The sequence below is a fragment of the Calidris pugnax genome, unplaced genomic scaffold (assembly GCF_001431845.1).
Source record: "Calidris pugnax isolate Ruff unplaced genomic scaffold, ASM143184v1 scaffold178, whole genome shotgun sequence".
Taxonomy (NCBI): domain Eukaryota; kingdom Metazoa; phylum Chordata; class Aves; order Charadriiformes; family Scolopacidae; genus Calidris; species Calidris pugnax.
Window position 1 is genome coordinate 5,759,812 of NW_015090986.1, and position 124,342 is coordinate 5,884,153.

At 39.5% G+C, this 124,342-nt stretch overlaps 1 protein-coding gene across 4 annotated transcripts; it reads right to left on the minus strand.

The window, feature by feature from the left end:
- Positions 1-28,388: 28,388 nt before the first annotated feature.
- Positions 28,389-121,202, minus strand: MPDZ (multiple PDZ domain protein). 4 transcript variants are annotated; one of them, XM_014953944.1, is made up of 49 exons: positions 121,182-121,202; positions 116,287-116,362; positions 115,525-115,691; positions 110,501-110,722; positions 109,410-109,549; positions 107,219-107,432; positions 105,140-105,268; positions 103,798-104,001; positions 100,841-100,955; positions 98,298-98,386; positions 96,407-96,602; positions 95,026-95,115; positions 93,003-93,082; positions 92,138-92,284; positions 90,472-90,639; positions 89,328-89,513; positions 86,512-86,721; positions 82,068-82,226; positions 78,890-79,177; positions 77,852-77,975; positions 73,151-73,349; positions 70,307-70,348; positions 63,301-63,405; positions 62,393-62,488; positions 61,733-61,910; positions 58,332-58,442; positions 57,721-57,804; positions 55,005-55,106; positions 53,726-53,797; positions 50,882-51,044; positions 50,089-50,285; positions 47,883-47,974; positions 47,516-47,606; positions 47,098-47,178; positions 45,938-46,030; positions 45,771-45,845; positions 44,836-45,013; positions 41,497-41,642; positions 41,082-41,165; positions 40,772-40,965; positions 40,364-40,511; positions 37,137-37,223; positions 35,692-35,788; positions 35,004-35,047; positions 33,787-33,909; positions 32,754-32,858; positions 32,523-32,635; positions 31,471-31,594; positions 28,389-30,633 (listed from the first exon to the last, which is right to left on the minus strand). In XM_014953944.1, the coding sequence occupies exons 2-49, from the start codon at positions 116,300-116,302 to the stop codon at positions 30,487-30,489; spliced, it is 6,315 nt and encodes a 2,104-aa protein (XP_014809430.1). In that variant the 5' UTR covers positions 116,303-116,362; positions 121,182-121,202; the 3' UTR covers positions 28,389-30,486. The 4 variants fall into 4 exon arrangements, with proteins under 4 accessions (XP_014809430.1, XP_014809431.1, XP_014809432.1 ...); XM_014953945.1 differs by lacking the exons at positions 53,726-53,797; positions 55,005-55,106; positions 57,721-57,804 and having other exon boundaries at positions 121,182-121,201; XM_014953946.1 differs by lacking the exons at positions 53,726-53,797; positions 55,005-55,106; positions 57,721-57,804; positions 70,307-70,348 and having other exon boundaries at positions 62,393-62,485; positions 121,182-121,201.
- Between the last annotated feature and the right edge of the window lie 3,140 nt (positions 121,203-124,342).

The window sequence follows — 124,342 nt, forward strand, 5'->3', positions numbered from 1 at the left end:
CTAACCATTCTATGATTCTATGAAATTTGTTTTCTTATTATTGAAGGAGACTGACTGTTCTATGAATAATGAGAACTGGTATGACCGCTCCAGTTGAAGGAAAATGTAGTTGTTTCTCTATCTACTGCTCTTTTTGCCTTTTATCTTGACTGTGGTACTTCACGTCATGACTTTTGATTTTTCGAAGTATTCTTGTGCACCTGTGCACCAAAGGTTTCTATCATTCTCCCAGACAAATCCCCGTAAATGTCAATGGTATTTTAAATTAAAGAAAGGAGAACAAAGAAGTGTTAGTATGCACAAGCAGGGACTAACCAAATGAAACATGTTTTTTTCATAACATTCCAGGGATAGAAGGGGTTAAAAAATTTTGCTTTCACTGACAATCAAGTCTAAAGCACAGTAAAAGTTCTGGCAGGTACTTTCTTAAAGTGAGGTGGGCTTTTGCAGCCTTACTACTTTATTCCTCTGTGTGTTGCCAATTAGTAGCTGCCTAAAATCAGTATTTATAGAATAGTGCCCAAGAATTAAGACATTTAAAGGCTGTTGTACATTTGCAGCCAAAAGCTGATTCCAGCTGATTTCCACACTACTGCTACTCAAGAGTATTTTTAAGTCACCATTGCCCCTAGAGATGGCCATTTTCTCTTGTTATTTTGAATACACATGGTGATCTCAGCTCTTGGCTCAAAGATTTCTGCATTCTTTTGTAAGCTGCTACACAAAGGCTTTTGTGCTATAAAACAGATGCCCAAGGGACTCTGTCGTTTCTTCAAGAGGCTGAGCTAGAGAAAGTCAGATGCCTGCAGAGACTGATATCCTGGTACATGTGCAAGCTGTGTCACTTGTGTCTAGTGACATTCACTGAGCCCCTTCCAGTAAAATGATCTAAAGCAAAAGAATAGTTACCTTCAGGATGGAGGAAAGATGGTCATAAGCAGTTTTGAGAACTGCTAGATAGCGACAGGGAACTCACACTATTTCTCCCTCCTCTCACCACCTCATATTTTATCTAAAGTGGCAAATCTGGTCTCCCAGTGAGTTTTACCTACATTACCAGTTTTACCAGAACAAGGCTGGATCTGGCCTTTCAAGATTTGTTCACATGCGTTGTTCACATCATTGTTGCCAACAGGACCATTAATAGTCTAACATTACTCATACATACAAACTATACTGGATGAGGTCCTTACATGACAATACCATAGAAACTCCAGTCTGGATTTGCACAGATAAATACACCAAGGAAGATATATGTAGTAGGAAAATAAGAAACAAAATAGAAACAACAAAAATACCACTCTGTATTAGGTAGTGCTGGGAGGATGTTCCGTATCTGCTATTTTATAATCCACCTTCACCATCTCGCAAATATCTAAATACACACTGAATGCATACTGAGCAGTATGCAAAAGTCAGTCATCGCTGGTCAACTGGGTCTATGTGTAGATGCATTTTTTTCAAGTCCTAGTAAAAAATGAGGACTCTGATCACCACTGGTTAACTTTATGCAACAGCTTGGCACTCTTCTCACACTGAAGAAAGCCTCATTTTATACTCCATTTGTAGCAACAGCGAGAACTCAGAACTGTTTTTCCCCACAGAAATAAGTTGCTTAAGATTCTTTTCTTTCTACTTTTAAATACACTTCATCCCACCCAAGTTATTCAGCATGAACATATGATATGAATACAGTTAATACAGTTACATGGAGTTCTGGAAATTTTCGGTTTTGGAGGGTAACATAATCAGATATAGGCCAAGCACACCCGTTATTTCTCACCTTATTCTTTCTGTTTCTTACCAGAAGTTAGCCTCTGCCAACATGTCCTAAAACCTGGAGATGCTTGCAGGAGTTCTGTGGCCAGCAGCCATTCACTGTCACCAGGGGGTAGTAATAAATCACAGACCATCATCACTGATAACAATGTCATTTTACCACTATATCCAATATTGGAGAAGAATGTTTGTTTGGACTACCACATGAAATGATCAGCCAGGCCACAATTTGTAGCTTGGTGCAGTCTGGTAATCCTTATACAATTTTATTCAGTAATCATGAGTCAGGTAGTGACTTAAAAACTGAGGAGAAAAATACTTTTGGTTAAGTACAATTCCAGCTCAAGGCAGGAAGTTTCAAGATCTTCCTAGTTTCCATAGGCCATGCTTCTCACAGGAGGAAAGGCAAACATGTAGCTTGCCAGAACTGACATCACGTAGTTGTTATCAGTAAAATTTAAAGTTAAGCGTGTGCACTGTTTTCTGCTACTGGTTTTTCAGGCCAGCTGCAGGATCAGGAAGAAAACACTGTAGTGTGTCATATTTGGACATTTTCCCAAGGAACAGGAAAGGCCAGAAAAGACTTCTCTCAGATCATGCCCAGTGAGGGGAATTTAAATGCATCCTTAGAACAGAAGATTAGCAGCAAGCCAAACAGCAGGGAAGGGCAAAGAAGCAGCATTGGGAAGAAACTCTCTTTCCTGAGATCTCTTCTCATGTGACTCCTGAATTCTGGTATCACATTTACTCAAATTCTCTGTGTGAAAGAGGAAGAAGGCTAACAAACAGACTCTCATCAGCTGAGTTTCACGTGGCCGTCACTCAATGGCCATGCATTAATAACATGCATCAAGTAGATGCAGCCAAGGCCAGCAGAAAAAGTAGTTTGAACTTAATTCCTCTTGTGCCTTGAGCTTTGAGTGTGGCTCCCAAATGCTGTGGGCAACACAGAGAGACCCAAAACTGTGCTGCAAAATGCAGTGCGTTAAGAGATATTCCAAGAGCCTGTAGCATATTTTTTTCTCCATGGTGCAAAGCCTCACAGGAATACTGCATATTTTGGACTGAGTCACTGCTGTACTTGACCTAATAAGGACAAACAGCCCCCTGAACCTGGAGTCTTGAGTGTCATCTTCTCAACACCACTGCCCAGAACACAGATTAGGGTAATGTGTTAAATCACAGATTCCAGACTTTGTCCAACCAAATATTTTCATTGCAGTATCCTTTTGTTTCTTGCAGTGGGGTGGATGGGGAGACTTCTTACCACACCTGCTAAGCAACAGAGAGTATAAGAGAAATGTGCAGCAAATAGAAAGGGTGAAAGAGGCACAGCTCAAATCCATCCCGGCTGTAATCTGCAGTGACAGCTTTCTACTATGGACTTAAGAATAAATCATTGCTGTTTCTAATTCACTAGTATATTTACAACTCCAGATTTTTAACATTCCTTGTGGGAGTACAGATACCTAAAAAAAAAAAAAAAGAAGTATTCCTGGGACATGCTGTGACAGATAGGCTAGTCAATACAGCTCCAGAGTAATTTATATTTAGGAAGATTTATTTGTTTATGCCTATGTTATAATATATTCTACCAGCTTTTTTATCACAGGTATTGTATTTCAGCTCAAATTTGGTCACCACTGTTTTTGTTTTAGCAAATTTCTAAAAAACTGACAGTTCAACACATAGGATTCAGCTGAAAATATTCCAAACTAATTGAAAAATCAAGTGAACAGGAATGCATTGTGCATTGCACTCCATTTTAAATAAACAAATCAATGGTGTTCTGTCTGTAACCTCAGCATGAAAGGTAATTCATGTAGAATAATACAATGTCAATGTATCAATGTCCCCTGAATTTATGAAAGTTTAACAGATGCTCGCAATGGGGATCATTGGGTTTATTTTAATGGGAGGGATAACATAATATAATATGTTTGCCTCAATTAATTGTAAATGAAGATAATGGAGCTTTATTAGTATGCCTAGATCCGAGGAAGACCCTAAAACAATTTCGAGAAGGGAATAATATGCTCAGTTAAACAGAAGCTACATTGAAATGAATATTTCATAGCCCTGATACAAATAGGTGTGCATAACCTTCCATAACTAATTTGTCAAATATAATTTATGTGGTGGCCTTAAGCTAAAGCACAACAGCCACCAATAACTTGCTTAATTCTCTAAGAAGTACTTGTTTCATGTGATAGATTGCTTTTCTTCTTTGTTGTCTTTGGCACTTACTTAACAAATCTTCCTTACAAAATCCATCAAGTGCAGTACCTGCGGGAAACACATTCAGTTCCTAGAAGAACAGTGCTGTCCTTGTACTGCACACCTACATTCACATGCAGGTATCACCACGCGACAACATACATACATAGAAGTTACCAGAAAATTTAAAGGCAAATGAGAATGCTTTTTTTTTTCCTGAAAAAACATCCACCCAACCCTAAATAAAAGAAAAAGATCCATATCATGTCTCTCAGATGTCATTTGTTTCTTTAAGAATGAAATGCAACACGAATAATTGGTTCAGAGGCAAATATACAGGTGTATATAGACATATCTAGACATTTGTATTATTTATGTACATGAAACAGGCATAAATCAGCATTTTATGTGCTTTTCATTACTCAAAAACATCTGGTGGAGCTGAGCTGCAGTTTGACATTGAACTAAAGGTTGGGGAGAATTTGCAATTGATTCTACAATTGAGCCGTGTTGTTGACAGGAAAGGAAAAAAAGAATTCATGTAATCGAATTTTGAAAGAGACTATGTAGAGACCTGAAAAATGCAAATACAAAAGGGAAATCATGTTGGTTGTTTGAAAAATCCGTACAGCCTACACTGAAATGAACAATCACCGCAGCAGTTAACCTACCTAGTATGAACAAACATTGCATAACACACACTGTGGAACAACACCACAAGTCTTGAAGAAAAGCAATGTCATGGAAATGGTTACCTAATAGAAAGTACTTGTGAGAATTTCAGCAGTGCTTTAATGTCAAGTACCTCCCTGCTGCCTTGGAAAGAAAAGCTGTGTACACGTGAGGGCCTCGGTGTGGGGTGGGACTTTCTGAGAAGTACTCCCATCTGTCACCTATTAGTTAACAGAGGTCGTGCTCTGAGAAGGTGAGCGTGCCACCGATAGCAACACAGTCTGAGCCACGGCTGTCATTGGCACTGTGCTGAGGGATACATCCTGTGTATCGACATTCTGCTTTCACACAGCAGTGGGAAACAGCTTCTCAGTTAGATTGAAAGATCTGGAGCTGAAGATTACATGAATAGACTATGGGTAAAAATTAATAGCTATCACACTGAGTTGCTCTTTAAATTCCGGAGTCTAAACTCAAGACCAATAGCTCTTGTTTTCTTCTTCCTCAGACTGTAAGAATGAAAGAGAAAAGGTTAGACATACTGCATTATAATTAGGTCATGCTAAATTCTGAAAAGTACCATACCAGAATCTATGACTTCCTACCTGTAAAATCCAAGCATGAAACTTTCCTTAGTGCAACAGTCTAAATTCCTGAATCTGTATGAATGTAATAAATTTGTCACAGGTAATATAAATGCATCATTATACAACTGATGCATTTACGTTACAACTTAGAGGTGTCATTTACCTGGACTACAGATATTATTTACCTTGACTTATGCAAAGGGTTTGACACTGTCCCATATGACATCCTTTTCTCTAAATTGGAAAGTCATGGATTTGATGGATGGACCACTCAGTGAATAAGGAACTTGTGGGTGGCTGAACTCAAAGGGTTGCAGTCAACAGCCTACTGCCCAAGTGGAAACTAGTGATGCATGGGACTCCTCGGGGGTCAGTACTGGGACCAGTGCTGTTTAACATCTTTGTCAGTGACACTGTCAGTGTCAGGACAGTGGGGTTGAGTGCACCCTCAGCAAGTTTTGCAGATGATACCAAACTATGTGGTGCAGACAACATGCTGGAGGGAATGGATGCCATCTAGAGGGACCCAGATAGGCTTGAGAAGTGGGCCCGTGTGAAGCTCATGAAGTTCAAGAAGGCCAAGTGCAAGGTCCTGCATCTGCATCACAGCAATCCCAAGAAAAAATACAGGTTGGGCAGAGAATGGATTGAGAGCAGCCCTGAGGAGAAGGACTTGGGAGTGTTGGTGGATGAGAAGCTGGACATGAGCCAGTAATATGTGTTTTGCAGCCCAGAAAGCCAACTGAATCCTGAGCTGCATCAAAAGAAGTGTGACCAGCAGGTCCAGGGAGATGATTCTACCCCTCTACTCTGCTCAGGTGAGAGCTCACCTGAAGTATTGTATCCAAGTCTGGAGTTTCCAACATCAGAAGGACATGGACCTGTTGGAATGAGTCCAGAGGAGGGTTGCCCAGAACAGCTGTGGGTGCCCCATCCCTGGAAGTGTTTAGGGCCAGGCTGAATGGAAGCTCCATTTGAGCAACCTGGTCTAGTAGGAGGTGTCCCTGCCCATGGCAGGGCGATTGGAGCAAGATGATCTTTAACATTGCTTTCAATCCAAACCATTCTATGATTCTATGAATTGTTACAAATTAAGTGATGGAAAAAAATCAAGCATGAAGTGGGCCCGTGTGAAGCTCATGAAGTTCAAGAAGGCCAAGTGCAAGGTCCTGCATCTGCATCACAGCAATCCCAAGAAAAAATACAGGTTGGGCAGAGAATGGATTGAGAGCAGCCCTGAGGAGAAGGACTTGGGAGTGTTGGTGGATGAGAAGCTGGACATGAGCCAGTAATATGTGTTTTGCAGCCCAGAAAGCCAACTGAATCCTGAGCTGCATCAAAAGAAGTGTGACCAGCAGGTCCAGGGAGATGATTCTACCCCTCTACTCTGCTCAGGTGAGAGCTCACCTGAAGTATTGTATCCAAGTCTGGAGTTTCCAACATCAGAAGGACATGGACCTGTTGGAATGAGTCCAGAGGAGGGTTGCCCAGAACAGCTGTGGGTGCCCCATCCCTGGAAGTGTTTAGGGCCAGGCTGAATGGAAGCTCCATTTGAGCAACCTGGTCTAGTAGGAGGTGTCCCTGCCCATGGCAGGGCGATTGGAGCAAGATGATCTTTAACATTGCTTTCAATCCAAACCATTCTATGATTCTATGAATTGTTACAAATTAAGTGATGGAAAAAAATCAAGCAACAGGAAAAGAAAACTAAAGTTATTTATAGCTGTAAATCACCAGGTTTCAAAAATATCATGAAGGACTGCTGAAGTCATACCAGCTGTTTTAAATACATGAAGCTGGGGAAAGCTTAGTTAATAATTGATAAAGTAATAACAAGAAGGAGAGAATTCTGAAGGACTAAATAACCAGAAGAGTGGGAAAAAAAAGGAAAAAAAAAAAAAAAGAAAAAGGGACAGCCTATTTCCATAGAGAAATTTTTAAGTTACAATGGCAGTTATTGCTGTTTGCCGCATTAGAGAAGTCTGCCTATTAACATAGTCAGTGATAGCAATGCCAAACACATTTTTGCTGACCCAGTGTGTCCGCTGTAGTTTCCACCCTGGAGTCATGTATTTCCAGCCTGTTGCAGGCAATGTGTTTTCAGCAGCCACATGGTTCATACATTCAGTGCATTCGAGTCCAGCAAAATTCTGCAAATAAGTACCAATTCCTTAAAAAAATTTAAAACGGTCATTCACTTTGATATTTATCTTTTAAACAACCTTCTTCTTATGAGTCTTGTTGGGCTCCCTTAGCCATATGAAAAGACCCTGCAAGCAAGCCAAACGACTAGAAAATTCAAAACAGCTGTTTCTCAGTTGACGCACAAGAGAGGTAGGATTCAGATCTTCTTGCAACCCTGATAAGGCACTCAAACATCCTTTGCTGATGAGGCAAACATCAGTGAACTGGGGGAGAAGAGCCAGTGCCTGGAGATACCCAAGCCAGATCCTGAGTGCTGCTGAGCTGCGCTCTGCCTCCAGGTCCATCCACAGTCACACTGGTGACTTAGTGACACCAGGCAGTCCTTAGATTAACCTCTCTGCTTTCTTTCTTTAGACTTTACAATTCTCATGCAATTTTTTCCCTCTTGGATCCTCGTACACCTGATAATCCTGTTTCAACCACCCTCCATTTGTCTGTAAATCTTACCAACCTTATGTCTCTGCAGACATTCTTTCTAGTTGTTCTCACACCCTCGTAGGGCACTCAATTCTCTGAGACCGGGTTGTGTTGCTGGGTCAAATCAGAGCTGGATCTCTTCTACTAGGGATCCCATCTCAACAGCAAGGCTTACTGTGTGCCAGAGCTGCTCATCTGGAGCAGGCACATATTCTTACAGTGCAGCACACTTTTCCTTTGAGTGTCAGTGGGCACATATCCAGATGTTTGCCTCCAGAAATCCTACCCGTAATCTTCTTCACTAGCTTAGGGGAAGTCAATAACTTGGGAGCAACAGGAGGACCCATCGGTGAGAGAATATGAAGTGACAGAAATCAGGCTAGAATGCACAATGTTCTTACTGAGACAGAAGGATGGTGCCAGTGCTTGAATTCAGGTTTTAAGAACTGCAAAATGAATGTCCCAGAAAAAAAGGCAGAAGTTTTTTGTGTAATGCAGTGTTATTATTTACTTTACCTGGCAACCAAGACTGTATTAAAAAATTCAAATGATCTATCTGTTTTAGAGAGTTCAAGTCTTTAGGAACAATACACAGTCAAAATGACTTGAGGTAGGAGTGGCTTTAGTTTCTTTCTACTGACTCATTTGAGCCTCTCCACTTCCTGATTTCTGATTTCCTTTTTTTTTTTTTCTTTAGTGCCTGCGCTGTCCCTTTTCATACATTTTGTGTTCTATTCTGTAGTAATACACCCAAGAAACTTAAATAAGCCAAGAGAAGAGAAGAAAATCAATCACCTGCCAAAGTTAAGGTTTAAGAGCAATGAACCCAACAAGGCATACTCATGTAAACCTAAATGTGTGAAGGGAGTTCAGTGAAGCTAAAGTGCTTCTACGAACTGGAGACAAATTTTCAGAACCTCAGGAGTTTATTTAGGCATCTTATTACCCTTAAAGTCGATGGAAAATCAGTCCCTAAAAAATGCTTCATCCCTAAATCTATATGAGAAAAGCAGGCTGGGCATAGACAACAATCTAAAACCAATGTCCTGTGTAATATGCATCCACCATTCAGTATGATCCCAGGTCGGAGCCACTATTTTTTGACTAATGCTCCCTATGCTGTTTCAGTATTAACTAGAAAAACTTGAATAAACACAGATTCAAATCCTATACACCCAAAGTGTTAGACTGAATGCGTGTACAGGCTGCCTGTGAAATCAGAGGTATGGTTTCCTTTCTCTGCCAGAACTGTTACTCTCAAATGTAGTTAGAAGGAGATAGATGCATTCACAAGGCAATGTTCAAGATGATTTCCGCCTCTAAGGAAATATGTAGGAAGCATCAATAGTTCCCTTTTCACAAGACTTCCAGAATCTTAAGTGCAAAGCACAGCAAAGCCTACTAGGACAAAAGAAACCCAGAAAATGAATTTTCTTGGACTGAATGGCTTCTTCTACCCCTCTCAGTGGAGATATCTGAGAAAAAGACCTTAAATGGCCCTGAATAATTGTGATTAAGCAGCTCAGTTCCACCTGCACCTTTTTATCACTGATTTTCTGCAGGTAAATATATCATTCCATGACTCAGAGGAAGGCACCTTCTTTACTTAGGGCTCAAGCTAGAAATTTCCAAAGCACTAAGACCTTCAGTTGAGAAAAGGAGAACAGACTCAGGACAAAAAGTTGCACTCAATTTTATGAGAATGAGAAAGAGACAGAGAAAATCCTTTTATGACCTCTTTTTCGAGAACACAGTGCAGTAGCTAAGCATTAAATAACAGCTCAATAGGTTTTCATCAATGCAGCAAACTAATTATCTGGGAAAAGTTATATAACCTCCAACAAACAAGGTCAGAGATCAAGATATTTTTATATGTGGTTTGTAAGATTCCCTCCTGCATGAAATAACTTCTTGGATAGAAAAAAATCATCATCTTTACAGTCCTGGACACAAATAACCTATTATTTTAGCACCAATTAAGTTTCCTTCATGCAGAGATTCATAGAGAAATTCATTATACAACCCATTGGTTATTCTATTTCTCTGCAATAGGCATATCCAGAATTGCATCTTGAGGAACCAAACTACATCTTTTTTTTAATATTTCAGAGCAAATTTAAAACAGTTACTTTTTGTTCTCTAGTTGAAACAGAATACAAACAATCTATTCCAATGACTTATCCTTTCTTTTCTTCCTGGAATATGCAATTACCACCCATTTAACAGAAGAGATACCAGGACACAGTTAGTCAAACCCACAGCTTAAGATCAGTTAGCAGCCAAATATCTGGATATGAATGAAGGGCTGAACGCCATGTCCTTGCAACAGCAGCTGTGAGTTTCAATTATTAACCCATCACAGATACTGCATTAAATAGATTGTTACTGTTCTCAGCAACCATAACCACATCACCATCACATGACAATTGTAAATGCACCTTATCTAAGGACTGTTGCTCACCTGACTCCACATATTGCATCTTCAGGGTGGATACAGGAACAAGTCTGGCACAACTTTCTATTTCTTTGGAGTGCTTCAGCTACAGAGGTTTTATTTTTCCCTTGCTGAGATATGCAGTTTCTGACACTAAGCAATAGACTTTCCAGGTGAAATACTGCCTCTCTTAAAGCCCGCCAGAGTGTTGCAATCAAATTCAGCGTGGTCAGAATTTATTCTGCTGAGCTTGGGACTTCCCATTCAAGTTTGTGTGTAGTAATAGGTGCCGTTGCATATCCCAGAGCTGGAGGACCTAGACAAGGAATCTTTTTCAGTCTAGCGGGTGGCCTTTGACAGGCTTGGGGCATCTCTGCAGGCTGTATGGATAATCCTAGTTTAAGCCCAGGGCTGTGGGCTGAGGGAAAGAAATGTTCAGCTGACATGTCTCAGATGCTGTCTGACAGTCATTTCCCACCACCTCCCCTCCCTCCCAACACTGAGGTCCTGAAAAACTGGAGCTGCCTCTTGAGCTGACCGTTTGGCCACACTAGTAAAAGGTAATATATGAAAAAATCCCAAATAAATAGAAAGATTAGAGCTACCCCCATCATTCAAATTTGTGTGTTTTCTTGAAGCCTAAGGCCACAGGATTCAAAATCAAGAACAGCTAGAATGGAATTATCAGCCTATATATATGATTCATTTTCTATGCCAGCCACATCAAAATCAAATTTCACCTCAGTTTGTCAGGAGCTGTCCAAAAGTCTTTGAGGATCCCAGATATGACCATCAAGTTTTAAATTGTGCTTCAAGTTGAATATTTTGACATTTGTCTTGTGATAATATTTTCAAGACCAAACACAATTTACCTGGTCAACTCCTTATCAGATCCAGTATGTTGTTACAAACTTCTATATTCTCCCACTTGAACACTTTTATTGAATTACATTGTCTCTGGTACTACAGCCTTTCCAGTCCTATTTACTATTAATTTACTATTAAGCAGGGTCAACTACATCCCCTTCCTCCACTGAACATCTTACAATAGTTTATAGATAGGCTAGGCACTTCTATAGCTCCATAATTCCCTCTTTTACAATAAGTGATGCAATTAGGGAGCAACACGAGCAGTCTCACATTCTACAAGGCGCTGTTCCAAAGAAAGTTTCAGTACTTTGCACGGACCAGGACATCAAATCCATTGCTGTCAAGGCAGCTGTGAGCTGGTACCTACCCTGGTAAGTGCTCCCTTGGTGCTTTTTGGTAAAACAGCTAAGGGCCAGCCATTTCTTTACTGTGCTAGGAAGTAATATGTTCCTGAATAAAAATTATTACATGCTTATTCTGATGAAAACATCCAAGATTTTAGATCGTGGAAGGACTGAGGCTCATAGTCTAAATGGGGTGAAGGGTGAGCTGCTGGGTAATATCTAAGAAAGCAGTTGGGTTAATTAGCATGGGTGGCTGGGATATCTGACAACTCTTTGTAAGTGGTCTGCTTGTGGGTATTCGACTTTACCTGTATTTTTGTGCAGAGACATTCGGTAATCTCAGTGGACAATCTATATAGACTCTTGAGAGCCAGAGCTCTTCTAAGTTATGAAAGTGCAATTTTGAATAAAATTTCTCCTTTCAAACATTCTAAATATATATATAGATCTTCAAGAAATCTCTCAGGGAAACACTTTACTGTGGCAGTTTCTGCAGCTAAAATAATTTTGGAGCTTCTTTGGTCACTTTGGCTGAACTAGTTTTATAATCTGTATTCTTTAGTGCTCACTGCCACGTGGAAAGGATCTGCTTCTGTTGACATCTTCCTGCACATCAAGCACAATAAAAGGTAAATTCTCTCTTGTCCAGGATATTTGTTTTGTTGAAGCTGTTGGTTTTGAGGGGGTAAGGAGAGCGAGGCCTGGGGCCCAACATAATCTGTAACCAAACTCAGATTTCTTTTCATCTCTCCTAACAGGTCACTGGCCATTTCCAGAATTCCAGCAGTCACTGAGTGGTGCTCTTCCAAGTCTGATGATGCCTCTGCCCTCAACTCCTCTCTGCATGAGCTGTCCCACAAGGTGCCAACCCCAGAACACGTTACCTGCTGCTTCTCATCTGTCCTGGTGTGTCTGATCCAGTCCAGCAGCCCACTGGACTTTCCTGCCTTTTGACCTGCCTTTCCTCTGCTTCACCATGGGATGTGGAGTACCAGGGGATGGGATCTCTGAAAAATAATGCTACTGACGGCAGACATGCAGAGCTCATGGGCTAGACCAGTCCTGCTTCTCCAATTTGAACTGTAATGCATTTTGAACACAGCAAGTAACCCACACATTTTACCTGGCAAGCAGAGGCCATTATCAGGTCCTTTTCATTCCCCTAAAGCAAAATGTACATATAATATAGATTCTAGTTTTATCATTATAATTTTCAAGTTCTCACAATTTGTTAAAATGCAACACTTGTATGGAGTAAAGTAATAACTATGTAATAAGACAAGATGGAGAATAGATTTAATAACCAGAAAATCCGCATCTGTGGCATTAAAAAAGGAAACTATTAAGATAGCTCCTGAAAGCAAACACTTTGAAGGTACTTGGAGTTGGGAGAAATTATTTGGAGGTTTGTAACGAGTAAGAGTGTGAGGACCGTTTGACTTTAAAGGGTTGTGAGAGCTAACTAACCCATTTTGTGCTCAAGAGACTTTATAAGGAACCATTGCGATCTGCTTTATATAGGTCCATGTTTCTAAATAACGCATCCAGTAACAAGCAGGTGAGGGTAAATACAATTAAAACAATATGTATGTATATATATACTCCCTTACAGAAAATAGTATATATAGTATATGCTTTTATATAGAGAGATAATGTAAAAATATACTATTATACATTATACACATATTCTATATGTATAGTATACTATAGTGTACATATAGTATATATGTATAATACATGTACATTAAATATACTCTACACACTACACAGTTTATATAGGTATACTATATGTACACTAAATAGATACGCTGTATACAGTGTATATTTGTATTATATATATTTATATATCTCTCAGCCCTCTGATTCAAGCACCTAATTCAGGATTCATATATTACTACATTAGAAATACTGAAGCGAAAACACAAAGAGTACCCTGTGGTTTTGTGACCACTCACAGAGAAACAGCAGAGAGAAAAAAAAGAAAATCTATCCTCTTCCCATTGTGTCTCCATTAAATAAATGAAGCATAAGATGCAACATCAGAAGCTACTAATCACAAAAGCAGCAATCTAGTGAAGGTTGTTCCACTTCGCTAGATCTTCCCTAAACTGCTCCAGCAGTGCCTCAGTAATATCTTCACAGCTAATCAGGGCAAAGTGACACAGAGAACTAACAACCCTTGAAAAACTAACACTGCCCTGTTCAGCAGCTGTCGAAAAGCACAGAAAAGAAGAGAAGTGAAAGAAAGCCAAAATTCGTGTTAGCCTAGCAGAGCCCACTGGCCCTTGTCCTGTGTACCTGCAGTTTTGATGTGTGAATTGCTGCCCTGCATGAGAGTGCAGAGCCCGTTGGCTGAGCAGGACACAAAACCCAGTGTGTGGTGGGGCCAAGCTGGAGCGCAGTGCTTGGAAAGTCCTCTCACCCGAGAGCAGCATGGCACCATTCTCTCCCGGAGAAGCACACTGAGTTTCAGGCTTCGGCAGCATTGACGTCTGCACTACTTCTACCCACTACTACTACCTCTACTACTACTTCTACCCACTTCTACCCACTTTTATATTGAAAGAAAAAAGATTCGGATTAGGTATCAGGAAGAAATTTTTTACTATGAGGGTGGTGAGGCACTGGAACAGGTTGCCCAGGGAAGTTGTGGATGCCCCATCCCTGGAAGTGTTCAAGGCCAGGCTGGATGGGGCCTTGAGCAACCTGCTCTAGTGGGAGGTGTCCCTGCCCGTGGCAGGGGGGTTGGAACTCGATGATCTTTGAGGTCTCTTCCAACCCAAACCATTCTATGATTCTATGACTGTGGGCAAAACAATGCTCACTGCATCTGCCTGAACCCTCTTGCTCACTCCTTCCTCATCTCTGACTTTCTGGCTGAAGCAGGCAGTTTTGATTTCAACCCACAAAGCTCTAAATAAAATTTGGGCTTTGGTGATTTTCCAGGTTTTCCTCCCTTTAGCACTGCAGCAGGGTACAGAAGACAGGCAAGTGCACCTTCTCAGAAGTTCTACATTATAATCTTGTACCTCATTCCCTGTATAATCCTCTAACAAGCTAGAATTCTTGAGAGACTCAGTGTAACTGGTGGTAAGTATAGGTCCTAGGTCCAATTCAATGAGAAGGTGATTAATTTTTGGAAAAGAGCCAAGAATGCCACTTCCCAGATGCGGTTTACGATTTGTCATAATGGCTAAATACATGAAGCGAGGACTGACTTGTGAAACTGCAGTGGCCAAGGAGTAACTTGGAGAGACAGACTCTACATGTTGTAGAGATGTATATTGCAGTGGCATTTCCTGAACGCCATCTAACTTTTCCTTCCTACAATACGAGCAAAGAAAAATGATTCATATTTGATGGCTGTAAAACATGGAAGCACCTATGTCGAGGACAGGACTAAAGCACATACTTAAATCCCGTCACTCAGATGCTGTTCTGTGTTAGAACACACAAGCTTTACCTAGGCCACAGCACAGTTCCTCCCTATTTGCACGCAGCAAACACATTCATTTGAAACAGGTTAGACTTGGACCTGAGGTGAACACTACCTCTCTTTCTCAAGGCATAGATATCATATTAACAATATTAACAAATATGTTGGTTAAAACAATGTCTAAAAATTATTAAAAAAATTGACTGCTAACAACAACTACCTTGTATTGTCAAAACTTTATTGCAAGTATATGTATTGCAAGTATTTGTCTGGGTTTCCCTGCCTTAGCACTTCAGTCTGGATCAGGAGTTTAATCCTAAAGTATGGTTTGGACCATACTAATTCATTTCATTTAGTGGATCACCCAAACTGGACATTTTTTGGAGGAGACTAAACGTGAAGCTGTGCCACAAGAGTAGTCAGCTGAAGAAGCCACAATAGAATTAGTCGAGACTAACTGCACTGAAAAATAAATATGATGGATATCTTCAGAAAAAACAGTTCCCCCCTACCAATTCGCTTCTTGAGAAACATGTACCTTGTAAACGCAGTCTCCAGTTTACCTGCATCTACTGGTGGAGTGTCTCTCCAAGTCTCCTGGAATAACAAAGTCATAACTGAACACCATTGTGGCAAACAGATCTCAGCAAAGTCAAACCATTGGAATATCCTGAACCAGTAGCTGTGCCTATATTTGGCTGTCTGACTTCATAGAAACAGGCATTTTTCCCCAATTTCCTCTTTGCTGGGATGCATCACTCCTGAGCTTGGAGGAGGTGATCCTTGAGTATTTACCAGCTATCTTGGACCTCTCTTTCCTCAAGGGCTTTACTGAGCAGTAGTCTACCAAGCAGATCCCTGAAGAAGCCAAAGTCACTTGTCCTGAAGTTCAGGGTAGTAAGCTTGACGTGTGCCCTCCTCACCACCCTAAGGATCTTGAACTTCACCATCTCACGCTCATTGCATCCAAAGCTGCCCTTGAGCTTCACATTCCTCACCAGCCCCTCCTTAGTTAGTGAGAACAAGGTCCAGCATGGCACCTCTCCTCATTGGCTCCTCTATCACTTGCAGAAGGAAGTTATCATCAGTGCATTCCAGGAACCTCCTGGATTGCTTATGCCTTGTTGTGTAGTCCCTCCAACAGATACTGGGGTGGTTGAAGTCCTCCATAAGGACCAGGGCTTGTGAATGTGAGGCTGCTCCTATCTATCTACAGAGGGCCTCCTCCACTTGGTCTTCCTGATCAGGTCTGTAGCAGACTCCCACTGTAATGTCTCCTGTCCCTGCCCTCCCTTAATTCGGACCCATAAACTCAGCTGGCTCCTCATCCATCCCCAGGTGCAGCTCCATGTACTCCATCTGGTCATTGATATAGAGGATAACACTATTCTCATCTCCCCTACCTGCCCTTCCTTACATTCTAGCACCCCAGTCATAGGAGCCATCCCACCTTGTCTCTGTGACGCCAGTAAGATAAGAGCCCTGCAGGTATGCTCACATCTCTAACTCCCCTTGTTTATTTCCCATGCTATGTGCGTTTGCATACAGGCATTCAAGTTGGGCTTCAGCTATCATCCTTCCTAAGGATGATACCCGAAACCTCCATCAAAACTGAAATAAACTCCTGAATCCCATCACACGGCCTGGAACAGCAGTCAGTCCTTAATACATGGTAAGGCTTTTCTGGCAATTTACATCCTATTTGTCCCAGATAAACAAAAGTATTCAGTAAGGAGTTTCTTTATCTTCTGTTGGGGTATTTGAACAAATTTCTTCATAAAGTTCATGAAATGATACCTTTAGTGGCTGGAACTGCGTAGCTGGATTCACATCACAACTATACTTTGGCTTAAAAATATACATTTGGATGCAAAATGGGCACTTGCTCTCTGGCTCCTGAAAGGCCAGGGAGCCCTGATGCCACCCACTGGACCAATCATCCCTTAAAGCGTTTTGTCTGTTTGTCAATTATTTTTCCAGAACAGTAGTTCCAGGAGATGATTGCAGCACGACTGTTGGAAACTTTCATTGAACAGATGGTAGGGGTTGTGTTAGTTTTAGTTGGTTTGGCTATGAGGTAAATTAATGCTTTACAAATCTGATTCAGATCTGCCCTGCTTGATTCAATCACTAATGCAAAGACAGCTGCTTACTATAGTTGCCTTTACTCCAGTTATGGGTTTTATCTGCTAAAGCAGTAATTATAGGTCTTTGGAAAAAGCAAGGAGGGAAACAATAATTATACAGATGGAGAGGGAAGACTTTCCAGCTGAAATATACATATACTACTTCTCTCTAGAATTGAGCTTGGCTTTAAGTATTAGCCATCTTTCAGACTGCCTGCTGCTTGCTTTCAGCTCGCTTCACCTCTCACTTGAACGTCACAGCATAACCTGAAGACAGTTTCTTGCGGTAACTGCACTTTGCAAAAGACACCCCGCATTTTGCTTTACTTTGGTGGTGTCCCTGCTTAATCTTAAGTGGGCTTTAGGGATCAAAATGCACAAATCCCTGCTGTGTCTGTGAGATACGTGGAAGACAAATGAAAACAGAAAGGAGGTTGCTTAGCAGGTGTCCCCACTGATTCTTAAGTGATAGAGCACCATTTTCCCAGGCTACCTGTTGCCAGCAGAAATGCCTAGGCAGGAAATTTCTCAACCTCTCTAAGCCATTCTTTACTCAGGTGAACTGTAGGCATAAGAAGAGTGATTACATAGCACCAGAAAGGCAATGAAAAGCTGTCCTGCACCTCTCCTCAGAGAGGATAGCCTAGTGTGTGGCTCCTGAAGTTTTCAGTCAGATACCTTTGCTCATTCTCACTTCCTGGGTTGTCAGCAACCACACAAACCACCACTTATGCAGTGTTTTACCATCTGTCTTTCACACACTTTCACCTTGCTTTTTCGGGAACCACATGGGTTGTTGACAAGGATTCTTCCAGCTTCCATCTCCCTCCTGCCAAGCACATTTCCCTAACTAAATAGTGCTGGGCAGAGTATACAAGCAATCACCCACACAATTTTGGTGCAACAAGCTTAAGACCACATGCACAGTGGAGAAGCATTTGGGTTTAATCATCACTACTAAAATGTGGGAAGCATGGGTTCACTAATTGGTTTTGGTCAACAAGCCATACCATTTTATTGTGTGGATGGCTTTCCCTTTCCTGGGCCAGGGCTTGAGCCTAGTTCAAGCACAAAAAGGCACAGCTTTTGTGACAAAATGGAGCATTATCTCCCCATTTCAGACCCTTCTTCCCTGCTCTGATTCTTCATCAGTGATGGAGACTGCACTACCCATCAGATTGAGATTTCACCGCATTGAAGACACAGCCTCAAAGACAGCCCTACCTGTCTCTGGGAACTGCATACAATTAACAAGGAGGATATGTGACTTCCCAAAGATTCAGCGGCAAATAGGTTATGGAAAATAAGTTTGGCCCTCCAGGTCTTGAGGTTGTTCTGTATTCTGTTGCTTCTGATGCTTGTGCGTAAATCATTCTTACCTGGCCTTACCACTTCATCCAGCAGCTGGCCATCGCAATTCATTTGACTAAACTTTTAGCTACAGCAGTGTTCCTGGGATTTTGATTAACAGCTATTCCTGTGGCAAAAAGTGAATCAAGGAAAGATTTCCCTATGGCAATTTAAGAAGCAGTCCTGCATGTAAGTGAAGTCAGACCCAATGCTAATGGAACAGATTTGAAACCAAAGGGGGAACTAAATGCCTCAGGTCATTTTACCGTTTGAGGTACACAGGTGTAAATATGAAATGTCTCTGATGTAGATTAGTAGGTATCACAGCTATGTAAATGATCCCCGAGTTTGGCACATCATAAAACTTGTTCTTAGATCTTAAAATATCCTGAAGTGTACAACACAGAAAAAAACTGTTCTTAATTCCCTACAAAAACTCCCTGTCCTTTTAAAATAAAGTTAATTAGAAGAGAAATCTTGTAAATACATTAAAATGAGTACTAAAGATACTCATTTCCAAGTAAGTATAAAGTTACTTACTTGGAAAAATTCTTGCTACAAATTTCACTATAGATAAATACTGTCAGAAATTTAAAAAAAAAAAAAGAAAAGAATTAAAGCACCATAGTGTCTTTTCTTTTTCCCTAGGCTGCACTGGTGCAACCCTACAGCTCTCAGGAGCGACAGCTTGGTTTATCTAGGGATATGTGTCTTTACTTCCCTCTTCTCTTACAGTAACTGCAACTGCTTCACAAAAAATAGCATCCAACAGCACACACTTTCAAAAACAACTGTCTAGAATTGTTCGTGGGCAACTCAACTAAATTTTACCACCTGTAGCAAGCTAAATGCCTGCTGTCCCTTGCCCAAGTGTATGTGTTTTATCCCTGTGCCTTTACCTAGTAATCTTCCCAGCTCAGCACACACACGGGATTCTGGGCACAACCTCACTACTTCTCTAAACTTACATGAAAAAGATCCTCAGTGCATTGACAGCTCTGTGCATGTGCACTGACAGTCCCCAAAGCAAGGATTCTTCCCCCAAAAGCGCTATTGAATTACATAAATCTTAGTCTGCAATGCACCACCCCCACTTCCCCCCAGGGAAAAAACAAAACCGCACAACATCCAAGATGCTGCAGAAAGGTTTCTGTGATTCTGCCATAACCTGCCTAAAAGTTGTTTATATCCATATGCACAGACACACACAGGGAAAGCTTTTACGTGTCTCTTGGGCCTTTTCACTTCCCAGCTGCAAGTTAATGTTTGTGAGAACAATGTCAGTATGTGCCACTTTAAGAACAATCTTTTATGTAACCCGGATTAAAATTTAACTGGCCTGTTTCACTATTCAGTATGTGCAGCCTTTTCAACGGGATCTGATAAAGATCAGTTTTGCTGGAACTCGTTTTCAAAGCACTGACAAAAACAGCTTCCCTGCCACTGGTACTTGGAGCAAAACAAATCACAGAACAAACTCTGTAAAACCTGCTGCATTTGAGAATGAAGGATAGTAGTAGTCTCAACATGCTTAGTGCAGTTTCATACGTGCAATAAATGAATAAGACCGAAAAGGGGGCTGGCACAGTGTCAGTTGCTAATCTTGCTTTAGCTGCTCTGTAAGGCCAGTTCACTCTCCAGTCCTGTAGGCAACTGCTTCGCCAGCCTGCCAACCACAAATAGGTGTCTGCTAGTAAAGGATGGGAGCCTGATTGACAAACCCTGCCCTGTTCCACGTTCATACAATTGACTCGTTATCACCAAGAAAGTTCAGCCCTCTGAGCTGCGGCTGAGGGACTGGCGTGGGAGGGAAGAGGAGGGCTTCAAAATCTCCGTTTAAATTGTGGAGAAACAAATGATCAACCCTCAGTGCTGCTAAATCTCTTATCTTGTTTAAACATACGCCTCTCACATAGTGACAGGAAAAGGGGAATTTCTATAGAAAGCTGGTAGGTAATGATACTCGGGATGTACTGTAAGTGTAAGCAAGGCTTGAAGATAGCCCATGCATCTCTTGATAACAGGCTGTCATTTCTGTGAGAAACAGTCTACTGGGTGAAAGAGCTCACACGTGCATCAGCCCAGTCTCTGCTGGGAGTTCCTCCGAGCTTCTAGCCATAACAGCCAGGACTGCGGTCCTCGAAGTCCCTGTACCTAAGATAAAGCAAGCCTGTAACAAACAAGCTACAGCAGTTGCGTATTTTGATATCAGTCTGTTTAATGTTCTTTAGAAGTAAGGCACAAGAGCCAGATGCCCTGACCTGATAATGAATCTGCCCTGCAAGACAAGCATTTAGGAGGTGTTACTCTAGGACTTCAAGACCTTCAAACTTCAAATTCTAGATTCTTGCCAAAAGCTCTCGAGACGTATTATCAAAGTAGTAAGGCATTTGGGTATACAAACCCTGATAATAAGCAATAGAAGAATCTCTGGTCACCTACACACTATTTTGAAACCAAAGTCAGGATTGTAGTTTTCAGAGAAGATGGTTACCAAGTTTCTTACCTTGCATGGCACCATGCATACCTGTGTATATTCCTCAGGACTGACAGAAAAACTGTTTATGGATGGAAAGGTCAAAAGTATGTCTGTGCATTAAGTATATGGTTTGCAACAGGAGTGCAAAACCTATGAAAATGCACAGCACAAGACGGAAGTAACCCATGCCTTTCTCTGAAGACCTTTTTGTGTTTCCTAATCCCTCAGAGAAAAATTTGCAAGAGGCTTCCCAAAGACTATCAATACACAGGTAAAAGTTGTACCCTTACTGCTTTTCATAGCAGAGAGTAATAACATAATTTCTTGGCTTCTAACACAGTTGGTCAGTAATTACTTCTTCGTTACCTTAAACTCTTATTGGAAAGCTAAAAATGCTAAATAATTTTGCAAGGGATAGAGTAAACTTACAGGAAGTTACAGGCAGAGATGACTTTTTACCCTCTCTACAAACGAGTTCTGTTGAGGATATGTTCTTGGAGGCAGAATTTTGAAAAGTGTATATAACCCTATTGATATTTTTTTGAGGCGCATTTTTACTTCAGTTTTAAAGTGTTCATTTTGTGATGGCCAGTATGAAACCTGTTGGATTTAATGCACATTTTGTTGAAGCTTGTGGCCTTCAATGAAGACCAAAAGTAATAAAAAGGGGGCTGCAGTAGGGTAACCATTCATGCTACTTCTATGGGTTATTTTGCTTGGGAATACACCAGTGTAGACATTTTAAATACAACAGAAGTTAAAATAACTTTTTCCTGATTGGGTAATTCCCATCAGGCTGCCGATCAGAGCTGAACACCAACCCCAGACTCCAGCGACTGTTAGTTTTGGAGTGCTCAGAGTTGATTTAAATCTTTGCAACCCATGCTGTTTGAGACTTGATTCTCTAGTGCTATCTAGTGGCTACTGCTGAAAATGATCAATGCGTAGAAAAGCAGCTACACAAAAATCAGCATCTATGGACAAATCTAGGTCCTTTTTCCATGGCTAGTCTGACACCCAGCTGTGTCTGTTGGGCTGGGTACTGTAGACAAATAACCTCTCCTACAAAGCTTCAGCACCCCCCAACTTGCAGGTTAAGTGCCCGAGCTGAAACCAGCAGCTGACAGCACAAACACTTTTTTTTTTGGTGTTTTTTTTGGTGTCTTAAAATACCAAGGAAACACTCATACAGGCAGCATTATCTTGACTGCTGGTGGACACCTCCAGGCCTATTTGTGCCCAATTGGGTGAGCACTCCCCCTCTCCTGTTCCCACTCACTTTTGAACTGGAAGTTCAAAATAGTGCAGCTCTGGGCACCTTTCACTAGAAAGAAATGCAAACAGGCTGGCAGAAGCCAGCAAATACCTTTGTCTCCTTGCTGCTTGTTGCCTGAGATTTTTTCTAGGTTCATCTTCTCCTTGACATCGAGAAGGAAACCAATCTTATTCAGTGTTGCCACCTCTGGGCTTGGTCAAAGAGGTTTGCTCCCTTGGCCTCAAGATTTAAGGTTTAAGCTCAACTCTGAATGTCAGTAATATATATCAGTACATGAGTTCAAACTATCACTTCAGTAAAATTGAGTGCACTTCCTATATATAAAATAAACAGCCCTATGTACGTGAGTTCTTCGACTAAAGGGTCAACATAAAAAGCTTTTTGCAGAGGAAGTCTGGAGTGTATTCATACTTCATGAGGTGTTCCTAGCCCTACAAACACTGCATCGGTATTTCAGACCCAGACATTTCTCAAGTAGGAATTCATTGCCCTGAAAGCACAAACTGCAATGTATTTCATTCTTAAAAATATCAAGCTAATAGAAAATATGTACACTCACATAAGAAAAAGGCTCATTCGGAAGCCCAATAATCACAATCTAATGGAGATGAAACACATAATCCCTCTGCTGCAATTTTCCCCAACATTAAAATACATCAAATATTTAATCTCTTTTTTAAATCCGTTGACACCTAAGGGTAAAAAACCAGTCAGAATTCCTATTTTAATTTCTACCATAAAAAAATGTAAAAAAGTTATGCCTGGAAGGAAATACCTGCAGGCTAGCAATTAGCACTTCCACAGTACAATTCCCCAAACTACACACATATACGCATATATACACACGTGTGTGAACACCCACAAAGCCTTTGACATTCTCCCCTCGCACGTAACACCTTCCCCCAGCACACACACAAATCAAAAGAAATGGGAACAGGGGAAGTGCAGACAGGAATGATTTGGCTGCTGGCAAAATAAATAGCTTCAAAGAGTCTTTGACTTCTTAGGGTGGAAAGAAGAGGACACCATATGATAGCAAACTGTAAACCGTTAATGGTTATCCCTACTAAATGCTAATATTCCATAAATTTGCACCTAAAGACAAAGGTCCAATTATATTTTTTCTTCCAGCTCTAGTGACTGTAATAGGAAAAGTAAAGGCCTTTTTGCGGAGGGAAAGAGACTATATTCACAGAATTCTGATGGTCAGCTGCCATTTGACACCAAAAAAGACCGAGTTGTTCCTAGGGAGATAAGGCACAGATTGAAAAGAGAGTGTGCTTAGTCATAATAGGAAATTAAGCCCAGTCCAGGAGGTTCCCACCTTGTCTCAAGCAATTCACTTTCCTGGCCAGGACAGATTTACACTTACTGCACAGGCTTTGTTAGACAGGCAAATTAACACAAAGTCGTTCGGCGTTGTGAAAGGGGCTGTAAAAGCTTCACCAGGAGACTATGTCCACAAATATTTTTGTGAAGCAATTGCACATACTTGGTTAGAAGAACCTGACTCTGCATTAACAAATTTGAGTGGAGTACTTCCCCCTATGCATATGCTTAGAAACGGAAGTATATCATAAAGGTAGAACAAAGGCAGCTTCTCTATATATATTTTTTAAAATAAAGCCAAGACATTCAAGGCTAGATCTTCCAAAAAAAAAAAAAAAAACCAAACCCACAACCAGCCAACCAAAAAACCCCTTGAATTCTAGGACTGCAGGTGAATTGTCAGATTTGTGGTACACACCTGCACGCTCACCAAGGAGAGCTGAGCACACATCAGTCCCTTCAGTGAGTGACCCTGGAACCTGCAATCCCTGAGGGCGGGTTTCTGACCACAACATCTCTCCAACAGCAAGTCCATCAGGAACAGCATCACAGCTTTTGTACGCCAGGGACCTAAGACTTAGAACTTCTCATACAAACAGAAACCTACAGTTATTCTTCTGAAACGCTGCTGGACCTTATTTTCCATTAAAGCATGACTTTTAAGTGAAGTGGTGGAGCCTAAGCCTTCACTTTACTTTTTCACTCTTTCAGGACAAGGAAATTCAAGCAGTGAAATACCTAGGTGTATGCAAAAAGAAGAAGTTGCAGATGCAGCCAGTATTATCCAGCATTTAAGATCACCATGAAACAACACTAATTTACTACAACAAATGTGTCACTTGTCTGATTTAAATTCCCAACTACAAAACACAAAGTCTCTGGCCCAGACACTAGGTTTGGAGTTGCCTGGATTCCCCAAGATAATTCTAACATTAAGAGTGTAATTTTCCTTCACTATCTATATTTGTATCTATTCATCAAAACAAAGAAAAATTACGTATCTGAAACAATGACTGAGTCATTTTTTTCATTCCAAGAATATCAGAAGAACAACAGCTTATTAGATCTTTGCTAATTTTACACTTGGGAAGAAGTATAAAATCTGGGAAAAAAAATTGCTATGGACTTACTAAAAAAGCACAACAAAAATATGAACACTATCACTTCTAGCCATCTTCTGGTCTTGGTGACAGTAACAAATGTTAATGCTTTCCCCATATGACAGTCTTTATTATCATCTGTCCTCAGTGCTTCCTGTTACAAACAGGAATTCCAGTGAACATATGCTACTTTAAACATTAGATTATATTGATATTAATAAAAGTAATCTGCAACACTGACCTTTCTACTCCTATCAGGCTTATTCCCATTTAACACTGAGCAATGAATAATTTTTTTTCAATCCAAAACAAAACGTGTATGTCTTTGACAGTTTCAGACACAGATTCTCCCAAAACAGAGAATAACTAATTTCCTATTACCTACCCAAGTTGCTGCTGTCATTGCCTTTTGTAAAATCCCCAATAATGCGAAATTCTGAAGTGCTGGAAATGGTAGCTAGGGCATCCCTGTGATGAGAAAGTACTGAAACTTACTTTTCTGTAAGGACCTTTACTGTGCATCAGCGTAAGTGCAGGTGTGAGGTGCTTAACAATAAACTCGGGCTCCCATTTGGCGTGCAGTAGTGGAAACCTGATAGAGCATCCTGAAAATTCACCCTGCGGTCTCAGTCCTCACAGTCCTGGTATGGTACCTTCTTCTGTAAATATGAACAGTGACGAGCATGAAATACACACTATGAAAACACACCAAACTGTGACACACTGTTTTTGACCCATGCTGAAACTCTAAAAAGGCATCCCACATTCCATAGAAATACTCATGAAGAATATTCACTCCCTTTTGGCTATAACACCTACCTTGCTCAGTCAAAGTGCACTCTTAACTAAACTGAACTACACGTAACCAAGTGTAATCTGAACTATTAAACTGCCAAAGGCTGAAATATCAGAAAACAGTAACAAGTGCCGACAAATTCAAAGCCTCCCATCTTAGACAAAAACCTTTCACTTGTCTATCTACAGGTAAACTGGACATCTTACTTAAAAATAAGCACTTAAAATATCCAATGGATTACTCTCAGCTAAGAGCATGGATAGGAGTTACTGTTCATGATTCAAACATTCCCTTTAGGTAACAATAATTTGAAATGTTATATATTTAAACTACCTATCTGAAGAAAAAATAAAATAAAATGGACTGACCAAAAAGTAGTTTGATGCGAAAAACAAAGTGAAAGATTGCTTAGCTCACTTTCTAAAACCAATTGCTGTTGCAACTTAACAAAAAATCTTGAGCTAAACAACTAATAATCCAGTTTGGATAATTCTGCTATCTTTAACTGAGATGTACATAGCTTTTAGGAATATTAGTTTATCAGAATTTATTCTCCTTTCTGCTGAAATGAGAAAAGTAACACCTATTCTCATTTCACATGCCCATTTCACATGACCATTTTCATCAGGAGTAGAAAGTTCAATAATATTGTGGAAGATTTTACCACAGGAGAATGAAAATACATGGCAAAAAGTTCAGAACCTCCACCTCCTTAGGCATCATCTTCCATTAGCAGGTATACTGTTCTCAAGTGTTTGAAACGGATCCATCTAACCTGACAGTGCTAGCATCTCCCAGGTATCAGTGGAACAACTTCACCAAGCTAACACATAACCCTGCACCAGTGGGTATGAACTAAAATGCATTACAACCAAGATGCACACAGCTGTTAAGGAAGATGCATAAACTCCAATTCAGAAAGAAACATAAACAACTTGTATATACACTGCAGGTTTTAAATATGCTAATGACAACAGTGTTCATGGTTTTAATAGCATTTGTAAAGAAAGTGAAAATTTTTACCTATTCTTAGTAGTTTCAAGTGGTGCCAAAGACAGAACTGCTCCTTGCATGTAAGTATTTTAGATGCTTCAAAGCTTTTATTTTTTAAAAGCAAGAAAAAGGTGAGTGTGGAAAACCGCTACCAGCCTCTTTCCAATGTCACTCTCACTTTGAGATAAGGCATTCTTTGCAAAACACTACTAAAAGTACTAAGTTCCTCAACACTACTTGCAAGTCTCAGTCAGCAAAACAAAACATCTTTTTGCCACTGAAGAACAAAGACAACAACTTTTTTATTCTTCAAGGTTTTTCTTTAGGCACATCCATGTCTAGGTCTACAGAATACACAGCTTCTTTTTTTTCTTTTAAAAAGAGGCTGGATAGGGTGAAGGGAAGGAATCCTCAACAGCTACTAAATTCCACCCATTCTCCCATCCAAGAACTAACACTACCATTGCTTCCACAAAGCTAACCCAGAAATAAAATCCAGCAGAGGAACTAATAGGAAAGCAGCTGTGCCGATGATACGTGTTCACTGCAAGAAATGAAACGTGTGCATTCCCAGGAGCCAGCTGTCCTCTGTCCAGACCCATGCTTACAAAAAGTGATGGTCTCTTTCATTAATACCACTCTAAGACTACTAGCGTTGAAGAGGTGAGTTAAGCAGAGTCAGAAGAAAGGCCTGGGTATCTGAACAGACAATGGGCTAGAGCCCTTAAGATACCAGGCCCTTCAACTCCAACACTGTCAAGTCCCACAGTTAACTGGTCACATGGAGAAAACGTAACCCAAAATGGAACTTGGTAGAAGTGGAGCGCAGTATCTAGCACTTGACAGGACTAACCCCTGGGATGTGAAAGTTGCGTTGGATACCAAATGATAAAGAGAACCAACATGCTAAGCCTGCAAAATTTATTACATCTCATGGCCCAGTGCATGGCAGCCACTACACGGTGGTCACGCAGCAGCTTTCCCTGTGTGGGGATCAAGGCAGATCCTGTGCTCTGAAGCAGCAGCGTGGGGCATGGCTAAAAGCACACGCCCCGCTGTTTCGACCCCTCATGGCAAGCCCCATGCCTGAGGAACACTTTTTTTCACAGACTGCACAATGATTAATGCTGACTATTCCAGAAGCAAGGCGGCTTCATATTAATTCCTACATAGAATCATAGAATCATCTGGTTTGAAAGAACCTTTAAGATCACCGAGTCAAACCACTAACCTAACACTACCGAGCCCACCACTACATCATGTCCCTAAGCACCATGGAGAAAGTCATGACAGAGTGCTGTGCTGCCGTTTTTTGAGGTGTTGAAATAAAATAGTCTTGTTTTGCTTTAGAAATAGTTTTCCCATGTACAAACATCTGAAAATTACAGTGCCTACAGAAATACAAAACCATATATAACTTTTCTGGGAGGAAAAAAATAACAAAATACCCTCAAAAGACAGTATAACGATATTACCATTTAATTAAAGAAGCCAAATCCATGAATTCCACATTAGGAATATAACTGACTGAAACAGTGGCTTACTAGTCATCTGTCCTGTGGGGTCAAGCATGCTTGCACAGAAACACCCACTTAGGTAAAAATTTGTTCATAGGTGAGACAGACACCAAAAATGACTTTTTGCAGAGTCCTGCTCTGATGCAGAAGCCACCTAGCCCATCCATGACATCATTACTGCTATTCCTAATATTATTTCTTCTTACTTAGAAATGGGATTTGCGTTGCCATTGCTTTTGAAATCTACAAAAAACGTTTTTTTCCCTCTGCTTGTCATAGTTTTGGTAACTAGCCTCATAGACTTGTGAAGAGTTTGCAAGAAAAGATAAAATCTTAAAATCCAAATAAAGCAATCTTTAGCAAATGCTGTAAGGTTCATATAAAGCATAATGTAGGGTTTTTTAAAATTAACTGAAATTGTTTCGAATTAATCTTTCACAACAGAATGAACAGGCGTGACATTGTAAAGGAACCAGAAACACATCTGCAATTTTATTTCTTGATCATGACAGTTTGGAATTTATTCACTTAAATCCTCTGTTTAGACACAACAGCAGTAACAAAATATCTGTACACTACTTCTGTTACAAATATAGATACTATTTAAAGTGACTTTACATACTCTAATGTAGGCATTTCTCGCTCTAACCAAGGCATAAGTATAGAAGAGCAATTAGATAACAACAGCATCCAGAAACAATACCATCTGTTTTCTTTCATCTTACCATATCACAGTGTAACTTCTAGAATTGTTAAAGAGACAAAACAGTGCGGTTTTTCAGTTAGTTCACTTAGACATACCTATCACCTGTTAATACTATTTCACAGACATTCCTAATACTGTTTTTTGTCTGACTACAACAAATGCTAGTCTTTTTTATCTTCCCCTGATAACAGCCTTACCATTGCCTGCACTTCCAGTTCAGACTTCTCTTAAATGAAAACTGACATGGTGGCCTTTTCTTACCATTTTTTTGCTAATTAACACAAAGGGTCTTGCTGCTAGTTAGCATGCTAATTAGCTAGGTATCTTTCTCCCTCAAAAGACTTGGTAAAATTCCTCTGCTGAAAGGTAAACCACGGGCAAAGTGTGCTTTATCTGCCCGATTCCTAAGAGCCAGTTTGAAGGAGCAGAGGCAAAGGCAGACTACAATCTGCTAAGGGTTTCAGTGAGTGCGGTTTTTGGACAGTTTTAGTGAGTATCCCAGCTTAGGAGACTGAGTACTTTAATAAACTGATCAGCCACACTGCTGCCTAAAGAACAGCTCCGTGGTTGCATTGTATTTACTAGACACTGTCTTGTATTTGTGCGTCTAAAATTAATAATCCCCAAACAATATTTTCAGCCCTTAAATCTCCTCTTCTGCCTAATGCAGATTCAGAAAGACCTGCACTGCTGTCTTTAACTACTCACCTCCACTGGGAAGGATTTTCAGCGCTTTACTACTGGGTTTAGACCTCCTCAGTCCAAGGAGGACTCCACCTCAGCTGCTACTGATAATGACAGCAACACCATAATATCCATTTTTTCCACCTTGGCTTATCCACAAATCTCTGGCTGCAGGTAGGTAAACCTGCCCTGAGTGGTTTGTTCTTGGCTCTGATTCAAGCAGCTTGCAGAAACCTCTGCACTGAGCCTGTAGTTAATCTTGCACACTGGAAGAGGACAACCTTCACTTATGAACATTTCATAGTCGGAAAGTTGTTTTCACACCCATAAATACTAGAAAACACTACTACTATAAAGGAAAGTCTAGTTCTCTTATACCGCAGTGGCTGGGCATTCTCATTCACCAGTAGTTTCCACTAGCAAATGGATTTTTCAGCCCTGAGAACAAGTCCTCTCCTTCCAAAACAAAAACATACACAAACCTGTCTGAAAAAAAAATACACCCCAAACCCTCAAACCTAGGCCAAACTGAAACACAGTTGTCTTTTTTTTTTGATACACCGTGATTTAAACACCCCAACAGACAAGCAAAATAACCCACCCAAGTCACCTACCCTGCTCCTTCTACTTGGGAATGGTGAAATAATGCAAAAAACCATCTAAGACCATTAATCATCTGCCTCCAGATTCCATACTTTTCCCAAAATTCCCTATTTTGTTAACACTTTCTTTCTTCAATAACCTGATTTCTGTTTTCTACTGCTGCCCATGCTACCCCCTCGTTGACTTGGTGACTTTATAATTTTTCCAACATATTTCAAATATCCAAAACCTCTTAGCAAAACATCCCAGTTTTGTTGTGTAGTTATTAATGCAAACATGCCTTTTTTTTTCTTTTTTAGTAGCTTACAAGCATTCATTATAATACTAATATGAAAAATATCCCCGTCTTTCCACAGTTGACATGACTCCATCCCAGTGGTTTGACAGTAAAAGAAATACTTCTAGTGTATACAAAAATATGGTTAAATGTTATTTTTCCGCAGTGTTGTAACACAGTCCAGTGAAGCTGGAAAAGCAATAAGGCTATATAAACATTTCCATTCTCTTTTCTATCCGGAATGCAAATAATATAGTCTTAAGCATCCTACCCCTTTTGAGCAGACAGTTCATGACAAAACAGTCAAGGTGACTGTTCCTTTTGTCCTTTTCAGAATAGCAACCGCTTCCTCATGGGTCACCCCTTCTAAACTCTGCCCATTCACAGCAATGATTTGATCCCCTCTCTTCAGGCGTCCATCTTCTGCTGCTGCACCCTGAAACAATACAACATGTAACTGCAGACTCAGGCATGTCTTTTTCTCCCTGCCACACTGTCCTTATGGTCTGAATAAAATGGACTCAATGCACAAAACCCCCTTAGTTTTTTTTTATTTTCAATGGCTCAAATACAGTCAATAGTAGTACAGCCTGCTAGTGCTGCATTATGCCCAGCACTGTCTAAGTTTCACAACATCCAGAAATCAAATCTACAGGATTTTTAGATTCCCTTAACCCTGTTTGTCTAGCTATTGTAACACCTAAACTCCACTGTCATAGAAGTAAAATTTTCAAGACCTGAGGATGTTTTCAGCAGCTGGCATAAGAAGATCAGTAATCAATACCCAGCTCTGTACTCTGATTTGTTTGGTAGTCTTAATTCCTGTTTTCTCTGACTCAAGGCTGTTTCCTAGGGCAGTCCAAACTATCTAATCCAGGTCAGTACCTGAACCTCTCCAAAGGTCCAGACTGAGTTCAATTATTTTACCTTGGTCTACATTCCAGACTGTCAGTCAAAATAAATAAAATAGTCCCCTATACTACCTGAAGAAAATATACTCTTATGTTTAAGGCAAGTTTTTCTAAGTGACTGCACAATTTCAGTTTTGAGAGTTGAAGAAGACTCTGCCATACGCAGCCCCACATGCATTTGGAAATTCTTAAGAGGACAGCCTTCAAATGCTGTGAACACACTTTGACCAGTGCTTGCACTAAGGATGAAAAGCTGTGAGAAACTGTGACAATCCTTTGGCTTCAAACGCAGGCCATGGCTGAAGACGGCAGCCACTGTGAACTAACTAATAAAATGATGGACTGAACAAATTTACACTCACCTTCGCGAACACCGTCTTCACGTAGATGGGCAAGTCTCCATGGGGACTGCCATAACCGCCCACAATACTAAAGCCCAGGCCATCTGGTCCTCTATCCAGAGTAATGGTCTTGTACTGAGGAGGTCTAAGAACAAGAGAAAGAGTACTGCAATGTTGTCTGAACTTATGATTTAATATGTAGAATATTCAACAAAAAACATTTTTCCTTTTAAGCTAAGCAATACATTTCCCTTTCCACCAAAACTACTAGCTTTTATTACAATGAACTGGCTATTTTAGTTCATGTAAAACACTGTAACTCTCTAATGTACTTGCTATTACTTAGAAGTAGCTATTTCAAACACCTCTTCCACCCAGTTCAGGGCATATGACCCACTAAAAAATGATGAGTTTATGTTGTATGATTTAATTGCTCATCTCCTCCTCTAATATATGACTGTATATAGACCATTTATACATACATTTCCCCACATATACTTTGATTGTAAGAAATTTCAAAGTTCTGTCTTTCAAAGTAGATCTGTGTGGCTAAAGAATCCCCATTCTATCTTCCCCTGTTCCTAGAAGAAAAATGCCTCAGATTTAGGATAGAGTTTGGGGCAAAACTTGCTTACATAGCTGTACCTTGCAGTATACCAGAAGCAGTATACCTTGTATACCAGAAAGGTTTGACGCTCCTGATAGCCTAGTGCTAGAAAGTACAATATGGAAACACAGGTACCACTGTGGAAAGGGCCTTGCTGTTTAAGTCTGAGAAAAAACATTTTGGGTGTATCAATTAATTCTAGCTACCAAAGCTCAGTAAAACAAAGGAGGTTGTATTTACAGAGAAGAAATCACATCTTCATCATAACTCTACATGGTGGGCAAAGTAAAGCAGAACAGCAAATCACATCAGGTAAAGTGCAGAAGAAGACCTGCAGCCTACAGGTCCTATGTATACCAGATGTGTAAGTCATGATTAAGTCAAACAATTACTTGCTACAATTTATTAGGTTGAGTTCCACCTAAAATAACAAGCTACGGAAGTTGTACATTCTACAGTCACTGACCCTAAATCATCCTGAAAAATGCTGGTTGAAGTTAGTCCCGCAAATGAAAGACTGGACGTAGGTGGATCTTGCTGCTGACCAGTTATGACACTCACTTCTCCTCCAGCTACAACCTAGGAACAGAGTTTGTAAATCAGTAAAATTAAGAGTTCTGACACAAAAATAATTCATTATAGCAGCTGGCAAAATAGTATTCAGAGAATAGTCTAAATGTCACTGAAGATTTTTTACCTGCAGCTCAATAGTGCCTGAAGCATTTTTTAAGAGACTAACAGCTTGGGAGTGAGTCATGCCCTCAGTAGATGTTCCACAGATGCTAACAATCCTGTCCCCAACCTGCAGAAGATAGTATAGAAAAATCTAACTAACAATAAATCAAGTTACATAGTTCTATTTGTCACTTTATTTCAACAATAGCAGATCTGTGTATTTACATTTAGCCAGATTTTATGAGTAATATAAGGCAGGAAGAAAGAAATTAGCAACTGTTCAGAGTATATCTTCTCTCTAAGACAAATAATCTTTGAACTATACAATGACCCAACATAAAAGTAGAAAATTCAACATCAGAATTAGCAAATTTCACTGGTTTAATATACTCAGTGTAAAAAAGTAATGATGCTTTACAGAACCGATCCTATTACTCCAGAAATATACAGCATGTAACAAGAGATGCATTTTGCATGCCATGTGAAGACAGACACATTGAAGGAGTAAGTTATCATCAGAGACTGTATGCTTGAATTCATCCTGAAATAACACTGTCTGTTTCCAAGGACCATAAGTCAACTTCAGCCACCTCTGGTACAGATTGGATACAGTATGTGTGTAAGTGCTGTATCAGATAAGACCTCTCACTTTAAAGAACATAAAAAGCACTATCTCTATCCTAAGGCAGAAAAGAATAGAAAACGTGAGAGATAAAACAGACTGCATACATACAGTTGCAGGAATGACCACCACGCTCATCAGTGGAGCTCACTTACTGAATCCATTCTCATGTTTTAATTTTCACAAGATGACTACCTCCATAATCCCAATATTGGTTTAGGGCCTCTTTCCCGAAGTTAGTATCTTTCAGCAATTACCTTTTACCATGCTACCAATCTGGATTATCGTTTTGTCACTCCAAACAGCAAAAATTCTTGTTGCAGCCAGAAGCACTTATGACTGTTATCATTGAACTGCTGATTTATTGCCTGGCTAGAGCAATTACTGTGCGTTACTCATGCAAGCTTTACAACTTTCTTAACAATTAACTTACTCTGAGTTTCTGAGTCTGAGCTGCAAGTCCATTTGGATGCATCATGGCAATAAATATAGGAACATCTCCAAGAGGACTTCCTACACCTCCAGCAATGCTCACTCCTAGTGAATCTGCAGGGCCCTGTTATTGTTATGAAAAAAGGATTAGATTTTTCTGAAAAGAAAAATACATGCAGAGAATTGTAGGCTGATCTCAAAAAAATACTAAGGCTCCTATCTTAGGAAAATCACAACTCCTATGTCTCAAGCCATTTTTTAAGCTAATACACCTTGCATCATTTAGAGAAAGCAGAGAGAACACAATATATGTTTCTTACTATCAGTGGTAGGTGACAATTTCCTGACTTAGTTCTACGTTTTATCTTAACCAAACGAAATACTTAACAGAATTTAGTGTCAGACCCTTAATGTCAGCACAGAAAGTCTTGGAAAGGCAAACTCGACAGATGCGATTGCTTGTCCTTAATATGGTGTATACTAATCTCCTATTACGAAACTCCCAGACTAGAATTAATCTTTATGCTCCCCCTAGTGTCCTGCTGCTGAAGAAAAAACCTAACTGTTCACTACCATACAACAACCTACTACCTAACTGTGAGAACTGCTATTATAAACTGTTATTTGCAGATTCTACTGTAAAAAGAGAATGGCTAAATACAATCCAAGTAATCAAGTGAACCAGATGCCAGGCAAAGTCAATTGAATATAAATATTTTGGACAATCAGAAGCAGTGTGTGACTCAGATCTCACATTCCTGTAAATAAGGAAACCAACTGAATTGTACAGTTAAAAACCTGGCAGCTGTCACATAAGAGTTTACCCATTAAAAATATATGTGGAGAAAAATATAAAGTATGAAGCAATGGGTTTGCAACTTCGGTACAGTTCCCCTGACTTCTCTAAGCAGACTCTGGGTTAAACTCTGTTTAATAACAGTAAAATTAGGTCTCATCATCTCTTACTTCCTCCTTCTACTTTCAAAACAGGTCACAAAACGCAATAGCATAAATTGCACTGATTGTACATAAAAATATAGGCAGTGGGGATCATACAGTCCTTACTTGAAAAGACAGGCAGATTAATCAGCTATTGCCACATCAATACCTCTCTCAAAATAATTAACAGGACCAGATTTCTTCCTTTCTGTAAACATACCTATTCACAACATCTGCAAAACCTGTTCCTTATATATACAACTTCATGCTCTAACTTACCTTTTTTATTTCAACTGTTCTTAGTCCCTGTATTTCAGAAGTTGCTGCCAAATGAAATTTAAAAAAGAAAAGTTAAACTAGCTTTTTTCAGAAACTTTTCCATTAAAGTTATCCTAACCACTACGATGATTCTAACTTTCTGATGGTTTAATACAGACATACGTTTTAAGCAGATTTTGAATGTAGATGTCATTAAATTAATAGGACTTAAATACTTCTAGAATGAGTGAAAGAGTCATTTTTTGTCTCCATATAAATAACTTTTGGAATAAGACTGCAAAGCATCGTCAAATTATTATTTGCTAGCAATACTTTGGTCAGAAGTAACTTGGTTCTAAATTTGAGCATAAGACAGCTATTCCACATGTATTCTAATTTAACCACAGAGTATCTGGATTTCTATTAATAGACATCTTGACTGAAGACATATTTAGATCAAATAGAAAATTATGGTTCAACTGAGATTCTAAACTGCTGGTATAACAAGCTGTTCATTTCTTTTATAAAAAGCTATTCAAAGATATATATATATATGATGTACTGTACAATAACTACCCCTGCAGCGTTTTAATGACTAAGAAATCACTTTCAGATCTACAATACACAATGACGACATTTTAGAGAAAATGAAAGATCTTAGCTATCGGTTCACATGTATAAAATACTGAAAGCACCAAAGAAACCTTACTGGTATTCTTCTTTAGACCACTTTCAAAGACCTCAGGAGCACTGGACCCAGAAACTGGGACACTGAACGATGAAAGACTGGCACTTCCTTCGCTGACCTAAATACAGTGTTAGACTGAAATTAGAGAGCAGCTTCAGACACCTGACTGTAGCTACTGTATTCAGCAGATTTTCCTGTATTCTATTTTTTCTGTGCCCAGTTAAAGCTGACACAGCGAACCTCCGCATATTTCTTGGTCACTCTAGAGGACTCCTTGTTTGAAAAATTATTAGACCAACCAAGATTGCACGACTACCACCCCATGCAATGCTTTGGAGTTCTGCTTCTGAGGGCCTGACTGTGCCCTTTTATATGCGCTTTCTACCAACTCATAGACAGAGTTGAAAAAAATTAGCCATGATTATCAAGGAAAGACAGAATACAAAAGACAGAACTTTATAAATCCTCATGTGTACTCTCACGTTCACCCACTGCCTCATCTAAAACAAAGATTAGTTTCTCCACTCAGCCTCACCTGCACAATTTCCAGAAACACTTTCGCTATACGTGCAGGGCAATATAAAGGGACAACATGGCTTCTAGTGAGACTAGTTCGATGACTGTTACAGACTCTTCAAAACATTCAACATTGTGAGTTTCTTCTTACTTAACAACTTAGATAAGACTGCCCAGAACCTACATGTGTTCATCTTGTTTGGCACTACCCATTTTGAAGAGAGCCTAACACTTCAGTCTTATCCGGTCTTAACCCGATCACTTCAAACTGTTTAACTATGACTTGTTGTATAACTATTTGTCTGCAGTAACTGATGATCTGCATACCCAGTGTATAACCACAGAAAGTTCAAAGGTAACTTGTGAGCTCTCAGAGATACAGCTCCTACTGGAGAGCATCAGACTGCGAGCTGCTGCCATGTGTGCATTCCTGCATACAAACTGATGTGGGTTCCTAACACACCACCATTAGATCAACAATAAAACAAACTTGAGAGAAGCCTGATGGAAAGGCTGCAGGTTTCCTGCTTCTGACGACCAAGATTACAGTAAGAATACACAAGGAGTGGAGAAACTCACTAAGTTTACTGTAACAATACTCCATGGCATGCCAAGCACTCCTAAAGTAACAAAGAGATTTAAAGTCCACTTCAACTTCTTCTGGTATCAATGAGAATCAGAGTTCTCTCTGCTTTCCAGGCTGGAGCCATAAAAAACAGACTAGGCAACACAGCAAAGCTATTTCTGGAATACATTTTTGTCTGGATTATGTCTTTAACAGATACAATATGCTACAGTGAACATATAAACAGTTACTGAAAAACTGCGAAGTAAATAAAAACTACTTTTCTTCATCTTGGATCAAGTATGTGCAAAATCACTGTCACCCATTTACCCATTTAACCAAATATTTAGCCATTATTTCTTCCAAACTAAATACAGTTACACACCTGGCTGCTCTGGGATGTTCTCCTCTCGGAGTGGAATGGACCAGCTTTTATTCTTCCGACCTCTAGTCTTACTGTACCTAATGAACACTAAAGAACCAGTCACTTATAACACATCTCTTCTGTCTAAAACGTCGAAGCCTATGACAATATTTAAGTCATTTATTAGATGGTTGAAGAAGAAAAAAATATGGACAGAGGAAAAAATAACAGGCTAACAACCCTGCAATGAACGCTGAGCAGAGAGAGCTGATGGCAGAATCAGAGGCACACAAACAGCACACCGTGATACTCAGTACTGAGCAGGGTACTTTTTGGATTAAACAGTACTACAATACAGATGTGAAAATTGCACAAGATGACTAATCCTGTTATCTTTCACTTTTAACCAGGACTAGTTTTTCCTCCTCAATTGTAATGCCAAAATACATTTTCACAATGGCATTTTTCAAGGAATAGTGAAACTGACTATTATCACAATAAGCACTAAAAATAGTGTAACACCACAAAGTATTAATCATTATTTCTGTTGATGTGACTGAGAACATGTCATTTAAACTGCTACGTAGTCATCTCTCTCCTGCTCTTGAAATTTTCTGTTACTCTGGATCGAGACCAACATTTGGGCAGGAGGTTTTCCAACCATCTATCTGTAGTTAAACTGATGTTTCTGCATCTCACTCTCAACAGGAAGCTGGGTGATATGAACTGTTTGCATATTGGAAAATCCTTTCACTACTCTTTAAGCTTTTAATTATATTGTTACACAAATGAGATAGATCTTAAATGCATATCTGAGTAGAAAATTCACCCTGCAATCAAATATTTAGAAACCAATACATTAGGCTGATTTTGGAAACAAATAGATAAGTTATTATCACAAACAACATTTAGAAAACTGGATTTACAAAATACTACAAATACTATCAAAAGAAGATTACCCATCCGCAACATATTCAAATACAAAAATCTCAAGGTTTTGTTGTGATTTTCCTATTCCTTCTTTCTTCCACTGGGAAGCTGTTAGTATGAACTCCTGTATGTAAATAACTTAATATTACATAGGTTTGCCTTTATTTATCATGCTTTAGCTGTATTGCCCTAAGAGAGTTTCATGTATTTGTCAGAAAATTCACAGTAAAAAATAGACCAGTATATCAAAACCAACAACAGGACACATCCACTCAAATAAGGTTTCCATACCTCATATCCTGTTGCTATTCTCTTAGGGGTGACACTAAAAGAGATTCATTAATAATTTGCCTTTTATTTTTCAAATAATGTTGACTTTTCTATGTCTTGAAGACTTGATCAAAGCTCAAGCAAACCCATTCTTTCCTGCTTGTATAAACTGACACATATTAAACCACATGGAAAACTCTTACCTAAAATGGAAAACTGAGGAAGTAATCGAGGTACCTAAAAATTACCACACCCTCATATAAAATGCAAACCCACAGATGAAATTTAAAAGCTGCAATGTGTGAAAGTGGGAGGTAGTACTTTCCAACTAAATTTGTGAATAAATCAATTCACATTTAGTTTTATGACAGCTTTCACTCTCTTCCCATTTGACAAACCTGTAAGTCAAGTGAGGGGAAAAAATAATCAGCTTTTCACATGTTTTAGGGATACTTACAAAGAAACACTGCAAGAACAGCTGGAATTCTCAGACTGATGGGCACGTTCTAGTGGTCTCATGCTACTTAATATATACTGTGATTTTCCAAAGATTATAATTAATTTTCTAACAAAATATATTTCATGCAATTCAAGAAAATTCACTCCTAGATCTTGCTCTCATAAATGAAAACAAAACTGATATCTGAACTAAAAATGCTGACTGCCTACATGTGAGTGATAGTGCTTTACTCCATTTATACTGCATGAATAAAACAGAATTGTTAACAATAATATATTCAAGGTATTTTGAAAGCCTTATTTCTCAGGGCTAGGACAATTAATTACAAGTAGCACTGAGTGCTATGAAGTCCTTAAAACATGAATACACAAATGCTAAGTGGGAACCAAGACTCTTCAGTTAGATACTCGATTGAATGCTTGCCAAAATGAAAGAAATTTTCCAAATAAAATGGCATTTTAATATAGAGGAGCTGTAAAAGTGCATTATATAAAGAAGAAATGCACTATCCTATAAAAATTAAAGTATCAGGTAAGAATGTAAAAGTACTTTACCCCAGAAGAGTATATTAATGAGTTCACTATCGGAATACAGACCCCACTTCTGTCATTCTCACTCACAGGCTCATGCTGAAAACACAGAAGTGCTCCTACCCCTCCTTTTTAACTTCCCGCCCCAACCCACCCACCCCTCCCAAAAAAACCCCAAACCAAACTCACCCCACAAACCCTCAAGTAAATATTCAAAAACTGCAAAAATATACCTTTGAATGTTGAGTGCAAGTAAGCATGATCATCTGTCTATGTATCCAAGTGTCAGCTATGAGTGGTGGCTCTTAATTTTTTTCCAGTGGAATGGTATTCCATTGGAAAATGCTGACTCAATAGAATTCTTACCATGCAGCAGGAATGTCTCAAAACCTTGGATGGAAAACAGACAAGCTGGCTGACCAGCTGGACTTCCTGCCAGACCACAGGAAATGCTGTATATCTGACTTCATTCTGATTTGGAAACGGGGAGAACGTGAGAAGCACAAAATGTATTGAGAACAGAAATTCTGGTTCCAAGAGCTGCAGGTAGGAGTTTACTTCAGTTATCTTTGTGAGAAAGCAATTTCTTACACTAGATGCCTTGGTCACTGGAAAATGCATTACAGTATTTAATGCATGTATGGTGACACTACGCATACACAGAAAAAAAAAAGAAAAAGATGAACATTATCAACTAGGAAAGTAACCAGTTTTTGGCACACTGATACACTCCATCATTTAAAGTCAGTTCTGCATATCTGTCTAAAAATGTGACATAATTACCCAGTTATCAGTTAGTTGGAGAAAACACAGTGTTAAGTTTTAGGTTGTTCTAGGTACTGGTCTTCTTTTGGCCTATAAATATATGGCACTCTGCATGACCACTACTCCCATTTTCATCAGGGTCAAAATCTGAATGCTCTAGAATGCAGAAGGCTTAAATTTGGGATCCACAGGTCATTCTCATTGACATCTCAACACCAGTCTGAACTCAGTCTGAATAAAGCTAAACTGGATCTCAACTCTTCACTTTTATCCACCTTCTCTTTTCCCAATACCTTTAGCAAAGCTGCAACAGCCTCCTGGTTAGCATTTCGAACATCTTCTCCATTCACTGTCAATATCTGGTCTCCTTGCATCAGTCTCCCATCTGTATCTGCTATTCCTCCTTTCACGATGTCTGACACAAACACCCCCGTATCATTTCTGCAAACACACACATGGAATTTGCATTACAGTATTGTTTGAGGGCCATTTTTATGGCTTGCTGTTGGAAACACAATGAACATTGTCTCATTATTCTCTTTAATAATGTTGGCCTAGGTCCTCTAGAAATGGACAATTTGCTTAGGCACAAAAATGATGCGTATGGCCTTCAAGCCCACACGACCTGAGCACCAGACCCCAGCAGAAACATAAACATGCCCAGCAAGCTGCAGACACTGACTGCCCAGGTACATTCATACCTTTTCCCAACAATACTGAGGCCAAGGCCTTTGCCAGGCTTCTTCTGGAGCTCTATATTGAGTACATCATACATGTCTTCCTCCTTGTACTGGGCCTCATCTCTGTACACAGTCAGACGAACTTTTTGGGGAGTTTGTCGGAGGACATTTATTGCCTCATCATGTGTGGCATTCCTGAGGTCAATCCCATTGACCTGCAACGAAAGCATACAATTTTATCTTTATCAAAGTGTGCAGGACCTTCCAGCAAACAAACAGAAGATGCCTAGCTAGCAAATGACAACAAAAATGACTGAAGAAACCACCACACCTCCAATATCTGGTCCCCAGCCCACAGTCTCCCATCTTTAGATGCTGCTCCTTCTTCATATACTTCATGGATAATGATTGCTCCCTGTAGATAAATAAAATAAAAATAAACTGCATTTTGAAAAAAAATGCCCTACTTTGAACCAAGAACAACTGAAAATTCCTACTATAATTCATCAGTGATAAACAGAAGTCAGACGTAGGATGAACAAATTATCACAAAATTTAAAAGTTAATTTATACTTTCAATTTAAAAAGAACCTTTTCTTTTCCCCCTTTTTTTCCTTGAACTGATATCATCGATATTTTTCTATAAATGCTACAGAAACAAATGAAGAAAAAAACCTCTTCTATCAGACATTTTAATTTCATTATTGTTATTTCATTTGAGTGACACACATATTTTTTCAACCAACCAGCAAAGTGTCTGCTCCTCCAACAATGCTCAGACCAAGACCAGTCCGTCCTTTCGAGATATCAATGGTTGTTTCACATCCAGGAATGATGGGACAAGTAGCTGGGTCAGAGGCTAATGTGGCTGGAGTTGAAGATCTGCTTGTGTCTAAAACAATAATTTAACATCCCGGTTATTGTAAGAGGTCTCAATATTAGGAAAGTGACGTTGAAAACAGCATTTTGAGAGTCCATTGACACTTCTACAGCAACAGCTGAACAGCTGACCTACAGAGAATGATGCTGTTGATTCTCCCTTCCCCTCAGACAAGTACTAGCCTGTAGATTTAATTGCAGTTGTCCTGTTTTCTTACTATCAAATATCTGGATCACAGGCCAGATAGCCAAAGAAGCTATTGTACACAACAGATTGTACTTGGATAGAATTTAACTTAAACAGCTACACCAGCAACTACACAATGTAGATCAGAGATAAATTAAGTATATAGTATGTATTAAATACACGGATTCAAGGATGTTAGCCCTGCACTTTTGCAAAGGGTCAAGTCAGGATCCATCTAACTAAATATTCCATCTCAGACTCAGATCTGTACCATGAAAAAGAACGTTAAGTATGAACCAAATAGAATGGTATTTCACAAAGACAGAAATTCATGCTCAAGTCAAGGGGTATAAACATCATTATGCTTACTGGCCATCTAACAGAACTTTTTACCCCAATCCAACTTTTAACTGCCTACTGACACAGCTTTTGTAAGCAGTAAGTTTCACGGTGTAAACAGCTATTCTCATAGTACAATGGTGTCCTACTGTAGCAATTTATCTGTAAATTCAGTGTCTTTGATGTCACAAATGGATCTTTGCTTCAGTATTTCAGTCAGCTCTGTATCCTTCACAGGGAAAAAATGCTGAAAATACTACCAGGGGATACTGTGTAGCAACTAATGGAAAGAATCAGCAATCAAAACATCTGGGAAGTTAATGTCATCTCTATCACTCATGTCCTCTGTGCTTTAAAGATAAGCCAAAATTACTTTTTTTCCAAAAGGTAAAAATAGGCATCAAAATCCTCTTGAGGCACTTCAAAAGGGCACTGATTAAAAGAAGTTCCACTGAAACTAACAGAGAACCTGACCATTCAGACATACGGATTTGTGTTAGATAAATACTTGGGTATAGCATGAATAATAGGTCCTGCAGGAACAGTAAGCCTCAAAACTACAAGTCTTGCCCTCTGAAGGGAACCAGAAGGGAAAACGACACTTTCAAAGGGTAAAGCTTCTGTGGGAGTACAGAACACATTACTCTGCTGTTCGGTTATGCAAGTTCTTCACGTGTGTGATGATGACCAACTGCTCATGCTTAGTTTGAGCTAAGTAGGTGTCATAGTTTAGGCTGGACTGGCCAACAGACAACCAACAGATGCTCTCTTTAACCTCTCTGCCTTCAGAGAAGAGAAAGAATGAGAGAGAGAGAGAGAACTTACGGGTTGAAAAGGGAAGTAAACTATTTTAGTGAAATCTTATTAATAAAACAATGGAAAGAAAATATAACAACACTAACAAGAAAATAATGAAATATATAGTATATATACCAAACCTGAGCTCCCAGGATGACCAATTGAGTCACCAGAAGGCACTGGGAACATCCCAGACTGGACTGAGCAACAGATAGAAACTGGATTCCAGATCTGGATTCAGGAATGCATGGATTGGGGTCAAATGCAGATGAACAGACTCCTCCTCAGACACCAACCACTGAAGAAAGAGGCTGTCCCTTTGATCCCTCAGCTTTTATACCAGTTGTAATGCACATGAGATGGAATACACTGCTGGTCAGTTCAGGGTCACCTGTCCTGTCTGCTCCTCCCTGCAGGTGAGAGCCCTTTATGCTCTTCCATTTCTGACCCTCCAACTTGGTACGTAACAAAGTTAGCCGACTTCAGTCGTTATAGCAGTAAGTACAAGCAGGAGCCTCTCCGCCTGCCATTTCTTGGTATCAGCTATAAACTTTATCTGCTGGAAGCAGACACTGTCTGAAATATGTGCTGTTAATGTCAGAGAGTGCAATTAGATAGAAGAGACTTAACTCTACCGAAACTACCGAAAAAGAAATAAGTTCTGTTTTACCTCAAACCAGAACAGTATGGGAGTCAACGCTTAAGTATAATTTTGTCCAGAAAGCATAAAATGGATATGATATACATGAACTGAAGAATTGGAAGGGAGTCTTGGTACGCAAGGTTGACCTTATCTAGTTAGCTGCATCAGTACTGGGTGAAAACAGGCCTACATAGCACTGCTGGAAACACCAAAGTTGGGTAAAGACGTAGTAGAAATCAGACCAGTAGCAAAGAGGTAGTTAGAGACAGGTTGCTTATTTGGAAGGAGTGAGAAAACAAGGTCCAAGGGCAGCAAAAAGGTGGGCTTGGTAGAAGAAAGTGAAGGAATAAATTTTAAAATCAGGCAGAGATCCAAGAGGAAGGAGATCTTCCAACGGTTTGGCTGTGGATGCTTGCTAATAGTAGTGAAGCTAAGCTGCAATCACAAATCCCCAGAATGATGGGAGGGAGCACCGCTGATATCTCCTCAGGTCTTTATCCCTAGGACTTGCTGTGGTAGGGTGGAGATGGAAGGGATAGACTTGGACAAAGCAATAGATTTTACCCTAAAACTAAATGCAGAAAGGAAGACAACAGAATTATTACCTAGTAGGTCTCCAGAGTGTTTCTTAAGATTTCTTTACAGTAGTATAATTGCCTGTCAATACTACTGCTAGCAATAAGCAATAGAAGCATGAGTCAGTAATACTTGCAGTGATGTACATACAAATTAACTGTGATGTGCGCATTACTCAATTAAATTATTATTAGCTTCTTAATAGTGTGTTGCTTAACCAATAACCATCATCAATCAATCACATTTCGGCTCTCCACTCTAAAATGGGAGAGTCCAACGTGGCTAGTCATAAATGGCAGGACAGTCTAAATCATTCCCCTCTTCCAGGAAAGATGACGTGACTTTTCTCCCTCATTTAAAGGAATGTCTACCCCTCAGTTCTAGAAAACCATGACAGAGGGACTTGCTGCATAGCCTTCAGGAAGGAGAAGGAAATCCCCCCCCATCCTCCCACTCCTACAACAGGCCAGCAGGAAGGCAAAAGGTAGGTCTTCCATGTGGAGCTCCACTGCTTTATTTAGATGGATCTGTAATCCAAAAGAACTAGAAAATGCAACCCAGACAACAGCTGAGTGCATACAAAAAGAGAAACTTGTTTACAAGCTGGGTCTTCATTTTTATGTCACAACCCCAGTGAAGACAGACACATAAAGAGAACCTTACTTTTGACTGGTTCTGGTTCTGGTGAGCTGGAAGAGGGGGCAGTTGTTGGCAGCTGCATGTTTCTCCTTTCTGCTGGGGCAGTGCTGGAAGGGACTGGTGCTGAAGCCAGGCTATCCGTCTCTGCTGAGTTGATCGTAAGCCTCACCATAGTTTTGGATGTCTTCAGGAGACTAATAAACTGAATGATAAATAGAAAAGCTGGTGAAGCATGTAACTGGACTGTTCAGTTGTAAAACAAAAATAAAGCAGAAGAAGGGATACTGAAAAACCTGCAAAATTAATTGTGATCCCACAGAAAAGACATCAAATCCTCCCAAGACTTTACATGTCAGTAGAAGTATTTTCAGAAATTACATACTCAATCTCTCTGTCTTTTCTTCCAAAGCCTACCTACTTTCCTGCAGACAGCTTCACTATCTCTTACTCATTTACTGCTTCAGAGACTGCAGTGCATCAAAGAGTAAGATGGATGCTCTCCTAATTGGCCTTTAACAAACAGAAAGTATGCAACATTGATGCAACTCACCCATGTAAACCTACACATATTACACATATTAACTGTATTGGTTCTAATACTTCTAAAGTGGAGTAGTTATAAAGAGTCATTATTCTGTGACAGTTCACAGCTTTTGTCCCACAACGAAGTGATCAGATCTGAACCACAGAGGGGAAAAAAAATCACATTTGTGGCACAGAGAGGTATGATTCATGTAGTGCATTAATGTAAAATAGCAGCTGAGATTTAAATTCAGTCTTTAGCTTATTCTGCAGTACTTTCCTTATCCAGACAATGCCTGTTGATTCCTTTGGTTCTTTAGCCAGTTTCGAAAATTCAGTCATGAGTATAGTCATGAAAGCCTCACTGGTTTAAGACACAATCACCTCCTACATTAAGTGGTGTGGTTTCTGCAACATTCCTGACACTTGAGAAGCACCTTTTCTACTGGATATCCCACAACAATTTCATCATCCACTGCCAGGATCTGATCTCCAACTTTGATTCGTCCATCCTGGAAAAACCATAGAATAAAAATATGAGCTCTGGATGCCACTCAAAAAACCATTTTTTCATTCCCTATTTGGATTTTAAATGTTTTCACACCTTTGCCGCTGCACCATGATCTGTTAAACTCTTAATAACTACTCCATTAACTGTGTCTTCTTCACTAATGGCAATTCCAAAGCCTCCTTGATCCTGTGGCAAACAGAGAAATGCAAATGCTTACGTACTGTGTTTTTCAAAATGTTAGAGTACGTTCACTAAAGACTAGCAAAGCCTGCAGACCTAACACAAGTTTGGGTTTTCACAAAATATTACTATTTTTAATTAATCTATTTCTGAAATAGTTTGCCAACCTACAAACAGTATAGAAGCTACCAGGATAAATCTGAAATACTTCTGAATTCAAATCCACTCTTTTGAAACGTACATGGTCAATTGTGATTCAGTTGGTAAATTCATACATAGGAGTAAGAAACACAACATATTTGAAAACTACAAACTGAAGCAAATAAAACTTCATGATATAGCTTAAATTCATTATTTAGAACTGCAGAAAAAATACACGCAGGATGGGAAAACACAGAGGGTGGAAAACAGTATGGTCTTCCTGTAAAATTATTAAATATTTTGGCAGAGTGTAATTTCCCTACTGCTTTCACCTAGAATTAAATCATCATAGGATACCATAATCTTTAAGGCATCTTCCTTGTTGATAATGGGAGGCAAGCTGCCTTCCAAGCAGAAAACTCTGTCCGCAAGTCTCTATCCTTACTGCCCCCTAAATGCAATTGGCTTCTGCATGTCAACAAGCAGGAGTAGCATTTTTTCCACCCTCATTTGGCAGCTTCAAAGTCACAGAACATCTGGCCATTTTCTCCCAGCTGCACAATTTCCACTAAGTACGTATGTTGTCTGGGGGGATCTGGTGCTTATAATCTGCTAGTTCATTTACTTTGAACAACTAAGGCAATGATTTCACCTGAGTCACCACCAGAAACTGGTTATCAAAAGTTCTGCAAATAGGACAAGGACTTCTTCCAGGGATACAGGCAAATTTACGTGAAGGTAAAGGGAGTCAAGAGGTTGCCAAAGGCAGTAACCATCAGGAAAACTTTGGGATCCGTTCAAAAATAGCTAGGTAGCTCTATCCTGACTTCCAGCAAAAGACAGTTTGTTCACCATAAGAGGGACTCCATTACAAAAAAAGCAAGCTAATGACTACAAATGTGGCTGATGTAAATTTAATTTTCAGCACATACCTTAGGAAGTTCCACATACTGAATGTTTTTACATGAACTGAAGTCAGAACAAGCACTGGAGTTTGCAGCACCGATATCAATCTAACAGAAAATGAAAATATAGCTGTGAGCAACTATATCCAACATTGTGCATCACAACAAAGTAGCACACAAACATCTGAAGTATGTCTGATCGTTTTCTGGATACCTTTGAACTGCTATAACCCTATTTGCAGGATTATTAAGACTTACTTCATAGTTTAGATGAACATAAAATAAACTAGAATTGAGCACAGATGTACTGAGTTTAGCAGCTTTACTAACATCTCATTTGTTTTTCCCTTGGGTTACTTTTCCTTTTTTAGTCAGAAAAGGCACTCCTCTATCCAGAACAACGTTAGTACCTCAGTCAAATGAGAAAAATAAAAATTTACTTTACCTCTTGATGTTGAAGTGTCCCTGAAGCGCACTGTGAACCCTCTACTGACTTTGAAGGGCAAACAGCCATCTGATTTACTGCATCTTTACTTCTACAATAGATTCAGTTAAGAACGTAGTAAGCATGTAGTAATACAGGACCATATTTCTTAGAAGAAATTTAAGTCTAGCGCTTTCTTTTACTTTATTTCTGGCACTCACAATGCAAGTACCAGAACAGAAAACTCAAGACATAGTTAACAACTACTAGAAACTCGGTTCAAAAGCACATCTGCCTTACCAAAATTAAAAATAAAACAGAAACACTCTGAAAAACTTGAGCATATTAAAAATAAAACTTTTTAATGAAACCTTTAACCAGAACTTACCTGATAAAGATTATTTTTACTTTAGATGGCGCACATTTGATTATTGAGGAAGCATTCTGATGAGTCCTTCCATAGAGTATTTGCCCATTTATCTATATAAAGGAAAGTTGCAATTATTTATCAAAAATATTTTGATATATTTTATTTATATTCATTTTATTATATTAATATTTTAATTCCCTTAAACTAATTTTTAAGCTTTAAAAATACCTAATATCCCATATCACTGGCTAAAGCAGCAACTGTATTAAAAGAACAGAGTATGTTGTGTCCTGCTTTTACTCCCTTCTTCCAGTAAAAAATTCCTTATAGTTTTAATTTCAGACTAACACTGTCACAGTGCTAAAAATGTCATTCCCTGAGTTATACTGGGTTGACTTGGCACATCATGTATTTCCACTTGCCATTGATCACCTCATGACTGATGTGGTGATAAAGCAGGGCCATGGGAAATTCTAACCATAACAAATAAATGAATTGCTTATATCCAGCAACAAGATTGCTGTTATTTATTGTACCTTAGCTCTGAGCCAGGCACTTTATACACAGGAGTTTGAACACCGGTGCATTTACAATCTAAAGATTTGATCTGACAATCATTGTGCTCATTTGGGAGAACAGACACATTGAAACTCCCTTAAGGTCCTAAGATTCAGGTATGACTTGAGGTACCAGTGTGAATTTGTAGAATAAATCTGGTCCACATTTTATTAATTTGTTCTTGGAAATGAAAAGCTGCAGTGCAGAAGTCCATTTTAAGAAAGAGGAAATGACTGGAAAACACAAAGGGAAAATAATGCAACACACATTGACGTAGTGCTAATATAAGCAAAGAAGTAGTGAACAGTGAGCAACAGATGCAAGACAATGAACTGAGGGTTAACAGCATACATAACAGCAACCCCTCAGCTCCCACACAGGCTGTGTCCACCAGGCATGGTCACAAGGATACTGAGCCCTATCATTTACACTGAGGGTGACAATGTAGATGGAGCACTGCTTCCAGTGTTTGCCATGGGCTTGTGAAGAACCAAGTCAGCTGGAAGATGGGGCATGGCCCACCAGAGCTGAGGGACACCTACTTGGGAATGTCTGGAGCAAGCTCAGATGTCTCCTCTCAGCAGAGGTGAGACAATCTCTTAGCATTAATTTGCAGGTTTACAGTGTGGACAGTAAGCAAGAAACCACGTGACAGCAGACTCAGGTATATGTGTCACAAAGTGTTCTGAGGATTCTCAGCATCTGCAACATCAAGGTTTTAAAAACAGGCGTTTTAACTGATTCAACAGAACAGTCTAGAAGGTAACAATGGACTCTGCAACTAACAGGTCCCTCCATGAGACTAGGTCCATAGTGCCACAAATCCCTAAGTTTCTCTCTTAGTCTGCAACTGCCAACCTACACTGTTTACTCTCTCAGCATCTCCCTCAAAGGTTTTTTTGGTCTCACCATTTCCTCTCTGTACCATCTCCCCAGTGCATCCTCAAACACACCTCCACATACACTTTTGAAGTTACACAAAGAATTTCTGCAAGGGTAATGTTACCTACTACTGTCAGAAAGCATGGGAAAAGCTATAGCACAGAATACATCTGCAAGTATCATCCACTGAACTGTGGTAATATAAAAAAATCCCTTATCCTCATATACATAGGGGAACGTTAGCTGCACATTCAGCAGTTGCATCCCTCCACCAAAGCCACTAGAAAACAGCCTGACTGTGTTGTGAGATAGAAGCCCATAATACAAACAGATCTGTTCCTGCTTCCCCAATTTAATTTCCATTTTATATGTTACACAACATAAAAACATTCTCATATCACCACACTTCCAGTGGACAGAGAAGAAATTAGAAAGTCTGGAGCACTCCATGGATGGATGGAGTAAAGGACTTCCAATATTTTCCATGGTCTGCAATGCACTGCCCTTCCACACATCTTCATAACCCAGAAACTGATGTCATCGCCCATTTTCATCCATTTTAAATACATACACATCTTTACTTAGTACTATTATAACCAGAAAAAAAAATCCCAGCTGAAACTATTTGGCATACACCAGAATTAAAATCTGCTATTACAGTGACGTCAATTTGGTTATCTTGCGGATTTCAAAATCAACTGAAGAATATATATATTGCAGGAAGAATCTAATATTTTAGTGCATTTTGAGTCAGTAGGTTTGAGTATAGATTATAAAAACTCACCTCTAGTAACTCATCTGCAATGTGTAACCTGCCATCTTTGCCAGCTGCTCCATTTGGATCAATTCCCACTATAAAGACACTCATCCTGGAACGGTCTTTGTTACCAGCAAGACTAAGTCCCAGGCCTGTCCTTCCTTTTTCCAGCTCAATCATGTGTAGCTCTCCCGGTAGATTTCCATAGCGCTGCATGATCTTTTCTAAATGTAAAAGTGCGAGCAGCAGAGGATGGATTTACATTAGAAAGTTTTACAGGACACCTAGAGAGTAAAGATAAGTGTCCAGGGGGCAGGACCTGACAGAAGAATCCCAAACTGGATGACAAAATTCTAAGTGTACACCACACTATTTTTTTAAGCTAAGCCTTAGATGATTTATAACAGTATTTCTAGTTCCTTGTTTTCCTTCTAACTTCAGAAACCATTAAAACTTCTCTTAAAAAAAGACGACTTTTCACACGTAAATGGAATTATCCTCCCTCCAGTATCACCTTCAGGTAACAGACACTACCACATCAATCACTGCCATCCATTACCTAGAGTAAATTGAGTCTTCAAGTAGTCCTGCATGTGAAACAGTGAATTTGGACCACAGAGGAAAACAGAGATGAAGAAGAACAAATTAGTTTTGCATTTCACTATGTGGATCTGACCATGCACAACTGAAAGCTGGCAGCAACACTTAACACTCAAACCACGAAGCACATGAGAATGAAGTAGCTCGAACTGGATCCCCCAAATCTTCTGCTACAGTGCTATTTCAACACTTGAGTATTCAAACATTAGGATAAACTTACTCCAGCTATAACCAAACTCATCCTCCTTCTCCACATCCTCTGGGACTCTGCTGGAAGATGACTGTGTAGCGTCATAGCTCATTCCTGAAAATGGTGAAGGAGGGGGCAGAGGCAAGTTACAAAGCGAAGTCTTTTCTGGCTCTAAATCAGACTGACCAAATGCCTGTGGAGAATAAGAAAAATACAGTGGCTAAGCAGATGCAGAATCTGTGTAGTGCAAAATAGTATACAAAAATGTTGAAATGGCGATGACTATGGCTTTGAAGTTTAAATATCAAGCAGCTGGAATTCTAAATTAATAACACGGCACAGAAAGGCTGCAAGAGATCCAAAATAGAAACAAACACCAGGCAAGGTAAGAGATAACATCACTCCAAAATGTACTCGGAAGCAAACAGAACTCACAATAAAAGCCCAATTCAGTAAAGTTTTATGTGCCACTTCACATTTCAGAAAAAGTCTCTTGCAAAGGGTGATTTTTTTTTTTAATGCCATATTTGTATAAGACTTCTATCTTATTTTTAAAAGCCACTACATGTAATTTCTTCCCATCATATGCTTGAAAAACCAAATTGGAGCAAAGGCCAAGGAAAAAAAGAATTTGGTGCTCTCAAAAATACCTCCAGAAAGAAGAAAATAACCGGTATTTTAACTAAAGGACAATTTAAAAACAAAATGAAACTGGTGATAATTGAAGAAATCTACAGTAACTGGACTTTTTAAGTCTTATTTACTGGTTTCCTACAAGCTGCACAGGGGAGATCAAACAAACGAGGATACAGATTAAATCACGAAGAAGAAAAATACTTTTGGTCTTGATGTATGTGGTCTCTTCGTATTCACAAAAAGTGAAAAGTATCAACACATGACTACTGCAATATAATGGTTAAATGCCCAAATCTACAATCTGGCAAGCCTCTGTTCAAGTCAGTTTCCCTGAGGAATATGGACTCTGATGAGGGATTTGTCTAAGTTTTTGTAATTTATATCACTTTGGACTGCTCAGAGTAAACATGCAGGCAAGAAACTCATGTCTGAATATCATCATTCTGAAGCTTATGCATGCCCAATAGACTTTGATACTTCGCAGATCAGCTGTTGATGTAAACAACAAAAACTTCAGATGAAAATCAAGTCTTTTTCCAATACTAGGATCTTCAGGTGTTGCCCTAATTTTGCCTCCTTTAGTGGAAGTTTTAACACAGTAACTCTGTCTCTGGATGTCAAAAACACTTTTGCCAGATTTCTTCATCAGAGGCTACAGTGAAATGAATAACAACATACACCTTGGAAGACTTTAATCCACTTTAAATAGAAGGTTTTGAAAAAACTAGAAATTTACCAATGTCATGATACTGAGATTTAAGGACAGTCCTTATCTCTCAGGGAAAATAAGTTACCTCATTCTCTCTATACTCCAAAGCTTTGAAGAAAATCCAAATACCCTATTTCAGTTCCCTTATTCTCCTTTCGCTTGAAAAAGACTTTCCTTTCATTCAGGAACTTTTTCTAGGAGCTTAACTAAGAAGTCATTAAATGTCAAAAGCGGGGGGGAGTTTTAATACAGCACACAAGCCAATCATTTTTATGAAAAGCACATATAACTGCTATATAATATTTATATCGGTCATGTTGATCTGTGTTTCAAATCTAAGACAATCCCATCCTGCTGAGATACCTTGCATCGCTAAGTTTTACATAGGAATTATTTATCATTTATGCAAATTGGACTCTAAAACATGCTAATAGTCACAGGGCAGACATAAACTTCAACTGATGCAGCAAATTTCTAGCGAAGACATTTTTACCCATCAGTATGAGAGTCGGGTGAAAACACTACTAAATAACGTTCAAGGTGAATTTTCATAATCAAAACTCCATGTGTCCTCCATGGAGAAAATCTGGTGACAGACCTCAACCTCAAGAAGGGGTGAAGAGAAGAGCAGTTCTAGAAACACTTGTTTTTCAGAGTGCTTCCTAGAGTTTTTAACTAGAAAGCTACATAACACACTGCAAAGATGAGGAAATAGTGTGGAGCAGATGAGCAGACCTTACAGTAGTCTCCGTGTTTTAAAAACAAAATAAAATATCAGTTTAGTGGTACTCTTGGTAAATGACAGCGTCCAAGAACCTTGCAAAATTAAAGAAGACATAAGAAAAAAAAAAAGAAAAAAAATCCGAACCAAAAAATTGCTCTCAAGGACCTCTGGAAGAGCTGTAAGGTGTGGATGTACGGCTACAGATCAGCACTTATGAACTGCAGCCACAATAATTTGACTGACAAAAAAATGCTTCTTTCTGTACCCCTGTCCACGCATACACAAAAATGAACATGTCTGATGTTTAAGGAAATGCTGGAACAAAGGTAAAAGCAAGGCTCCTTTGTGAGAAGGGTACAAAGGGTGTTACAATGCCATTTGGGCAGAGAGGACCACATCCTGCCTCGGTAACACAGCCTGCCATGCATGCACCGCCAGCAGTAGAAGCTGTCCGTGCCCCCCCCCAGTTTATACACACATAAGACTTTCGCTCCCTGAATCGGGCCACATATAAAAAAAAAATATCTAAAATACTATAACTTATGAAACACTTTCAGCGTGCCACAGCACAGTATTTCATTTAAAATGCAAAGCATCAAGACAGTGCATGAACCAATCTGGCTACCGGGGTCACTCCGATCAGAGGCAAGCAAATAGGAAAAACGGCAGCGAGTTTGGAGCGGTATCACTTTCAACAAAGGAGGCACACGAGGAGGAAGCAGCAGCACTCCGGAAGGTATCACAGGCCATGTACAAACGTACAGCACACAGATGGTAGGACCCACTCACTGGAATTAAGACAAACCTTGAACGGTGTGGGAGCAAAAGGGTTAGTTGGGGAACAACGGAAGGTAACCCTAACTGGATTCGATACCTCCTACAGCAACAGAAAACAGCAATCCACACGTTACAGCACCTTTGGCAACACACAGCATTATTAATGATTAACTGATTTTCAGTTACGGACTCACTTTACTAACTGCAGCAACTTTATTAACTCCATTTATAAAGGGAAAAGAGTATTTAAGGGGCTATTAAGAACTCTGATTCAGCAAAGTTTCTTGCTGTACATGAACCTTAGTTCAGCAGAAGTGACAGAGATGACAAAAGGCCATTCTTATCTCAATGTTAAAAAAGGACTTAATGCAGAAACTGCAAAAACACTACGTTTTCTCTGAAACTGTGTGCAATTTTTTTTCAGAAATACTTTTGGAAATATAGAAAAGACAAGCCATTGTTTGTTACACTTATACTCCCTTTCCTCAGAAATGAACACAAAGACAGATTTCAAAAACACACATACAATTATACACCATGTATAGTATCATAAATGTTTGTTGTACATTCGATGCATTTGACAACATGGGAAAACAGACAAAGGGCATAATCACTCCCAAGATGTAAAACCAGCGAGAAATTATTTTATTAAATCATAAATGCATGCACCTAAGAATTAAGCCTTTACTATTATATTAGAGGTTAACTCTGTTCCCAATATGAGTGACCATGCAGTAAGCACTAACCACAGAAAAAAAGCATCTAACTTTTTTCATATTTCCAAAGATGTCAGCATCCTGTTCATAGTGCATTAAAAGTATTTCCAAGAAGCAGAGGGAAAATATTTTCAGCATCATAAAATGAAAGCTGCCAATGTGGTTTATTTTCATGCAAAAAGAAAAAAGAGATATCAAAGCTGGAAAGTCCTTACCACATAAAAAGAAAATGAAGTGCACAGAAGCAAAACACCTCACACTGATGAGAGAGTTACACTCAGGTGGGTATTTTAACACATACCAGTGGGACTGATTCTGTAATTGAGAACCTACTATTTTGGTAGCTCAGATTAGATTAGATTTAGTGATTATAATTAATGGAGCGGGCATTTCTTAACTTCCTCAAAACTTGCCTATGCGCGTTGCGTGTCTGTGTCTTTTTAATTCACTACACATCATTTGCACTCTCATCAGCACAGTATTTTACCCGAACTGTTATAAAAGAATTTAAATGAAAAGAGACACTAATGGCGAAGAAGCACACACATAATGTTTGGTGAGTCAAAAGCAGACAGTGTGTCATCATCCAACCTTGTTAGTGTTGAACTGCGAAGCATCAGCAAAGGGGTTAGTGCTGCTGAAGAGAGCTGGCCTACAGAAAAGACTGTTCTGCGAGAGAGGCAGGGAAGGGCTCTAAAAGGAAAACGTAATAGAAACTAAGCAAAAACGTTTTTAAATTAACCCTTTGTGACTCCTGAAACAAAAAGGTTTATTAGCAGCCTGTGCTAACCAAACAAGGTCCACTTCCTGCACTTTGCTACAGGCATATGAAGGTAAGCAGAAGTGTACTTGCCCTGTGTTTGTATCAGCTATGTTTAGCAGAGCTTAAATGAAAAGCACCCATCCTCATACCTGTTCTAGCCTCAGAAGTGCATTAAGTGCAAAATTCAGCAGCATGAACAACTGAAAATTTACTTGCTGCGATATTTGTACAATTTTGTTCAAGCATCTCAGCATATGGATACTCTTACACATTAGTCAGTTATAAAATTGTGAATTTCTAGATTAGAATAAACACAATTATTTGTAATCATGTAGTAGGGTTAGTTTTATTTTTAAAACCACAGATTAATTCTCATTATTTTATCTACCTCTTGTGGTAACATGCTCACTGTGCATTTCGCGAAAGAGGTTTAGTAATAACAGGCATCTCTAAACAGAATTCATATCCAAAAATAACTTTTATAGATCACTTTCTGCATGTGTGCATGCATCTATAATTTCCTGAATTTATAGCTTAATGAAACTAAATTCTCTGGTCTCCTCCTTAAACCATACAAGGTACTTCCTCATTATTATTTAAGACAAAAAGAGTTTTCATATTTAGACAAAATTAAAGGATGTATTCTGATCATTTATATTTCATATTCCTTATACTTTTTGGACTGTTATGTATTTTGAGATCAGAACCTGTTTAGTAAAGAGGGAACACCTCTGATTTTGCATAGCATATTGGAAATACTGTTCAATACAGAAAAGTAATTTTTACACTAGGTGTATCCATCCGGCAATTGCCTGAACGTCCTAGGGCTGTAAATTTAACAGTGCTGGATAATAAGCAGCATAGTAAGTGAACATGAATGTGAAAAGCTTGCAGCATCAACTGATACATTTACATCATGGTAATTGAATACAGATGTCTGTTGCTGTTTAAAATTTTCTTAAAGCATTTTGGTTTTTTTAAAAGTATTTGAAAATAGAAATTGCATCTCTAAACATTTATTCTCAAATATTCTTTTGCAAAGCAGAAGTAATGTAGTTTGGTAAGACAACATATGTCTTGGTTCTACAGTATCTTTAGCAATGAGAAAGTAGAGCTGTGCACAAACAAGGTTTCTTCACTGGTGAGTCACTGAAAATCAACAAGCAGTCTCCCTACAGTACAAGATTTTCTGTTTACACATGTGATTCACATTTGATTTTGTCTTTTATAAAGAAAAGTTTGGGAAAAGTAATTTGCCAGTGTAATGATCCTATTACAATTTAACCATTACATTTGTCATCAGCATAAAATTTTAAATGGTATCTTGATGAAATTTTAAGCAACTAAAACAGGCATCACAAACATTTTGCATATAAACAGTGAAATCTTAGTAAAAGAGAAAACACAAGATCAGCCACAATAATTGAAAATCTTGCCTTTTATATTTTAGCACCTAAAATACTACTGCTAGCTCAAACTCTGATCTGTGTAACAGCATTGTACTAATAAGGACTGAGTACCATGATAAAATGTGGAGCATTTGCATTTGCTTAAACAGGTTTAGCGTGCACAGTCTAGAACAAGAAAAGCAAATGTTAAAATAAAGGTATTTTTCCTTTTACTGTTTTTTCACAAAACAAATCCTAAAATAGCAGCATTTATTTTCCCTCCTTTTTTTTTAAATTTTTTTCAACCTACTTGTGTTTAGCATTTTATTAATGTGTCCAGCATGCTAAAGTATCACAAACTAGCTAGCATTTCTCTTAGCACAATGCTTTAACCCTACAAATTATCTCGGATGACAACCATGGTGACAGACTAATCCTTAGTCAGAAATACCCAGAGCAGTAGTAGTATGAAACACAGATTGGATGGGTAACTGCTTGCAAGCAAAACTATCAGCTATCTTTTCACAGCCCATTTGCATTTCTTGAGCTATTCTGGAGTACACTTAGGATCTCTTTAACTACTAGAGCAGCCTGAATGAAAAAACAAAGGGGAAGAAACCAACTTATTAGCAACATGTCACTTGAAATTGACGGCCTTGCTAAATACATAGCAGTACCATATTAAATATAGCTACTGTGTGCAGGCAGCTAGCTATCTGGGTGACTGCACATGAATGAATGCAGGAAATTCCTTTATAAGATCTTATTATAAAGTACAGATGCAGGTTTCGAAAGATGAAAACAATAAATATAATGCCATTTACAAAGATCACAACACAGCACGTGTACAGTAAGAGCATTTGCAATGTTTCTGCTTACAAAGAAACAAGGGTTTGTTAATAAACAGTCAAGAAATAACCAAGAAGCTTAATAATTGGAAAATAAAGAGAATAAAGAACTACAATCAAAAATAGCAAAGGAGCATTCTGAAAATAAAATTAAGTTGTGATAAAGCAATGGCATCATTCCATCCCAAACTGTCCTAAACATTCAGCCGTGGCAGTTTTGTTCACATCACAGCAAATGCAAAAGCCTTACTTTAGTAGCTTGAGCATCAATAACCAACATTCAACAGAGCTTTTTCATGCAACTTTACCTTAGATGACTGACGATAAAATGGGTTAGTAGTTTTCTGCCCACGGGGAGCAGAAGCTGAAGAAGGGTTATAAAGAGACTCTGGCTGGGGAACAAGAGTTATGAGACAACTAGTAAATAAACACGCAGCTTACACAGACTCTACAATGAGGAAGTTTAGTTTCTAGTGATGCAAGCAACTTATATTAAAGCTCAGTAGCTTTTGTCTGCAATGTCCATGCAGCTTAGTGACGGAAAACTTCCGTGTACTTCTAGGTCCTTTCATTAATGTCCAATGAATTTTTTAACAGGTGCTGTATTTCTGCATGCGCTCCTCAGACATGCTGTCAATCTCTAAGAGCTGGTTTTAGTTAGACTCCTACTCTGCCCCCCAACAAATTATCTTTCTTGAGGCTTTTCAAAATAGTTTGAGGACGGCGTGCTGGAGGGTAATTCCAAATCCAAATCGATTTCATTCTAAATGGAAATAATACTCAAATCAAATATTTGTTCCTAAAATAGCTAAGATGGAATTTTCAGGATTAAATATCCCATTCCCAAACACCACCACCTTGAATATTTGTTTCATCTATTACTATGTATTACATCTCTTTTCACGCTCTTTATGCTTACCTTTGGTCTGCTTATAATGCTCTGTACCATAAAGACTACAGGATTGCCTGCCTTCCGTATGGCTTCCACAGCTTGTTCATGGCTGGCATCTCTGAGGTCAATTCCATCCACCTGTAATTGGAAGACCTCACCTTAACGTTGTAAGAAGCTACAAGAACCATGAGTCTGCTTTGGGTTTTGATTAGGAAACTTTCACTAAATGCTAAGCCCAAACCTCTTGTTTTGGTGGGATTTCTACTGACTTGGCTTGAGGTCCCTCACACACAGGTTTGTGATTTCCAAGAGCACTGAAAGGACATCAAATAAATTTTTTCCGTAGTTTTGAAAACACATTTCTGAACATTCTTGGTTCAGGCCCCACACGTTTTCCCACAGGCAATGTAATATAAGAGATATGATAATAAGAAGAGATAAAGTAATCTGAAGAATGATAGTGTCTGCCAAATACCGCTTCCTGTAAATCCTATCTCAGAATAACCTACCTCTCAGGACTTGAAGAGATTTACAGACTTAAACTTGTTAGGTGCTGGAGGGTCTTTCATTATGAGATATTATATCAGCAACAGTGTACTTCTTTCCCTTTCTTTTCTTTTTTTTTTTTTTTAAAGCAAGGTCAGACCAATTTTAGCTACTAGTCACTTTCCCCAGAAGTTAAAATTTTTAGGTCAGAGCTGAAAAGCTTTGTCTCTTCTAGAAGAAAGCATTTACAAAGGATGGCTAAAGACAAATTTTTGCCTAGTTGCTTTTCATCTTCATATGCAGTGGTGTATAAAACAGTTTGTCTTGCAATCCAGGTAAGAACCATGTTATGGTGAGGTTAGCATCAGTAAAGCATTCTCACAATGACCATAATAAAAGCTAGAAGCTAACACAGAAAGGTTATTTGTTAGTGGCAATTCTTGCACACGAAGTCACATAACAAGGATTACCCCTACCTTTTTAATCGTCTAACTCTACCTTAAACTTAATCATCCAATGAAAATAAAGAGAGAATACAAACAATCTGAGAGACAAAATTCTAAATCTATGCAGAATGGAACAGACACACCAAGGCTCTCCAACTCCTCATGTCTGAAATACTTTCTGCACTAACAGAGAGAAATGCCCAGATACTCCACAACTTAAGAAACTGAAATAATCCATTCAGATGCAGTCACATTAACACAACATTAGCTACTTAATTTCACTCACGCACTCCAACTTCTGCAAGCATCATTGTCAGAGACAATCATTGCATTCATAAAAATCCAGGTATACAAATAGAATGAAAGTTTTTAAATTTGCTGCCGACCTCCCAACTTGATGTACACTGGAAACTCTTCCACCCTGCTGCAGAAAGTGCTATCTATATTAAGGTATTATTTCAAGACCCTTTATAAGGATCCTGTAGCAGACAGTAAACTGCAGTTTGAGTAGCACCATGTAAAGCAAGCCCAGTCTGATCCGGGGAAAGAATCACCATCTCTGTCAAGCTGTTTTTTCTGTTCTTACTGATGGACAGCCAGCTAAGGACATCCAGCAGGGTTAAGAGGAGTGCAGTTCCTAAATGGCCTGACACTGGAGACGGCGTAACATGTGACTTACTGATAATCACCACAGGAAAGACACATTCCTTTCAGTATGTTCGCTATTCTTTAAGCAAGAAAGTAGAAGTGGCTGCATGAGCACATGATTGGCTAAGCAGAAGAGAAATCTAGCCGAATTCTTCCCTGCAACACCACTGGCTATCCTATCCTCAACAGTGTACTTCTTTCCCTTTCTTTTCTTTTTTTTTTTTTTTAAAGCAAGGTCAGACCAATTTTAGCTACTAGTCACTTTCCCCAGAAGTTAAAATTTTTAGGTCAGAGCTGAAAAGCTTTGTCTCTTCTAGAAGAAAGCATTTACAAAGGATGGCTAAAGACAAATTTTTGCCTAGTTGCTTTTCATCTTCATATGCAGTGGTGTATAAAACAGTTTGTCTTGCAATCCAGGTAAGAACCATGTTATGGTGAGGTTAGCATCAGTAAAGCATTCTCACAATGACCATAATAAAAGCTAGAAGCTAACACAGAAAGGTTATTTGTTAGTGGCAATTCTTGCACACGAAGTCACATAACAAGGATTACCCCTACCTTTTTAATCGTCTAACTCTACCTTAAACTTAATCATCCAATGAAAATAAAGAGAGAATACAAACAATCTGAGAGACAAAATTCTAAATCTATGCAGAATGGAACAGACACACCAAGGCTCTCCAACTCCTCATGTCTGAAATACTTTCTGCACTAACAGAGAGAAATGCCCAGATACTCCACAACTTAAGAAACTGAAATAATCCATTCAGATGCAGTCACATTAACACAACATTAGCTACTTAATTTCACTCACGCACTCCAACTTCTGCAAGCATCATTGTCAGAGACAATCATTGCATTCATAAAAATCCAGGTATACAAATAGAATGAAAGTTTTTAAATTTGCTGCCGACCTCCCAACTTGATGTACACTGGAAACTCTTCCACCCTGCTGCAGAAAGTGCTATCTATATTAAGGTATTATTTCAAGACCCTTTATAAGGATCCTGTAGCAGACAGTAAACTGCAGTTTGAGTAGCACCATGTAAAGCAAGCCCAGTCTGATCCGGGGAAAGAATCACCATCTCTGTCAAGCTGTTTTTTCTGTTCTTACTGATGGACAGCCAGCTAAGGACATCCAGCAGGGTTAAGAGGAGTGCAGTTCCTAAATGGCCTGACACTGGAGACGGCGTAACATGTGACTTACTGATAATCACCACAGGAAAGACACATTCCTTTCAGTATGTTCGCTATTCTTTAAGCAAGAAAGTAGAAGTGGCTGCATGAGCACATGATTGGCTAAGCAGAAGAGAAATCTAGCCGAATTCTTCCCTGCAACACCACTGGCTATCCTATCCTCAGGCACGGGCATAACGCTCAACTTCTTTTGTATCAAATCCAGGTTTCTTCATGACAGCAGGAAAAAATGTCTCCCTAACTTCCTGCACAAGAATGGTGTAATTTGTGTAAGATTTGAAAAGGAAATAAGCTTGACATTTATTTGCATGATTTGCTATTCACTGACCGTTTCTGTTGCTATCCAATATGCCAAAGTAAAACATTTTAGCTTCACCAAACAAGCTGATTCCTACACATGCTGACTTCAAAACAGGCAGGTAGAACTGCTGGCTTTACAGACCGATGCTCAGAGTCAGCCATCTATGCTTTAGGTTGTATATTCAACTTAAAAGCTGTCTGCACACACGCATCAGCAGATGGTACTGCGCTCCGTGGCTCAAGAGGCGCCAGCTGGAGCAATTTCACAGCTGTCGGCTCAGGACCACACATCCATCTCAGCAGCTCACAAGATGCTGGGGCTATTGCAAGCAAAAGGCACTCGGCTGGTACCTCCACGATCCGATCTCCAGTTTTCAGCGTTCCGTTTTTGCCAGCTGGGCTGTCTTCCAGGATGTGCTTGATAAAGATCCCTCTCATCACTTCTCCATTACTCAGGCGGCTCCCCATCCCTCGTCCTCCAACAATGCTGATTCCCAGCGACTTGCTGGGCTCCCTCCAGAGTTCAACCCTGTTGTGACAAAACAAGAACCAAAATACATGAAAATCTGTTGTGATTATGACAATGCTGCACACTGAAGACATCAAGATTTGCACAAGGGTTTCAAAACATTCAGAAAGAACTCCTCCTTAGAAAACTTTTTCTTTTTCCGTGGGAGTTATCTCCTGAATTGCTCAGAAAGCCTATAATTCCGTCTACCGTTGTTCACTTTATTTTGGATTCTAATCAAAACTGTAAATCCTTCTCTTCATCTCTTCTTACTGGCTCTCAGAGAGTCAGTCTATAAAGTAGTAAAGCAATCAAGATACTGCTAGATTGCAGGGATTTAGCCCAATGGCAGTAAAAATCAACAGTGAATTAGTCCTGCAGCGCACAACACATTAAGTGTAGCAATTCTGTTGTTTTCCTACTCCCCTTAAAATATATTACAGGTTTCAAAATTTTTGCATTTTAAGTAAGATTTTACACTGTGCAACTAGATCTGCACTTACTTTCTGGGCTGGTTCCAGTTACTGAAAGCTGCATTTTGAAGTTCACTTTCTTCTCCCTCTCCTTCTTCACGTTCTGGAAGCTCTGGCAGTTCCCTGCTGATGAAAATAAATATGCAATTAATTTTCAAAGAACCCACATAACCACTAGATTTCACTGCAGAATTTCATGTATTGGATCACCCTGTCAGCATTAGAATTTGTACACAGGGTTCGTGTGAGGAACTTCTTTTTCAGATGTCTGTTAGAATATATGTTGTGTTTGGGCATTCCCTGTCCACTTTTCTCTGCAGTTAACTTACTACTAACTGAAATCACAAAATAAAAGACTCTGTATTTTGAAACTAGAAACAAATCAAAGCTGAAGGTAATTACTTATTGTTTCCAAAATGGAAGAAATTACAATAGCAGCATTCAAACCAGTTACTGCTTTTGGAGATTAATTTCAAGAAAACAGGAATTATTAGTCACTTTGAATATTCTGTCCTGTCACTGTAATGAATATTTGAAACTCAAGGAAAAGAACAGCATAATTAATTCTTTCCAGTATACATTCTGGACAGACCATCGATGCTGAATTCTTGTGCTGGAAGGACTGAGTATTTGTGGCAATACATAAATCAACTCCCATGGTATTTTAGAGAAGTTTAGGATGAGGCACTATTCAATCTCCTTTTTGGGTACATCAAACACCTATAAAACAGCCTTGAAAAATGTCAAAAAAAAATTGCTATCCAAAGCAAAAACTGTATTCTGAATAGCTTTCTATTGTAATGGCTGCTGATGTGAAGAAAATCATCCATCTTTCAGCTTTTCTAAAATAAAACCTATCTTTCTGAACTGTGCAAAGTGTATGGAAAGAGTTACATCTGAGAGCCCTATGGGAAGAAAGAGTAAGTCCTTTGACTCACCTGACAGTATGTGAAGCAAAAAGTTCAAGTGGCACAGCTCCCTCTGCCTGTTGTCCCAAACTGGCCCTGTACTCGTCTAAATGTTCTGCTGGCACATACGTAATACTGCAATAAAATGGGACATGATTAAAGCATCACATGAGGACCACTGGTCCTACCTTTGGTGGGTGTGAGGAATGGTTATTAAGAAGCCACTCGAAACCAATTTATATAGTTATTGACTTCAAAGCCACAACGCTGAGTTATATGAATCCTTTGTGACTTTTTGACAAACATGCATTTACGGTCAAATGAGGTAGCTGACCAGCACATAATTTTCTGAGGGCTGGCCACTCCATTTTAAGTAAATGGTGCTTGAACAACAACAAGAGTGTAATAGAGTCAATCCAGCTTCAGTCAAAACAGAGATTCCTCGTGCAAAGACAAACACTGAAGGATCTATAACATGTGAAGCATTATTACCATCCTAAATACCCTGTGTGGTGTTGTCAACACACCAGAGGGACGGGATGTCATCCAAAAGGACCTGGACAGGCTGGAGAGGTGGGCCCAGGTGAACCTCATGAGGTTCAACAAGAGCAAATGCAAGGTTCTGCACCTGGGCCGGAACAATCCTCGCCACCAATACAAACTAGGGAGTGAGGTATTGGAAAGCAGCCCTGAGGAAAGGGACTTGGGGGTGCTGGTGGATGAGAAGCTGGACATGAGCAGGCAGTGTGCAGCTGCAGCCCAGAAGGCCAATCGCATCCTGGGCTGCATCAAAAGAAGCGTTGCCAGTAGGTCCAGAGAGGTGATTCTGCCACTTTACTCTGCTCTGGTGAGACCTCACCTGGAGTATTGTGTGCAGGTCTGGAGCCCTCAATATAAGAAGGATATAGACCTGATGGAGCGGGTCCAGAGGAGGGCCACAAGGATGACCAGGGGGATGGAGCACCTCTGCTATGAGGACAGGCTGAGGGAGCTGGGGTTGTTCAGCCTGGAGAAGAGGAGGCTCCGGGGAGACCTAATAGCAGCCTTCCAGTACCTGAAGGGAGCCTACAGGAAGGCTGGGGAGAGCCTGTTTAGAAAGGCCTGTAGTGACAGGACGAGGGGCAATGGCTTCAAGCTGGAGGGGAACAGATTTAGACTGGAGATTAGGAGAGGGTTCTTCACTGTGAGGGTGGTGGAGCACTGGAACAGGTTGCCCAGGGAGGTGGTTGAGGCCCCATCCCTGGAGATATTCAAGGTGAGGCTCGACGAGGCCCTGGGCAACCTGGTCTAGTTGGGGGTGTCCCTGCTGACTGCGGGGAGGTCGGACTAGATGACCTTTGGAGGTCCCTTCCGGCCTGGGAAATTCTATGATTCTATGATTCTATAAATGCTGGCTGAAAATGCTTCTGGAAGTTGGTTTGCAGGAGGTTTTGTGCTATCCTGGGCAGTTTCGTATCTGTTTTAGGCTTCTATACTTTTGCTGAAAAATACTGCATGGGTTTCAACATACAAATGTGTTACAGCACAGCACCTACGCCACAGGAAGCAATTCCCTGCTCAACTCCTTCTTATACCCCTTCATGCACTTCCAGCCGGCTTGGGAAAGTCAGATCACCATGTCAAATGACATGCATACTCCTGAAGCCCTACTGTAACCCAATCATGTTTGAATGCCAGAAGAAGAAATGGCCCAATAGACTGGGGAGGAGGAAAACAAAGAGGAGGAAAAAAAGATTAAGGCATGAAAAATATTTCTTAAAAAAATTCCCTCTACAGGCAAAAGGACACTATCATCTAAACAGAGCTATTTAGATGGTCCTCCTTTAAAATGCTTCATCATCTTAAAAACCTTCAGTTGTTCAATAAGCAGCTTCACTATCAGATCCTAGTCTGCCAAGAAGTAAGGCTGACGGAAAAAGAACACCAAAAGAAGGGCTGTCTTCTGTCCATCACATGGTAAAAGAATTATGAACACATTTCCCCACAGAACAAACAGAGAAAAAAATATCTTGACGACTTCACATGGACATGTAAACTGCTGAGAGGAGACTCCTTCAGCTCTGAGTCTCTCTCACCTGGAGCCCTCTCCTTTCCATCACTCCCTCACTGGAATCCTCCTCTGTCTGTCACTCCCTGACTGCCACTGGTTCCCCCTCTCATTGTTTTTCTGCTGAATACAGGAAGCAGCAGAGGGCAGAACAAATAAACTTTTATATGACTAATGATGTCTGTACCAACTGTACCAAAATTGTTGGTATGCAAACTATTACAGGAGCCTAACCCTCACAAATCAATGGGCCCTGATGTTATCCAGCCGAGGGTATAAAGGGATCTGGCTGACATCACTGCGAGGCTGCTCTCCATAATCTCTGAGAAGTCGTGGTGACGGGGGGATGTCCCAGGAGACTGGAAGAAGGCATACATCACCCCCATCTACAAGAAGGGCTTAAAGGAGGATCCAGGGAAATTACAGGCACATCAGTCCCTGGGAAAGTTATGGAATGAATCCTCCTGGGGGCTATCACAAGTCTAATGTAGCACATAACTGGGAAAATCCAGCATGGATTCACCAAAAGCAAATCATGCTTGACAAGCCTGATAACCTTCTATGACAAAGTAAGCTGTGGGCTGATGTGGGGTGAGCAGTGGACACTGTCCACCTGGATTTCTCCAAGGCTTTCAACATGGTTCCCCACAGTGTCCTCCTAGAGAAATTGATGCATTACCATCTAGATAAGTGGTCTGTGCAGTGGCCAAGGAACTGGCCACTGAGGGTGATGTTAAATAGCTCCTTTTCAAACTGAAAATCTGTCACAAGTGGGCGCCCCCAGGGATGGATACTGGGTCAAATGCTGTTTAGTATCTTCATAAGTGATCTGGATGATGGGATAAAGTGTACCCTGAATGAAGTTTGCCAATGATACCAAACTGAGTGGGTAAGTGGACACTTAGTGGAAGGAAGAGACTCCCTGCAGGGAGATCTGGATAGGCTGGAAAAGTGGGACAACAAGAATCTTACGAAGTTCAGCAAGGACACATACAAAATCTTGCACTTGGGAAAACATAATCCAAGAGTGCAGCACAGAAAGTGTACCCTGAATGAAGTTTGCCAATGATACCAAACTGAGTGGGTAAGTGGACACTTAGTGGAAGGAAGAGACTCCCTGCAGGGAGATCTGGATAGGCTGGAAAAGTGGGACAACAAGAATCTTACGAAGTTCAGCAAGGACACATACAAAATCTTGCACTTGGGAAAACATAATCCAAGAGTGCAGCACAGGCTGGGTTCTACCCGGCTGGTGGAAAGAGACCTGGGGGTCCTGGTGGACAAGAAGCTCGAGATGAGTGAACAGTGGGCTGCAGCAGCAAAGAAAGCCAACAGGATGCTGGGTTGCATCAACAAGGGCATCAACAGCAGAGATAAAGAGATTATCTCACTCTGCTCAGGGCTTTTCAGGCCACAAATGTAATACTGTGTTCAGTTTTGGGCCCTATTATACAAAAAAGATGTGGACAGGCTGGAACACGTCTAGAGAAGGTCCACAAAGATCATCAAAGGACTGGGAAGCCTCCCATGTGAGGAAAGGCTGACAGAATTGGGTTTTACAGCCTTGAGAAAAGAAGGCTTAGGGGAGGCCTTATCACCACGTTCCCCTATTTAAAGGGTGGCGATAAAGAAGATGGAGACTCCCTTTTTACAAAGAGTCACATAGAAAAGACAAGGGGCAATGGGAGAAGTTACTCCTGGGGAGATTCTGTTTGGACACAAGAGGAAAATTTTTCACAATGACAGCGATCAGCCATTGGAATAATCTCCCCAGGGAGGTGGTGGATTGCCCAACATCGAACACTTTTAAGATTGAGCTGGACAGGGTGCTGGGCCATCTTGTCTAGACTGTGCTTTTGACAATAAAGATTCGACCAGACAATCCTTAAGGATTGTCTTCCAACCTGGTACCCTATGAAAATCACCATAAGCACCATCTTTATTTGTTGTCTTCATCAGTGCCCAAGCACATTCCCTACCTCCTCTCACATCTATCATATCTAGAAAAGTGCAGAAAATGGTCATTAAGGAGGCGCCTACGGTGCTGAGCATGAGGAACTGTCCAGTTCTTTTAATGGATATTTCTAAATCATCATACTATCACCAGCTTTTTTTTCTTCCTTAAATCTCCTCCCTCTCCTACTTCGGCATTTTTTCAAACACATAAGTGTCCTGTGCTTGACACAGAACGTTTTCATTTTCAAGTGCCAGGGAGTTAACATACACTAGGGAACAAACACTCAGCAGAAGGTCACTGACTCTTACATGTCATTCCTGAAGGCATTCTAGCACTGGAAAACACGCAAGACATGCAGCAGTTATTTCACAAAACCCTAGCAGTGAAAGGGAAGAGAAGCAGGAGGAAAAAAAAGTTTTTGAAAATAACCACTACTACTTCTCAGCCATCTCCAACTCCAAATGCACTGAACCGTAGCAAAGTGCCAGTATTATGGTCACAAAACTCTTACAGGGCAAATGCTGCTGCAGAAGCACCACTCAGTAAGCCCATAAGAATATCTTGCCTCTACAAAACTACAAGACATGCAAGATGCATTTCAATGAAAGAAAATGTATTATTTATCCAGTTACATTCACCTGTTTCATCCCAATTAAATTAATCCATTTTCACCTTATAAAAATAAGTAGGTAATATTCTCCCTTGAAAGACAGCTGCAGTAAAGAAACCAGAATTGCAATCAACCTTCCTGATGGCAAGAAGGCTTGGACAATCTCCTTTATACTGAACTGTAGCTGGAAGCTATTGTTTAAAGTATGGAAAGGAGAACAGCAGACTCCTAAAGAGGAAACAGATATGCCCAGTTTCAGCCTCGATGTAGACTGGCAGTAGAAGTCTTTACCTCATACTTCTGTGCAACATCAGCATTACAGATCAGCTAAGAGGAAGGCAAACCATATGGACTCCAACTTCTTGGATAGCATGTTGTTCTTCATTATACAAGTAAGCAACTGACATAGTGCTGGGACATACAAAAGGTACTGCTCAAAGGCTGCTCTCAAACAGCCTTATATGCTACTCACAAATTTCTCCCAAAAGCTGTTAGATACATAAGCTTCCCTTTCTGAGAACAGAACAGGTTCACTCCACCATTTTGAAATATGCATCTAAAATTGAGCAACTGAATTAATGTAGTCAAATTTAGATAGTATCACTGGGAGCTGTTACATTTTAGTTCTGTGCAAAATTACATTATTTCTATTCTAGTGCTTAACTACAGTTCTAATTGCCTGATTTTAAGTACTCAAAGGAACATTCAATATGTTTTTAACTGTTCATTCTTATCTACAACTAAACTTCAATAATGCTTCAGCTACTTCATAAATATAACACTTAACTAAATAGAACATTCACTTGCATTTTGGAAAAAAAAAAAGTAGCACAAAAAAGAAAACTAAATTATATGGATCAAATGCATGAAAAGGTATATTCTGTGTAGGAGTTCAACTTCCTTTCTTGCTCATGATTTCCACGGTTCAGTTAACTGTAAAGGTTTCCCCAGCTGCTCTTACTAGCTAAGCTGTATTATTGACATGACTGTCCTCCTTGTCTCTCTCCTTTGCACGTTACTATTGAAAGGAAAAGTTATACCAAAAAACTAGCTCTGAAAATTAATTTTAGGAAATATGTATACCAGAAAGCTGTTTGCTAAGTGACTGTCCTGCTCCTGCCTTCTGTGACACAACAAGGCCAGATTGTACTAAAGACCTCAGATTTACGTCTGCAAAGAATTTCTTCCCTCCTTAGTACTTCATGGGCAGACATCCTACAGTTATCAAATCCATCACTTGCTGGATCACTATTGTAGCTCACTTCCTGGAGGTCGCAGTGAGGTCTGAAGATATCCAACATCATCCTGAACAGCTTAGCGTGCCACTGGCCCGGAACAAGAAGGGTATTGGGCGTGCCTGGTCAACTTTGTTGACCTTCTGCTGTGAAGTGGAAATGAAAGTCTACCCAGGCACCTGAATGGTTCATCTGCAAAAGGGACTGATAAATGCCTTAATATGGTTACAGGGAAGACAGTAAGAGAAACAAGTTCCAGGAAATAGGAATCAAGACACAGAAAACAGGAAACAAATGACTGCCCTACTATTGCATTGTAATTCATACATTGTTAAAGTTCAACAATTTCAATGGACAGTATATGCAGGGTTTAATCATTTCCTTTCTTTCACAGCTGTACAGTTCGAAGGAGAAAGTGTTCTGGTTTCCTTTCTTGAGAGCTACAACCACTCTCTTCTCCCCAGAGATATGCACTAGTAATGAAAGCAGTGGCAATGGAAACACCAAAAGGCGTACATATGAAAATATCTTGTCAACACAACACTGCATGCAGTACAGAGGAACATTTATCACATGCTTGACTGAACAGCCACACAAAACCTTGAAACACCAACAAACCAAATAACAAAGTATGGAAAATGTTCAGGACAAATTACTGTCATTGACATTTAAGGTCTAACTTGAATCTTTTTATACATGGAAGTAAAATCTAAGTGCCACGTAAGTGCCACAGAAAATATGACACTGAGATTAATCCAGATATCAGTACATCGTACTCCCGCCAATTCTAGCAGTGAACCCTGTATACACACACACACACACACACGTATGTACGTGCTCTGAGCACATCTGGGGTGGCTGTCACAGATGAAATTTAAAAATATTAGCAATAATAGCAGGTGTTTTCATTCCAGTCTGAGGAATTATGCTCCAATCTTCAAGTTTAAAGCCATATATATATATATATACACATGTATATGTACACACACAGTCATACCTTTTTTAAAAAACAGATATATACACTTCCACATGTGCAGCCACACACGTGCACACACACATACAAAGAGTATGTACCTATATCTGGATGTATCCCTGACATTACTATGGATGTCATAAAAGCATGGAATGATTTTACAGACAAGTTGCAACACAGAGCCATAATGAGTTTCTAAATTGCCAATACTCACACATAACAGAGGGCCTGATCATCAGCAGGTGCTGGAGAAGATCTAGAATGTGAAGCATACGATGCAGCATCTTTTTACAATGGTGTTAACAAACGTCAATGTCTCATGCTGAATGCGACAGGCATACTTAATGTAGTTAAAAGTGTGAGCTGCTTTATTTTTTTCTCTTTTTTTTTCCTTTTTTTTTCCCCCTTCTACCTCCGCTTCATCTACACCTCCCCCAGAAAGCATCAGCTCTTTATTATAATCTACAGCAATGATTATTAACAAGCATGGAAAATGGAATTGCAATCTATCTTTTATTTCTTAATCAGTAATTCATCCCTGCACTTTAGGCAGGTGAATTCTGATTCAGCTCTGTAATTATCTGACAGATGTTACAAGCAGCTGCTGCTGAGCACAAAACCCTGGCTATTATTACAGAAATATAAGAGCTCCTGGCAAGGTGGAGTGAGAAGTGAAACAGAATGCATAAGGCCACACATCTGGCTTTCCCACATACAAAGGAGAAAAAAATAAAATACCTAAGTCTGAAATTTAAATTGCTCGTTCTTCAACTATTCAAAATCAAATTTCCTTTAATAAAATAAAACAAAGCCTTTATGTGGAAAATACGAACAGCTTTATGTTTCTCAACAAATCATATTTGCCACTGAAACACAGCTTTGATATTAAATACTTCTCTCTAATCACTCTTTGGGGGCATCCTGCTACCCAAGAAAAAGCTCAGTCTAAAAGTTATGGTAAAAGCTTTTCAGCCCTGCATGGATAAAAAGAAATTATATAAAGATGGCCTGCAAATCCTGCATGGTGGTACACCACATTAGATCTGAAAGGACATCTATATAGTTGTGTATCCCTCTCAGCAAGCAGGAAAAACTATCACAAGATAATGTTCTGTATCTGCAAATTTCTGATTTGGGACATTATCCCCATCTTTGTATCATAATATTTTTCCAGTATTCTGTACTGCTCCTGAAAGTACCAATTAACAGAATAGTTCAATTATGCTGAATAATTTTGTATCATAACTATGTAGGCCCAAAAATATTGTCTTTACTCTTGCAAGACTTCTTCAGAAGCTACCAAAAGATTTGATTTTACAACTCTTTGAAGTGCAGAAGCCAGATTCACTTTAAACCCTTATCATGTGAATGCACTGAAGAACATAAATAGAAAATGAAAGACAAAAATCGAAAGTAAGTACATAAATAGCAACTGCCCCTTTTCTGTGAGATCTTTCAGAAAGGGGATGCACTGTTCTCTGGAAAATCTGAAAATTCATGTCTAAGACAAGATTTTGGCATTTCCAATGTATCTGCAGCAGACTAAGACTACAAAACTAAACTTTAGTCAGATAGTGTAAAATGCAGCAGCTATAAAAGGATAAGCACAAATAATGAACACATCTGTGGCTGATCATGTAACTACAGCACTAAGGAAAACTCCTCACAAAAGGATGGTGCTGAAGCATTTGTGTATCTAAGCAGACGTACACACACATGCATGCACACATATTAAATTATTTCAGTCGTGGCAGTCAGAATTGTAATACAGTTTGAAAGCCTACCATAATAATCAATGCCACATTTTATCAATGCTGACTCACTCATATTCGTGACAGCATTGACAACAATGTAATTCATTATATGAGCATATCCCATTACTTAAACAAGTTTGCATTAAATCATAATCCTAACTGCATGACACCCGTGGGGGAGACAATGAAACCTACCACCCACCATGAAGATACCTGGCCTACATATTCCCAAAATGTGAGGTCTCTTCAAAGCTAGAATACTTCTGGGGAAGGACGGCATGCCCTGCAGTCCATTTTGAACTGACAAAAACCACAGAGCTACCTGCAACGATACTGGGACTGAACTGATCCCTTTCAAAGCAAGGCTCTTAAATAAGTAACGGCATCTATTACAAACAGCTCCATTAATCCCATTTGCAGATCTGACCCAATCCGTGCTACCATGCGTTTGATAAAAAAAGCTACTAGTTTTTTTGGCACTGTAAACCCAGCATTGGTGTGTCTAAAGCACTGTCCACAAGCGTAGGAACAACCTCATTTCTAGATGGTGTATGTGGGCAAAGTTAACTCCACAACCATGACAGTTATACAGAACTGTATTTCAAGGGAAATTTAAAATTCAGTAAATTGAGTGAACTTGAGAACAAGAAACTTTCTCATCAAGCACATAAATTTTTCAAAACTTGTCTTAATTACTTCAAGTTTATAGTAGTGCTCCCAAGAGTAGATATTTATGCAGTTGAGCAACAGCTCCTTTGTATGTACTAATAAAAAATCGGAAGTAACTTAACCAAACAGACTGTTCTGCTGTTTGTCACTGAAGTACTGAAAATGTTTTAAGTATAACTTTTCTGCATTAATATCATGTGTCATACTTTCTGTCTGGCAGTCAAAACCAAAATCTATTACAAAGATCCCCATCAAATGAAATCACTTGTGCAATGGCCAGGACAATCCAGCTTTGAGAAACACAAACACCTTGAGAAAATTCTTACTTTCTTTAGAAGACTATGAACACAAAACTCTGACTAATCCCATTCCTTCAATAAAACCAGGGCAGTAATGAAGATGATTACTAATGACAGTAATAACTTTTCTAAGAACGTCCAAAGCCTCTCACACAAGTGATTTTATCTTTCAAACCCATAAAGCTGTAATCTGAAGGTGAATTATCCAGCTGTAACTTAAAAGGTAAACTCATGTTGTAGAAACAGACAAAATTTTCATTTAGAATACTTGCATAAATAAGCAAGGTTTCATTATTAGCATCTTCATACCACAATACATCACCTAGCTTTACCTACTTTATATCTGGTCCAATGAGCGAATGCCTCCTGAGCATAGCCCGGGCTTGTGCATTGGTTAAGTTAGTGGTTGACTCTTCATTAATGGACAGGATGCAGTCCCCCACACCAATCCGTCCATCACGACTTATTGAGCCTCCATGGATGACGCTGCGGACTATCATTCCTGAGCCATCTTTATTGGAACTTACCGTCATCCCTACAGTGAAAAACACATAAAATAATTAATAACATCTTTGAGCCCCAAGCTTTGAGCTCCAAGAAAAAGAAATGTAACCTGGAGCAGGGAAGGTAAAAGCCAGCCAGCCATCCTGACAAGTCAGCAACCTATAAACATTGCTCTTGTTCTCCCTTGCATTTCCTTCTTTCCAACAGGAGACAGAAGTCACAAATCACAATCACAGTATCTTTATTTTACCTTGTGTCATTTCACATATCAGGCTCAATATGAAAAAGACTGTTGAAAATTTAAGCAGAAAATATATTAAAAAGGTAACGAAATTGATTCTAAAACACCCAAATCTACGAGTCTTCTGGATGGTTCACTGAGTTATATGCCACATTTAGTTTGGTTTAAAATGGTTCTCTTTGGAATGGAGCTGCAATAATTAAGCAGTTAATTAGGTGAATACGATCAATACAACCATTCCCATATTTTCAACAGAAAGGCTGAATTAGATGCCCTTGAGATAGTGGCTGCCTTCCTGCTGTCCTAGGTGGGCCATCACTTCAGCCTGACTTCTGTGAGAGCCCGCACACTGCTGATGGATACAGTCCACTACTGGAGTTACACCACCTGCTGTGGCACAGCAGGACACTACTTCTCAATGTTCACACACACCACTTAACTCCACTTTCTTTTCACAAATGGGAAATGAGACAGAGATGCTCTTCCCCCTTCTCCCCCACGGGGAGCCCACAGTGGTGCTGGGCTTCACATGTCTTTGTTACTGTTCTTACATGCATGAGTTGTCACTGTTATTTTCAGGGCAGTTGGTGCTCGTGAAATCAACGCTGTTGACAGTTCTAGGAAAAACTGTTATTCACTAAGGCAACGCAAAGGTAGCTGAAGGGCCAAAACCCTAGTATTATTAATTACTACTACACTTGATCTTAGCACTGGAACAGGTTGCCCAGGGAGGTGGTTGAGGCCCCATCCCTGGAGATATTCAAGGTGAGGCTCGACGAGGCCCTGGGCAACCTGGTCTAGTTGGGGGTGTCCCTGCTGACTGCGGGGAGGTCAGACTAGATGACCCTTGGAGGTCCCTTCCGGCCTGGGAAATTCTATGATTCTATGATTAATGCTGCCAATTTATTTATTTTTTTTTCCCACCAACATGGCAAAGATGAAGCCATTGAAGTAAGGGCACCTTACAGTGTAATTGGAGAAGGAGGCAGTGACCACCTCACTAGGTGTTCTGGTTTTTCATGTAAACATCAGGCTAGCAAGCACTGGGAGTGCAGTTGTGTGTCTGCAAGCCCTTACCTTATTGTCCAGACTGTCAGTGGAAAGAAGATGACTGCTATCCAAAGCAAAACCACCAAGGATACTGCATATGAGAAAATTCTCACTATTTATGTACAAACATGGCTACATAAGACAGAGACTGAACACTTTACTCTGTGGCCTTAAACCTTGTGAGATAAACGGCCTCAACAGTTTAGAACGTTTATAAGCTACCCAGACTTTATAAGCTACCCAGGCTACCCAGACTCAGCCAACCATACAAACCATGCAAACATCTGCCTATGTAACTGTCTCAGAGAAAAAAATAAAATACTGTAACCATTCAAAGAACACCACTAATCTGAATATTAATTTGTGCTTTTTAGGACTCCTTCCAGAAAGTAAAAATTTCTTAATAGTGTTAGCTCCTCACACCCATTTGTAGCTGAGATCAATGTAGCTGTCTAAAGTATGAAACAGTGGCCCTGACAAGCAAGGAACAGCCCAATAAGCTTCTTAGACACAGGAATACAGAATCACAGAATCTTCTAGGTTGGAAGGGACCTTAAAGATCATCTTGTCCAACCGTCAACCTAACTGACAAAAATAGACACATACATGTACTTCTACTTTGGTATGCACAAGTCAAGGCTTACCTTTTGGAAAAACTGCAAACCCCATCTTCATGATGGCACTTTATATTAAGCAGATGAAAGAATATGATGTTACCATTGACTGGAGATTTATGATTTGCCAAGTAATGACGTCAGCTGTGGTCAGGCATAATTTAAACACGGGTGTATCAGACTGGTGATAGAGGCACACAATGCCACTGATTTATTGCCTTACTATTACAAAAAGAGGTAAAGTGCCTGTCCCCTATCCCTCAGATAAGTAATGCTACAACGTTGAGTGCATCACAGGCAGCATTTGCAGATGCCGCCCTGGGGTGGATGCCCCAGCATTTACACTCACATACTCCTTCCAACAACCTTTTCTTTACAGATCTGCTCACACTAGTTGTGAATGTAAATGTAAACATGAATGTAAATCTGAATGTAAACACGACTCTGCAATACAGTGGTCTCCGCTAGAATTCCAGCAGCGTGCACAGAAAAGCAAACTGCCAAGGAAACAGCTGAAATGTGGTTTGAAATTCTGAACCTAGCTTTGCTGCTCGGTCGAGCCAGCAACAAACAACAGTATTACTGAGGCTAGTGTAATAACACTTCAGAAAACCACCACTCCCGGCTTCTACGCTGACACCCTCATTACAACAGATCTGAAAGGCTGATGTCACACTTTGGACAGCTACAGTTTCAGGTTAAAAATGCAAATGCCACTGTCAAGTTGCCAAATGAATCACACAGGACAATGGCATTTCAGCTCTTCTTGCATGTGGGTGCTCTGTCCTCTTACCTTTTAAAAATCACAATGAAGAGGTTACAGCTCCAGCTGCGGCTGGATTTGAAGAGCTGTTGCAAGCTATCGGTGACACCACTTAAAAGGAAAAAAGAAGTGCCAGTTCTCAACTGAAATAATTGATGCAGCTGCAGCTTTCAGCAACATTCACAGCTCTTGATTTAGCTCCTTTTGTAAAAATGAAAGTTAAAAGCAGTGCAGTCATGTGTGTAAATTGGTCACTGTGCCCAGGCAGCTTCGCAGGCCAGAGCACACATAGACTTGAAGAAAAAGACTACAGTCAAAAGCCAGGAGAAAGCATTATTCAGATTTGTACTGTCTATATGCGAAAGCCAGCCTTACTTTTCATGCATGTAATGTCTGCCAATGTGCACCCTGTCCCAAGTTTGCATTTTTATGCTGTATTACACGTGACATGAAATTTGCCTTTTATGTTCACTGTATTTAAAACCCTCATAAGACATACATGAAAAACACTGCTCCATTAAGTTAAGAGGTTATTGCAAACAAAACTTTAACAAAATCCAAATGCCTAGAACTGCACTATGACGTGCACTTTATGCAGCCTGGTAATGAGGCCAGTAAAGCTCGTAGTCACCCAAGCACCTCATACCAACGAAAGTATAAACTTATACTCACATCAGCCTTGCCTACAGCTTTATATTTTGGGGATCACCTCCTGATCCAGTTTTGAGGCTGACTGTATTACAAAGGAGAATGCAATATGGGCAGACTGAGCATCCAGACACCAGAGGGCCGATTGTTCCAGGCAGAAGTGCCCACTGAACCACAGCATCACAGCTCCCCAGCCACCTCTGCACAGCAAGGGAGTCCTCAGTGGTGGCTGTTTATCAACAAGGGGCCCACAGCCTGCTTTCAGGTTGCTTTCCATAGACAACTCATCCTAAAGCATTTGTGGAGTCAATGCACTCTGCCAGCATCCACACAAACTCCTGCCCTACCAACACCAGAGAGCCTTCAAGGATGCGCAGCTGGCTGGAAGAAACGGCAACAGGAACCTAGACCAAAGCAAATGAAACCACGTACAGGAACGTCACTGCTCCTCACAATAAAGCCTCCCTCGCGCTGGCTGGGGAGGACACTAAGCCCATGCCACCCCTCACACTTCCCAGGGCTGCATTAGATATCAGGAGAGGACAACAAAAATGTTTCCATCTGTTGTGCCTCTTCAGTTCAAAATGTGCCTCTAGCCAGTATGCTCTCAAAGCTGCAGATTGCAGATACTTAAAACTCTGAAATTATCCACAAAATGATAGCATCACTGAGTTAAAAATACTACCTAATAAATGTATCAATGATCTGATTTTCAGAAATACTGGGGCACTTAAGATACGAGTACAAACATGTAGCAAGGAAGCGAACACCTTGTTTAGACCCTTTTGACCATTCTCAGAAAGTAAGATCATTTTGTGTTTACATATATTTGAAAGTCCAGTCTGCAGCTCTTTGGCCAAAGTGTTCTTTTCTACAGCATTCCTTGGCTATACCTCCATTTTCCACTGTACTATATAAACATATAGACATTAAAAAACAGTGTATTAAAATAGTTCTGTTAACATTAAGTAAGACAAAACTCCTTTAAGGGACAAAAAAAAATCTCAGTGAGACTGGACACTTTTGTGTTCATGGTGACATCAAATGGATCCACTGACATCACAGCCAAACAGGGCAAGAGCAGCAAAGAATTAATATCCCGTTAAGTCTTCCCCACTAAAAGGGAAATGCTTAGTCTTTACCATTAAATCAGGAAATGTGAGAAAAACAGAAAGCTGTGTTCCTGAACAGGTTACAAAAAATGTTAGCTACCTTACCTAGACTTGAATTGCCTTTTGCAATAGTGATTGTCTTCTCATACACGTTTTTCACCGAATTTGGGGCTGTGGAACTTCCCTCCAAAGATACTGGGCATCTCTTTTCCATTAAAAGCACTTGATCCTAACGCAAAGGAAAATAACATCAGTTCAGTATACAGAAATAAAAAAAATGAATGGAGATACAGACCTCAACTCATCTTACCTCATACAAAAGCTAGGTGCATAATTAACATACATATCCTTATACAGACACTGGAAACGTTGGTCTATCAAAGAGCAAACCAACATACATGAAGTTTCTGTTTTCATTCAGGTAATAAAGCAAATCTACCAAAGTACACTTTTTATTTAGGGACATCAGTTACACTCGTAAAATTTGTGGGGTGAATTCAAGGGTTCTCGGACTCATTCACTGCAGATGTCTGACAACATGCCAGTGCTAAAGTAACAAATCTTCTAAGAAACAGTAGCTCTTTTAAGAATGTCTTAATAAATCACTGAATGGAAGGAAAAAGAAACACGTCGCAGTGACACATAAGGGAATATTCATGTTTGGACACTGTGGCATCACAAGCCATTTTGTAAGCTGAACTGCGCAGGCTTGCATGAACACCAGGATGCACCTTAGCACTACAGCCCCTAAGCTTCCTAGGCCTGGTTTCCAGCTGTGCATCTCCTCTTTGCACCAATTTGCTCTGTGGAGCTTACCAGGGGATAAGAAAAGCCCCCTGGCCTGCCTAATGGGTACGCTGTGGTCCAGCAGCGTCTACTGCTGTGAGGTATGAGCAGAATTTTATATACCCTTGTATCGCCAGACTCTGGGAGATGACTATCTTGATGCCATAAATTATCTCATGTTTTAGATAGGTCTAAATCCTTAAGTGTTGATGTGAGCTACCATATCTGATGTAAATTTATAATCAAACCACCACAGATGGCTGTTGGCCAGTGTCAATTTCTGAGAGAGATTCTATGGTATAACCGGGCCTTTCTGTAGGATTTTAAAAAATTATTATTAAAAAAAAAAATCATTACATTTCCAGTGGGATCAAGCTGCGTGGCAGTAGCAATGTTTGTACTTAGTGCAATTTCTGCTGTTGTCTGAGATCCAGTCCATGTTGCTATGTTTTCGCTTTCATTTTGGTTGATATCCGAAACATCCAAAGACAGAAGATCCTTTTTAGGAAAATCAGTTGCAGTTTCAAGACTATTATCCACTACAGACTTTTGCTCTCTCACGCTCTGATTCAGATCCATATTGTACAGATTCTTGTCAGATACACAGCAATCAGCTGCAGCATTTGAATGGTCCTCTCCAATGGACTGTTAAACACAGGAGACAATGAACAATCAACATTTCTTCATAATACAAAGTGCATTTCATGCTAAAATCTTAAACAGAAACTAATCTCACAGAATTTCAAATACTTGTTTTAACATAAGTGTCTTCAGTAGATCCCTACAGGCATTTTACTATAAAATATACTTGATTTCTCAGAAAATTTCAGAAATACCAGAAATTAATGAAGTTACTGCTGAAGGCCAAATTCCAATTTGGTACTCTTCAATAACCCTCCACTAACTTCAGCAAAGTAACATCCCCTCACACATTCTCAAACTAGACATAACTGCAGCAAGTTATAAATATTAAAGCATCCGATTGTCTTTCTCAGGTAGAGCTTTGCAAGACCAAGGTCTTTACTTCCAAAACACTTAGCAAGCAAAAAGGAATTTTGAGCAGCTCAGACAATAAGCATGCAACCTAATTATCCATTTAGCTGAGTAGAAACGTATTTAGATATCCCTTCCACACAAAGAGGAAAAAGTAAAAAATTGGTCAACTATCAGCAAAAAATGAACACGGACATTTTGAAGTGTGACAACAATGAAATAAAATGATGCAGCTACAGAAGCTTAGCAGTTAGTACTTATTGCAAGTGTATTGATTACGGCTGCAGTACCAGGCTTGGTCTCTACACAAATTTGTTTTGACTTTCAAGATTCCAAGGTGCTCCATTTCAAATATTTTAAAGGATTCCAATAATTACAACATTCTGAAAAAAAATAATTTCAATACTCTCTAGCTAAGCTTTCAAAATTAATAATTTTAAATGCTAATGCTATTAGATATCAGAAAGATATATGAAGGACTTACAGGCTCTGTATCAGCATTAGGGATTTTTCTCTGAAACGTATTAAATGTAGCCAAAAGAAGGTCTACCTCTATCCGTCTCAGTTGTTACCCACTGGTCCTATGAACTCTTCTATTTCATTTAAAAAAAATAAGGAAAATATGTTTCCCAGGATTTTGGGATATTTTATACCATTAGTTTTTCTCATCTTTCATGAATTGTATACATGCTTTCTCTGTCCCCAGACTGTTGTCAAAAAAGGTTCCCCTGTAAATAAGTGGTTAAGTAGCATCTGAGAAGATAATTGAGCAAAGCCTAAATACAACTAATCTGTATGATGTAATCAATAAAATAATTTCCTGCCTTTTGGAAAACAGAACATTAGGACTATAACCTATTTGAATTATTTCATAAGGTTTCAAAGACAGCTGGGACATCTACTTTTAAGTCTGTTTTGTATCCATTTACAAATCAGTGAAAATAAGACCCAGTCCATGATCAACATGCATTCTATATGCCGTATGTACATATTAGAGTCGTAGCATATGCCCATTTTTATTTTTGTTTCATTGAAAGACAATGATGTAATTTTTGAAGATAAATACAATGTCAGGAATTTGCAGCTACAGCAACATGTGGTCCCATTAGGGCATTTGTATTACTTGAAGTTTTTTTCAACACCTGTTTTAAAAGTGAGAGCAAAGGCATTCAGAACCTCTTAACTTCACTGCAGTCAAAAATAGCTGAAATACCTCTGCATTCCTAATAGCATCAAAAATCAATTCTTTCATTTTTATTGCATTTCACTTACTTCAGAAGTCTTGTTTTATGAATAGGTTTTCTCACTATGTTTACTTTGTGAAGTCACTCATAATTGCAGAGTATAAAATATTACTTGATGAGAACTTAATACTTCACAGTGGTGCACTGAGAGGAATACTGAAAAGTCAGGACCGTAATCTTTGAAAACGCATGTAAACTGAAGCCATCTTTAAGTCAATGCTGAAAATAATTTAAGACAGCCTCAACGTGATAGATAATGTAAATCCAGCCTCCATCTCATAAAATGCTTCTCAGCATGCCAAATGCGTAATCCATTTAAGTAACAATTACAGAGAGATACAATGCAATCTGTCCCACTGTCACAGCAGAGACGTGCTCTTTTCTGGATTAGGAGGAACATTAGAAGATGAATTTAGCTTTCCAACCAGTGCCTTGTAAGGGCTGAACATATTCCAGAAGGGATAAAGGGAGTTACTAGAGCTCAGGTGTGGAGGAAAAAGCAGCTACTCTGTTCAAGACCACAGACTGCAAACGCTGGAGAAGTCCCTACAATGTTCCTTTCAAAGACCACTGCGAGGAAAAACAACTTGGAAGACTCCAGACTGGCGAAATAAAGCTACAGATTGCCAAGAAAAAAAGCATGAAAAATCAGGAAGAGAAACAAAACGCCAACTCTGATACAAACAATCAAATCATTACGGGTATGTGGCCAGCAAGAAAAAAAAAACAATAAACTGATCTTTGTAATGCTCTTAAAGAATTTATCTTCGTTTATTGACTTTAAATAGAAATTATTAGCAATCAGGTGTGTGATATATACGGATTTACTTTTAATTACTGTATCATTATGAACATTCAAGAACACAGTAAACGAATTAGCAAACGTATTAAATATGAAGCATAAAAGCAAACCTTAGGATGAAAATTTACTCTTGCTTTTTCTACCTAAAATATTGTAAAATAATGCAGTTATTTTGTGTTACCGCTCTTTAGTGTACTCTGTAGTAACAATGATTAAGTTTTTATAGCAGACTACTCACCACAGATTTAACACTAGAAACATCTCACCATACTTTATCTGTCTATACAAAACAAAAATCCAAGCTCTTAACCTTCTAGCTGCCCCTCTCTTCAACACAGACATCTGAAAGACAACAGCACCACCCAAAACAAAACTGCACTTTAATCTGCTAACAAATAGTGCAGTTTGAACCAGGATGACATGAGACATCTAATAATACAGCGTTTTCACACCTACAATCAAAGCTTTTAATCAATAAAACCGTCCTCCTTTTTACCTTGGGAGTTGGCAATGGAAGAGAGAAGCTGAAGTTCAGGTCACCGCTGCTGGCACTGCCATGCAGAGCTATCATTGAAGCCTGGAAGACGTCACCCTCCAGAGAATACTGCGATGCAAAGGTGGACTCATCCACTAGATCTGCCTCGCTGGAGTCCACCTAGCAACAAAAGCAATTCAATCAGCCAGGCTATCTGTTACCCTCACACCACCTAAGCCCCAAACACATGCACCTCAGCCACTACATTCTGACTGACACTTCCCTTCTTTTTTTCTCCCCACCCCCCCCCCCCCCCCCCTCCATGTTTTACATCGGAGTTACATTTGCACAGCACAGAAGGAAAAATTTCAGCTTCAGTTATAATTTATGTTACTACATCTTAAGAGGCTGCAAAGAACATCTGAAGTAAAGCGAGAGTCCCAACTGGAGTAAGTTGCAGGGCTGAGGTAGGCTCATGCCTGTTAACAGAAGTATGAGGTATTGGGAAAATTCTGCTGTGCACTCTGGCATCAATATTTTCATTTCTTTAAGGCTTTTTTTTTTTTTCTTCCTTTTAAACTTTCTTTTACAAGAATTAGCCCTGAAAAAATAATGAGCTTCACTTAGTGCAACCTGTCAGGCACGTTCCTTCCACTCAACTTCACAGGTTTGGTTGCTTTCAAAAGGGTACAAAAAATAATCTTCTGAAAACTGCAATGCTTTTCAATACATTTATATGAAAAAATGATTACATTATTTTTTATTATTTCCAAAATCATAAAATTTCCATTTGAAAACAAGATTCATATGGACATTTCTCCGGCCTTATATGATAAGGAATCAAATAGAATTCTAAAAAGAGTTCCAGACATGGATGTGCACAGTATTTTCTGGTGTTTTTTTTTCTTAAATCGAATACAGTTTTTATCATGACTCATATACTTTCAAATACTAGAAAAAAATTAAGTCCTAAAAGACTTAACTTATGGTCTTATTTATGGTCACAACACTTTGATTACAACTTCATTTTCCTTGGCATAGCTCAAGAAAGCAAAGTATGATAAATAAAGTGAACAATAAAAATGATCAGTGAGTACAGAGCTATGTCCGCACCATAAACTTGTATGAAACAGCCAATTGCACCGTATCTGCAGGGAGGGGACCTAACTTGTTTTTCAGACTCTGTGGTTAGTAATACTATGAATTCATTACGTCATATTCACAAAAGCAATAGCAACAATCTCCAGTGATTCAACATATTGATTCCTTTTTGGGGTACAAATGATATTATTATTATTATTATTATTATTATTATTATCATCTCAATCCTAAAGACCTAACAGATAGTTCAGACTGCTCCTTTGGTCTAACTTACTTTCAGCCCATCTTCTGGAAAATGTAGACTAGTGTTACTGAAGCTATGCCCTACAAAAAGGGATTGTGAAAAAAGTGGGCAGACCTGTAGAATCCGGATATAGATTTGTCAATGAAAATAGTATCTCATGAGTCCACTCTGCATCTTCAAGTGGGCGACTGCACATTCAATTTCATATTTTGCACATTTAATTAGTTAGCAGACAAAGTGACAATTTAACCTTATTATCTGCCACATATTTTCACTCTTCTAACATAATTTTAATTATTTTATATGAATCACAGATAGAAGTCAAATTTTTAAATACTTAAATTTTAATCTGATCTGTTCAACTCATCTTCAATTAAAGGATATTTATAATAAATAATCCAGCTTCTTCTCTAATGAATAGAATAAGGCAAATATTATCATCTAACTACTGGTAACAAGGTAACAAACCGCAGAAGGAAAAACAGGCAGTCTTGTTTAAAAGCAAGTTATTAAATCCAGCTTGTCATTTCCAAATGTGAAAAAAACATACTGGAATCAGTAATTCAGAGATTTTTGCCTTGAAAGGAACTATTTCAGATTTTTGTTTGGTTTGGAGCTTCTTCTAATGAATTAAGTTCTGGTGTTTAGTAGAAACTGCTTTCCTATTAATGTCCCCAGAAAATGAGCACCAAGTAATTTCAGTATTAGACCCAGATCAGTATAAATGAGAAGACACACTCATTATGTATTTATATGCTGCTTTTTGGGTTTGTTTGTAGAGTCCTGTTTCCTTTGTCTTATTTATCTGAGTTCTTATTGGTAACTTTGAGGCTATGTAAGGCACTGAATGCTAAGGTAAGGCGCATTGTTTGTACAAGTGAACAACTTTTGACCTTGCAAATCTCATAATCACTGATTGATGCTGAATCTAGAGAATACTATTAGGAGGAAGTGTTGGCAGCTTTTGGAGACAAACAGCATTTCTTGTAAGGCTGGCTTACATGCAAAAAGAGTTCCAAAAACTTTTCAAGATGGAGAAGTGATGTGTTATGATATGTAGGCAAAGAGATTTATTTACAAAATAAGCACATGAACATTTCTCTACACCAGGTGAGATTTTCAAAGGGATACTCAGCGCATGCAAGAAGTGGGTAGCCATGTACTTCTGAAAATCTCAGCAAAATAATTCTAAAATATTTTTTTCCAGCAACTAACATATCATAGGGCAGATTCACAGCTCATGCAAATAGCCAAAATCTCCAGATGCCAGTTTCCACCATGTGGGGATCCATCCCAACTACGGTGGATGAGTAATGTGGTGACAGTAAACACTAAAAAAATAAGCATGTACAGTGACATAGTAATTCCTTTCATTACAAAATGCAAAGACTTAAGAAATCTTTGGTAAGTTGGGCCACTAACCAGAGCCAGCTCAGCATGGAAGAGGGCTGCATCAGCTGGCCCCTCCTCCTCAAGTGACTGGGCAGTGTAGAAAAAGCAATCTTCCTTAGCAGAGACATAGCCCTCCTCTGGTGAAAGCTGCAGAAAGAACGAAGCTCTGAGTTGGATGAGTGGCCAGGACACAGGGCGTGCAGAGTGCATTGTGTGGTGGGGTTTAGAGAGGCAAATGAATTCCAAATGCAGCAAAGAGTTCATTTCAATCACAGTCACAGCGCTGGGCAGGTAAAACAATTATTTTTTCCCAAATTTACCTGAATCGATTCAGCTGTACGCATCATTTTACATCCCCAAGTAATGAAAAAGGCCCGTCCACCTACACCACAGAGCCCATAGCTTAGTCCGAACTCATTTCAATTTCTGCTCTTATTAAACATGTATTAAAACTGCCATCAGAGCTGCCAGCAGGGAAAGCAGCCTTTACGACCTTGCTAGGCGCAGAGTAGTCTTGTTAGCAGACAGGAAGACGACGTCCACTGTCTGCAAGATTGCATGTACTCAGTGGGACGGCCTCAAGAGGACAAAACACAATTCTGACTATAAACCAGCAGCTTCTTCTGACACAATTTGATGCTAGGTGCGTTCAGCTGGTACTGCAAAGAAGCCAGTGATTATTCACAGTGTTTAATTAACTGGCAACCATAATATGTGAAATATTAAAGTGCAAATGCTGTATGTTTACAAACTGCTGGGAACAGAAACAAAACCCCCCAAGCATTTTCTCTTTTAGAGTGACATCTTCTTAAGTATGAAAATGTTGATTTGCAAGGCATTTTAGTACGTAATACAGAGTTTCCAATGTAAAAAGCGAATTTAACAACGGTTAAAATGTACCCTCCTCTTACTATGAACAGTAAAGTTTCTAGTAACTTAAACAGCCATTCCCTTCCACCCTCTCCATAAACATCTACTAAGAAGGGAAATTTGGTATTGCATCCACAAAGATTTTAAGATTATTATTTCAAGGAAAGAAAATCCCCCAAAGACTGCACCTGGACTTACAAATATAGTGAAAAGTATCTTCTTTGTATGTATGAACTGATTTGAATTTAACAGGGACACTAGTCCACTAGCATCCTTACTGATACACTGTCTTTGTTACTCTAGGTCTCCTTCAATCTCATTCTTCTAATTCTCTACTTTCTAAAATCAAGCCTGAAATTATTTACGGCTGTATTAAAATAACCAGTTTGAGGTATATGAACTGATGACTACTCACCATTGCTTAAATGTAAAGCATGCAGTCTTAATACACAGGCTGCATACGTACTGTCCCTTACAAAGCAAAGGAATAGGCAATTCCAGGCAAAATACATAAAATCGACTTTCTGTCATGACCTCACACATTAAGGGAATCTTGTGAAGTGTACAAAATAATGCCTGGCAACAGCCAGCCCTCAAAGATTGCGGGGTTGCAAGATGCTTCGCTGTTTTCTCAGCTGCAAGACAGATGTGCCAGGTCCTGCAATCACACCACCAGTCACACACTACAGAGGCCACTCCTTCATACAAGGAGACAGAGCAATCTGTTCAAGACAGTTTCTGGATGTTTTGAGCCACCCAGCTGTACCCCAAAGCACAGGAACTGTATGCAGAAGTTAGGGTCATCATGAACCAGCTTAAATGACATGAACAGTACCCATTGAATTCCCAAATCCTTACAGGCAATGGTTTGGCAACTCCTATTTTAACTATTCCTGTTGGGGCTCCTTTCAGTGCTTGTACTGCTTCCTCCAGGCTGCCATTTTCCAAGTTGATATCGTTGACAAACATCAGCCGATCTCCAGGAAGAAGTCTGCCATCTTGCTCGGCCACACCCCCAGGAACTAATGAGCGAATCACAATTACAGTGTTTGCTGGATCAACAGGATCCTAATTAAATAAAAGGAACAAAAAAAAATCATTTTAATTATTCTTTTATGCCCTGAGAGGCTTACTTTTATGCATGAGCTTTTAGTAACAACCCAACAGAACTGGGTTATTAGAAAAGCTGGAGCCCTGCTCCAGATGAACCCTCAGCAGGAACATACCCTCCTGTCCATACTGTCCATATGTTTAGACTTCCACCTATTTTTAAATCTCATATGTGAAAATCATTACTCTTTTCTAGGTGAAGTCCCATCATATGTCTCCAGCATCAAATACTGCTAAATTGCAGAGAGCTGTTCATACCGTAATGCGCAATTACACACCAGAAATTCAAATACTTCCTATTGCAATGACAGCATTGCAGAATTCATCCTCCTTTATGCTCAGTGCTCTGGGAATACAGTTGGGCAGTGCAGACTGCACACTGAGGGAAAGAAAGGTCTTATTTTCTATAACTCTCTTATTCTTCATGGCACCAGATCGTGCTCAGCTGAGAGAACACTTTTTAAGAGGCAAGTCCTTGGGCATGCCTAATTGAACAGTTTATGGGAGACAGGAACATACCAGTACTGCACTCTAATCAACAAGACAAAATAAAGGGGTATTTGCTTTTAGAAAAGAAAACTGCTTTGAAATCCCATCCCCCAACGTACTGATTTTTATAAAAACTCTAGCGTGAACATACGATTCTGCTGCACCAATTACCACAGAAACCCATATTTACGTGATTCTTACACAGTTACACTCACAAGGAATATCATTATGTGTTAATACTTCCAACACACAGCAATTCACTGGAGTGTGTGCACCAAAGACAATGAGAAATGTAATAATGTACAGCTTCACTGATAGCAAAGGAAGAGAAAAGCAAACATCTACAGAACGGCATGCAACTGTAACAAGTTTCCATGCCAAGATGTACATCTGAAAAGATGCACACCATCAAGGTAGCACCCAAAATCACAGGCATTGGAGACTCCTGAAAACTAGTGTGAGAGAGAAGCACTGAGAGAGGGAGAGAATGACTCGAAGAAGATCTTGAACACTTCATGGCAGCTAATGCAGTAAGAAGAATGCCGTGGACGAAGAAAACACTTCAAAAGTGGAAATACAACCAGCATTGCTGGAGATAGTGCTTAAACCTGAACACTCACATCTTCCTCACTATTCCAACAAGTATTTACACTGTCACTTCAGCTGACACTGATTTTTTGAAAAAAATCACCTCTCTAGCGTATGTGACTCTTCCCTGGAGTAAAAGATGACGTAGACCTTCCTATAGGAGGAATATATTAGTATGAAAATAACTGTCCTTAAATTTAGTCACTGTTTATTGAAAATTTAATGGAAACACAGTCTTAGATGAAAGCAGAAACCTCAATGACAAACTGAAATGTTTTAACTACATGTCAAAGGAGAGAACATGGGACAAATCACAAATACTATAACATCAAAAGAAAGGTACGTTTCAGAAAGCGGACTAGAGCTGTAGGATATAAGCAAACTCACATTTGAAAAAAAATATATAAAACAATTTAAGGTAGTTCCCACAACCCTTCAGTACCACCATCCATAAACAAAATTCAGTAACCAACCACACAGGCAATCATTTGTGTCAATGCTTCAGAAGCGGCTGAAGCAAAAATATGCTTTACTTTGTGCTGACTCTAAATAATGAGGCTCAGCTACGGTGTTTCTCTGCAGAGCATTATGAGTACTACATTAAAGAGTAATCACTGTTTCATAAAAGAGATACTTGACTATGCCTTTATCCTTCAGATACAGTGTGTGAATGTAAAATACTACTGAGGCATAGATTAACTCTAAGCAGTGCCCTGTGGGCATAATTTCCACCTGGAACTGAGCTCCAGAATCAAATGTATATACTGTTAGGGACAAGATCCAGTAGAGACCTGGGAGAAGACCAGGTCCTGCAGCACCCCCAAACAGCTGGGCAAAAGCCTACACTGACCAAAGGGAGAAATTACTTTAAGTCAGACTAAAAATTATTCACTGTGACAACTGGGAACAGGAGGAACATTTGTTCTGGGATCCTGACCAGAAGACAGGCACTGACCTGTTCATCAGGACACACCAAGAATCACAGCTTCAGATACACAGGAATTTTGAAGTCAAACACAAAATGAATGGGGGCGTTTAGGCATGTCCTGGACAGACAGCAGCTAAGCACGGGATTTCAGAATTGCAGTCTGGATTTTAATAAATCCTTCTTTAAGCACCTAAGTCCTTTATTGGATCTTGCCTTAAGCACCTCAGTGCAGGTGCAAAATAGAAGGCTAAATGCCTGAATATTCTGACTACATTCATTTGCCCTGGGGCACTACAAGATGAGCTTTCTGAAGACCCCAGTATATTACACATTATCTATTTTTCTGGACAATTATCATTAGAACCTCTAGTCTTAATACAGCAAGAAGAACAAGTAATGTAGCTAGTGGGATGCTTATCAGTAGTGATATCCACTTAGCTTTACCATATTCCTTGATTTTCATTAACGTTTACCCTTAAAATACGTATTAGATCATATTGTGAGATACAAACAATACAAAATTTTGCCCTCTACTCAAAGAAAGGAGTGGAGAAGTTACCTGGTAGTCCAATATGCTAAATCCAAGTCCCATACTCCCTTTCTCCAGTTCAATGTGCTGTACTTCTGTTTCCCACATGGCCAAAGACGAGCTTTGCACCTCTTCCATACTCTGACCCTCGTCAGTTATTTCCAAAGCTGTTCCTTCTGTGTCTGAGGAGCCAATGAATCCAAGTTCTACGTGAGCCTGAGGAAAAAATGTTCACCAATAAAATGTAAATGTTTGTGAATCTGCAGAGACAAAACTCTTTTCATGAAAAACAAGAAAAAACTTGATTTCTAGTGATGTGTTCTCTAAACACAGAGAAAGTTCAAGAACTCAGCAAAATTAACAAAGAAGTCTGATAAATCTAGCACAGAATTCATGTATCCTTGTAACAAAATAGCTACACTGCAAGTACATGAAAGTACTCACTGGAAAAAATAATTACATAACAGAATTTCTGTCAAATTAAAAACTTCAGAAAACTTCATTAGTACATGTATTCAAATATACAGGAAATATCTGTTATTAAATGCTATGTCTAAAAATATGCTTTGATCTAAATGTAGCAACACCGACAGGAGTCAGAACATTTAAAAAAGGAAAACATGCACAAATGTACATACACATGCATCTATGTTCTTCAATTTCCTTGGTTTCATAGAAAAGCTTAGCAACTACAAAGTGAATTTGGTGCCTTGCCTGGAACGCAGAATTAGCTGTGTCTCTTTACATACAGATGTTATTCTTTGCATAATATACTACAGGCCATTCCTACATGTTTAGTACATCGGGCTGCCCAGAGCTTTCACGTGTGAGCAGTTCTGCACGCCCCCCCCCAAAAAAAGCAAAGTTCAAAACCAGATTAAATATATTGAGATTCTAAAGAACACAGTTCAGTTTGCCATACCCCATAGCCCAACCGCAGACAGAAGTACAGTACTCAGACAGATACATCTGCACCCCAGAATAGCCCATGACCTACCAGGGTTGACTTCTTCTGCTGGCCTAAAGTACAGCTGATGTACCTAATCTGCCTTTTTCTATTTATGTGGTTCAAAGTGAATCCGTGAAGTCTTAATCTAATCTTTTACAAGAACTTTGTATGTTTTTTCCCAATGAAACGATCATTTTCTCAGTGATTTTTTTTAAGACAAAATACCTTTTTTGTGAGCTGAACCTCAGATAGACTTAGTCCCTCCAGTACTTCTGGGTGAGCGATGGGTGGAGCTACTGGACGACAGCACACCATTGTCACCTTAATAGGCAGTTCCTTCAAGATATTGACCACATCCTTGTGATTTTCTCCAAGCAAAGAGATCTCATTCACCTCAATAAATAAAGAATACACAGTGTTCAGAAGTACACACAGTATTTAGAATTACAGTGAACAAAAATGGGTAAAAAATATCAACTCAACTCACTAATCACCTCATTTCTTAAAACAAACAAAAAACACACGCTAATGCACACTGTCAACCCTTAATTTCTCCTCAGTTTGGTGCTCAGAATCTGCAGCGAAATAATTTTTCAACTGAATGTACAGTTGTGTAAAGTGCAAAATAGAAGGCTAAATGCCTTAATATTCTGACTACATCGCTGCTTTGCATGAATGATGCAGTCATGCGTGTCAAATTGCTTGACACCACCCTACAAATATCACATACTGTCACTTCATGTTTCTTGCACTCATGTGAACCAAATTCACCGGGATAGGGATATTCTTATTAAATCTAAATGCTTTTACTAGGTATTCTTTTTTGTGACCTTGAACTGTATCAGAAACTCAGTTACCAGCTGAGAAATGCACCTAGGCACACGCACTCACATAAATATAGAATCATAGAATCATATGGGGTTGAAAGGGACCTCTATAGATCATCTAGTCCAACCACCCCGCCAGACCGAGTCTACCTAGAGCAGGTTGCACAGGAACTTGTCCAGGCGGGTTTTGAATGTTTCCAAAGGAGGAGACTCTACCACCTCTCTGGACAGCTTGTTCCAGTGCTCTGCCACTCTCACAGTAAAGAAGTTCCTTCTCATGTTTAGGTGGAACTTCTTATACTCAAGTTTGTGCTCATTTCCTCTTGTCCTGTCACTGGGCACCACTGAAAAAAGACCAGGCCCGTCCTCCTGGCACCCTCCCTTTAAGTATTTGTAAGCATTGATTAGATCCCCCCTAAGTCTTCTCTTCTCAAGACTAAAAAGACCCAAGTCCCTCAGCCTCTCCTTGTAGGAGAGATGCTCCAGGCCCTTAACCATCTTTGTGGCCTTTTTCTGTACCCTCTCCAGCAGTTCCCTGTCCTTCTTGAACTAGGGAGCCCAGAACTGGACACGCTACTCCAGATGGGGCCTCACCAGGGTAGAGTAGAGGCGGAGGAGGATAATGTACCTCGACCTGCGGGCCACGCTCTTCTTGATGCACCCCAGGATGCCACTGGCCTTCTTGGCCACAAGGGCACATTGCTGGCTCATGGTCATCCTGTTGTCCACCAGGACTCCCAGGTCTTTCTCCTCAGAGCTGCTCTCCAGCAGGTCAGCCCCCAACATGTACTGGTGCACAGGGTTATTTCTCCCCAGGTGCCGCACCCTGCACTTGCCCTTGTTCAATTTCATTAGGTTTCTCTCTGCCCAACTCTCCAGCCTGTCCAGGTCTCGCTGGAAATATATGCATAAGCACACATGAAGTGACTGCTTGAGCACTTCTGGTTACAGCTGATATGCAGTTAGATCTGCTACATTCCCAAAGTCATAATCTGTGAGAAGCAAGTCAACGCTCAAAAATCTTACTGAATGCAGATTAGGATAAAGTAGTATTTTTTTCTTACTTCCAGCAGCTCATCTCCACTGAACAGCTTGCCACTTCGTCCAACTGGCCCCTCCGGTAAGATAGATCTGATGAAATGATGTCCCACTGTAGCTTCAAGGCTTATCCCTAGTCCACTGCTTTCACTAAATTTGTTAACAACAGCCACCTAAAATAAGATTAAGAAATGTTTACTTTTGACATATTTACAGCTGTACCTGTTACTTCTGTTTCAACTGACATACAATGAGGTGAATATTCCAGAAATGAGAAACCAGAAATATTGTCATGTGTAAGGGGGACAGTCAGGTAAAAACTGAAACTTTGATCACATACCACTTCAAAATAACAAGTGGGAACTGTGTATTACAACAATATAGCTATATACATTTGCAGAGACAACAGCTGAGGCATGTAATTTTGAAATAAAGTCGTAAACTCAGATACTGCTTTCAACTGTATCTACAGTAAATGTCCTATGCATTATTTAGATCATTACATCAAACCATTTATTCAGTATGCAGAATGGATAGGACATTTCAAGCACTAGCTTCAAATTCTGGCCAATGAAGGGAGCTTTGAAGTTCACTTTAAATATTTTTTTTTCTTTAATACACATTTATCTACTTGAAGCTAGGAAATATATGAAACAATACTCATAGGCCCAGCAACCTAAGAAGCCTGTGATTATTTTGCTAAAATCAATACCAAAAAAATATGTATCTATATTCAAAATTTATAACCAAAATAAAATCATCTCAACAGATTAAGTACCACATGTACAATTTTTTTAAATAAAGGAACAAATACAATACAAACTTATTTCTATCCATATGTTAGCAACACAATAGGCAGACATTTAATAATAGTAATCAAAGATTACCTACCACTATTTCATAATTCGAACCCATAATCCTCTGCCACTTTGCCTTTGTAGTTGTTTCTTCTGTAGTAGTTAGCTGGAAATCTAAAAATTACATCTGAGATTACTGTGACAAAAACTAAAACATCCTGTCTATTCCTGTAACTGATTAAGTATACCATGCAAGACTACACAATCATCTCCATGATGCCAGAACTCTCCTAAATATGATTAAAACTTGGCATGTTTTGCCTCACCAAGCTTTGGGTTATCAGAGGAAAAACTTGCAAAATAGTATTGGATCCAAACCCTGCAAAACCGTGTATTTTGAAAGACATGAAGTTCAGTCAAAGAGTCTGGTGTGCACAGCTGGGAAGAAAGGACATATTTAAACTAGCCTCATTGTTGAATGAATTTAATGCAACTTTCCGAGGTAATGGCCACAAAGCAAATGAAAAAGTTACTTGCATGCTCTGGGCATTGGTTAAACCAGGCTGTATGTGGTCTGATCAGATTGATTCAGGGGGATGGCTGAAACACGTATGTGATACTGCATACTGATCCTTTTGGACAGACTCTGTATTTTACAGGGAGTGTCTAAGGAAAGTTTTCAAACAAAATCTGGAGGTTTTGTATTTTTAAAACTATGTGAGCAACTGTAAAATACTTTTGTGAAACTGCAGGCCCTAGAGGGCAGTGAGAGAACACAAGTCCTAGCTCTTCCTAGCCTTTTTTTTTTTTTGTTAGATTCACATACATGCACACATACAGTGAGAAATAATTCAATAATTCTAATAGCTAAGAGCAGCAATAAAATTGGAAGGGAAGGAGGGGAGAAAATGCTGTCAAAAATACAACGACAGACTAGGCAGCAAAGTTTATCTGCAGGCTGAAAAATAGAGAAATACTTTCCTTCTGCTCATTCTCCCCTCATTCACACTGTTCACATTCTAGGGCGGGAAAGAGTAAAAAGCAGTATTTATATACAACAGCCAGCAAACACAGCAGATTTAACGGAACCCTACATATTCAAGGTCCATGGCCTGTGCTGTGCCTACAGTAACAAAAGAAACCCCTTGGATCTGAATGCTCACCCCAGGCGAAGACTAGAATTATCTTCATTACAAGATTAAGTTCTCAATTCCCACTGACTTTTGAAGAATTTAAAGTGACTAATAGCCTTAGACAGTGTTTTAGATCTAGTCATTGCTCAGAAACATTACTAAAAATAAAGCCAGGTGTTGTGGGGCATTCAAAATTGGCCATACTTTCCTCACAGCAGAGACCCTGCAGTATCTGAAAGAAAGGTGTTGAAAAGAAATTCTTCAGTTATCCAGGATAATGGAAAGCATGAGTTATGAAAAGATACACATTACAGAATTCATACTGGTGATGCTTTTCCGTTCCCCTCTAGCTTTGGTAGTAGGAAAGTGTTAGAAAACACATCAAGTGCTGTCTCAACCTGGAAAACACCATCACACACAGGACTTCTGAAATGCAGTACAGTGCCCTAAGACCTCAAGAGGGAAAAGAAAACACCCATTAGAAAATGAGAATAATGAGTATGGGAAAAGTCAGAGCATATCAGTGCAGCAGAACTGACTGAATTTCAAACATTACCACAAAACGCATCTTGAAATGAATGCAAGCTCAGGAATTTGTGAAAAGGAAGTTTATCAGAAGAGGTAGAAGTCCTGAACTGCTGCTGGGCAGCTGCACGCAGTTGGAAACATAACGGACGTTGGGGAACAAGGAGGGAAGATGTTTAATACTAAAAGGACCAAAAAGAACAGAAATACAACAGTAGACTTAAAAGAGGGCTAAGCACGTAGCAAAAGCAGCCTGCTTCATGGGGCGTCTTTGACACTATTATTTTCAGACACGTACAGTAGAACACTCAAGAGTACATGCTTACATGTATGATTACTTTCCCTTTCTAGCTGTACCTCAGCTACACAGCACACAGGAGATGGAAAGACACACAAAACATCTGATCTTTGTGTAAGTACACCCAAGTGCATTTTCACAAAATTTAAAACATTGAGAACCTGCTTCCTGTTGTTTCATGTCCTCTCCAATATTTACCACACTGGCACTGCATGGCAGTGATGGAGATTCTGGTTCTGTTTCGCTGTTACCTGGAAAAAGAAAAAGACACTTTTTCAGCTATTTTATATGTTGTAAGATTCATCAGGGTCACAGGCATGCCTCAGGGCACTGACAGTCTCTCAACTGGACTTCAGAGGATCCATACTTGGCAAACAGCATCTCTCATGAGGAGCTAAGAAGAAATGCCATATTTAAAAAAAATTTTGTCTTCTGTTAATGTTTTTTTCAATTAAACAAGACGGGAAAAAAAAAAGCACCATCAATAGCTGCATCTCTGCAATTGAAAGAAAATTTACTGGAAAACATATAATATAACATCTTTTACCACTCTTGTATTATCTTCTTTTTTTTTCTCTTCTTCACTTGGTGCAATTCAGGAAGCTGACACTGAAAAAGTAAAACGCTATAGACTTGCATACTTGACAGACTTCTCACTTGTAGAGATCCTCTTCTGCCACAGAGTTCTGTTAGGTATATTGCTGTCTGTCAGCTGCATCTTGAACACCTCTAAGCACTTTCTGGGCATGTCCTCTGTAATTTTTGCTAAGGGTGGGAATGAGAGGATGCCATACAGATAACATACTACTGGGTCTTTCAAAATCTTGTGCTAGGTGTGGATTATGCCTCAGTCTATAAGCTGTGATATGCTTCTGCGGACATCAGCCTATAACACAAGTAGCTGAAAAAATCTGTGCATGCATGCTCTGTGCAGATATTCTGTACAAACACACCGACTTTCAATATTTGGCTCATATACTTCAAGATGGACACAGTATAAGATCAAGCTTCACTAATCTCACCTCATGAGTAGGAAAATTAATACTGTTCATCGGCTTCAGAACTTTGTACATGTATACAGTTTATGCCCTATCAAATTAATAACCTCTAGATATAGGCCACTCATACCTTGAGCTTGTGATACTGACATGCAAGAGTGAAAGGAACTGAGACTTGGTTTTGCTCATTGTGGAGGGTATATTTTTGCTTGCTCTTGAATGCAGCACTCACTGTCGAGCACGAATAAAACATTCACTGCCTTCTTACCATTTGAAGATTTGCAGGATCAAAGTCTTCAAGCAGTTCAGCCAGAACTGCATTACACTGCAGAGCTTTCAACACTCACTTTGAAAATGTAGCAAATAATACAACTATGTCTAAAAGATTAATCCAACCATAGTAAACCAAATTCTCCCCTCATGTACAACAGCTCCACTATCAGTAATACCTACCCAGAATGAATCTGGTGCATTTTATTTTCAGTTTGCATTTGAGAAGAAAAATGTTTCAAGCCAACTTTAAAGCAAAGCCAGTTTTAATTACCTTCGGCTGTGCTACTATCCATTGTTTGGAACAGTAAGTCCTTTTCAACAGCAGCACTGAAGTCCTCCTGGGGCTGAATATGATTTTCCTGCTTAAGCCCTCTTCTGATCAAAGTGAGCCGAACCGTTTGTCCCGTGTGCCGCAAAACATCAACTGCTTGCTGGTTAGTAAAACCCTGAAGATTTGTTCCATCCACCTGCAAGATTAAGCAGCTTTTCAGCCGAGAAGACACCACCCAGGAAAAAAAAAAAACAAACACATTCAGGGCAAAATAATATGGTGAGTTCTCAGCATCTGTTAGCTGGAGCACAAAGCAAGCAAAGGGACAAGAACAAAAACACGGATGACTTAACAACATGGGATACACAAAGCACTTTGACTGGAGTACCTGAAACCTAGGTAACAACCACTACCACAGCAAAGTGGGGAGAAGCGCTTTGGGTGCCCACCAGAGTGGGGCCAGACAGATCCCCTCTGTGAGGTGGGAAAGGACACGGCATGTGCTGTGCAGGGCACGCGGTGCAGTCTGTCTGCTCAACTGCTTCAGCCCATCTCTGAGGATAAAACACCGAGTGAATAAACTAACACAGCCGTGGCTGGGACAGATATGAAGGGGAGGGTGAGGAGAGACATATCCGTCCACTGTGGTAGGAAGAACTGCAGAGCGCAGCATTCTGAGACTAAGCGACCTCAGACACGGTGAAGTCTACTACAGAACACCATGAAGTTCAGTTTCCCAACCAAACACTCTCCCAGACAGCCAGACGTTATCTCAGGTCCAACATTTTAGCATTTAAAAGAACCAGATTTTGGCTTCTTCTGTTTTAAGCTACCCCATTATCTCATTAACTCAGGGGTTTTTTCTTCTGAAACTCAGGACTTTGGCGTTGCTCAATTTCATTCCATTATCCCTAGTACACACCACTTTTTATTATTCTTCTTCCTGAAAACTCTGTATTATCCTATTTTTCCTCTATCTCACCCTTCAGTATCTTTAATTTCTGAAATATTTCCAATAACACTATAATCCTTGACTCCTACATAGTTGTTTCACTCTGTCTATACAACACTCATGCTCAATTATTTTAGCTCCTCCTGCATGAATAACGACTCCCCCCAGATCCTTAATCATTTTGTTGCCTTTCTCTGAACTTCTTAGAACTCTGGTACTCTTCTGAATAGAAAGTAATTAAAAACGTGCTGGGGTTATTTAATTTTTCCTCCACACTTAAGCAAACCATATTTTAGAAACGTGTATTATTCTTTTGTCTGAGGTCACTCAAATCTTTTTCTCCTTCTGCATCTGCAGTAGAAGGAGAAGTCAAACTTTGGAACAATCAATTTTAGCCATTTGTACTCAGCATTTAAATCATTATAAAAAATGTATTTACTTCCACATGCAAGCATGCAGGCATGTTTGCACTTGGAGTGCTGTCTTCCCACAAATGAAAGGACAAATCTGTGACAGCCACAAAAAATGTGGTTCCTGCATTCATGACCTGATTTTCATCAGACAGCTAACATGTCATGCATGAAAATATTTTTTTCTTTCTCTGAGCATCTAAAACTTTAAAGATATACTTTTGAAAATAACTTTGAAAAAAACTGCTTAATTTAAATCTAACTTTGAAACTTTGCCTTTTCTAAGCAGTCTCAAAGATCTTACTGATAAGATATACACATACAACACAGATTTTCTCTAAGAAGCACAAGTTACACACAGGCAGAATAATTAGAAAGATAATGTGATTGAATACTCAGTCAAAAAAAAGGACTCACCATTTCAACCCCAATTCTAAATGTTTTGAGCAAGTACTACACAAGCATATTTTTACAACTTGAAGTTGAGTTTTGCAGACAAGTGATCTCATTTCTTTCTGTGTTTACTTACAACTATAATTTGATCTCCAACATGAATTCTGCCATCATGTTCCACAGCACTGCCTTTTGTAATGCTTTTCACAAAGATACCAGAAGGTTCTGGGATGAAGCAGCAGAGAAAATGAAATTAACTAATTTATTAAGAAACGATTTAAATAATCAAACAATTTCCAACTAATACGATCAACCAAAGGGAAAAAAAGAAACAAAACACAATCTCCAGGTAAGATTAGGAAAGATTCATCAAGGAAGTATATATATAGCTTTAAGGAAAACATATATATTATCATTTTCCTAAAGGATGAGCCTGATTAACGTCAGCTTGCATTACACCAGATTTCACTCAAGATCTTACAATGCCAAATTCCCAGCTCCTGCTGCAAAAGAAGAAATATTCTAACTTATTTTAATCTAAATGTTGAAAGCAACATTGACAAAAAAACATTTCTCTGACTCTTGGGCAGATCTGCAGGACAGAAAATTCAGTTTGAGTACACTAACATAGTAAGTTCTCCTTTTTCTATGTACTTAACAACTGCTTAGAAAAATACATGCTTGGAAAATGAAACGTAGAAAATTATAAGCAAGCAGGACTACAACTTACATTTGAACCAGCTTTTAACTACAGCTGTAAATCAGTATTTGATCCAGTAAATAAAAGAAAAAAAGACACCAGAGAAAAAAAGAATCCAAACCCCCCAAACAGAAGCATTTTAGACAGTTACCAATTTTGAAACAGAAGGAATATTTTACTTAACACCTACAGAAAGGACATTTTACGAAAAGAAATCCATTTCAGAAAGGACATTTTATAAAAAGAAATCAATTTCAGGAAAAAATACACTGGAATTTGAAACACCTTCAACAGCTCAGTAAAGTGAAAAATCTATGGAGTTCCTACATGCACATTTTTCCATAGTATACATGAAATTGAGAAAAATACTAGCATGAACTGGCATGAAATCAGGTCTGAGGGTCACAGGCTTGTAACAATGGTATCAGAAATCTAAGAGAACCTACTTTCTCTCAACAAATATTCCAACTCTGTTAAATGAATATGCTCAATAGGAAGATAATCCACTATAAAAAGGGTTTTAACAGCTAGCAAAACACCCCAGTGCATTTGCAAATCTGAAACTCACCATTTACTGGCCTCGATATGACAAAAGTTAGCAGGAAGGAGGGCTAAATCTCTATTTTGCTCTAATGACTACATTAAGTTTAGGAAGAACCAGACTATAAATATACTTAAGCCACAGCGTTGACAATTCTTTTCTGTTTTTTCTTAATTTGTTGTTTTTCCAGGTTTTATGAATAATTAAACAGCTGGTCTTACTAACTTGCAAGCATTTTTATACCCTGTAACAACTCTATGGTAACATGACAAGTTGTTATTAGTCATTCCTGAAGATTCAGCTGCAGATTCTCTTGTCCAGTAGTTGTACTGCTGCTTCTCTGACAGCAAAGTTCTTCTTTTCTTAAGTGTAAATCACAGAATTAAGTGAGATGTTCATTTAGTTCCTAAGGCAACACTATTTGCTGATGCAGTTACATGCAGCACAATAATTTAAAATAAAAGATCAGTGATACTCCAACACTAAACCAGTTAAAATATGCTCTCAGATGTATCACATGTTCTGCAATTTAATTTGCCTTTTGGAGATTCACCTGGAAGCTGGTAAAGAGTGGACTTACAGAAACTGTGACAATCCTGTCCTATGGAACACATTGTTAAAATTTAGACCAGCTTCTCAAACCCAACAAATTATGTCTATAAACTGGCAGTAACGTGAGACATATCTATGCATGCATTTTTCTAACAATCTATACATGGGTAACAGTCAAACCAACAGCTCCTTGAGAAGTTTGACAACACATTTGACAAATGCCCCTTCCAAGTGTTACTGCATTTGCCAAATCCCCCCTATGGAGCCTAGCAGAGGTCTGCATCATTTTTCTGAAAAAAGTAGTTGAAATTACAAAGTAAAAATATACAACTGTTCCATAATACTGTCGTACTTATTTATTTAACTTAAGTTATTTATTGGCTGCAACAGCCCAGACGTTAACAACCATTTATTATATCCAAATTTCACTAAGGAATTGTTGATCTGCCAGCAGTACTATAGGCATTGTTTAAAAAAAAAATTACCATACCTTCTAATACTACTCAGAATACTAATGTATTATCTTGTAAGAGCCTTTTAAAAACTAAAATGCAATTTTAAAAGCCCAGCTAGCTCTAACAAAAATGGCTCAATCTATTTTAGAATTGTTTTGCAAAACTACACAAGCACAAGCTTTAGCCAAGAGTGAATACAGCAATTGATTAAAAAATGCTGAGATTAGATTTTATAATAAAACTGATTGCTTCTAATCTGAATGACCTTCTCACCAAAGGAAAACAATTCCTTTTTCTTTACAAACTTTAAAAAAATTTCAGATGCTTGAGGTTTTTAGAGATGGTATACCAAAACTAAAATTAAGTCTTCGATGCACATACACCACAGTATGCAACAAATTGTATAGTGAAATGCAGGAATCGGTAATTACCTGACGTTTTGTCTCCAATGTAACCAGCAATAGTTATTCCTAATCCCTGGTTGTTTTTAGTCAGCTCAACGTTAAATTTCTCTCCATCTTCACAGCTATCAACAGAAGCAACTGCCTAATAAGAAAAGTGTGATTAGAAAGGAAGCCTTTTTTTTCTTTAAAGAGTCACCACATTCTTTGATGTCATTAACATATAAAATTAGACACAAATGTAAAAAAGAAGTACCAACTTTGCTTCTGCTCTTGATGCTCAGCAAAGAAAGTAGACATAGGTAACATTCTTCACTGTAAAGCAATTCAGGTCATGTCCTCCCTCCCGTACTGCTCCTGGGGTATTACACTCTAACCTATAAAATCATTATTTGATGACTACAATGACTGGTGGAAATTCTACAAATTGAACAATGAAGCTCTTGTAGAGTAAGTTCCACAAACCGTGCTTAAATGTTAGAATATGTAGCTTGCTGCCCTTCTGGGACCAGAACCAGCTTTAAAATACTGTGTTATAATTCGGATCTTTTTTTCTTCTTTTTAATATTCTGTATTCTAGTTGTTTAATACCTGTAGCTATTTTTTTCCTATGCATGGCAAATTTAAAACATAATCAAAGCTATTACTAGTGAGGCAATTACATTTCTTGGTTTTGAAAGACTTAAAAATACTGTTTCAGAAAGTAGCAATTATACTTCCAGCTAGTTAAATAATGACACTCTCCACTAATATCTACTACAACCCTGTGAATTTCAATAACAAAGAACTTTTTGGGTAACGAATTCATTTATGTATCATTAATGAAAGTACAATAAATATTAAAATCCCATTTCAACACTATAGCTTTTGTATTAAATGAAAAAAAATTAACTTACAAAACAATTTCAACTTTTAAAAAAGGGAGTTATTTATTCTTCAACTTTCAGCTGTCTAAAACATAGTTACTAGCCACTCCCATAGCTGCTATATATCAGTATATGATTATATATACAAGGCTTCAATTTCATTGTATTTACATGGACATAAATATTTATGCACACACTTAAAATGGGAATTCATAAATACAGTACACATCTATCAAGATCCTGCTACACTCCTATCTTCTTCTGTCTCTTCTGCATGACAGATAGCAGCTAATGCTTTTTAAAACACCAATATGGCAACCAGGCAGATACTAACTAAACCCAGTTTGACTAGATGAGCATGCACGTGCCAAAAAAAAGACTTCAGGCGAGCTATGATGCTACTTGCCAAAAGGGAATCTGACTTCAGTTCTTTATCGAACAACTCCACCCAAAGCTACAATCAAACATGAGAAAAATAAATGTCTGCTGCTATAACTACCTCTCTGCTTGATAATACAGGATTATTTTAGCCACAGGTCATGCCACTAAAAAACAGCTTTAATTTCTATAAACTCATTAATTTTTACAGGACAGACATCTACATGGAACATGAAGTGTCCATTTTGGAAAGTCATTCTGCTCTCCCTAACAGCTTTAAGAGCATCACGAAGTCTTCACCCATTCTGTATTCACCAGGAAGAAACAGACAAACCAATGTTTTTCCATCATCATCTTCACCCTGAATTAATGCCCGCAGCATCATTAAGTAGGTGCTTCCTCCAAGAACAAGACTTTGTGCAAGCAGTTTAAAAATAGCTCTCCTGCTAGTAGAGATGTACCAGGAACAAGGTGTTGAAAAGGATGGAAACAGAGAGGAAGGTAGTGAAAAAGTCAAACTTTTTCACTTGGTGGCTTTGAGCAATTTCCTTGGTACTAGAAATTCTATACATCCTGCAGCTGCAGATATGTCCTTCCACACTGCATCATAGAACCTCAGAAAGGCAAATTCATCTTCTCCTTTGAGACTGCTGTTTTCCCAATAAATAATATTTGGGCTAAATATTGATCCTTTTATCTAAAATACAGCCAGGTTTTCATGCTTCTGAGTGCTGTAAAAACACGAAAGTCTGTCTCTCCTCTTAGATGTTCAGAAGACTCCACGTCAAGATTAATTTTCCTTATAATCACAAAGCAGTGGACGAATGTATGTCTGTTTTCCACAGACTCCACTACAATGAACAGAGGCAAAATAATGGTCATCATGAAAAAATTAAGATTTTATTTATTCCAGAAAATAGAGGTATTTTTATTCCAAATTACATCTGAAATGTAATTTGTAACTGGGAAGAAAATGTCTAGAAAATCAGGCTCAAAAACAGCCACCTTTTTCTTCTCTCATTCACTTACTCCACAAAACCACATTTAAATATATGTGGTCATAACTATATGTGACAAAACACTACTTTTCCTCACTCCCATGAAACCAGGCTTTGCTGCAAATGTGCAAATGACCTATTCTGTAGAGGTTTTGAGTTGACAGGACGTGATATTATTTACAGAATTTTTTAAGTGGCTGACAACTGTAGAGGAGTAACAGCACAGAAAGCAGAAATCAGCAGCAGGGGAATAAGGGTAGAAGCTGGTTGACTTTTTTTGGAAGATGTCTAGCAAACGAGCCATGCCAGGTGATGTAGGAAAGAAGCAGCATCCGTGTGCTGGTTGGCACAGGGAGAAACTGATGGATTGCTGCAATGATACAGAAGTAAGAAATGTTCCTGTAGAGGAAAAGGAGAGCCGTACAGAGAAACGCTACAAAGCCAGCTTGCTCTGTTTGAAGAAAAGACTGCATGGCTTCAGTTGTTCCCAATGTATTACCGCACAACCACAAACAAACCAGAACCAGACATTATTCAGATCACATTTATGGAAGTCCTAAGCTTTGATCCAAAAAGGCTTCAAGCATACAGTTTCTTGCATTGTGGATTCATGACACTTAAATTCTCCCAGACTGTCACCACTACTGGGACAGAAAATTGTGGCTTTTGAGAACATAAACATGAAAGACATTCAAATAGAAGAAAAGAAAGACTGAGGTAAAAGTTTGTCATGAGTTAAGTATACCTGTTTCTCTGGTGTGGAGGTTGGTACTGGTGTACCTGGTGGGACTGCTGGTGGAGGTGGTTCCTCAATTGGACCTCTTGCAATTACCAGTTTCACTCGATTTCCACATTGCCTCAGAACTTGTGCCACCTGCTCACTGCTCATTCCAGCTAGGTCCGTATCACCAATTTTCAGGATGTGGTCTCCACTACACAATCTCCCATGCTGGAGGAAGAATAACAAAGAAAAAAAATATATTAAAATCCCACTATTTTTCCCACATAACATACAATTAGAAAAAGACCACATAGCTTTAGTCACTTTTACGATAAATGAACCAGGGAACTTTTTTTGGGTGCCCAGTCAATAAACATGGAAAAGAAATGTAGGTTGCCTAAAGGCAATGCAGGATATCCTTTTTCAACCAGCCACAGGAGCACAGAGAAAAATACATATAGTTATGGTTACTACCTACTGGTATTTAACAGGTGCATGTAGATTAGAGAACTTCAGGTTTCATTTCAAAACACACCTCCAAAAGACAGTATATAAACGTGTAACTCAGCTTTGCACTTCTATTTAAAAACTGGTCTTCAGGATGAATAATAACTTTAAAATAAAACATATTTCGCCCTTACCATGATCCAGAAAAATTTCACATGAATTTAGCCCATATGAAAAGTATTAAAGAGACAGGTCTGTAAAAGGAGCTCGTCTACCTGCTCAGGGAAGCAGTGTGGCAATAAATCCTGCCCATGCATCTCTAGGACCTGTTATCAGGTCCTAGACTGATTATTGCAAGACTCACTAGTCTCTGTGCCTACTCAGTCCTTGACCATCATTAACGCAGCCCCAGATACTTGCCCAATGGACAAGCTGGAAATGAGCTGTGATCACCAAATTCAATTCACATGAGCCCTTTAGGCAGGATCAGTGGACACATAGGGCCTGTGTCCTCAAGCAGACGCATGAAGCCATATGCCTGCTTCAAGCCTCAGTAAGCCCAGTGGAGAGAAGCAGACACTCTTCTTAACTGTTGGGTCTGAGCAAGTAAGCATTTGGTGTCTCCCTCACCCCTGGATTATAACCAGTATATTCATGAAAGAATTAGGACTCTAAATGCACACCAAACATGTACAAAGTAACAGGTTTGCAAATGCAATTTAGAGCCTAATCCAGCTTTTACATTCAAAGGCACAGATCCCCTGCACTAAATACACCCCTACTGAGAATAAATTTCACCACTTGCTCTCTCTTTCTTACACTTACGAGGAAAAAAGCTTCCACTACTCAACGTGATTATAAAACTAAAGGGTAACTTCACACCTTAATAAACATTACACAGAGGACAGGTTGAATTTACCTGATCAGCCACCCCTCCTGGAAGAATGGTTTTAACAATCACTCCAGTTGACTTTCCTCCCACTATCCCAAATCCCAGGCCTGAGCCATCATTCACCAACTCGATTGTCTCCACATGCTGCCAGTGAACCTAAAAGGAATAAATAATGAGCTTGCAAATGTTTGAAATAAGAACATATGTACTAAAATCTGCAAAGTATTTCCTCTTATTTATTTGGTATGTTTTTGAAGAAAGGAAGACTGGAGGAAGGTAGAAATATGGGAGCTTTTTAACAGTTATTATTAGGTGTAAGACTACAAAATATTTAAGCAATAAATTGCTCATTCTGTAACAGCTGGAATTTCTCTGGTACAAAACTTCTCTGGGTAGTGAGTCAATAACTTTCTGAATTAATTTAACCAGCAACCTAGAACTGTCCATCTCCATGGCCCATTGCAGTCACTGGGAAAAATACTGCTGCTAGGAAGTATCATAGGACTGGAAACTAAAATCCTCAGAAACTAAAATCTTCAGATAAGAGCATGTTCACATTGGCCATTATAACAAAGCACAGGAGACAGCATAAACCCAATTCAGAGGTTAAAGCTGAAACCAGCACCAGGTAGTGCAAGGTAGGCATTAGCAGAATTGCCCCCTGTGTACTGAACAAAGATTTCTGGTTGTCTGATGTCAGCAGCACTGGAATGAAGTAGTTTTGATGGCAGACTTCATGTTCTGACAGGAGCGAAACTTCTCTGAAGGAAAAACAAATGTACAGTAGGCAGTACAGGGGCAGAAGTGAAGGAACAACTGGAAGCTCCTGGTACTGCTTCTCCTGAAGAACAAACCACACCATAAACTCATCTGAATTTAAAACTGCAGCTGGTGCTCCAGCAGGTAGGATCTTGAAAACAGTAAGTTATATTGGAATAATCAAGGTACTGCAGATTCAAAGCCCTGTCGTACCTGTTTGGGAATTCGCAGCCTTAACACAAAGCAATGATGACCAAGCAAAGCCTGAATGAAAAATAACAGAAGCTGCTTTCCACCAGCATTTGAAAGTGAGGTGAACACAGGGACCAGGAAAGGCATACATAAGAAAACCATAAGGAGCTGTGGCAGCTTTGAAAGGAACACTTTTTTCAAGCAAGGGAAGCTGTTCAGAGAATATGGAGGCAATCACATAGAGGAAGAAGTGAGTTGCAGGAGTACTGGGAGAAAGCAGGCCTCTCCTCTGTACTGACAGGAAGTCAGGCCAATCAATCAGCTTTATTTCGGCATGTAAAAGAAAGGAATAATTGTGAAAATTCTTCACTAAAGGTTTTATGCTAATGATTACAATAAACACTAAAACAGATGCTTTTTCCAGGCTTCCTGCTCTGTATACTTCTGATTATCAATTCCGATAAAGAAGAGCCACAGACGATTGAACAGTGAAACCTACAGAAACCAAAGACAGGCCTTTTCATCCCAGGACAAGCCATTACATAAGTAAGATACCAGGAAAAGAAAGTGCAGTTAGTATCACCATGTTTTTGAGCTATGTTCTTTACACTTAGATGCGCAAAAGCTTTCAAAACAAAATAAATACAGCAGAGCTGTTTTCTGGGGGTCCTGAAGTGTGTACCTACACATGGCATTTTGATGGCTCACTCTTGCTGCTCTACTTAAGCCCCACCACTAACAGACAACAAAGGAAAAACAGAGGAGTACCCATCCAGTCCATGGTGCAGACGAGACTGAAATTTCTGTTTGCCCAAGCAGAAGGTAAAGAGAAAAAAAAGATCCTGTTTATGGCTACCTGAAAATAAGGCTTCATAAAGTAAGGTAAACATGCTGTACTTGCATTGGTGGATACAGAGAATTTGGCAGATGGGAAGAACGAATTCATTCAAGATCAATTTCCCCCCTCCCCCAGCAAGCCTGAGTATTTTCTACTCTTTGCCTGGGAAAAGCTACAAGAAAGATAAATAGAAGAAAAACCTCAGGAACTGTGAAGGAAATGTACATACAAGTTACAAAAAAATGGCTCAAAAGACTAGATGCAGTAAGCGCATACATGCCCACAACTGAATAGAGAGATGTTTGGGGTATACTCACCGGGTTGGAATGGGCTGAAACTGTGCTAGCAGCAGATGGAGACCGGGAAACTACAGGACTGATGAGCTGAGGGAAAGTGCCCCTGGCCACAACTAGCTGGACATTATCTTTTGCTTTCTGTAGGATGCTGATAGCTTGTTGATGTGTAATTGTCTGATCAAGGGCTTGTCCGTTAATAGCAAGGATTTGATCTGCTTCCTTCAGCTTTCCATCTCTGTCACGTATGTGTAAACAGGGAAGGGGATGACAAAATAAACAAACAAGAAAAACCAAAGAAGTGTTGCCGCAGAAATGACAATATTTTGACAATTTTCCAATAATTTTAATAACCTGTTCTCTATTCCCCACACTTTTTAATCTCACCCTGCAGTTTTGCTAAAAGGAGCTGATGCGGCACCCTGGTGATCGCTTCCTTTGAAGCTAATCCCACTGCCACTCTCCCCTGGCTACTACCCCCTAGCTAGCTTTCTTCTCCCTGTACCCCCATGCGAGACTAAGCATATTAGATGTCAGTTGCTCCCAACCATAGCCTGGGAACTTATATTTATTCTTGACTTTGAGCCTCTTGCTTAACAGACCAAGTGCTTCACTTTGTTCAGTGCGTCCATTCTGAATATTCATTAAACCGTGGAGTGGAACACACTTTCATCAAGATGTTAGGGAAACAAATTTTGTTTTGCACAAAACCAAGGGGGAAAGAAAAAAAAAGAAAAAAAAAAAAAAAAAAAAAGGGGAAGCACAGAGAGCAACAGAAATAAAATGATAAAACAGATCCCTTCTAAACGACAGGGGAAAAAAGCCCTGAACAAATTAAAAAATAACTCTTCACTTTCTGACAAAGGAAGCACTACTGTAAAATTATATACTGAGCCCTTCCCCAGACCTACTTCAAAAGAAGTGTATGAAGCCTCATAGATGAGTTACCCTCTGCCTCCTTCACTGCTTCTATTGCTTCTGCAACAAATCAGCAAAAAATCTGGAGTTTTGTCTTCAACATCCTGAAGCAGCAATGCTTTGAAAACAAATGGCAGCACCAGGATCCCTATTACACCAGTTTTTGTGAGCACCTACAGTGTATAAGCCAAGGTACTCAACAGCATTCATGAAAAACACTATTTAGCTTCAGCCCTTGTTATCTCATTTGTGAATTTGAGCTGTTTTTCAGAGTGCTTCCAAAGATTTCATACTGCCAGGGCCTTTCTGAATTATGACCCCTCTAAGAGCTGTTGAATGTTTCTCTCTTCAGGCAGGGCCTGATTCAGTAAGAGGTCTCAACTCCATGCAATAAGGAAAGTAAATGCAAAGACCTCTTGAAGCAGAAAAAAAATAAGGAAAAAAGAAAGTAAATGGAGTTCAGGCAGATTAAAAAATATTGCAATGCCACTTTTCATAACTGAATTAACTCTGTAGGCCACACTCTGCCCTCTGTTAAACGAACAGTGTTCAGACAACAAATAACCAGAAAATTTCTCCCTACAGCACAGTGAGATACAGCACTGAGATGACTCAGCTGCCCCATGCAACAGAGAGAGTACACCAGGAAGCAGCTCTGGCTAGGATCCCGACCAGCAAATCCACACACAGTGATACACCCCACCACCCCGCAGTGAACCAGCATTGCTGCCATTCACCACCGAGTTTCTTTCCTCCCTCAGGCTGTTCTTAGAGCAGAAATCCATTTCTCTCAACACTACTTGTGGAATCAGGATTAAAGCATAAGCATACTTTCAACAAGCCATTATTATTGCTGAGTTCCTCATAACATCAGCTGAGTATCTAAGAGTCCAACAAGTTTACGTCAAGCCTTGCTTGATTTAAAAGCTTCGTTTCACACCTGCTCACTTGGAAGCTACCTAGCAAACAACACTGCTAGTCACAGCTGATGGTTTTTGCATCAAATTGGTTTTCAGTGCATTCAACGATAGCAAAATCTGTATTTCAGCTTTAAAAGCCACGACACAGAAGAATATCCTCCCTGTTTTCCCCACTGGAAAGGGGATATTAAACAACACAGAAACTACAGCTATCCTGTCTAAAAATTCGGAACAGATCATACTCTGCCCTGTTCAAACATTACAAGCATGGCTTAAAATATGAGAGAAATGTGCCCTTGTACCACAAAAACAACAGCAATAAATTGCAGTGACATGTTAACACTTGGTACAGTAAAATATCCCAGTAGTAATCTTACCGATGTGCCACACTTCCCTCCTGGATTTCTTGCACAAATATTCCTAGTTCTCCCCTGTTTTCACTCTTCAGTCCTACAACACTGAAGCCCAGACCACCACTTACAGGTTTATTAAGCTCAATGGTCTCAACAAGACGACCCTGTTAAGCAGATGGGAAAAAAAGGGTAATAACGTTAAAAATGTTGAAAAGCAGCATTAATGAATGTGGTAAACAACTTGGAAATTTTTAAATTGACAGCTACAACTGGACAAGGCTACAATAGCTAATAACTGAAAGATAGTTGTTCAGTTCCAGTTTCTCACTATCATATACAAAAGTGACAATCATGAAAGATTTGAGAAATAAAGATTGTTACAGCCCAGAAGAGGAAATCAGGAAACAACAGCTAAATATACAGAGCTTAGGCTCAGCAGTGACTTAAGTAGGATAAATGTGTGTATAAAATTTTACAGGGTACAGGCCAACTCTCAAGCCAAACTAGAAAAAGAGGATGAATTTCAGAAAGGGGGAAAAAGCAGGACTGTGCAAGAGGCTCTCCAGAAGAAGAGCAGAAGACTTTCCCCATCTGGCTCCATTACCGGTTAAACAGAAAAATGCTAGACTATATGCCTGGCCATGCTCAGCTCCAGCCACTGAAGGGACTTGTAAACCATTTCTGTGTACCACAGGAAAGCAGTAAGATTACAGCACAATGCATGCAAGTCCAAAAAGGAATTTTCCATCTTATTTCCAAGCAAGTCACAGAACTAGCTTTCATTAGTTATGCATACAAGAGCACGCTGTGACAAAGCATCTCTCTCACACACAGAGCAGCACTCCCTCAACGAGCACGGAAAGATAATGGCATGCTGATTTGTGAGAGGCACACTGCCCAGCTAAGGACAATAACTCAAGAGTGACAATGTTAAGGCTACTCTTCCAACTGTTTTCTCACTTACCAATTGTTCCTCAAATTAAACGGTTATTTTTGTTTAAATAGCAAGTGAGCCTTGGTTTGCTTAATAATCGCTTTTAAATAAACATACATGTATTTTAATCTTCCAGATAATGAGTGATCCACATTTTGTGGTTACCAGACAACATGCTTACCTGGGACATATTTCTGATCAGCTGCTCAAAGTCATCACTAGAGGACTTCCCATTAATCTGAGGAGTAATGGATCTCATCGATGCTTCTAGCACATTAGCTGGGCTGCCATTCTGTTGAGCCAACAAATATGACTCATTATGTGGTAAGGTCCCTACGTTCACACCATGATGGAGAAGCTGGGGGAATTCACCAGTGGAGTGTATGGAAGGTGTAATATTTACCTGTAAAAGATCAATGGCAACACAGATTTACAGACACAGCAGAAACCTCCTCCTTATCCAAAAGCATCATGATAGGCCAATTGCTCGTTAAAAATATTTGAAATCCCAATTTGCAATTTTAAAAAGAAAAATTACCTTTCAGTTGTGAATTACTGGCATAAAACATGACAAAAATCGATGAAAATAATCTAAGATTATTTTCCATATTCTTGCCTAAAATTCTTTTGCTCATATTAGCACAACAGCCTGAAGTACTCCAACACAATGGTAGAGATAAACAAGTATGAACAAGCTTTTTTTACAGTACCAGTATTTTTAAAAACAAAATTATCAATTATTTTACAAGAAAATAAAAAAAAAAAAGTTTGTATATTTGGATGAAAAAAGAAGGAAACATCATCAGCTACACAGGGAACAAATTTCACTGGCCGGGGTTTCTGCATCACTAAGCACTATTGCTGCCAACATGACTGCATACATGAACTAGAACTAGATACAAAATTATTGAACAAGTCTAAAATCACCTGGCTGATCTGGAAACCACAGTTGTACCTTTACACAGAGAGCCTCAACAACAGATTTCCCTCAGAGCAAAAAAGAATATAAGAAAATTGTCTGCTTTCCCCAGGCACAGTAAATCACCTATCTTCAAGCAGATCTCTGACCACCAATCTAATGAATGGCTGGTGGGGGTTTAAAGCTCAGGTGAAGCAGGAGCCCTCATCTGGCTGGCATCCCACTTGCCTGTTGACTGTAAACAGGCACTGTTTTACTAGACATCGATCTGTTTCATACTTTCCTGGCACACTAACCACAATTTAGGACCACAATATTACAGCCTTAAATACTTTTCATGGTTTTACAGTGCAAATGTTCTAGCATTCTGCACCACAATACAAAAGACTGGGATTCCCCTTCCTTGAAGCCTTATTTTTAAACACCACGTATCAACAAAAATTTTCAAGACTGTAAATGCATTCTAAAATGTCTACTGCACCCATCTCAACTGTTTAAGCACGCTACTTCCATTAGGTTTATCATATCATTCTCCCAACAGTCCAGTCATTAAACGGTCAGTACGTCACATAAAGTGGCTTCTAACTTGTGAAACTCCAAGAAAAAAAAATGGAACTCTAAGAAAAAATGTCACTCTTAACAGAATAAAATTTTGTGTATATGTGTGTGTAAAAAACTTAGATTTCAGAATGTCTCCTTTCCCAAAACACACATATATTTACACTTTAAAAATATTTTTGTTTCATAATGACATTTATAATGATGCTAAAGGTAGACGTTCAGAATCTTCAGACAAATTAAAAGCGGAAATGTAACAACCACTCTCTTCCCTGTCCCCACCAAAGTACAGGCTTATAGCATGTAAAAGTTGAGAAGAACTGGTGTGTACTGGTTTGTTAACCAGAGAAGTCCAGGTCATTCCAGGGGGAGCAATAAACCACAAGTGGAAATCTTAGAAAGACAATGCCGTTCTGGTTGCATGAAATATTTTTCGTAACATATAAATTACATTACTTTGCAGTAATAAAATCACCATAATTCCATCAGAAGTAGCTTTATATCACTGTGATTGTGTAAGTACTGTATGAAAGAATAACACTTCGCTTTAAAATTTGCTTTATGCTAATTTTCCTTGATTGGCTTTCTCCTTACAGTGTGTAACACCTGCAATCTGGACATAATTTGGCACAACACGAAGAAAAATTCACAAATAGCACCTAGTATGATAACACTTAAAGTCACGCAGACAGGCACTAAATACAGCCAAACAGTGCCTACACACAGTCACTCAAAACATTTAGGAAAAAAGGAGCTACCCAAACCGTGTCTGCAGTGTATCAACATTTAAAGCAATGTAATCAGCCTTGCTAGGTCTCCACTTGGACAAGGACAAATTCTGGGTGTTTCTGGACTCCAGCCATTGGGCCCATGCCCCTGGAGACCCCGAGCAGCACAGAGCACTGTCTGCAGCTGCCTGCAAAGCCTCCTGCGTCTCAAAAAGGTCGCTGCAACGGGGAGCAGAGAGAGGCAGCGCAAGGCAGCCGTGGGGGAGCCCTGCCGGGGAGGAGAGCACCCCCAGGCCCCCTGCCCCACAGCTAAAGCCCCTGGGAAGGGGCACCAGCACCACCCTGCTGGCTGCTCCTTCATCTCTCCACCTTCAGGGATCCCAGATCAGCGCTTCTTATAAGCTTTTCATCTCAAAACACAGAATACATGCTGTTGCTGCAGAAAGTGGATAAGGATAGACAATAAAGGTCTCCTCCAGTTGGGGCAAACCACCGAGATAAGTGACTGTTTACAAAATACACAATTTCTCCACTTCTTCCCTAAATCCCTTCTACTAACATCCACCTATCCCATGCAACCCAGTACGTGCTGTGCTGCGGGGGGACTCTTCCTCACCACTGCACTGTGAACAAAAACCTACGGTCAAATGCACAAGCAAAAAAAAAAATCTGAGGAATGCAGCCCAGCCAAGGGAAGGGTATTTTGTTGTGGCAGAGCCCTGACTGCAGTGGAGGCAGGAGGGGGAGGTGAGGAGGAGGTGGACAAGAGAGAGAGAAAAAGGCAAGGAAGAGAAGCGGGAGAGGACTGCCAGCACAGCCTGAATATTTCCTTTAAAATATTTTATAACAAAAATAAAATACTATTTAGAAGTTCAACACAATCTCTGTTTTTCTTTTCTATCACTCCCTCATCTTCAAACAAAGAGATTGCTCTTCAGCATCAGAAAACAAACATTCACTGAAGAGTAACATATGAAGAGGCAGAAAGAAAATCTGGTTCCTTCAGTGCTCATCAACTTCAGTGACTAGTGAAGTCAGGACTCGAAAAAAACATCCCTTTGCTGTCCCTAGACTATTCCCACTCCACTTCTTAACTTTACAATGACATATTTGCAGTGCAAACAAATCCTGCTTGCTTGTTTAAGAAAAAACTTTAAAGCACCAAAGCATTAGATTTGCTGACTTTAGCATCATGCCTCATCAACATCCAGATGAAGCAACATAACACTCAGTCTACTGCACGAAACTCAAATGCAAACTCCAGAGGCTTTTGTTAAGCACACACCAACAACTAATGGGATTGATTTCCAATTACCACACAGCAGCTTTTAAGAAATGGGAGAGCAAATCTGAAACAATTCTATGCATGCAGAAACACACACTTCTTCAGATCTTCTTTTGGTGCTTAAAAGATCACTTACCTGCAGGGAAAAGGAAAAAAAAAAAGAAAAAAAAAAAAGAAAAGGAAGTCTATTTTAAACTACAAACAATGGTAGCAACTCTAACTAGAATGCAAGGAATATTTGTCTGCTAAAACTGTATATTTGCATCCAATTTTTTTTTAGGAAAACATGACAGATGTTTTCAAGATTTGCCAGCTCATTTTCCAGACTCGCTATGCAAACAGAAGACAGGGTTCTCACTATCATCTCCATGCCTTCCAGAAAGAGTGCCTCAAGAGAGGAATACATGCTACCCTCAAATTTATTGAGGCCGCCACTGGCCCACAAGTAGGTCTCACTTAGTGACCTACTTCTACTGGGATGCTTGCAAGGAATCAGTTTGACTTAGAAAGAAAATTGCCAACCTTTCAACCTATACTTTCCTAAAGGATGGCCTTCTCCTGAGAATCTTGCAACAGCCTTGTAGCTCTTTAAAAACTCATTAACTAAAGACACAGGAGCAGTTTAACAGACTGTCACGTTTCACCTTGAAAAGAAACAAGAGCCCTGTTCAACTTTTCAGCGCAGTTCATCGTGAAACATCAGAAAAATTTAGCCAACTTACTCTGGAGCGGGTAGAGAGTGCAACACCTAGCCACAGCACAGCCCAGCACCAACTGCCACCCCGTCCCAAACACAGCTCTGGCTCCAAGTGCTCGGGTAACAACTTGTCTCCTTCCTCGGTCTGGCACAGCTTGGCCAAAAAGCCTGGTCACTATTCACAGGCCATGCAGTTTTCACCAACCTGTAGTTTAAGAGTTTCAAGAGCACAGTGCCTTCCCAGACGTAAAAATAAAACTACAGTGTGCAGGGGCTGCATCCTCCCCCTTCGGCATTTCTGCATACCAGCCACAGAGCTGCCCATATTGCAGGAGACAACAGGAACAACTACTTGCAAAGCCATATACACAGTTTAATCCTAATTCAATTACTGAACTATTTTTTGTATTCTTCAAGTTCCTGTTCTTCTGATGGGGAAATTAAATTATAGTAAAAAATAATAAAGTCAGTATAGCCAACTTGCTGCCCCTTATCCTCACGGAAGACATACAGAAAAATAATACTTTTACATAAAATCCTGAGCAAGCAAAAAGGAGGTAGGAGCTCTTGCTTCTCTTTGATCTTTTATTCCTATCAAAAAAAAAAATAGATCTTCAAGTCCTTCTGAAGTCAACAATCCACAGCTTCCTCATATATTCTCATTTTAGCAGGGTAAGACACAAGAGAGCAATAAAAGGCTCCTAGAAAAAAACATCCTAAGACTTCATACAAAACATGTTCCTTTTGAAGGACAGACAACCTTATGTTAACTCCCCACTCAGTATCACCATTTCCCTACCATGCACATTGCAAGCAACAAGCGCGTACATAAAAAACACATACAGAAACTATAGGCCTCGAAAAAGTCAAAAGGGTAGGTACCCCTCAGCTCCCTGAAGTTTTGGATCAGACATTTAATGTAGGCTATTTGATTTCACTATTCAACATGCAGACATGCACACATTTTTGCACCTTCTTAGCAATTTTTCTCTTGCGCCTGGGAGGCTGTTTTTCCTACCTGATCCTTCAGTTGTTGAACCGAAGTCTGAAGGGTGAGAATTTGGTTAAAGAGAGGACTCTGCAGCACTGATTTTAATAAGCTCAGTTTCTCCTCATTTGCACTGTCACCTCGATCCCGAAGTTTTGCCTGTAAGCGCTCCATGGCCTGGAGGGCCCGATGTGTATCTGTAGCGATAATCATTCCTAGTCAGTAGCAGTTCAGAAACAGCCACATACAAGCAGGTAAAAGGCTTAAATGTATCCATTTCTACTGTTCAAACTACAGAGGAGTTGAATAGTTCAGTTCTGAACAAAAATCCCAGCCCAAACATGTCTAATAAATCAGGCAGTCAGAGGCAGAGCACAAAACAGAAGCCAACAAAAATCACCTTTTTTGTCCATCAAGATCTGGGTTACAGAAGTGAAAGTACCTTCATTAAAATTCAGTTACAGGAACTGTGGCTACACACTACTGCAAGTAAGTAGTAACAAAACCAGACATAATAGAAACCACTTGACTTTTGCATATGAGCTTTAATTCTAGTAAATATTAAAACAATGACATTACGACAACAGGCTAAAAATTAAATACATTACACAAATGATGTTACTTCTTTTGTTTTCAAAAACAAAATACAAAAACCCAAATACATCATCTCTGTGCACAGTAGATATTTATTACAAAACCTCCCTCAGCAGTATATATCAATATCCTAAACCCATCATGCACACTTGATTTGGCCATTAAAAAATCTACTGATGCAAATAAAAAAAAGATTACCAATTGTTTCCAACATGTTTTCTGCTTCTCAGCTTCTATTCCAACAATGGTAAGAGGCAGCAAATACAGTATCTCCCTGAAAAACAACAGAAAGGGAAAGGGGTCACATTTATAGAAGTACTAAGCTTGACTTCTGAAAACAAGAAACAGCCCCACAAAATAAAATCCACAAAAACCACATCTCCTTGAATAATTAAAATTACCTCAGAGGCAACCACATTCTGAGTCATTTTGGAGCTTAAAACCTACCTGAAAATTGCTTTTAGGAATATACTTTGCAATATTTTTGCATTTCCATATCAAAGCTGCTATCTGCACACTGTTGCACAATATGTCCTGCATTGCTTTAATCAGAAGCTATGAATCATAGCTGCCACTGATACTTTACACAATTTTATTGCTTTCCTTTTCAGTGATTCATAAAAAACATTCCCTGCGGGATCACTTTTCAAACTCTGTGTTGACAATTCCAGGTATATGAGCCATTGCACATTTTTTTTAAATTCACCCTTTAAAAAGAAAAGCCACATAAATCACAAAGTCTTAATACTACACAGAGTTGCAGGACTCACACTACAGCCTCCATTATTAACACCTCTTGGAATTGAGATTCAGGTCTGGATGATGGCTGGGTTTTCACCAGTATGGGTTTCTAGGCAGGACATCCTACACTACGAGGAAGAAATTCTGAAATTGCTTTGTTTAGTCTTTTTTGTTGCTTTTTGGATTGTTTGTATGGGTTTTTTCCCAACAATATGTTTGCAATTGCTCAGAAATTGTAGCGATGAAATATGTTTGATGGAGATGGATAGCTGAGAAGTAAGGCATTCAAGTATCATTGCAGGTCTATGAACTGACCTGTGCATTTTACCATCTTGTCTTTCACAGCGGTACCGTTGTTTTCTTGATAATAGGAAAGCACTTCAGTGTAGCACCCCAACTTGAATCTGGTGAGCTTATCAATATACAGAGAGCTGTGACCTCTAAGCACTCTGGAAAAAATGGTTTTTCGGGGGTTTTTTTGAGATTTTGAAGAAAAATAGAGAAAGGAATGGTACTGTCAGATCTCTGGGTAAAACAGTCTAACTAAAATTCAACAGGACCACCAGTTACAGAACCTGAGCAGGACAAGCATGAATCGATCCTCACCATGAAAGAAAACATCTATTAACATAAATTAATTTATAAGGAACACAAGCCAAGATAAACGTTCTGACAAGCCTATATTATTTGCAGTTTATGCAGAAATTTCAAATCAAGTGAGTTTAAAACGGTTTCAAGTTCTATCACCAAGACTTCCCTAGTTTTGACATGCCTGAGGCTTCATACCAGTTTATTTTATTGCATTTGAATTTGCCAATATGTTGGTATAGAATCACTGATGATTCCTTTTAGGACAATGTACCACTTAGGGAGAGATATTCACATCTTTTGAATCTGACTTCATCAAAGTGACCTTATTCCAGGTCCAAATTACGCATACCAGTAATAAATTAAAAAAAAAACCATTATGAATTTGTTTTCTCATAGGGTAGGCAAATCCCAGTACATGATTACCGGACCTGAAAACCAAACCAAGCATCCTGTGTTTTTACCTTGCCACTCTGCAAAAACAAGACACACACACAAAAAAAATCTATTTCACATGGGAAGGGCTGAATGAGATTATTTAAACATTATGAAGGAAGCTGGCTTCCCGAAACCTTAATCACTCATAGCTTTTCCTTCTGGATTAACAAACTACTGTCAAGTTCTCTATTCAGAGTCCCTGTTTACTAATAGAGGCATTTATGTCATGTTATGTTCACAGGTGTTTTTTTCAGTGGCAATGCCAACCAAAGCAGTTCTGTCCTGTTTCACCATTTCAGTTTTCCCTCTACAGCTACTCTTGGGGAGGTGCTGTGAACGCAACCAGAGAACGGTGCTAAAAAAAGGATGTGGAGTATTTTTCAGCCGTTTCAGTGCTATGATCCTGTTTATCACACCACTATATGCACAAGCACATAGCATCACATGTACAACTCTCAGCACCTGAGGAAACTAATCAGGAAAAATAGAGGGTTACTGTTCTTCTGCTTTAGCTCCCTGAGAACCTCAGGAAGAGATGCAGCTGGAAAACATCTGTATCTTTGGAGTAGCTGAATATTGCTTTATATTATGATTCAATTTGCCTAAAATCTCATTCCTGCTGTGCTATGAAAGACATGTTTTACAAGTGACAGAATGGACAAGGTCACCACTGTGTTCATGCAATCCCAGAGGTACAAACTCTGATGATACATAATGGAAGCTCTCTAAAAGCAGAGTCCTAAACATACTCCATAGATGGAGACAATCCTATTTAATTTGCAATGAAAAGTCCCTAGCTCTGCTAAGACACTCATACTTTCTATTTACTTCATGCTTTAGAAGTAGGAATACTGCTCCAGAGCTATCTTAGCGCCAGCAAATCCATTTTTAACTCTCAGTTTAATTCTCCTTATTTTGTGTTTATATTAGCAGGGAATTCCCCCTCAGCTGACCAGCTTAGTACTTCTGTTGATTACTGCACTAAGCAGGAGCAATACCGAAACTGCTATCAGGATGTTTTCCTTCAGGACACTTCCTCTGACGCAGAAACAACGCATTAAGAGAGACCAGCATTTCCACATGTTGCAGTCCAAGATGCCCCCACTCTGAAATGGTAAAAAGCCACGTGACTGTGCTCCTGCTGTGCCACATCCCATGCTAATAAGTGGGACCTGTCAGCACCAGCTTAGTGGGACATCAACATAGCCGAAAACAAGGCAAGCAAGTGACACACCAGAGAGACATATCCATAACCACCACCACCACCCACTACGTGACTGTGCTCCTGCTGTGCCACATCCCATGCTAATAAGTGGGACCTGTCAGCACCAGCTTAGTGGGACATCAACATAGCCGAAAACAAGGCAAGCAAGTGACACACCAGAGAGACATATCCATAACCACCACCACCACCCACTACAGCTGCAACCCCTGCCCTTTAAACCAGCTTGCTTCTAGGTATTTTAACAATCGTGCTGGGGAGAAGTATGGAGGCATGCATGACTTTTTGTTGAAAGGCATAAGTCTATCATCAGCTATAGTGAATATTTTTATAATGCCATCCCAGATTTCCAGATGCAGAAATGGGAAGTTTAGTTCTGACTCTCTGATTTTGCATACTCCTGGCAGTCTGTATCACAGGAGTCTGAAGCCAAAACCAGCCCTTCTATACATGATACAAATACTGCTCATGCCTCAAAGAGCTTAATAGCTTAGCTCAAAGTAGATTTAACTATTTTTGTATTTCAGTGCTAAAGTTCATTAATCTCTTCACAGTAATAAGAACACAGACTGAGATAGACTGTTTTATTGGCAAGAAGAAATACTGTTAAACAAATAACAAGATAAATTCACTTTCAAGTTTTTAAAGGCACAGATACCTGAAAGATGTGCCATTAAAAAAAAAAAAAAAAAAGCAAAAAAAAAGCAGCTTTTCTTTTTCCTCCTGTTACATCACAGGAAAGCAGAAAACACAAGTAATTTTAGACAGGTACATGGTGAGAAATGTGCCACCCTCCACTAAGCACACAGAACAGTTAAAGACGAATCCTTTCAAACTCGCACTTCTGAAACTTGATTCTTCCCATGCTAACAAACAAAAATGTGTTATATACATATTTCTCTACTCTTTATGCTGCCCTTCTATAAGCCCAGTTGCCAGAAAACAGTTGGCATGCTGCAGCTCTGGTTTATTTGTGCTCACTTCTAAAACACTGAAATCCACAGGTCTCAGAACTTTAAAAAACAGACATGAAATTTATTTCCACTGCAACCATGCGAGCCACTTAGCTAAACAGCCAACAGATCCATGGAAAGAGAAAGATGACCCACTTCCAATGATTACTCTTTCACACCTGATCATGTAGCTCCCAGGAGGAAACTTACTCTGTTTCACTGATGGATACTCCACCTACTATTTCACAAAACCATTTCAGGTAATACCCTAGAAACTAATGCTCATAGCATTGGATTAGCAAACATGCGATGCCAAAGATAGAAAACACCATAATAGGCTTTGCCTTGCAGCTCCTGCATTACATGAAGTGCTACGAGGATACAGAGCAAACGCCTGTCTCGAGAGCAATCTCTAGGCCCGAACTTCAGCAAGGAGTTGCTTGAGATTAAAACTAAATCTGCTTCAATTAAACAGCACGGTAATCGCAACATGTATTTTATAACTGCTAAAGAGAGTTTTTCAAGACTTCTAATCATTTTAACACCTGGTCTTGGATTTGGCTGGGCTACAGATACCCCTTCGTCCTTGATTTTTCCCCCATGTCGTCTCCCTCCCCTACTTTCTGGCTATCACTCAAACAAGCATGTTGTGTTAGCAACGCCTGGCACGGGAATGGAAACCAAACGGCACGGGAAATGGAAGACACTAAATACTGCCAAAGCTTCTGCTTTCCCTGCAATTTCTAGGAGTTTTGTTTCGCCCAGTTACCTCACACATGTGGGCTACCACCCCCAGGAAAAAAAAAAAAAATTAAGGTGAGCCCCAGACTTCTCTGGGGGAGTCTTGTCAGTGTAAAGGCAGCAGAAACCATTCGCGGTAGACCGAAAGATCTGTGTACACTTCCACTGTCACAAAGGCAATTTTGCAGTTCCATACAGCACTGTCTAGCACTGCTATCAACGTTACAAGGACTTGACAACTGTAGCCTGACTGGTACAGCCTCCACTACTCGCAATGAAAGACAGACACATACTTGAGCACGCAGTGAAAAAGTATGGAAGAAAATGCAAGAGCGAGCAGTGACCAACAGGCTAAGAAGGATAAACAAAAAGTGGAAAGGAAGAAAGAAGGGGAAAAAAGGCTAGCCTACCGTTTTACTGACAGGACATATGCTTGCCAAATTAACATCAACCACTTGTTTTCATCAGCAAAGAGACCCTGGACTGCACGCTTCTGGATGACAGAAGAGAGAACGGATTCAAATTAAGGATTTAATATAAGCAAAAGCAACGTGTGCTGTTCCACAAGGAACAAAGCAGATTTCCACTGACTACCTGGGATGTAGCAGGCAAGCACGAGAAGTCTGAAATTTACATTGAAAAGCTATGCTAATGAAAATTGTTCTGAAACATTCAAAGCAGAAATAAAAAGGCAGTTCAGAAACACAGCCTATATTAAGACTATAAGCAGTTTTGTTTGAAAAATAATGTTAATAGCCTCTTGAAATTTAACATAACACGGAATGCATCAAAAACATGTAAGAAGATGACGGTGGCTCTGTATGTTTAAGTACTGTGATAAAGCTGAACAGTATTATGTACTTTGAAGCAGCTATAAAAATACAATTTTTAACAATCAACTATTTTTAAGCTTCTGTACGTATCACACTAACGTAGTAAGGAAACCCACAATGCTTTTGGATGAACAAGCAATCTGCTGTGTTTAATTAATAATGTTCTGTAACACTGTAAGGAACCCTACATGAGCATAATATCCATTTTAGCTGATGTGCAAGTTATAATTGCAACTGGGAAAAGGGCATAAATTACACGTACCGCTTTCAGTTACTGCTAAACATGTGTGATAAAGGGTATTCAAAAGTCATTTGTATAGAGTACTGCAAAAACAGTAACACTGCAGGGAAAATTATTCTGGTGGGATTTGGGGATTTTTTTTTTTTTTAGTTAAGGAAACTAGTAGATCATCTGTTTACAAAACCAATGACAACAAAAAAATAGGTCTTCCAGTAAATACTTTAAATAGAGATTAACTGGAATCCCTGTCTTCTAACTCCTGAAATACAGTATTAGCTTCAGAAACTAAAAAGCAGCTTTTAGATCATCTGATTACAAAAACAATGACAACAAAAAAATAGGTCTTCCAGTAAATACTTTAAATAGAGATTAACTGGAATCCCTGTCTTCTAACTCCTGAAATACAGTATTAGCTTCAGAAACTAAAAAGCAGCTTTTTAGTATATGCGGAATAAATGCAACGCTACAAATACTGAATTGATGTATGAAACCCAGGCATGGTTAATATTGCCTTGCAACTGATAACCATATTCATTACACTCAGTTAAACCTGATGAAAATTATTTCCTACAACAGCCGCACTTCTTAACGTATACTGGGTGTTTCAGGTGATGGATACTGGATGGAGGTGACAACAGCATACATAAATGAATAAATAAGAAGCCCCACTAAATAGTTGCCAGTAAGCTTCAATGAAGAGCTTCCATCTTCCTCCAAACTGAAAACACACACAACTCATTGTATATTGTCACAGTAACAGGCGAGTAATGCAGAAAATCATTACAGCATGTAACAAGACGACCGTGCAAGGTGTCTCAGATGCAAGGACAGGGTCTGAAAAGCCTACAAAAGAAATACTCCAATACTGTCTAAGCAAAAGTGGCATATTTATATATTGACTCGTTGGGAATGCCAATGGTGAGACAAAACTGTCCTTAGCAATGATGACACAGTAAACTGCCAGCATGGCATTGTATTGGCTTAAGCTGCTTCAGCAGGGTGCTCAAATATAAAGCCAATTAGAAAATTTACTGGATACACTCCACAAAATTTTAAATTTTCTTACATGAAACATGGAGCAGATGATTTAAAAGGTCTTTATAATGGTTCTCAATACACTGATTAAAGTGTTATCTGTTAAAACCAAACCGTTTACAGCGATCTGCACAACGGAGGAGTTGCATGGCATTCCTCTTTGAAGAATCCACAAACACAGAGCCAGACGGAATATAAAGATCACCCATTAGTATGTAAGTAGCGCAGCTCTCTTTTCCCTAGTGCTGATATTGATCTAACTCTCCCAGTGCACTTTTGTTCGAGGAGAGGGGAGAATGTATCCAGTTCCTCATGAAAAAGCTTCTTGAAAGCATAAAGGAAGCCATCAGAAATACCAGTGTAAATCAGTAATTGTTACACGCATGAAACTGTTATCACAATACAAACGGATAAAACAAAATTTAATAAAAATGGGTAACAATTTTGAAAGGAAAAAAAATAAGGCGATGTCCTCTGCCATAAACAAACGATGCTAGTTAAGGTGGATATGCCCTTAGATATTCTCATACTGCATTTTTTTTCTTCTAATATTACATTACTTTCCATTTCCACAAATAACATTTCCAAAAAATACTCTATGGCTTTCCCCTTTTCCAGTTTAGATTCTTCCCTCCCAACGAGTTGCTGTTATCTTGGGAAATGCAGTGCTGATGTGGAAACCACAAGGCATTACACAATAAGGCTTCCGCAGCAGCAGAATTCAGACCCTTCAGCTTGATTACGGTACATCACTGTTCTGCTCTGGAAGGAGAATCCTGATACCCTTTCTGGCACAAAAGCCAGTAAGGACATTTTCTGTTCAACAGCTTAGACTAAGAAAATCTTCTGCGTGTGTTAAGAAGCAAAAATATAAAGGGATGAGGCAGTGTTTATAAAAGCAAAAGAAAACGGGAAAAAAAAAAATACACAACATTGTTCAGCCAAGTGGCACATCAAGTCTGTTAACATGCGGCACACGGAGTTAAATAGAGAATTTGAGAATTTTTATTATTATTTTATTTCTTCCTATTCCTCTTCCCAGTAACGCGGAGAGGTGCAGGCAGCAAGGGGGTGCACCCCAGCAGAAACAAACCATCCCTACAGGCAGACCCTTTGGTTTGCACCGCCAGCCCCACCGAAGGGGGACCCCGCCTGGCCCCTCCGCTTCCCCCCCGCCACAACGCCCACCTCCGAACGCACAGCGCGGAGGGCTGCGGGGGCTGGAAGCGCTAACGCGGGCACGGCAACAGGTACCGGCGGCCGCCCCTCCGCCAGCAGCCCCCCCTACTCGCCGCCGTCTCGCCTGGGCCTCTGGGCCCCCCCCGGCTCCCAGCGAGCCCCAACGCCGCCGACCGCCAGCGCTGGGCCGCCGCTCCACCCCTCCCCGGGCCGCGGCCGCCCGCAGGACCGTGTCGGCGGCAGGTGAGGAGCCCTGCCCCGGCATGACAGGCTCCCGCGGGGG

Coding starts and splice junctions, on each gene's coding strand:
- MPDZ (XM_014953944.1), bottom strand. Junction 62,489..63,300: donor TTTGCTTCACATACTGTCAG/GTGAGTCAAAGG, acceptor TATTTTCATCAG/CAGGGAACTGCCAGAGCTTC. Junction 47,179..47,515: donor GGACACTTCAACATCAAGAG/GTAAAGTAAATT, acceptor ATTTTCTGTTAG/ATTGATATCGGTGCTGCAAA.